General features: G+C 41.4%; 3 protein-coding genes and 1 long non-coding RNA gene across 10 annotated transcripts; 3 read left to right on the plus strand and 1 right to left on the minus strand.

Moving 5' to 3' along the window:
- Window positions 1–3,796: 3,796 nt before the first annotated feature.
- LOC142949489 (SEC14-like protein 1) lies at window positions 3,797–35,539 on the plus strand. 4 transcript variants are annotated; one of them, XM_076091152.1, is made up of 17 exons: window positions 3,797–4,153; window positions 5,508–5,597; window positions 21,446–21,595; window positions 21,848–21,979; window positions 24,251–24,379; window positions 24,850–25,105; window positions 25,379–25,488; window positions 25,777–25,966; window positions 27,157–27,245; window positions 27,472–27,542; window positions 28,577–28,748; window positions 29,001–29,135; window positions 29,284–29,418; window positions 30,175–30,426; window positions 30,544–30,722; window positions 31,122–31,148; window positions 32,647–35,539. In XM_076091152.1, the coding sequence occupies exons 2-17, from the start codon at window positions 5,535–5,537 to the stop codon at window positions 32,750–32,752; spliced, it is 2,196 nt and encodes a 731-aa protein (XP_075947267.1). In that variant the 5' UTR covers window positions 3,797–4,153; window positions 5,508–5,534; the 3' UTR covers window positions 32,753–35,539. The 4 variants fall into 4 exon arrangements, with proteins under 4 accessions (XP_075947267.1, XP_075947268.1, XP_075947270.1 ...); XM_076091155.1 differs by lacking the exon at window positions 3,797–4,153 and adding an exon at window positions 12,785–12,945 and having other exon boundaries at window positions 5,553–5,597; XM_076091153.1 differs by lacking the exon at window positions 31,122–31,148.
- Window positions 35,540–37,788: 2,249 nt separating this feature from the next.
- Window positions 37,789–96,588, plus strand: LOC142949490 (endonuclease V-like). 4 transcript variants are annotated; one of them, XM_076091159.1, is made up of 9 exons: window positions 37,793–38,418; window positions 39,749–39,920; window positions 42,738–42,872; window positions 45,669–45,708; window positions 46,655–46,767; window positions 51,063–51,131; window positions 51,326–51,454; window positions 65,070–65,128; window positions 96,068–96,588. In XM_076091159.1, the coding sequence occupies exons 1-8, from the start codon at window positions 38,375–38,377 to the stop codon at window positions 65,112–65,114; spliced, it is 747 nt and encodes a 248-aa protein (XP_075947274.1). In that variant the 5' UTR covers window positions 37,793–38,374; the 3' UTR covers window positions 65,115–65,128; window positions 96,068–96,588. The 4 variants fall into 4 exon arrangements, with proteins under 4 accessions (XP_075947272.1, XP_075947271.1, XP_075947274.1 ...); XM_076091158.1 differs by having other exon boundaries at window positions 37,794–38,418; window positions 96,255–96,389; XM_076091157.1 differs by lacking the exon at window positions 65,070–65,128 and having other exon boundaries at window positions 37,789–38,418; window positions 39,756–39,920; window positions 96,255–96,588.
- A 159-nt stretch (window positions 96,589–96,747) lies between these two features.
- LOC142949493 (uncharacterized) lies at window positions 96,748–118,479 on the plus strand. The gene is made up of 4 exons (XR_012954042.1): window positions 96,748–98,058; window positions 98,236–98,718; window positions 117,551–117,670; window positions 118,112–118,479. It is a non-coding gene; the product is annotated as an uncharacterized LOC142949493 (long non-coding RNA).
- LOC142949491 (neuronal pentraxin-1-like) lies at window positions 116,674–119,991 on the minus strand. Its single transcript, XM_076091160.1, has 5 exons — window positions 119,563–119,991; window positions 118,986–119,193; window positions 118,097–118,338; window positions 117,536–117,715; window positions 116,674–116,895 (listed from the first exon to the last, which is right to left on the minus strand). Exons 1-5 carry the CDS (start codon window positions 119,989–119,991, stop codon window positions 116,674–116,676), a joined length of 1,281 nt encoding a protein of 426 aa, XP_075947275.1.
- Window positions 119,992–121,896: the final 1,905 nt, after the last annotated feature.

Raw genomic sequence — 121,896 nt, forward strand, 5'->3', positions numbered from 1 at the left:
TTAATGATATTACATGTAAAGATCTACAACACAAATGCCACCAGTGACTATTATTAATTCCATGATCAATAAAGCGGTCTATTAGTAAAAGAGTGACAGTATCCACGTTGTCAGATACCTGTGGGTGGGTGTATGAACTGTTGACTGTTAAGATCAGTTTCCTGTCAAAGCGAGGCTGCGCTTCCTGCCAAGATCGGCTTGTCAGACTCTGAAAACCACTTCCTGCCCTCATGCTGCTCTCTGCTACACACCTGCAAGGACATGTTTCTGTGTCTCAGCAGGGCGAGATGTCACCATCAACGTCAGCCGTTGCCTGATGGCTAGAATATAGGTGGACAGCAAGTTACTGATGCCACTGCAGAACTCTACATATAATATGTATAATATGTGTAATATCAGCACATAAATAAAGACCAGTAACTGATTTAAAACAGCTTTTTGTGCCAAATCTGGTTCAATCTCTAAATTACTCCATAGTAATCTTAAAATGAAACACACTATGACCATTAACAAATGCATAGATACGATTCATTTCGTTTAAAGAATCAGTTGTATAAAGTAACTGGAAGTTATATTTTAGTTTTATTGAGGCCCTCTGGTGGCTGTGTGCTGGTACTGATAGTGGTATTGAAATGATATTGAAAATGGGCATTGACTGAAGAGCTGCAATGATTAGTCATTGAAACGATTATCAACAGAAAATGAATTGCCAAACGTCAGCTGCTTCCAGTTTCTCAAATGTGAGAATTTGATGCTTTTGTTTGTGATACATTATTGTAAACTGAAGACTTTTGGATTTGTTATTCAGACAAAACATGTCATTTAAAGAGGTCACCTTGAGCTGAGGGAAATTATACAGGGCATTTGATCAGTATTTTCTAGACAAAATGATTAAAAACCTGATCAAGAAAACAATCAGCAGATAATGACAATAATCACATTTGTATCATAACAATCACCACCAGGAGCAACATTTTGCCATATAGTCTAATTAAGGAAAAGGTTTTTGTTTTTCTTGCATAGAATCAAGATGAGACTTTTTCACATAATTGTATATATTGTTTTAATCTATATTCGTTTTACCTTTACTGATCTGTAAAATACCATCATTAATATAATATCAAACAGTCTGCTGCCATGCTAGCGGCTCTGTGAGACTGTACTTCGCCTCAGTGGTGCTTTGAGCTAAATGCTAACATACTGAGGTGTGATGTTTACTCAACAATCTCATTATTTCTGCAGGAATTTAGTCAAAACCATGTTAAGGGATCACCAAAGTTTTAGGAATTCCTCCTGTGGGGAAAAACAAATGTCTGAACCAAATGCCATCGCAATCCCTCCAATAGATAAACCACAAATGTCAACCTGTGTAAGGCGCTCATCTGAGAACCATGAATGTCTTTTCCAAATGGTAAGGCCAATCCTTGTGGATATTCCTGTGGGTAAGTAGAACATTTGACCTGCTGTTGGCAGTAGATGAATTCATTCTCCAGGTCCAAAAAGTGCCACCTGTACATTTATCGGCATCACTACTGTAGGATGATGTAACACAAGTTCAATCAGGAAAGACAACACACGTATGACTGCAGAAGCTTTTTTTTCAGATAAAAACTGATTGTGAAGAAGGCGAGTTTTCTCAGCTGTGAGGAAAAGTAGAATATATAGGGGTAACACAAACTGCAGCTGGGTACAATGTGATTTGTTCTACTTTTACTGTGGTGAGAAATTGGAAATATAAAGAGCATGATGTTGCTAAAACATCAGTTTATGGAATTAAGTCTGTTGGCATTTATGCCTCCTTAATTGCAATGCGTTGTAACTGCAGCCATTGCCCAGCAGAGCGCACTGCATATCCTTGTCGAGACCCATTTGCCACAGATGCTGCTGTAATATTCCATTAACACATGCTCTTGATCAAAATCTGCACAGCTGATTAGACACATTTTACAAGCATCCGCATACTGTTTTTGTTCTCTAAATTATTTTTATGAATCATCTGTATTTGTATTTAGTAGTCTTTTGAAACCCTCTCCAGAGGCCGTGAATCCTCCTTCATTTAGGTCACACATGCTTCACTTGATGATATATAAGGATTGTGCTCCTGGTTTCTTTTTTTGCTTTTATTGGACTTTGAGAGTGCAGGTAATAAAGGAAAGAGGAACACAAGGAAGGAGACCGGAGATGTGAGGAATGAAGACCAAGCTGTACATGAACCTGGGCTGTCACAGAAGCACAGTATTCGCTTACTAATGGCAAAATCCACCCTTGCAGAACCACTGAACAGCAAACAACATGATGACTCTTTGCAATGATTCAATCTAAGCCAAAGTTCTGATATTTGCTGGCACATCCTGTTTTCATGGGAATGGTATGAATGGATTCTCAATTAATCAAATCCGCCATAAACACATTTTCCAGCCAGACTATACAATATCATTTAATGCAACATTTTAATGCATCTGCTGTTGTTCTTTAACGTCTGGTGCGGTGGTAGACCTCAGTGTGCAGACTCAACTAGCCTGCCCGTTAATGCTATCATCCACCGCCATCACTAAACCTCTTATATAATTAGGATGTGACTGTACTTAACTCTGGGAACTAAACAGAAGCTTATGCCACAGCAAAGTCTACACATATTTGGGCAACACGTGTATATGAAACACACAGTAAAATAAATTTGTTCACGCAAATCTACTTCTCTAATTGAATCTTAATGGATGAACCACTTAAATGGGTTTGTGTTTTTCCACTTCATTTCAGTTACTTTGTGACAGTTTGGGGTTCACACCATGGGGTGATGCAGGGTGATGCAGGGTGACCGGTCACAATTAACTTCTGTTTTTCAACGGCAGAGGTCTTGGATTACAGGTGTGTAAATGATATAGAATCAGCACTTTACAAAGCTTGTTATACGTGACAGTGATACAGAAACTATCACAGTCCAATGGCAGCATTCATTACCTCTGGCCCAAAATAGCTCCCTGTCTCCATTTACATTTGGTAATTGGGTGTTTGGCATCTTGCCAAGGTGACACACTTTTGAGGGTAGGTGAGCCAAAGACACTCCACGTTCTTTCATTCTGAACAGCTAAAAGAATGAGAGGGTTTGAAAGAAAGAGAGCGTTGGTGTCATCGCTTTTCATATTTTGTAATTAAATTCAACAAACACCGATTTGACTCATTTATACACCGGTTTTAGGCATTGTTAGTCAGACAGCAAGCCTGAGGTGTGGGGTTTGTAGGACATGTATAAGGCAGTGGGGGTCTGAAATGCCATTGGTTGAAACATGGGAAATTAAAGACTTGGCGTGTGTGAAGCTTCCCCCACACTAGAGGCTTTTCTTTCTTTTCTTTTGCAATTCTAAATAGCGCCCCTTTAACAAGCAGGTCGCCCTAAAGTAACCCTCACCTTCTGTCCATGCTCAATCTCATATATTCTTTTTTGGTGAAATGTCAGTCTCAATAGCAACATAATTTCCCCCCTAATGCCAATACACACAATACACACAACACTGGACTAGAAACATACCGTATGATCTGGTTGCGTGACATGCTGATCTGGTTGCAAAATAAAACTAGAGATAAACTGTGCTCATCATGACAAATTCTCAGATATAAAACAACAAGGCCGTAACTATGCTACTGCTCATAGATGACTGTCCTCTGGTGTTTGTCGTTCACTGTGGTCAGGCGGTGGATTTTTATGAAAGCAGCACTGCGCTGCTCTGAGAGGTGGAAAAAAACTGAGTTTAAAAAGGGGAGGAGCCACGGCATCACATCACAGGCATGACTGAGAGAGGAGGAGAGGACCGAGGAGAGAACTGAGGAGAGGACTGAGAGTCCTTCTGTTCCGACACATTCATCCATTTAAGGGTGATTTAAAGCTGGACGGCTGTTTAAGATATTCAGTCTATCGCTTTTACTCTTCCAGTTGGAGTCGGACCACGAGGAGGACTTGTTAGCTACCTCCTCTGGCTACATGGCCAGCTAGCACAACAGAGCTAAATATTAGCTTCTGGATTCAGCTTCACCACCCGGCGAAGTGAAGAGCCGAGGAGGAGATGGCAAGAGTTTGCTCGGATAACCCTTTCGGAAGAAACAGCGACTAACCAGACTAAACCAGCCCAGATTTATTTACTTCTTTGAATCACCGGTAAGCACCAGTTATGACGAAGTTGACAGCGATTTGAAAAACGTTAAGTTAGCGCTAGCTCGCGGGCTAGTCTCAATTAGCAAGCACTGTTATTGTTTCAGTTTACGTTAACAAGTCGGCGTGTGTGTGTTGTTATCTATAAAGGTGGTCTATATAACAATAAGTAAGCTGTTGCTGAGTTTCAGCTTCTTTTTTTAGCCATATGGAGATTTAGCGTTAACGTTACAGACGTTTCATGTGTAGGTGTCTGACAGCGTGTCACCTGAAATCTCTTGATTAACACATGACTGTTACTGAAGTAATTGTCTTGTTTTGCCGTGTCTTCTGAAGTTGCGGACAGACCCTGAAGCATGACGGTAATTATGTAAAGCAGTAGCACTCGTTAGCCATAGAGGAATACTGTGATTTGTATGCTGTTGGTCCTAACCCCGGTTATTATTAGTGTGCCTCCCCTGATCCCTCTGTACGAAGAAGTGCTTAGACTTTCGCTAACTCCTCCTACTTGGTGTCATGTTCCCATCCCTGCATCGCAGGAGTCGCATACGTGTGTCAGCATGCTGGACAAATACAGAACATGAGGTTCAAGCCACACTTTGCACTTCCTTTTTAAATTGCCTGGAGTAAGCAGAAACGTTACACCACATTCTGTTTAGTTTGCATTAAAACTCACAGTGTGTACATTTGTCTGTTAACTACTAATGTTCAATAGAAGATTATTCTCTTATCCAGATGTTTTTACTCTGTGTCATCCTGTTCTCTATCCTCTGCTCCAGCATGTGGAATGTTTACATTTTTAAAGAATGAGCACCACCTGTATATTTTTTATCATTAAGTAGAGTGTTGTTGTGTGTAGCTGTTACCCTAACTTCTGCAGAGATTGTAGATGCACTTAGCTTAGTTATAGGCCATTCCCAGTAGTTTCCAGTGAGAAGCCATTGCAGTGGTATAGTCTGTTTGATAGATGAGCGGGGCATGCTGCATCCATTGATCGGTGACTCCATCGGTCACGGCTCAGGAGACTTCCCTTCTGCAGCCCATAACTATACACATTTTTATTTAGTTCATAGGGCTGCTTGCCAACACACACACACACACACACACACACACCCCTGGCATCATTCAAGCAGTCGGCCATAACGCACCTTTTACTTAATTACACGCTGAGTCTCCTCTTTTAGGGCCAGATGCTGCCATAGTGCTGTGATTTTGGTACTCCGCAGCAACACAGTTATTGTGACGATGGCAAGAGTGAATGAAATGCCGCCTTACATCTCTGCTCTCTTTTTTTCACAAGTGCCTGTGAGCATAGCTTGTTATTTATTTTCTGATTTGATTTATTCTTATTCCCGTCCAGGTTGTTGGTGTTACTGCGATCCCCACCATGGTGCAGAAGTACCAGTCACCTGTGCGGGTGTACAAACATCGCTTTGAGCTGGTGATGGCGGTAAGTGTCTTCTACCTGTATTCACAGTCAACTCTCTGTAATATTGAGTTATGTAATGCTGGCGTGTGGGCGCTTAAGAGGTCGCCCTCAGAAGGTAGTCATTTGAGCAGAATTACACACCTTGCATGTTATTTGCTCACAGATTCAAAATGCTGTTGCTGGAAGCAAACTGCATTGAGGTTATCCTCACGTGGCACACACACGTTTTCTTATGTCTTGGGCGACTGAAATGACCGACTCCATCGGGCTTCCTGCCATCTCAATGTTTAAGATCCGTTCGTCGTTCACTAAGATGTGCAACCATTTTGCTGTACATTTGCACACTCAGCATCTGAATCTATTATACGGCTGTGCTGTTATGTCAAACAGAGTTTCCACCTTGGTGTAAAAAAAATAAAAAATTCAGTGCCTTTCATGGCTTTTAGTGTCAGCCTTGCTGCGTGTTGTCGTTCACTTTCAAGCATGAGTTCCCTTGTTCAGTGCAGAGACTCATCTCCCTCTCCTCTCGCTCTTTTTTTTAAATTTTTTTTTTTTTAATGGCTTTCTCCGCAGCATTCCTTGTGCCATCTTTGCTTTCTCTCCCTAACGTTTGGAACTTGTCTTCATTTCCCCCTTTCTGCATATAATTTGCCATCCAAATCTGTTAGTCTTTACCCCCGTGCAGTCGGACAGAGGCTGTGTGGAAGGTTCACTGGCTAAAGGGCTCCAGCAGCCAGCAGATAGAAAACACTAACTGATTGAGTCCCTGCAGTGTTTCATGACAACACTGGATCATGTAAAAAACAATGAAATAATAGATTTTCAACATATTTTCACACCTTATCTCTGTAAGATAGATTTATTTTCTTTTTTAATTCAGTGGGAAAAGAATGACGAGCGATAGTGTGCTAAACCATGAACTATAATCTCACAGTGGATGGATGGTTTACTCAGCAATCTTTTGACCTCAGCTGCTGTTTGTCAGTAATGTGCTGTTAGTGCACGCCTGAAGAGTCCTGGTCTGATTATACAACTGTCAATTTCAACCAAACAGTCTAACTAGTCAAAGATGCTTTATTGCTGTGCTGATTATTTTCAGCAATGAATGGCTTAATTCATTTAAATGACCTCTGATCACCAGGAAGTTAGTTGGGAATTACGTCCTTTTAACAGCCTGTCCTGTGTCTGCTGCTGCTCTCTTTAAATGGAAATCTGCGTTCTCTATCAGCCTGAACAAGGGTGCAGGAAGACAAAATCTCCTGAGCACTGGCTGGATTGAACACTGGGCGAACGGATGGCTATAAATAGAGGGCTGGTCCTTACACCTGGGTCTAAGCATGCAGCCGAGGGGGGGAATAGTAACAATAGCGAAGCAGAACTACACCATTTGTCACCAGGGCAGCAACGGATAAGGTGGATTTTAAAAGTTGAATACAGGAAAAAAAAAAAAAAAAAACTCGGACTCTATAGTGAATTTTAGAATTAATAGGTGGCAGAAATGTTCAGTCAGTTTGTTGCATTTGGATTCTTTTCCCTTTTTTTTTTTTTTTTTTTGCGACTTTTCTCTGCAGTGAGTATTTTTTGCAGACACTGCAGAGCTGACCTAATGGTGCGTCACAACACGTACTTGTTCTTTTTCATTTAAAACTCAGTGAAATCTGTCCCCTCTCACTTCCTCTATAGCAGGGCTGTCTCCTCTGCTTCATAGTAGTGCAACAACCTCCTGCGTTTGTGGGGAAACTATCACAAAGCATTGATGGAGTGTTTATGTTTGTTGTTTTTAACAAGAACCAGCTTCTTTTTGTCAAGACTACTTTCACTTTTCAATGTGTATAAGGTGTACATATTGTGCTGGCAGGCCTAGGCATTATGCAGAGTACCAAATGATCTGCACATTACTGTGTTGGGCCGTAGCTTAGTTCGGCCTTGTTATTCTTCCCTCCAGTTCCTCTTTCAGAGGCTTCTGAAATATTTGCCAGTAATGGCTTTTCCATTTTGTCTGCTGGGGGATTATATTTGACATTTAGCTCGGAGGAATTTGGAGTTGTCTCTCCATTTGACTCTGTTTGGATACTGTCAGCTCCTTGAAAATAGCCATTTACTCTTCTGAGGGTAAAAACCAAGGCTTTCCTCCGTTAAAGCCTTTTATGTGGATTCTTTTAGTTAAAATCTTAGCTTAAACTCAGCCTCTCTTCACTTTAGCCTGAAGTATCCAATCGCCTCACTGACAGGTGCTATTAAAGTATGTCAACCCCTGCATAACACTGCTGTGGCTCGAGTGTACTGTTGCATAAGTCCTGCTCGTATCTCAGATGCCCTTCAGCTGTTTCTGTTCTGCAGCAGTTACTGTACCCTGCTCGAGCATGTTAATCTTGGTATTCCCGGCGTCGACGGCCTTTTGGCAGATTTGACACTCTTCTCAGAACTTAGTAGTTGAAAGTACACTGCAACAATCATGACGTACTTTATCTTTTACATTTTTACCGAGCCAGCATCGACTTTAACGGCAATCAAGTCTATTGTTTAGAAATAAGTCACCTGGGTTTACCACAATGCGGACATAATAATAAAGCAAGAAAATAAACCGTCAACTCCCTTGTATCATTGGGAGGTGTTGTTTTACCTGTTTTGATTTTGGCTTGTGTTTGAAGGCTATGAAATCAACTTGACAGGACTAGATGTGACACTTGATTAAAGATTCTTCTGTAACATTTCACTGAGTGATTTATAGCAGGAACACCTGATGCTGAGAGTTAAATGGTATCAAAGAGACCAGCTCCTGAAAGTCCTGACTAGATTAGAATGGTGCCAGAGTGAAACGCACTCCACAGCACCGTCAGTATGTATCCTCGTAGGAAACTCTAAACTTCCTTTTTGGATGAAGTAATCTCAGGCGCAGATCTAAGAAGGATGTGACTGTTGTTGACTAACAGCCGACTGGCTTTGTTTGAGCCTTCTTATTGCCACACAAAGTTGGCCTGCTCTTTTTATTGTTGAGTTTGGAGAATCACTGAAGTAAGGAAGTACCTCAGCAGCCAAAGCAGTCCCTTGAGTCTGCTGCTGCATCTCAATAACAGGAAATCTAGTCGATGCTTTTTGCTGCTGTTATCGCAACAGTTTCAGAGCCTTTAGTCTATCCTCGGGGAGGCACATAGGAATGTCAAACACAATACCACTCTCGCTGTTGTTTCACAGCTGAAGGGACAGTTGCTTCTGGAACACATCCACGAATGAAGAATGACCTCAGTAGCCACAAGAGAAATAAACAAAGGATTAGCCTGGAATAGTACATAACTGCGAACTTGATGCTTAAAAGACAATAACTATATCTTAAGTCCCTCAACTCCCAGATAAGCGGCCATGCTGCAAAGAGGTATTAAATGAGTCAAAGTGTTCCTGCTCTATGGAAACGTATGGGCCTGTAGCTAATCCACAGGAACAAAGTGTTTTGGTCCTTCCCCTATCACAGTAGAGTTTCTACAGGGGAATAAAAGAACAGGATGTGCCATGCTAGTGTGGTGCCTGCTGGGACATTTGCTTCATATTGACTAAATCCTCTTTATCAGTGGCAGCACAAACAAATACATATACTTTGGAAAATGAACCGACGTATTAGGCTGAGCGCTGTCTGCTAACACAGTTTGCCTCTGGGCAATACCTGTGCTGCTTCAGACTCTCTGAATCTCAGCATGTCCCTTTCTCTGGGGCCCGCGCACTCTGTTTATCTCAGGTAAAAGAAACAGGTGAAAGGGTGCACACTGCACACACCTCCTTCTCAGACAGACTGGAACCTGTTATTAGCTTGATAACCTGTTATTAGTGAGGCCCTCAGTGAAAATGATTGTTTCCTGCGATCCAGCTCAGGTCTCTGTCACAGTTCAGTTACATTACGTACGGGAAAGAGACGCGACCAGCAGTGAAACAGGACACCCGTGATAGTTTGGTAGGGGACCTCGTCTTTTGAAGTGTTGTGACCGTTTTTAAACTGCATCACCAGCTTTGAGTCCACTCAATGAAAAACACAATTAGCAGTTCTGCCTTTTGATTCCTGTCGTGAGCTGCTGCTGCGACCTGAATTTTAATTTAGGTTTTGTTCCTTTTATAACGGTGGTATTCAATTAAAGTTCAACAAGGTCCAGTTAGAGAGAATTTTCTCACGCAAAGGTCCGGAACATCACAATAATGTCTAACTGGCGTTATGATTTAGTCCCATATATATTATCATTACCTCTCTGGTAACATCATTGTTGGGGAGTGAATTCATGCGTTAGGGTTCTGATCATATTCTGCTCTTAGATTTATTTTCTGTGACTTCGTTTGGGATGCGAGTGGGTACGTTTGCTCAAAAGATTTGTGCTTTGTCTCTTTAGTGTCGCTTCACATTGCTGCTTTGAATAATCGCCACAGTCTCTGAACATATGAGACACACTGGTTTTAAACTGCCCGTGGGAAAAATGGACATTTAACAGTCTGTCCATTCTTGGTTAAAGGCTCTGGTCTCTCTGGTCTCTCTGACCACTTTTCTCTTCTTGGAGAACGTCATGTGGAATAACTTCTCTGACTCACGTAATTCTCCTGCTCTTCGTTCTGTTTCCTCGTCTCTCCCCCGTGTGTCTGAGTCTCACTTGAGTCTGGAAACTTATCAGAATACACATAATTTGATTGGCTGAGTAGCATCAGGTGATGTGATTTACAAACGCATGTAATTGGTCGGTTTGCTACCTGGACCGCTGAATGAGTGCCGTGAAGGCTGGAAAAGCTGCGCCGGTTAAAATAGAAGCGCTTCGTCGAAATTAAATAATTCGGTTTTAGGTCTGCCCATTAGTGAAACCGGATCATGTAAGGAAACTGAGCCCCTATCATGCAAAACAGAAATAAGAACATGTTAATCAATTAAGCCCACGGGTTCAGTAGATGCTTCTGCATGTCGGTTTTGCCTGTTGGTTGGTTCGATAACGGCACCAAAGTCCAGCTGTTGTAAGACAACAGAGCTCATGTTACCAGGTTTGATTTTTTTGGAGGTAATTTTTGCTGCAGCACTTGGGAGCTCAGATTCTGCACAGTCTGCTTATTCTGTCTTCTTTTGCACCATGAACTACTTTGTGCCTCCTATAACTCTCTCAATGTGGGTCAGCCCTAGTACGGTGTTGGATCACCAACACAGTGTTTTGTGCCAGTTTGCTGCAGAGCCGGTGTTCCTAAACCTGGCTCATCCTACATTAACCTCTCTCTTTGTTTGGCCTGGCTAAGCACTGAGCGGCCCTGCCAGGGTGACATCCGGTCCCACCGTGTCCTGAGTCCTGACCCACTTAAGGCCAGGTCCGGTTAAGGCTTTTTGCAAACCAATTCTATGGCGCAGCAGCAGTTACTTTATTGTTTTAATCCATCTGTGAGCTGCCAGGCTTTTTGTGTGGCTTATCTCACCTAAAGGTGTCGCGTCTACAGGCGCGTAGTTATACAAGCAAAGATTCACCTTCATGTCAGCCTTGCCTGAACAGCGAAATGGAGTGATTTTATTCATGCAATCTTTTTTTCTTTTGGTCATGGAAATGTGGCCCATTGAAAAAGAGAGCATAGACAAATGGAATGAAACCGGATTACACTTCATTCTCACTACGATAGTTATTCGTACAGAGCTCCTCAAGAGAGATTTAATATCAAGGCGTTTAGTATTCCTGCTCCGGTGCATTTCTCATTGCGCCTCTCTGTTCTGATTCAGAATATGTCCCTCCACTCCTCTGAATGAATCTGTCAGAGCTTTGCTTGCATCGTCTCAGTCGCTAACTCGGCTGCATGCTGTTTGCCAAAAACAATGAAGAGTTATAGCCTGCTCTGGGGTGAAGAGCTTAAATGAGCAGCATTGCTAAACGACTGCTGTACCACCACCACCACCACGTGACTCTGGGAGCCTATGAGAACATTCTGGAGCTGATTTCATTCACTGATCACCAGAACACTCATTCACCCTCTTTCCTGCTGCAAGGTCGAGATGCTGCCCCAACAGCCCCCCTCCCTCCACCCTGCTTCGCTCTGCTAGACACAGATGAATGTGTATGCACAATGACCCTTTAGCGTATTTTACACTGCAACCGTGCTACAGTGTGGCAATGGATAGTGACTCAGATCTATGCGGCAGCTAGGTGACGTTAATAGAGTGCTGCAGGAATGAGCGCGAAAGCCTGGAAGTGAGTTGGCACATTTTTTTTGCACTTCCAGTTCCGTCGTCTCAGGGTCGATGGGTTCTTTGAGTGGATTTTTTTGGGTTAGATGCCTTAAATGAGGTCTGTGGTTAACACAATCTTAAGAGATTTTAATGTTTGGTTCTACGACATAAATTGATAAAGGAATTTTGAAGCTTTTACGTCTCTTAAAAAAGTCATCATAATGCGAATACGAGTCTGCCTTCAGCTTAATGGTGGTGACGTGGAGTCATGGTGTAGTTTGTTTATAGCCTGTCCTTTTGCTTTTTACTTCTGCCAATTGTATTTACGCTTAAAAAATAATGAAAGTGTGGTGTGTGTGGTTCATTACTGAAGATTATCTTGCTGAACAAAATGTGTAAGTACCATAAACTCTTCTTTGCCACAGAGCTTATTGTCTGCAATAATTCAATGGAAAAGTTCCATTTGCATTTTGTCGACGGGAAAAAGTACGACGCTATCTTTGGATTGTCCTACAAAAATATGTAATCTTTGCAGTTCTCTATAGGAATGTGTAGAGGATACTGTGATGCCTGCTGCCACGTTCTCCATGATAACGTGTGGTTTATTTCACAGCTGGTTAAACCTTGTTTAATTTTTTGCATGACTTGGTTTGCCTTTTCTTGAGTGTAATTAAAGGCAAAAAAATGAGACGGGAGTAATCTTGAAGTCCGATTTATTTTATTTTATTTATTTATTTATTTTTTGATACGACACAGTGTGTCACGGTAGGTAATAAACAACCCTCATACATTATTATCCTTCCATCAGCTTTGTATGCATTCTCACATACGCCCCCATACTCCCACAGAGACAAATGCATTCATCTCTAAAGGGATCCGACATCTCCAGCAATCCCTCTTCCCCCCCCTCTGTTATCTTTGTGTTCACCGCTATTATCTCAACCTTTTTAAAGGATGCTCAATCATTTGGATTTTGTAATAATGATGGCAGACCAGGCAGTGGATATGCTTTGCCAGCACCTCTCTTTCCCTTACTGTAAAGCAGGATATCAACAATGCTGCACTTTCCTGTAACTCGTTGCTTATGAGGAATTCTCCTTCTGCGGTGGTGTGATCCTGTGTGGAGACCAGTCAGAGTGATGACTCACGCTGCACACTTAGGAACAGAGGTGCAAGACCCCTCCTTCACAGAGAATTTGGAGAAAGGTAAACCTGAATAGACTTGATGAGGCTTCGTTATTCAAAAAGCAGATTCTACAGTGGATTTAGATGTAACATTGAAATATATTCTTAGACATTGGCTCTTCATCATCATTGTCTCAGCAATTCCACCAGTTTTTTTTGAAGTTTACTTTGACAAAGTCATGCCCAGGTGGCAAAAAATAAAAGTCTGATTATATGAAAGTCTGAGAAAATGATCCTACTACTATTTACCTCAGTAAATATTGTAAACATGAGGTTATGGTCTCAATCGTTCATAAATGATGGTCCCATTTAGAGTAGAATAGACTATAAAGCAGAGTATGCTTTAGGCCGGGCTTACTGTGATTGACAGGTCACTGCCGCTATCAGAGTCATAAATGGTGTCTCTACGTCACTCCTCTGCACTCTAAATATGGTTCATTAGCGACGGCCGCAATCCAAGATGGCGACAGCGAAAATTGCTGAACTGGAGGCTTCAAAACGGCAGTCCACAAACCAATGGGTGACGCCACGATGACTACGCTCACCACTTATCTATGGTTTTATCTTTGTAAGCCTCACATCAGTAAAAAATGTAAACATTTCTTGTTGTTCTTCTGATGATTTGATAGCTGACAGATGGCCTTCCTGCTGCTTTCTGTTCCTGGTGAACACCTCTATTCAATCACGCATGCCTAACCTGTAACTGCATGGCCCACCGAATATTTAGGACCTTCACATTTACATAAGGTCTGTGTAAGGGCAGATTGTCCCCCCCCTCTCTCCCAGTTGGTAGTTCCAGGCAGTTCTGCCATTACAAAGCACAGTGTAGCAGTGAGATCATTGGAAGGAGAGCAGTGGGTGGTGCGGCATGCAGAGACTAAATGCTCTATTGTTGCCTCTGTTCAATCAGGAGCTTGTTCTCTCTCCTACCCCAACATCCAGCCTGCACCTCGGCTCAGAGGAATTTGGACCTGATGGGCGGTGATCTTGCCTTGTCTTTACGTAGCGATATGATTACCCATCACAAACCTTTTCCATCACACTGTGACAGCAGCTCAAAAACTGTCTGTTTACCTGCAGTAAATACTGTGTTAAGCACTCGACAAATACGAAAGTGTTTGCGCGATACTAACCCCACACCGGAGGCTGTGTCCACAGCATCCCTGTTGCATGTAAAGCTGTCCAACTGGTTGGCCCAGCCCTGGAAAACAGGGACACGTAGGCTCTGAATACATTCCAGGATCTTTTTCTCCGAAGTGGTTTCACCCTATTTATGCTCACATGAGAGGTTCCCTATTCAAACGCTCCGTTTGTAAACATTCATTCAGAGGGTTTCATGAGTCATAGTGGAAGTTTTGTTTTGCCAGTACTGTTGAAAAGCCTAATGGACCAAAGTGAGGTCTTGCTGCCATTGTTTGGGCCCCGAAAACAGGATAATGAACACAGCTGTGAATCCCTATGATAAGCCAATGGTCAGTTAATCACTTTTAAGTATTGACTGATCAAAAATATATTACGGGACAATGAACAAAATGGCATCTAATTTTAAGTTCTCAAATAAAGCCTGTACATTTTAAATTCTGTCTCTGAATTTCATTTGGTTATTTGTTCAATAATGATTGACATTGTAGTGAAAGCTTTCTCTTTAATTAACACATTTTATTTCTGCTGCAGAACTGGAAAGGAAATAAAATCCAATCACAGACTTTGTAGGAAAGATTCTTCTCTGTTCTCATCTTGGTTTCACTCTTCGGATGAGACCTTTTTTTATTCTTCATCATCACAAGAACCCGATAAACCAATACAGCCTGCCTGAACTGTCACCTGCTAATTCTCATGTATAAAGTAATTCTCATGTATATATGCTAAGTAACCACTTAACACCAATGTTTTTGTTCATATTACCCTGTCTGTGAGTCAGTTATAGCAGACACACAGAATTTTTAAGCTGCCTGCTCTGTAACCCCCCCCCCCCCCCATCCTCGTCGATGACCTAGTTTGAAGTTTGGAAGCTTTTCTCTCTGAAAATACATGCAAACCAGGAGAAATTTTCCTCTCCACATGCCATTCTTTATACATGCTTCTCTAAGCTATTCACCTCAAATTATGCAAACGGGTGCCAGAAAGGCCTTTCGCGTCAGGGCCGTTATTTTCAGTAGCGGGTTGTGTGTCTGTAACGACCCGTCTCATGAATGAACGGGACATTATCTGTCATTTGGCAGCGCTGGCTCACTAATCTGTCGGCCTAATAGTCTCTCAGATCTTCTTGTGACCCAAACTGTTCACCAGCCAGCACCCTAACATCCTCTCTGCGAGCAACATCAAACATGACCCAGTCAGTCCAATTCATTATTGGCATGCACATGGCGGATAATGCCCCCAAAAAACCCAAATGTGACTGGCTACTGTGAAGGGTTCCCAGTAGGTCAAGGCCCAGGGTTGCTTGAGGTTGGTGGGTGGGAACTCCTAATGATTTTTGCCACCAAACATTAGCTAAATGACGTCTCACTTCTGCCAGCAGCACACACTCAAAGTCCGGTTTGTTTGTATCTTACGTTTATTACTGAGACCAAATATCGAAGACTCATTTGTTTGTCCCAACGCCAACAAAAGGCACAGTTTGTTCTGTACATTCAAATGAATAGAACTCGTCAAGTGTTTCTTAAAGACAAGTTTGGTAATCTGTGGTAAAATGTGCGTGTGTGTGTGATGGCCTGTCAGTTAGGTAAATACAGGACTTGACTGTATGCTACAATGCCTGCAGTTTACCTCAGTGATTTACATTCAGACTAGTCATCCAGCCTATATTATTAGCTAGCATACACATGAGTCATGACAGCGATTAAGTTAGAAAGGCTCTCACTCTCCTTTCTTATACACCTTTTCCCCGTTTGTTTTCTTTCCAACGTTAACGGTTTTATCTCCAAATGAATGTAGGACGTCTCAACAGAGATATTACTTTCTAACATTAGCTAAACAAAGTGCAAATTAACACTGTTCATTGACGGACAAAGTAACTAGTATAAAGGTTAATAAACAATTTCATGGTTGGTTAGGAATTGATTACAATGATGCAATGTTTAATTGTACATTAAATGCACGTAGAATACTAGCAGTTTGGCACCAACTTGAGTTCAGTGACGTAATGACCCTTACTTCCTTTGTATATTCCCTGTTGTTGTTGTTGTTGTTGTTGTTGTTGTGTAAGGGAATGACATCGGCTGACAGGAAGTAAACATGGATGTAAGCTGCTGCCGAGCAATGCAATTCCCTTGAAAGGGTTTATGACTCTGTAGTTAGTCACTCTTTGTCTTGTAACTTTCCTCTGAATACTTAAGGAATGCAGCCAGATCGTCTGCTGCATCTCAGCTTATGTTTTGACATCATCTCTAAGCAGTCCTCATCAAGTACCTTCATCTTAAAAGTGCTCCTAAACCACAATGTTCCCATTTTGCCAGCCACCAGAAAAGCAAGCTGATATAAAACAGCAGAGGCCGACCTCTGGGCGGCTGCTGTCTCTATTACACAACCGTTTTCATAAGCTCCAGAGAAGTGACGCTGCTACCGAGGAAGTTGGAAGTTTTCTCCAGACCTTTGGCCCACACCTCACTTGCGTATATAAGCAAATGGCATAAACCTATGATGCAACACACTGAAGAAGTGGAATAAAATGTTTTCTGTAGTCTGGCAGCGACAGATTATGCAGCGTGAAGTTCATGCGATGAAGGCTGTATGAACGTGATATAATAGAACATTTCACATCAAGTCAGTTCATGTCTTCTGCAGCTTCATCTTGGGAGCAGCTGTAAATTGATAGAAACATTGCATCAGAGTTGTTGTGTTACAACAGCTTTGCCTTCGGGGAAGGGTGTTTTCTTCATTTCGTCCAATCCAGTACAACTATTTTGTGGTGACCATATTGCAATACATTGGCAGACTCGCACCACCTCCATTCTCTAACCACAGTCCTGTGTTACCTGTTACGCCACCTCAATGTCTCAATGTGCAGTGAAAGAATGCTGAATGTTTATGAAGTAAATCGTCGCTGCTTTGAAAACCTTGTAACCTCTATATTTTATTGGTGCAACAGATCATAAAACTCACGGTTCGGATCGTATCGGCACAAAAGAACAAAGGGAGCAAATATAAGTTTTAGAGATCCCCGATCACGTCTTTTTGCCGCCGATACTAATTGCTGAACATTGATGATCCATATTGGCAGATACAGTTCCCGTTGTTGTTCGATAAGAGCAGCTGGTCTACAAGGCTCCAGGCTTTTTTGCCACTGTCCAAAAAACCATTTCAACCACTCTGAAGATAACGATCGTCAGTGAAACTTTATTTCACACTGTGATGGTTAACGTTAAACTGTGAAATTAATCCGTTGTTCACATGTGTGCCGAGCCATGAGAGGTGATCCGTACGATCCGCTACACCACTAATTAAAACAAGTCTGTTCATTAGTAGTTTTAATGATGCATTATAAGCTGCTTAGTGTAAACGGGTCATATATCCCTCTCTAATATCTATTTATGTTGCTGTGAAAACATCTCCACTTCTCCAGAAACAACTGTATTCATTCAACACTACATTTATATGTGAACACCTCGTGATACGTTATTTACCTTCGCCCAACACTCATTTTCACTGAACATCATAATGTAGCCCAACGGAACCATCGTTTGTTAGCCGTTAGCGACGCTGCCCCCGTCCTGCCAATTTAAGCATGGATTGGTTGTTTACGATATAACATTATCAGAGATAGGCGACTAGAAACTCATGAATGTCGTCTTACAAGAAGCGTGTGTAAGCTCCACCCTCGGTGAAACAGAGTTTAGGGGAGAGGAGACAATATGACTCGGCACCATTGTTACTAGAACCTGTTTCTTCACAAACACTATAGTCGACAAATAGATTGAGACTGCTACTTGATACAACCCATAAAAGCAAAACCAGGTCATCTACAGTACTTGCGCTCCTAGTGTAAAGTCATACCTGCATATTTTTGTTGTTTGATGAACGTTATTAAAGTAGTTTATCTAATTGAGACAATATAGATTAGTTTGTCGTATTGTTTATCTTTCCTCTTGATGTCTTTGGAGATCTCTAAGTGTACAGGATCTTGGTAGGCAATGTTACAAACTAATAAAGACAACTGTTTTATGGCAAGGTTGGAGTTTTATAAGGATTTTTGCGTCAATTTAATAAAGTACATTGACTATAATTATTTTCACTGTCAAATGATGTGACGATTAAATCCCAATCCCAAAGATATTCACTATGCAGAGAAAAGCAGCAAATCCACACATTTGAGGAGCTGGAACTAGAGACTGTTTGGCATTTCTTGTAGAAAGAATGTTTTAAACAATTAATTGACTATCAATTTAGTTTCAGATTAATTCTCTCTTAGTCAACTAATCAATTAATCGACTTAACATTTTCAGCTGTACTTGATTTGTAAAGGTTACTATAGAGGTATCACTCAACTTAAAAATGTTATTTAAAAAAAAAAAGAAACATGGTAGTGTATGACCCAGTGAGCTCTTTTTCCTGTTTTTGTTTGGACCATGCTTGCAGCTATATTTACGTTTTTTTATTTTTTATTTTATTTTTTTTATTTTTATTTTTTGCTTTTTTTTTTTAATGCCATAAGCTCAAGCCAGATAATAACTGGGCTGCCTGCCAGCACTCTTGTTTTCCTGCCTGGTAGTACGTTATGCACATTTACATGCAGTCCTTCTGTTTCATGTTTCCTCTCGGAACTCCTGGATTTCCTGAATCTCCCTCCCTGAGAAACATAGGTGTTGTTTTCCAAACTCATGCCCTTATCCACATTGTCTGTAGTCTAAAGGGAGAATGTTCTCTGTGTTTGCAGGAAGGGATCAAATGACTGTGTAACGTTTGTTGTATATTCTCTCATGCACCGCTGGAAATCACATCAAATCTCCAGACAAATTCCAGAAACTATTTACTCATGGCTTGGCCACTCATGTTGTATCTGAACATACCCTGTCACCATGGACCGTTATGTTGATGTGTCATCAATGTATCTCCGTATCCCAAACTTACCTTGTAGAACAAGTCAAAGGGCTAAGAAATTAATTAGACGTGGTTTGATTCACATGAGATTGATGTGACAAGTATTGTTGGACGGTCTAGTGTAAGTTTGTTAGTAGGTATTACCGTATTTTCCGCACTATAAAGCGCACCGGATTATAAGGCGCACCTTCAATGAATGGCCTATTTTAGAACTGTTTTTATATATAGGGCGCACCGGATTATAAGGCGCATAGAATAGAATAGCGTCGTAAGCGTGTCTCTTGAAAGGTGCCATTTTGGGGTCTTTATACACACAAGTGGTGTTGGACTAGGAGTAAGCACAGTACCGGTGTTTACCGCGGTGCGGCTTTGTAGTTTACCAGTCGTACTGAAACATTTTGACAGAGCGCCGTGTACAACCAGTATGGATCAACCAATTAACCAATTGATCCATATATAAGGTGCTCCGGATTACAAGGCGCACTGTCGTTTTTTGAGAAAATTAAAGGCTTTTAAGTGCGCCTTATAGTGCGGAATATACGGTACTATTCAACTGTAGCAGTTCACTGTCATTATTAGTCCCGGATGTGTACAGTACAAAATGAAGTCAGATGTGACCAGATTGAGTCTCTTTTTTTGGTGTAGCTGAGCAGCATGCCCTTACATTTCCTTTTTGAGGAATAAGCTGGTATCATGACCTTCCTGTTTCCTGTTTCTGGGTTTTCAGTGCACATGGGGGCAGCTGAAAGTTGAGCTTGGGGAGGCTCATTGTCCCATGTAAAGTGAAGCGTATGTTTTTGTACGGCTATTGTTTTGACTGCACATGGCATTCGTGGTTGAGATTGTTGTTTATATACGGTTGTTTTTCAGAGGTGAAACTGATGATTACGGTCTGTGCTGGTTTGCTGACGGCAGTACAAAGCCTGCACCCAGTTGTTCCAGAGCATCACGGGCTGAAAAACAGAGCTCAGCATTCCGTCAATGGACAGTTGGCAGCTGGTAATGGCTCAGTCGCCTCGGTAGTGGCTCGGTAGCCCCGCCCAGTAGTGGCTCGGTAGCCCCGCCCAGTAGTGGCTCGGTAGCCCCGGTAGTGGCATGCCAGGAGCTGCTGAACCCAATGGACTTGGGTTTAATATACATCCAAATTATTTCCCTTTTTCTGAGAAATATGACATAAAAACGGGGAAACCTAGTTAGGTTCTAGACATTAACCAAGAAGACACAGAATATTGGTATCACTTCAGAAATACGTAAACACTTTACTGTGTTGCCTGTTAACTGGGTCTACAGTCTACAGTGATGTCAGCAAACCGTCATAGAACACGGACCCAGTCTTTTTTGCTATGCTTTGTGAATGTGACTTTTTGCAGTGTCATCACTATTCATTGCTACACTACCAATGCGTTTGTTTAATTTTTTTACTAGAACACAGTGTAAAAATGCTCTGTTACAAGTAAAAGTCCTGCATTAAAAATGTGTCTTGAGCCTGATTAACAGTACAAAAGTATTGGTGCAAAATATTCTTGAAGTACCAAATGTAAAAGTGTACTCATTAAGCAGAATGGCTCATTTCAAATGATATATTCATGGAATAAAAGCTGACTAGCCTCTGCACAAGAGCTGAGTTTGTTTGTTTTTGCAATAGTGAGAAGACATATTTTAGAGACACGGTGTGAGCCTTGGGCACAGCGGCTTCCATTGTGTATTGAGTCTTTTTATTTTTGTTAAGGTGCTTTTATAAAAAGTGCTTTAGTGGCGTCGGGGCCGTTCTCTGCTGAGGCTCAGCTCGAGTGAGAAGTTTGGAACAATACTAAGATGAAGGAGCTTTTCTTTGGCCTCTTATTCAGATTCCTCAGTCTCTCTTCTCTCAATACTTGCATTCTTATGAAATACCTGAACTTTTTTTCTTATTCATTTTATATAAGCTGTCAGTACAAAACCTGTAGCAGTGTGGTATGTTTTTAAGATGACACACTGTCTCAAGGCCCGACACAAGAATAACATGTTTAGGAAGTGGCTTAAAAACTAAACTCCCCGCAAAAGCTGCCATGATATGTTCAAATGTTTTCACAGAAATATAAAAACGATATGAGAGATGGAATTATGATATCCTAACACGTGTCTAAGCAGCTTAATAATGTACATTTTTATGCAAATAACTACTATCGATGACAATAACAGAGTAAAAAGAGTTCAATTGTTTGACAATTTTTTGAATTGGCGAAAAGAATTGCATTCGGTCCATCTCTACTACTGTGACGCTCTGCAAAAACAGATTGTAATCGGTTGTGTCTTGTGTGTTCTCAAAGTGCAGCCGTCGGATTGTGATTGATTGCCGACTGCACAGCACGTAGACACGAGTTATTGAGACCTCTTTTGTTTTCTTCCTACTCGGAATGAAACTTCATACCTAACAGATATGTTTCCAGATTGCGAGCCACTGTATTAGCTAACAGTTCTGTTCCTCCTTCCTTGTGTTCAGGCCTATGAGCGCCGGTTCCCGACCTGTCATCTCATCCCCATGTTTGTGGCGAGTGATGTGGTGGAAGAAGAGACCAATGAGGACGGTTCCACCACCAGGGTGGAGCGCCGCTGTGCCCTGGATGTTGACGCCCCACGCCTGCTCAAAAGGGTATGTTGCACATCAGGTTGTCAGCTAAATTGCATCTTAAGTACAATGCTTTGTGGTTATTGGGATCTTTACCAACTCCTTATCCCTGCCCCAAAGTATTGTTTCTTTTTTATACAACCAATGTAATGATGTTGCTGGTGTTCATTTTTAGCTCTACGTACATACAGTAGTATATAAAGATTCAACCTTATATCGGTCTCTCATGTCAGTTTAATCTCTTGTCACATGAGTTGTTGTGTGTGTGGTTTGCAGATAGCAGGTGTGGACTACGTCTACTTCATCCAGAAAAACATACTGAACCGAAAGGAGAGGACACTTCACATCGACTCCCACAATGAGACCTTCTCCAACAGGGTGATCATCAGCGAGACCTGCTGCTACTCGGTCAGTAGCATTCACACCCTCGTGATGCTGAGTGCAGACTGTTGTCCACACACAAACGTAGTGCCGATGGCCCTGGAGAGAGCAGTTTTTATGACATGCTCAAGCCATTGAGTTTTACAGAACCGCACAACTATATTCACAAACAAACAAACGCACACACACACACACACGCACGTTCTGTAAAGCTGTTGGTAAGCTGCTAAATAGCAAGCTGCCGCCAGTACAGCCATGTTAATGTTTGTATCTCTTCTAATCTCTGCATTGCTTCCCTGCACAGAAGGCCATGTGTAGACGTGCTCTAAGCATGTTGCTAGCTATCTCTCTTATTATTCAGTCCACTCACAATCTGGCTGAATGCTCTCAAGTACTGATCTGAAACCAGCATGTCTTTTTTTGGTTTCTCCCGGCTCCACTTCTGTATGCTCAAAGCTTCACTCTGACTTCAGATCTGCCTATTCATGAATGGATGTGCTCTGAGTTAATGAGGTCAAGCACATCGTATTAGCCTCAAAGCAACTATAGTGCTAATTTTAGGTCCAAGGCTGCACAGAGGTTCTTACTGTGTGCTTTAGCACACTGTGCTAACATTAACCGGGATGGACAGGTCAATTAGACTGAGCTAATGGACCTAGCTAAAGCTGAAATATTTTGGTAGCCAAGAGTAATAAAGCTACCAGCATAGAGCCTTCGGAAAGCATTAAACTCACGACTTCTTTTGAAATGCAACGCTGATGTAGCCTGAATTAAAATGGATTTAAATGATTTGTTAAAATATCTCCAACAAGTCTTATGTAAATGTTGATTTAATATGTATCACATACGACACATTGAAACAAATTGTAGCCTTCTACATTTTTCATGCGCTTCTTGGTCCAAATACTGAATTCCCTGATTGAAAACTAAGCAGTTGATAAGCTTAAATTTACTAATGTATGAATAAAAGTTTCACTTGGAGAACGCGACTCCTTTAAAACTGATTTGAAATGATTCGCTAGAGAGAATACCCATCAGTCATTGCAGTTGTTACTACAACAAACATTAAGCCCATTCACGGTAGCACACAAACACAAAACAGCCAAGTTTAATGTTGGCCTGCAGTCAAGTTACTCATGGCATTACCTTTAAGTAGTGATAACTGCTCTGCAACCACCGCATTTGTCATTTAAACCGGGGAAAGCAACGGTGAGTGCAGGCGAACAATTTCGAAGCTACCTAAATGCGTCACACACTGCTCTTTATAACTAAAGAAAAGATAATAGTTTTATTACAATTAAAGCAAATCTGTGTTTTTTTTTCTCCCCAGATTGGCCCAGACACTGATCATTAGGATCTCCTCAAACTAACCAAAATTAAAAATATTTTTAGATGTTTCATCTCCAGCACCACCCCCTGTTGAGCTGCCAAAACAGTGCTAGTATCTGATGAAAGATGGATGGAAAATCTGTATGCCTTGTATTAGCTTATATTACTGATACTGCTCAGCTAAATCCTGATTCATTCTTTCAACCACACACCAGACACGCGTGTGTCTTTTTTAAAGCTCCAAACTGCTCATGTGTAAACGCTGATGCTATATGGTCCGACTGACGCACACACTCCTACTCATAGTGCACAGTGTGAAGATGTCTCTCTGCGTGCGTCATCATCTAGTGAAGCTGGGTGTGACCTGGTCATCTTGTTCCTGCATGTGTATACATTATAATATACACTACAGCAGTTGGCTACCTTTTTGATATAAAGTACCATTTTAAAATGTTCTTGTTAAACAGTTTGTCATGTTAACATTACGGTTGACATTAAGTTTAATTATGACGCAATATCAAAATTGAAATCTCCAACGGATCTGTAATTTGATTCCATCCATATGTTGCATAGTAACATTATTCATTAATATAAAACATTATTCACCCATAATTATGACATTGTAAATGATATGAGAGCACTATACAAGAAGGCTGCCATCCTAATGAAAACATCCACATCACAGTTGGTTGTATTTTTTATTTTTTTTTACCCCTATGGAATCAAATTAAATGCCCATTTCCGAGTACTCGTCGATCAAAGGCAGAGGTGGGCGGGTTTTCATGGAAAGCGGGTCAATTAAACTACCGTAAATGACATGCCGTGCATCTGCCAATGGCTGTGAATGTGGCACTTCAACATCTCCAAAAAAACTCTCTTGCACACCCGCTGCCAGGGTGCCATTGGTTAAGCTACTGCGTGCCTAAGGTTGCTGACCCCTGCGATACGTGTTTGTGTGTGTTGGTACAGGTTCACCCAGAGAATGAGGACTGGACCTGCTTTGAGCAGACCGCCAGCCTGGACATCAAGTCCTTCTTCGGCTTTGAGACCACTGTGGAAAAGATCGCTATGAAGCAGTATGCCACCAGTATCAAAAAGGTGTGTGTGTGTGTGTTGTTACACTTAATCAATACGTGTAGGTGTTGCATTTGTTCTGTATAATGGGTGCTGTATGAATTATGCAGAACTGTTTGGTTTTGAGAGGTTTCTGGAGCGTGAGTGAGTCAGTTTGTCTCTTGTTTTAATTGCATAAATGAGCTTGCATAATATCTTTGAGTGGACAGGTGTCTTCTGCTGTGGACCCAGTGAGTCATCTGCCTTCATTTAGGAGGGATGTTGGCAATGTTGATTGCATAATCTTTTAGTATTTCCAACTGAAGTAATGGAAACAGGGAGAAAATGCAGAGTCTTTGTCATTCTTGGTTTGAATAAAGTACATATGAAGATAAAATATTGTTTGTTTGTATTCCAAATAGCTCACATAAATCTAATTCCCTTGAATTCACAGCCTTTTCTGCTATTTTTGCCACAGTTGTCCCACTTCATTTCTACACTGGTGTTCCTCACAGGGAAAAGAAATCATAGAGTTCTACCTGAAGGAGCTACAAGATGAAGGGATCACCCATGTGCCGCGCTGGACTCCCTCATCCCTTCCCGCGTCTGTCCCCACACCAACCAGCCTCTTCACCAGCCCATCTGTCCTCCCCAAACTGGCAGTCACGCCCGCTGTTTCTATCCCGCTGCCCACTGACGCCAAAGACATCACCTGTCCGGACATCAAGCAGGACGACAGCCTCGCAGAGATTCCGCCCGGCACACCTGAAGGTCTGTTCCCTCAGGGGATTGAAAAAAAGAGAGCCAGCCTCTTTGTATGTTTAATGTATAATAGGGAACATATTTGTAGCACTGTTAACAGTAGAAAGCAATGGAAGCAAGGCCTCATTGTGTAGTTATATAAGACAGTCACATTTGAATAGGTTTGAATTGGCACAGAAATGACTGTGTTTTGTGGGGTTTTGGTTCCATTAAAGGTGTATACCATGTATATATTTACACTTTGACTGAATTATGTTAATTTAAGGTGTTTCTGTGTTTCAGATAAGTTGGATGCAGACTATATCAAACGTTATCTAGGCGACCTGACCCCCCTGCAGGAGAGCTGTCTGATCAGACTTCGCAAATGGCTGCAGGAGACTCACAAGGGAAAGGTAAGTGTTTTACAGTTTTTGTAAGGATGGAATAAAACCGAATAGCAATGCTTAGATTTGATGAACTATAAAGACTTACTGCCCACCTCCAAATTGAATCATTATCAGGGACATCTGATATTTGAGTCCAACAGCTTCCAGCTACATTTAACATGCTAATATGGCTAACTGACCTGCTATGATATTAATGGTGTAATTTAAATTAGCCAATTGTCAATGGCGTTAGCAGTGTTTAACTAACTGGTTCACAAATCAAGCACAGCTAAATACTCTCCCCTTACTATCCAGATCCCCAAGGACGAGCACATACTGCGTTTCTTGCGTGCCAGAGACTTCAACATGGACAAGGCACGGGAAATCCTTTGCCAGTCGCTGACCTGGAGGAAGCAGCACCAAGTGGACTACCTGCTGGAGACCTGGGTCTCACCACAGGTCCTCCAGGACTACTACACCGGGGGTTGGCACCACCATGACAGAGGTAGGACCTGGTGCCGTGTGCATTTCATTTAATGGGGTAGTTGGATGTTTTGAGGTGGGGTTGCATGAGGGTACTTATCCATAGTCAGTGTATTATCATAGTAGTTGGCGATCAGCACGCCCCCATTTATTTAAGCTACCTAAAAAAAGGACCACTTAAAAAAATCTGTATAAATTTGTGATATATTTAGAATATTTTCAGTGCTTTACCCTGCTGTCAGATGGCCCAAGACTCAAAGCCACAAGACTCTTTTGACAAAAACAGGCATTTTACCTCACAGACTACGAGAGTGGCTGGCTTCAATTAGTTAAAGTTAAACAAAATAACTGATTGAGGAAGCGGTAGACCAGCAACTCCTGTGTTCTGCCAGGTAAAATCACTGTTTTTGTCAAGGGAGTCTTTTGGCTTTGAAGAGAACATAGATAGACATAATGGTTTCAGTTCCCCGTTTTTTGTTTAGGTGGTCCTTACTTTTAGATGTCTAAAATATGTTTTGCTGCCGCCCCATCCACAGCAGTACATTGCTTTGCTTCTCTGCCGGAGCTCCTGTCTGCTTCTCTAGGGAGGCGTGCTGATAGTCATCTAATACACTGACTATGCACAAGTACCTCATTCAACCCCACTTCAAAAAATCTCTTTAAGGCAAAAACAAAAAAATGCTCACATCTAGCCATACTCGAAGACAGTAACATGCTACAGCGCTTAGGATTTATGTTGAAGTTATCTATCTGTGCGCTGTTAACTAGAGGAAGATCTCGGTTCTCCAGCTTCTTATAGACTCCAGTTACACACACCACATGCTCCAAAGTCATTCTTGGCAACCCACAGCCTTCATCCATGCAAGTGAATTAAATATGAGGCCAATTTGTCGCCACTACTTGGTTACTCAAATAGCTCACACACACACACAGTCAGATTCTTCATTTCGGTGCATGCTGGGAATTCCTTGTTTAGAACAGAGGGTGACTGTTGACAATATAAATCTAATTTATATTACACATGTTCCCACACAAGTGAACAGTTTATCTTCCCATTTCAATCTTTCCACAAGTATTTGTATAAGATCAACGGAAGCAAAACATGAAAGCATTTCTCAGTGTATTCACAGTAACAGAAGAACAGACTACGCATTTCCATGTAACATGCAGCCTAGTGTGATAGATGATACAAATGTTTGTTTTATCCTCTAGATGGTCGTCCTCTGTACGTGCTGCGGTTGGGCCAGATGGACACCAAAGGACTGGTCCGCGCTCTCGGAGAAGAGTCTCTGCTCAGACATGTATGTTACGCAATTTAAAAACACACTTCAAGCTTACGTGTATCAATGTAGGTCGATAAGTTTGTAGGTCAGGTGGTTGGATTACAGGTTAGGGAATTAATGTACACCGGCATATCCTGACAGGTGTATTAACACCAGGGTGTAAACCGTACAGTACATATATAAATAGTCTGCTGATTTATAATGTTGCTCAACAGTGCACTGAGGTCATGTTGTGCCATTTCAGGTGCTGTCTATTAATGAGGAGGGTCTGAGGCGCTGTGAGGAGAACACCAAGGTGTTTGGTCGACCTATCAGGTAAACCTTCAGTATACTGGATGTACTTCAGAGCTGAACAGGAAATGAATAGGCAGCCATTTTGATTATCAGTTAAATGTGGAAGTCTGTTTTCTAAAGCAGAAATAGTTCCAGCCAAACAAATGTATTTATTCACCGTTCATTTTCTCTGTTTAATATACTTGTAATGTCTTTGAGTTTTGTTAGTTGGGGATGAGTGATGGTTATTTTTTCATTTTTTTCAATCTTTTAAGCTAAATAAATTTAAATATTTAAAGGGCCACATGCTCATATGCTCAGCGTATATAATAATAATAATAATAATAATAATAATAATAATAGTAATAATATATATGCATAATAAAATGTATATAAATTAAGCAAATGTAGTTAGGACTGTATGCTAGACTGGCCTGAAAAAATACAGAGAACATGGAGTTCACCATGTCAATTAATCAACAACATAAAAAAATAATCTATATAATATGCGATAATGAAAATAATTGTAAGTTGCAACCCTAGATCAACGCAGATTTCTCAGTAAACGTGTCATAAAAGCTTTATATTTAGATGAATATAAAAGGAGAATTAATTTTATGGAAAAGAAGAAGGAAAAAAAGTCTCTCTTTTATTTTTTTTGGACCACCAGGCAGCCTACAAATTTGTGGGAGGAGGAGAATGATCTCCTCCAGAATGGAAAGAGGCTCTGAGAGAGAGAGAGAGAGAGAGAGGGGGAGAGGGAACAGAGATGGTATCCGTTATTTTGGCCGCCCTCTCAAACAGGAGGAGGTGGTTTGGATAAGAGCCGCTCAGGAATGCATGCGAACTATGAACGTCAGTCCTCAGCCAGCGTAGATAGAAGGAAAGGGAGGATGGGGACAGGGGCATAGGGGGGAGGGGGGTCCAGAATTAGCAGGTGATGCCTTCACCACTTAAGCTTCACCTCAGGGTGACAGGTGCTAAGTGGTTGGAAAGAGGATGTGGCCCAGTTGTGTGTGTGTGTGTGTGTGAGAGAGTGTTTGCGGAGTTTAATCCTCGCTCTTCCTCTTCTGTAGCTGCTGGACGTGTCTGGTGGATCTGGAGGGGCTGAACATGCGTCACCTGTGGCGCCCAGGGGTCAAGGCGCTGCTGAGGATCATCGAGGTTGTGGAGGCCAACTACCCAGAGACGCTGGGACGGCTGCTTATCTTGAGAGCCCCCAGAGTTTTCCCTGTCCTGTGGACACTGGTAAGAACCAGAGGGGGATACTTCCTAGTTCAAATAGTCTCCTCACAATACCAGTTTATGTGGATTTGAAAGGTGTTTCAAATGTGTTGGCCACCCTCGTTTTCATATATATATACTGTTAACTAACACAACGAGACACACACACCCTGCTTTGCTCTTGCTGTAAATTCATTCATTTCTGTTATGGAATAACTAGGCTACAACTAATTTGGTGTGCCCATAAAACATATCCACGTCTGCCTCCGCCCTTAGGTGAGTCCATTCATTGATGAAAACACCCGCAAGAAGTTCCTCATATATGCAGGCAATGACTACCAGGGTCCTGGAGGGCTGCTGGACTACATAGACAAGGAGATCATTCCTGACTTTCTGGCAGGGGAGTGTATGGTGAGTGTCCGCTGAAGATTTAAACCGTTACCCTGTCGTTTCACAATATGACTTAGTTGTGAATGTGAACTTTCGGAGACACGACAGCACCCACACTGAGATCTACGGCGTTGACCCAATTCTGTGTTTGATTGTTCATGTTCTGCAGTGCGAGGTACCAGAGGGCGGCCTCGTTCCCAAGTCGATGTACCGCACGGCCGAGGAGCTCGAGAACGATGAGGTCCGCCTGTGGACCGATACTATCTACCAAAGCGCCAGCGTCTTCAAGGGAGCTCCACACGAGGTGAGGCTCAACTTAGAGCACCAAAGTGAGAAGAATAGATAGATGTTAGTGTGTATATATGTGTGTATATATATATATATATATATATATATATATATTTTCACACTAACATCCATCTATTATAGGGCACCACAACGGAGAGCTGCCTGATGTCTCTGATGAAAGGTCTGCCATCTAGTGGTTGTATGCGGTGTAGTTTTTGAAATCAAATGTGGCACAGCTTTAAAACATAATCCGTCTGCAGTGACATACAGTTAATCATGTAACATAATTTATACCAGAGGGAGAGATGCATCATCATACATAATCACCCTTCTGAAAACGGTTTTGATTTCATAACAATAATAATATAATACAATTTATTTATAGAGCGCTTTTCACAGACAGAAAATCACAAAGTGCTTAACAGAGCAGAAATTTCATATTACTGAGCTCATAACTTCACAAACAGATGTTCAGATTTCTCTTGCTGCTCTTTGACGGTGTTTTTATTTTGCCACATGTAGCTGATGCTTAAATGTAGAGCAACATAAATATACCTCTGTTATAAATGACTATAATAAAGAGAGTGAGGTTCACAGCCATAATGCTCTGACATTATTCCTGTAACCAAGAAAGATACACACATACAAGATATGTAAATAAAATGAGAACATAAGGGCTGAAGAGATAAGTAACATCTTTAACTTTATGTTTGTTTTAGTTCTTGTGCTTCTCTCTCTCTCCATGTCTGTCTCCCCTCTCTCCCCCAACCAGCTTCTGATAGAAATCATCGATGCCTCCTCAGTCATCACCTGGGACTTTGACATGTGCAAAGGCGACGTGGTTTTCAACATCTTCCACTCTAAGCGGGCCCCTCAGCCTCCACGTAAAGACCCCCTGCTACCCCATGGCATCCCCTCTCCAGTAGGCAACAATGTCCAGCTCATCGATAGGTCATGGACGCTGGGTCAAGATTACAGCATGGTGGAGTCCTCGCTCACTTGCAAGGAGGGCGAAAGTGTGCAGGTGAGGTTCAAGCAGTGTGAACTGATTCATAATGGTGCCAACATTTTGATCTGTAACTGTATTTTATGGGTAGTTTTTGCTTCTCATTGACGCTGTCTGTACTATTAATCTCCTCAGGGCTCTCATATTACGCGGTGGCCAGGTTTCTACATCCTCCAGTGGAAGTTCCACAACATGCCGGCCTGCTCGGCCACCAACCTGCCCCGTGTGGACGACGTGCTGGCCACCCTGCAGGTCTCCTCGCACAAGTGCAAAGTCATGTACTACACTGAGGTGTTGGGCTCTGAGGACTTCAGGTTAGTAACTGTGTGTTTGTGTGTGTGTAAGACAAATAAATACATTCGTATCCATGCTATATATGTGTTTGTATGTGTCCATATTTTTGCTGTTGTACGGTGTTTTACCATGATGTTGTTATAGTTTTACTTTCAAACCATATTCCTGCTCATTCTTCACTCCACAGTTTTTCCCCTCCACAACCTACCACATAGTGCCACGTATGACATTCGATATTTGATTGAATAAAATCTATAGTGTTGCTAAAATGACGAGCCTTAAGAGCATCATGATTTTTCTAGGCACAGAGTTTTGAAATGCTCAGAGACTCCTTTTAATCCAGCCTTTTCTGTCCATTCCGCTCCTGATCTATTGCTCACAACCCTGCCTTCCTGCTGCTCCGTCTTCTTCCTGTGAAGAACGGCTTGCTGGGATGTGCAGAGTTTGTAAGTGGCTCAGTGTTTGCCCCCTTATCTAGTTCATTGTCATTGCTGCTAATTTGAACTGCCCCCCTCCCTCCATGTTTGCATCTGTTCCTGCTTATGGCTTTTGTTAGCATTTGCAAACAGGATGTTGATGCTTTGTTCACACTGAAGAAATAATCCTTGCACTAAGACTACTTGCTGGCTTCACTCGCCCTGCCTGCATGTCGAACAATATCAGGAACCCTAGGCTGGGTTAAGTTCAGCACACTAGTGCTCAACTGCTGTATATCCAAGTGTGCTCATGCGCACAATACACTTAACATGTGCACTTGTATACCTACTTACGCAGACATTTCCTGGCATTTGTACTTGTTTTCATCACTCATCCATTTTTACTGAATCTCACTTTGCTGTTTTATCTTTACTTTTGCTTTTGAATCAAACTTGAGATCACCATCTAACTCATTTTAGTGCTTTTTAAATTTCTTGCTTAGTAGTGTTGACAATTTCACAGTATTATTATAAAAAAAAGAAAACCTTAAGTGGTACAAGTATCTTGTATTTACTAAGAATGTGAGAAAATTCAGAATTAAGAGCAATTGGACGACTAATAACAACAAAGCTTTACACAAGTTAAGTGCAATGCTTAACTCGGCATAAGTTTCAGCTTAATTCCTACTGAAAGAAATGTATATGATGATAAAATAAGATAATAGATAGCAGCAGAAGAATTGGAATGTTGTTTATTTCTACAAAGGGAGCGGGTCCTCGTCATGTTTCTACAGTAGCCCAGGACAGACAAACCAAACACCGGCTTTGGATAAGGCCATTTGTGTTTTGACTTTTCGCGTCGGCCACTGTAGCTCTGTGCAAAATGCAAAGCAAAATGAGGAAAGTTACCGTGAGAGATTGTGATACTTGACCATTTAAAGTTAAATGATTATAATTGTATGTCCTTTTAAATGCTTGATGCAAAACATCTGTATGCATTCTGTAGGTGTGTATGATACATCATAGACATGGGCTATATAGAAATGAACATGCTGGCGGTATATTGACTCTTTGATCCAAACACCAAGAAGCCTACATACTACATTTATAAAGACTCCCTTTTTAATTATTCATGTAAAAATGAACAAAATGCTGCATGTTCTAAAGGAAAGTAGCAACACCCTTTGGTGTTATGGTTTTGCATGCAAGACAGAGCGGATCTGCTTCGGCCCTCAACAGAAACACCCTGAACTTACCCCATACCAAAATACTTTACTGGAACAATCAAAGAATTTGGCATTGTAAGATCCTCTCACACACACAACCTTTCTACTGAGACACTGCTGCTTGTTGCAGAGCCTCAGCGGAGTGGATTAATCTCCCTCCTGTGGGTTTAATCTGGCTGCATGGCTCTGCCGCATGAGCACGAGCTGTGCACACAGAATGCAAGCAGTTAGTCAGTGGCATACACCGGTTGTATTCATGTGAAGATGGTGACTGCTCACATGTTCTCTGTCTCTCACCTCAGGGGTTCGATGACCAGCCTGGAGTCGAGCCACAGCGGCTTCTCTCAGCTCAGTGCCGCAACCACCTCCTCCAGCCAATCTCAGTCCAGCTCGATGATCTCCAGGTAGAGACTGGAAGCTGAGGACTGCTCTCTCTCCCCCCCCCCCCCCCCCCCATCCCCCACTGCCCTTACCATCAACACTCCCCTCCTGCCCTTCCTCGTTGTCTTTGAACTCTGTTCCTTTTGCACAGCAACTCTCTATTGAACTGAAGCATGCTTGCACAAACGGTAGACAACGACTAAAAAAAGAAAAGAAATCTGAGGCAAAAAGAAATGTACTCTGTACAATTTAAAGGGCTGATTTTTTTTGTTTTTGTTTTTTGCACAAAGGTGATATATTTTTTTTGTGCCTGGTATCTCAGCTGGGCTGCAGTTTGAATCAGAACATCAGCAAAATGTTTGTTGTGTGGAAAGGTTAAAGGTCGGGAGATGAATTGCGGTGCCTTTGTGGCACGAGAAGCTGAAATAAGCAATATTGTCCTTTGGAGCTACGGGATCGGATGAAAACACTGGAGGCGCTGTTACATAATAATATATGCATTCACATCTACACCCACATATGCAGTGCTGAGGCGACGCATACCTCATTCTTGTGCGCTCTCTGATAAACTGGATGTGTTGTTACATAGACACACACATAGACACACACACATGGACGTTTGATGACATGCAAAAAGTGAATTGAGTGTTTGCCATATTACCAGAGGGGTTTCTTCCATCTGGTGACTTGTTTATATAGGTCAAGTGTGGGTGGGCGGAGTGCATTCTGAACAGGACCTGGGTCAAAGATCACCTGCGATGTTTTTCAATCGTCATGGAGGTACGGAGTGGGTGGAGCTTATTGAATCTCGACAATGTCAGCGAAGTTGCCATTTGGTGGGAAAATAACAGATATTTTCCCGCCGTGGCCGCGTGAGCTTTCAGTTATTCATTTCGTCGTCTTTTGTGGCAAACCCCCACCGGTCCGTCTCACGAGGGCTTTATCACACCGTGAAAAGCATTTGAATATTTGACCCGGGTCTGACTCTTAGCTCAGTCAATCTGCGAGAAGCAATAACACAAGTTTGACTTTTCTAATGTGTGAAATATTTCTATTTATCATTAGTTTGTATGTGGACGATCATGGGTGCTGATTGCAGATGAGCTTTTTGTTTTTTTGTAAGTCGTGTCCAGGCAGACAGACGGGCAAACTGAGCCACTAAAAAACAAAGTGGCGACATCATTCTATCAGAAGAGAAGCCAAAATAACACCCCAGCTTCTCCTGGATACCTTTTTTAATTAAATTTTTCTTGGAATGACCACAGTTGGTTTGCTTTCTGCACAATTGAGGAACTTGGGTCAAGAACAAGTCAAAGTTAAAGGAGATGCCTTGTTATTGATTTGTGAATGTGCTACTGATTGGCTTAGCGCTCGCCAGCCAATGAAATGCCTGAATTTGGAGGGTTGTGATGTAATTGGGCAGAACCGCCATCATTCTCTGCTTGTGCATCAGAGTGATGTAGATGTGTACGTTACGGATGAATGTTACTCAGTGATATACTTTGATGGTGCGCGAGTAGACAACATGTTGATACTGTAGGTGTGCTAGTTGGTCGGAGTTCGTTGCTGTACTTTGGAGATGAGTAATTGATGGGGTGAAGCAGTGTGGTGTGTTACTGCATGCTCATGTGGTGATTGGGTTTAAAGATATATTATTTAAAGATTAAAAGATAGACATTCTAAGAGTTATGTGTCAATAAATACCATTTTAGCCTTTGTAAACATCACTTAGCCACTGTAGTAGATGAGCAACTGTGAATTGTGTGAACATTTCTAAATGCAACATATCCGTGCAGCAGTTTTTAATCACATTTATTTGGCTGATTAGCATTGATGACTTCACGTAGATCTGACTCCCTGTAGAGGGCAGACATTACCGCCATTGCCAAGAGTCATTCCCGTGCTGAAATCAAAACCCAGACAGACGTAGATAAGACCAATGTTTTCTCCTTTTATCGGAATCACACTACTGAGAATACTGGCTCTGTCTGTTGTTTATTTTAAAACATTAAACTGCTCTGTTTTTTTAAACTGTTAATGAAAGGGTAAGGGTTAACTTGTGGTAACTGTATGTCATTAACTGCAATAACATGAAATGCTTTACTGAAAAAAAAAAGGACCTCAGATTGCGAGCTATTTAAAGTGTGTATGATGGTGTGAAAGGATAAAAGATGTGTGTGTGTGTGTGTAAACACTGCCTCTGCCCCTCACGGCAGGCGTGTTTCTCTACTCGGCCTCTTCTTTCTGAAGCATGTATACAAATCACACAACTTAACTTTCCTTCCCCTGATTATTCCTTCAGGAGGCTCAATTTCCATTTCTTCAATGGTTCCACTGATGATGAAACAAACGACGTCAGTTCGACGCTAAACTTTTACTACTTTGTCTCTCTCTCGCTCCGTCGACTCTTTGTCACTTGTACACTCCAGTCTTTGCTGTTTTGCTTTCTAACACTTTTCATTGTGTGTATCTTAGAAAGCAGAGTGGACCTTGATTTGAAGCCATAGGCATAAAGAAAGTACTCAGATCAGATATGTTTTGTTTCAATTTACCAGAAGACTATCATGATGTGCTGTCTCTCTGACTTTAGCTCTTACAGTATGTACACCTTTCATCAAGATCTCATTGAGGAATGAGGGCTATAACTGTCTGTACTGTTCAACACTTTAATTATCGGTCTCTCTGCCTCCTTCTCATGTTGCATATCTTCTCTGTACCTTGATGTGAGGAATTATGTGTAAAGTACATGTTTGGATTAATGACAATATGGCGCCTTTACATTTTTTTGAAAACATTAAACTTGAATTATGAGAATATATGTTCACTTGCATCGCATTCATTTTCAACTCCCTTTTACTACACTTTTTCTGTTCTGTTCTCCTAAATTCACCAAAGTTAACGAGATAATGCCTCGTTTGCAAACTAATCATTTTAGAGAACTTGTAATACAAAAATTTAATGTCAAAGTTTCATGTTGATATCTGTTAGTTACAATGTTTATGCAATTCACTGGGGGTGTCCCCTTAATGCATATGGCGAACACAAGAGTGTACTTTTATTTTGTTTGATATTTTAGAATTTCATCCTCAGCTCCTATAATAACCTGTATCCAAAACACACTCGGACCCTCAAGGACTTAAATATCCCACAGCATTACTCTATCTATCTATCTATCTATCTATCTATCATTCCCTGGCTTCAAAATGATTGCTTTTACGGCTTCCACCAGATTTAGACATCTTCTCGTGTTTACCCTTTGTGGTCAATAAATGCTATTTTCCTGGCACAGAAGATAATGATTCAAAATCATTGTTGCTAATCATTGACACATTCCCAAAGTAAATCAAAATTCCGCCTACCATTTAGTATAAAGAAGGCGATACAATTTCTTTTTTGTGACATGTGAACAAAAGAGTTAAAATTCTGAAAATGGTAACTATGATTAGGACTGAAGTTGGTGAAAACCTTTAACTCAGTTAAAGTGGAAAATCATATTGGTTTATAATTGTGTAGGTTTTTTACCTCAAAGGACATCAGCAACTTCTTTAAAGTGAGGCGCAAACAAATATCTTTGACCTGGAACCTCAGTTAACTTTGAATTAACTGAGACTGAATTTCAAACTGTATCCATTGCCCAATGATTACATCAGCTTTATTGTACACATTGTTCAGAGAACAGCTGAAAATTGTGTTAGTGTGCCTCCCTACATTTTGTAATCACCACGTCCCTGTCTTCACTTTAAATGACTTGTTAATTAATGAGAATCATAACAACGGGTTTCATGTTTGCTGCATCACTGCAATGATCAAAAACAATAATCTGTTACCACTGACCTGAATCTCCGTATTTCAAATAGCTGTTTTTCAGTCTCTTTCTTTTCACTTAGCTGCTGTCAGTTCTATTGTCGGCGTTTTACTTGAAACAAGTAGTGCTGTTGGCTTTCTGATGTTCAGATCAAAGCATAGAAAAGGATGAGAAGAAACACAGAGGTTCTTGACGGTCAAACATTGCAAGATCACACGGTTTTAAAGTGATATCTGATTAAAACCATGTCTGTAGAGCAGGGAAAAGGGCCCAACATCTCTTTTTGAAAAATAATTTAAACATAGGAAGTCGTGTGACAGCAGTCAGGCCAGGCTCTAATTCCTTAATACTTGTGTGATTATCTGCGTTACATACATGTGTGGTGCTCGGCTATATCATCGGTGTGGCAGTATAATTCCATATAATTTGGTCAAGAGGTGAAACAAAAAGAAGTGGAGGGCTAAAAACAGAGCCCTGAGGTACACTATATTTCAATATGGTATGAATATTTCAAGATTTGCTTTACGGATTTATTTATTTCTGGCCTTTATTTGCAAAAAAGGCCAGAAATGTGCGGAGAAAGAATCAAACCTAGAAGATCATGGTTATGTGGCATTCCAGGGCAACTCCAGCTGATACAGTTTGCACTTGTGAAATTTTTTTAATGGAATTTGAGCTCACATGTGCCTCTGCATCCTCTGTTGCTCGTCTCTTATCTCGTTGTCCTGTTTCAATCTTCGAAGTCTCCTCATCAGTGGACATGTCAGTCTCAGTCCAGGCAGACTTCCTGTCTTCCAGTGTTTTTCTCAGCATACCTCTTCTTTGACGAGCCATGCTAGTCTAATGGATCACTCATCCTCCCTTTTAAAAATCTAATATTTTGATGTAGAATTTTCCGATCATCAGTTGGAATTTTATTTGCAGCCAAGTCAAGTGTGCCGTGCTTTCATTATCTTTGCTAAAACAGAGTACTTATCTGTATTTCTGTGGTCAGTGTCTTGTCTCTGTTACTGTCACTTTGTTCTATTCATCAAACATTCTGTCCACTTATCAGATTTTGGATTTTTCTCTCCTCCTTAAAAAATGACTGATCACTGGACATGTTGGTGTCAGACCAGTTCTCTCTCATCCTCTGTGCTGATCGTACATTTTTTTTGCCTTACTTGCTGATGTGAAGCTGTGACAGGCTCATCCCAGATCTAGTGAGTCATATTTTGGATGCCCTGTACTGGCATCATCACGTTCAATTTGAGCTGCTTTTAGTCCATTAAACAGATAATACAACATATTACATAATATAACAATTATTCTGTCTGTATATATAATATTTTGAGTTATTGTGGATTTTTTACTTATTTAGGATTCTTTATTGTTTATTACTTATTTTGATACATTGTTTTTTTTATTATGTCTCTTGTTTGCACTATCCACGATGCTGCTGTAATCCTGTAAATGTCCCCACTGCGGGACTAATAAAGGATTATCTTATCTTATCTTATAATATAACTGAGCTTAATATTACCAGATAATAACTTAATAACTTGGTAGCTGTTTGGATAATTGTTTTTAATTATGGTGGATGGATCCGAACAAGAAAACATTGAAAGATGTGTCGGTGTAATTCACTATTCTGGCCACTAGATGGCGGGATGAACCCGCAGGATGAACCACACTGTTGCGAGACGCAGGCCCCGCCCTCGCAATGACGACAGTACGCGGAAGCAAAACAGGGACACGATACGAGCGCTGGTGCTCACGTTTGCTACTGTTAGTTAATTTTTTTACTTATTAAAAATCTTTTTTCCCCCTCACCTGATTGTGTCCTCTTCACCAGACTGATACAGATGTTCGCTCCTCCTGGAGAAGATCTGGTCAACCAATGGGAGAGGTCAGAGTGCTGTTCTTTCGTTTACACACCTGGACTTTATACAGTAGCCTACACTAACTCACATACATGTACAACTTATCTCCAAACAGTGTAGCCACTTGTTATCATTAGCTGACTCGAAGTATTAGCTTGCTAAAACAAAAAAACAAAGTGCTCCATAAGGTGCTGACAGATGTTGCTGCACTTGTCTGGGTCCCTATGTTGTTGTAACTCTTCTGCCAGCAGCTCTGGAGTTGTACCATCAGTCCCCAGCAGCCACTGATTTGTGAGTTTGTAATGACAAGGCCAGTGATAACGCCATGATTCCATATTATGTCCTTATGCCGCCTGCCATCTCCATCTGTGTGTGTGTGTGTGTGTGTGTGTGTGTGTGTGTGTGTGTGTGTGTGTGTGTGTGTGTGTGTGTGTGTGTGTGTGTGTGTGTGTGTGTGTGTGTGTGTGTGTGTGTGGGCGCTGTAAAAGTCCAGCTGAGGACAGTGTGTTGGTATGCAAAGCCCTGGGTAGAAAAGTAGGCCATGGGTTGTCTTAAACCAATTACAATCTTGACCACCACCTACACATTGTAGTCCACAGTCCCTGGTCTCAGAATAGCGGAGCAGAACTTCTGTGCAGATGACATTGTACAAATTGGGGAATATGAAGACAAGTTTAGATTCACAATAAAAAACACCAAATATTCCCTGGTTCCAGCTTTGCTGCTTTTCTTTGTTTTATATAGTTATGAATTGAATATCATTCGGTTTTGGATTGTTAGTTTGACCAAACAAGACATTTGTTGCGTCTTCTAGGCAGAAACAAATAAAGGGTCAAGAGGCCTCAGGGGAATAAACCAGAGCTGAAACCTTTAGTCTATTCTTTGGTTGGCAGAAAATGAATCTGCAGGCAGTTATTTTAATAATCAATCAATCTTTCAGTTTTTTTGAAAGCAGAATGGCCCTTTAAATCTTTGCCATGTATAACAGTAAATTGAATACATTTAACTGTATTCTGTTGTTTGGATAAAACAAGCTATTTATTTAAATTCTAATGAACATTTCTCACTTTTTTTCCCTGACATTTTATAGACAAAACAATAAATTGCCTTCTTAAGACACCAGCAACCAAACGCTAACATTTCCTGAGTATTTAGCAAAATCACAAAATGTATTTATTCTTTCAACAAATCGTACTCCTCATTATGGTGTGGTACCAGGTATGTTATTCTGGTGTAGCGAAAGACATATCACAGCCGGCCTAAACACCTATGTGTAATTGTAGAATGTAAACTCTAATAAGCTTCTCAACTACTCATTGGAAATACTGGATTGTTACTAGTCTGTCCTCTGTGCAGCGAGCAGGCTCGCCTCAGACTGCAGGTGATGGAGGAGGACACTGAGGACTGGCAGCGAAGTCCAGACTTCTCGGGCCTGGAGAGAGTCGGAGGAGTGGACCTGTCTTTTATTAAAGGGGATGACATCAACGCCTGCGCCCAACTCGTGGTGCTCAGCTACCCCGACCTGGAGGTGAGACGTTCCCCCGACTGTACCAAGTACTTTCAGATGGAGGAATCGATGAGCTTTGTCGGCCTTTAGTGGCGACAGCTGGGAACAGAATGCCTTTGCTCAGTCTGGTTGCACAGTGCCCCAACACCTCCACAACTGAACCTGTGTTAGTCAGATGAAGGCACATTTTCACAAGAAAGATATAATAAAAATATGTCATGATGTGAAACTATCAGAAAATCGTATTTGCCCTTAACAGTAGCCTTGCTAACTTTATTTTGGGAATGCAAGGCTTCATCACTTCTCACCTACGTATCTTGACCGCACGAGGAAGACTGTGAACACACTTCATCAAATGACTCATACTGTACTGCCACGATTGCTGTCTGGTTAGTTTTGGCAGCAGCTGATGTGATTTGATCACCTTAGATCATTTCTCTTATTACTTTCTGTCTACAGCCGTCTGATCAGGAACTTTGTTCTACCAAAACAGATCCTGTTCAGGCTTTAACCTGTCCACTCATCCTGCCTTTGATTTTACTTTTCTGCATGTAACCTTAAAAGACATCCCGTCTTTTAAGGCTGAAAATGTCCTTACTGGCCAGATGTACCTTACATTACATATAGTGCGGTATATGAATATATAGATACTTGAGCCATGATATTGTATTACAGTTAAACTGGAAGATCACTAAAAATAAGTTCAAAAGCGAGTTTCTTGACCTTTGAAACAGAAGGTTACTTTTTGGGGGCGTGAATCAGTAGTTAACTATACTACAAACAAACCAAGGGCTTAGGTCCGCACTTATTGACGCGTATGTGGGGACAACTGACTCCTCTTCACGACAACTGAGTAAACTTCATCTGCTGAGGAAGATCAGGAAATTGTGTGGTTGAAAGCTCTGGAATACACTTCCATTTTTAAATTAATATTTGTACTTTTGGGTCATTTGCACATTGGCTCATAATAGCTTGTATTTAACACATATTGAAAGCTGTATTAATTGTAGTGTTTATGGCCAGCAGTGTTTTTAGCACCTAATCTGCTAAATGCTCCACTATGTTCACTAGCTAGACGCTAAAGTTGTCATTGTGCTGTTTGCTGCTAGGCAGGTAGCTTTCAGTGGGTTTATCAGAGCTTTCTAACCTTAAACTGCCGCCTTCTTTCTGGCTGATGAGAGCAGTGAAACCAAAACCCAAACAGTAAAGTTTGCAAAGCTGCAAAAACCAAAACAATGAGCTTAAAGACGCTAAATATCTCCATAGAGCTGAGGGGAACTGCAGAGTTGGGTGTTATTTCTCTGAAGGCTCATCACTACGATTGACATCATCTATTGTTGATATAAAAATATTGATCATAGCAGTTTAAAGTGTAACAGTGTTGGAGAGGTGAAAACACAACTGTAAATGAAAATAATTGCAAACTCGTAGCCACGATGCAAAAATCTTTGCTAAATTATGAAATAAGTTAAACAGTGTTCCCACGTATCCTGGAAAACCTGGAAAACAGTAAGGGCACATGGGATATGAGAGAATAAGTCAAATGTAACCTATATTTACATTATTTAAGTCATTGTCTCTGTATTTGGGTCATTGTACGAGGAGAACACAGAGATCAACAATACTGTAATACTGTGCTATAGAAATGCCAAATGCATTCTAATCGTACATGGACCCGACAATATCATGAAGGAATTGTGAACTACCTTTGAAAAGTGCTTATTTCTTAATACAAACATCCAAACTCAAAGGGGCCTTTGAATATTATTGATTCACCTTGTAAAACAGCCTTCAAATCATTTTTACATGCGCCTCTTCTCATGGATGTGATGGATTTTAATATTCTTAACCCAAAAGGTTTGTGGATGTCTAATCTCATCCAAATCAATTTCCTGAAAGCAGACTTGCCAAGCATAAAAAGCAATATTAATACACCTGAGAGCTGAGGTTTAGTATACAACACAGCTCAAGGTCCAGTCCTGTTACAAGCGCTGTTGTTGAAGTGACTTTGGCAGTTCTAATTTCATTATTCTCTTTTCTGAAAGCCTTTCACAAGCATTCCTCCTCACTGGCATTTATCTGTGCACTAACATGGGCTGCTGGCCCCTTCTGATTATATAACCCATTATAATTAATGACATTGGGGCCCCCCCCATTGGGGGGGGGTATTTCTGATAGCTAAGTCTGTTCTGAAAACGTCCTTGTGTCGAGCGCCAGTGGCTTGCCTTCATCCACCAGCGAGAGCTTTTGCATATTTCATTTGTAGCCGTTGCTTGTAGGCCTTGACAAGAGGTGCTTGTATCTGATGTTGCAGCATCTAACACTGAGGCACATTGTGTCGGTTTTTTTGTAACGGTGTCCACTTTTGAACACAGCAGGCTACTTAAATCCAATAACTTGTCTGATGCTCAGAACATGTTCACAGCCTTAAATCAAGAACATGTTCACAGCCTTAAATCAACATGTTCACAGCCTTAAATCAACAACATGTTCACAGCCTTAAATCAACAACATGTTCACAGCCTTAAATCAACAAGAGGTAACAGATGTTTCATTTTGTGCCAGATGGGGAATGCTAGTGATGATCTTATACAGCTTGTTTGTGCATCTGTGGACTCACCGTTAAATACACACTGAGGTGGATGCATTTGTCCAAAGCATGACCCTATGATCCTGACAGTGTCATTTTCTGAGCTGCATTCAGGCCAAAAGATGCATCCAAACCCAGTGCTGTTATTACACTGAATTGACACTGTTCTTATGGGTGTGTGTCAGTGAGCAAGCAGGTAAGGGGTCGGTGTACTGAGATATATTAACCGCTGTTTCAACTTTTCCCAGGTGCTCTATGAAGACAGTCAGATGGTGACCCTGACGGCCCCCTACATAGCTGGCTTCCTGGCCTTCAGAGAAACCCCCTTCCTTCTGGAAGCTCTGCAGCGGCTGGAGAGGAACCAGCCCAAACTTCTGCCTCAGGTCAGCTTCTGCACAAACACACTAATGTGAGACATAGATGAAGTAGGGTTTAGGGCTTTAGAGGTAGGGTTGTATGAGGTACTTACATAGTCAGTGTATTACCTACAGTAGATGGCGGTTGGCATGGTCTCAGTTTGGTGAAACAGATGTACCAGCACAGAAGCAAAACAACGCACTGCTGTGGATGGGTGCAGCAGTTGTCTTTCTTCTTGTTGTTATAACTAGTTAGGACATTTTGCCTCAAGTGAAAGAGCACGCTTTGGATTTGCTTCATCGTGGTGCTAGAGGAGTACCTCACATGATGTTTTTTTAACATTTTGAGGTTAGACTTGTGAGACTTTATTTGGGTCTTCTATGTCACACTTGTGTGTTGAAGAATATGTGAAAGGCGTTGCTCACTTTTCCACTTGCAGAAAAACATAGATATTCAAACCTGACTTTCGAAGTTCGATATTGATATTCAAACTTCAAAATTTTGATGTACTTCAATCCCTTTTTCTTCATCTTTGATCTTTCATTTTTGATTCTTACGTTTTGCTTGCATTCAACCAGTTTCTGAAAGTCACATGTGATTTGGTTTCAAATTTGGCTATTTCAAAACATTTCGAGCAGGATGCATGCAAGCTTTCTTTCTGAGTGAGATGATAAGATCAATACCATCCTATTGTCTTTGAGCACAGAACTGGAGGGAGGAAGTGGTTAGCCTAGCTTAGCATTAAGACTGGCGCCAAGGGGATCCGGCCTAACTCTGTCCAATGTTAAAAAATATTCATAAGAAAACCTCTAAAGCTCACTAATCAACATGTTATACATCAGTGGTTTCACCTGAACACAAACAGAAACATAAAAAGGTGTGTTTACAGTATCTGGCAACCTGTGACATAGTTACAGCAACTCCCCCAAAAATAAGAATATTTAATTTGATTGAAACACAAACATTATAGAAATGCAAATGACTCGGGTAGCTTTAGCACTGTTGGGAGGCAAATGTTTGCCACTTTGGACAGAGTCAGGTTAGCTGTTTCCCCTTGCCTCTAGTAGTTATGCTAAGCTATTTCCCAAAATGTTGAACTATTAATCGTGGCACCAGGGGAAAGCTGCGGTGTATCAAGATGGTTCGTCCTCAATAAACAGTGGCCATAAAGCTCAATCTCAGCTTGTCAGGCTCAATTGTCTCCTTGCTCACCTGTAGTTGTACTGTGCTCGCCTCAGGTGTGCTTTGATTGTAATGATAAAGCCAGCATGCTAACATGCTTACACATTAGAATCAGTATTAGTGATGACGTGCTAGCTGTAATCTCATAGTACAGATGGAATTTTTGTCATTCATTTTTGAGGTCTCCAGGATGAACTGAAGAGATGAGTATATGAAAATGACAGACTTATAAAAGCGGGTTTGAGGTTACCGACACTGAACGAGACACTGACACTATTCGGCTCATTTAAATGGTGCAAACCTTCCATTACTTCATGCACATTAAAACACACTGAATGAATTGCAACTCCTGTGACAAAGCTCTTCTGTTCTCCCTCTCTCCCCAAAAGTCGCCTCTAATTCATCCTCACCCACTCACTTCCGTTTGTCGCAGCCCACGCGCCTCCCACTCTGTCTCTCTGTCACCATGCACGGAGGGGTGCAGAAACAACACACACACACACACACACACACAGAGTTCTATTTGTTCTGACATTTAGCCCTGGACAGATGCAGTCACTGCTCCGTTTATCTGCCACCATTGAAGTGATGTTTTTCCCAGTGACTTATGATTCACAGCTGAAATAAGTCAGAGTCACCTTTGGCTTCAAGAATTCATCGGAGTCGTGGGGCTGGAACAGTTAGAGCATCAGTGTGAGGAGCTTGTCTCTGACGAACTGTAACTTTTGAAACTCAGTATAAAGACACTCGGCTATCTCACACTCTATTGTCCCTTTCACACATGCAGTCTACCCCTGACATGCTCCCGGAACAGGGGGTCATGTGTGAGTAGGAGCGGGGCTCGATATTCAGGGGAATCTGTACCACCGATTTTCCACCTCAAGATCTCGTAACATTTAACGGAAAATGCTTGTACTTGAGGGCTACGTCCGACGAACGACACTTCCACGTAGAACAAATCACCGCTCATGACGTACTTGAATTTGAATGAAAGCATTTACGCCAATGCTTTCGCAGGCGATTTGACTTGTCTCGCAAACTAGTTCAATATTGAATACTAGTGAGGCTCCGGAGCGAGTTATCCAGTGCACGTACATCTGGCCTTGCCCCTTCTTCTTCTTCTGGTGACTTTTATGGCGACTAGCATCCATAAGTGATGCATCACCATCTTCTGCTGAACTTCTTCCTTGCCCCTTCTGTTCCAGCATTGTCATATTTCTGAAGTGCATGTGTGCGTATAGAGGAAATCACTGGCGGTGCCTCAAAGGTTATCCCAGTAATTTACTGGGAGCTATGTGTGAAAGAGGCTTTCATCTCCTGACATTGTATCAGACAGTGGTAGCAGCAGGGCAACAGACTGCAGATAAGCAGAAAAAAAGTTTCACAGCAGGCATTTTACCTTGTTATATCAGGAGCGCACAGGTGGATCTAATAACATTAACGATGCCTCTGCTCCACTGAAGTGTCTCAGCAGCCATGATTAACCTTATTGATTACACCTGTTTTTCCTGCTGTGACATGTCGCCTATCAAAATGTGCAAATGTACAATAAGCCTTCAACTTTGCAACATGAACAGTAAACAGCTCCATCTTTGTTTTGTACTATAGCTTTCTTCATTTCAGTTGTGCCCTCTCAACAGGTGGTGTTTGTGGACGGGAATGGTCTCTTCCACTACAGAGGTAAGTCAAGCTGCTCTATATTGATCTTTTTTACAACATGTTACATTTCATGGCATGAAAAGCACTGCATTCCATTTAGGTGTTATGCTGCGTTCATGTATTGTAAGCATATGGGAAGAACTTATTATTCGGTGTTTTTTACATTATGAACATATTTTCCCCACTTGGCTGCTCATAATTACATTCAAACGGTAGGATGTGAATGTACTAGCATGTGTGGGACCAAGCTGGCAGGCATGAGGAGTCAAAAGTGGGTTTTCAAAAATAGGGTTTTATTTACCCAAAAATGAAAGTTACAAAATTAGCAACAAAGTTCTGGGCCCATAAAAGAGGTAAACTAAAGACAGTTTAACTCAGGCTCTACTAACTCAACATTAACAGAACAAAACTGACCTGACAAAATGGACCTAATTAACTGAACACAAAGGGGATCATATATATATTGGCTGATCAGACCATCTTTTTTAAACAAAGGGGATTTGAAAACACAGAAACAAACACTACCGATTAAACTCTACATACAAAACAAAAGAGGACAAGTAGCATATCAGTATAAATATATTTTAGCAGTTAACCAAACAAAAGCACCAATAAATTAATATACTCTAAGAAATAAAACAAACAATCTACTAGAACTGAAGATCCCAATCCTTCCCATGCTGAGCCAGGCACTTGGTACATTCGGATTGGCTACTTTCTGTATTTAAGAGCTCTGCTTTAAGGGGTGCATCAGATATTAAGATTCAGATCCATTTAAGCTCATTTAAAAACACTTGTTCAGAGTTCAAGTTGAGCTGTCTTGTCTCTCTCTTTAAAAAAAGGCTCTGCAGTAACAAAGTCATTACTATGGTGTCAACACTCTTGAAACCCCAGTTACTCTTGACTCAAGAGTAACTCTGGTTTCTCTGAGCTTTGATTTGACATTGTCCCCGTTTGGACCCTGCAGAGTTTGGCCTGGCGTGTCATCTTGGAGTGCTGTCGGGGCTGCCGTGTGTGGGCGTGGCCAAGAACCTGCTGCAGGCGCAGGGTGTGTACAAGAATGAAGAGCACCAGTCACAGGTGAGACTTGACTTTTTTCCACACTTGACAAAGTTGTTGATTTGTTTTTGTCCCTTCTGTGCTGTGGGTCATCAATGTAGAGAATATGATGTGCTACCTCATATATTGTTTTCATTCTTGCCGTGTACAAATGTTGTTTCTATAAAAGAGGTGCCAACCACGGGTCAATGAATTATTTAACTTATCAAAGTGTAATCACTTTTCTTTTTTTTCTGCTGTGTTTGTTGCTCACTGCTTTCCAAAATATGCAAAGAGATGTCAGGGACGAAGCAAAGGACAAAATCCTCACTTGCTTTTAAATGTGCATGTGAACTCACACTTGCACATCTATTTGTGAGTGTGTACGTGTTAGTGTAATGCTGTTTTGACAGTGTGTCTTTTATTACAAGCCAAGGCCTTCTTGTGTGGCTAATGAACAAAGAAGCCTGTGACTTTTTGAATGCAAATCAAGCTGGAACACATACCCATTGGTCAAAGTATACCTGTGGGACAGCACTAACTGGATCTCATTAATATGCAAATGTTCACCTTGTTTCAGTCTGCAGCCTCAGTGACCTGTTGTGGAAAGAATAAAAACAAGTCAAAGTTAAATCCATATGAGCAGAAGTCTGGCTAGTCTAAAGTAAGAGGATATACAGAGTCTTAAAAAGACTGAGTGGCCTTTTTTGAACATTTCTTTGAACATTTCAGATATCCACAATCCCATTTTTACTTGTCAAAACTGATGTGAGCCATTCTGGCATATTATTATCTTTTTGGATATCCAGAACAGATATCTGCAATTGCAGATATTCATATTGTACATATCTGTAATGACATTTTAACTAGTCACAATGTATTTTGGAAATTCATTATGGATATCTCTCATGTTTTTTTTATTTTGGATATCTTGTATTAAAATCATGACGACTAACGGGTAAGAATTATATTGCAGATATCCAGAATGTTCATTCTAGATATCAAAAGTGCAATTGTGGATATCTGAAAGTGGAAGCTGAATGGTAAAAGTGTGACGTACTTTCTCTTAGGAACAATGACATTGTTCATTTTGACTATAGAAAGAGTATATAGTATTGTATATCTGAGATCTTCAATACATATCCAGACTAGCTGTTAAATGACTTGTCATACTGTAGATGCCTTTACACACAGACTATTGGAAAAGAGTTTTAAATGGGATCTTCAGCAACCTGAAGCAAACCAACACCCACATGGTGTGAACTCCTCATAGAAAGAGCTTGAACTCTGTCTTTGCTCTGAGGTGACAGTGATGATAATTGACCCCAAGTGCTTTCCCTCTGGAAAATATCAATATGCAAATTCTTTGTACATGATGTTGATGTGCAGAAGAGCAGTGATGGGCATTTCTTGGACTTGCGAATGACAAGTGCTGTTGAAAAGTTTCTAAGGGAACCAGCATGGCAGGCTCTTGCAATCAGCTCATCCAGTGCTAACTCCATTAGCAGGCAAAGAGACTCTCTGCTTATATCCCCAGCGGTCTTCATGTAGAAGTGTAACATACTAATTCAATCCTCTGTAGGAGTGTATCCATCTCCCTCAATTACTGTTAGTGGCTTTGGCGTCAAAAAATGTTGGATCGTCTCTGCTGCAGGGTAGAATCTGATCTTTGTCTCTACAGAACACGGTCGCTGCCGAGGATGCAGTCACACATATCTGCTGATGCTAATCCCAGTGGCTCGGTACATGTTCATTATAGGTATCGGGTTGCTCCGACAGTACACGACTATGATGCATCTTTGGGCTCAAGCTATCGGCTTTGGATCAGTTTGCCGTCCATATTGATGTAATTGTAACTCTCTGGGGCTCTGTCTAATTTGGCTACAGACACGGCACAGGATTGCGACGCCTCAGGTCAACACTGCCGTTGGTGTTTGAGCGTTTAGTAGGAAATTAACTGTGAAGTAAACTGTGAAACACAAGCCATGTTACCAAATTTCAGAAAATTAGCTGGTAAGAAATAAGATTAGCTATTACCGGATCTACACGCACGCCGCCACGTACCACTGACGAGCAATATGCTGCCATGCTCAATTAGATCTCAGAAAAAGTTTCCAAAAACTCTGCGAGTTTTCATAAAAACCTGTGGTCTAAGTGTTTCTGAAGGTTACAGAGAGACATTTCTCTCAGTTTCTGTCATTAAATGTTCAAGCTTCAAGAGCAAAGGCGCGTGTGTGTGTGTGTGTGTGTGTGTGTGTGTGTGTCTTTAGAGGGTATAAATGTGAAGATACAACACTCATTGTGTGGTTGTACAAATACACGCAATGACCTATTAAACACAGATTTTTCTCATTCTTGTCTCTTTTTAAGAAACAGCAGTTCAGCACTTTTGGAATTATACTTCTTTATTCTTCTTTCTGAGAGTGAGATGAGAAGATCAGTTTTGTGTGATAAAGGGCAGGTCCGTAATTATTAAAACTATATGTTAGGTTTTTATACCAGTCTGTAGCTTCCCAGTAGGATTCCTTATGTATTTCAATTTGAACATTACAATTTTGGTTGGAATTCTTTTTTTTTTTTTCCTCCTTCTCTGTCTCTCACTCACTCAGTGATGGCCTGGCTGTAACTCACACTAGTGTGTTATTGATGACTTGATCGGTCTTTCTGACTTCTGCTATTCTGGCTCCAGCCCTACTCTTGCTTCATAGGAGCCAAACCTCTCTCTCTCTCTCTCTCACACACACTCACACTCTCACTCACAGACACTGTTGGCCTCATCCCAGCCGGGATCGGAGGCCCTGTGCGGCCCCCCCCCTGTCTCCCTGCTGGCTGCTTGCTGTAATCAGTCATAGGAGAGCAGACACCCCATCCATCATGGAGGCTAAGCTCCCTTCATCGCCCTGGCCCATAACCTACAGCACACCTGTCAACAGCCAACGCCCACATCACTACGTCTGACTTTGCTCGGCCTTTTCGACTGTTTAACCAAAACTTGAATTCCTATAGAAAGAAAAAACGTTTTTAAAATGCAGGCACCTTGAGTGCAAGGCATCTCAAGGTGCAATGCAGGCACCTTGACGGCATCAACTAATCCGAAATATGAAGTATCGCTTAGGTTTAGTCAATTTTTTTTTTATTATCAGCAAATCTTAGCCAGTTTCTGTCATCATGTCTGATTGCACAGATTTACTCTTTAGTTATTTTTCTTAGTATGACTGATTTAATAGGAAGCCACTGTGGACTCTAAGGCCATGGTTTTCTCAGGTTTAAGGAGAGTGCTCCTTGAGGATCAAGTCTGTTTTTTGTTGTTTTTAGTGTCCTAAAGCTTCACCTTGGTAAAACAGACACAGCTGTTTTTGTGTTAATATGTGTAATATAATGACTTTCAGGGTTGTCGCTACAGTTGACACATTAACGGCATTAACAAGAAGTTATTTTTTATCAAGCTGTCAACGTTTTGGTTTGGAACATGTATTCTTAAATAAACATTTGAATATGAAGTAAATATCCATCCATCCATCCATTTTCCACCGCTTATCCGGGGTCGGGTCGCGGTGGCAGCAGGCCAAGCAGGCCGACCCAGACCTCCCTCTCACCGGCAACATGTTCCAGCTCATTCTGGGGGATCCCGAGGCGTTCCCAGGCCAGCTAGGAGATGTAATCTCTCCAGCGTGTTCTGGGTCTTCCCCGGCGTCTCTTCCCAGTTGGACGTGCCTGGAAAACCTCCAGTGGGAGGCGTCCAGGAGGCATCCTAATTAGATGCCCGAACCACCTCAGCTGACTCCTTTCGACGCGAAGGAGTAGCGGCTTGACTCCAAGCTCCCTCCTGATGACCGAGCTCCTTACCCTATCTCTAAGGCTGAGCCCGGCCACCCTACGGAGGAAGCTCATTTCGGCCGCTTGTAGCCGCGACCTTGTCCTTTCGGTCACGACCCAGAGTTCGTGACCATAGGTGAGGGTAGGAACGTAGACAGAGTGGTAAATTGAGAGCTTTGCCTTCCGGCTCAGCTCCCTCTTCACCAAGACGGTCCGGTGCAGCGCCTGCTTTACTGCTGCAGCCGCACCGATCCGTCTGTCGATCGAAGTAAATACAACACTTATTATTTCTTGTCAATCAAGAATTTGCTATCCTTCAAAAATGTGCTTTGGTTTGGAGTGTGAAAACATACCAAAGCTCCAAATGTATGGCGATGAAAGTCAAGTCCCAGAGCTTAAAGAACAAGAAGAGAGCGAGAAGCCTCCACAGCAGGTTAATTAATCGTTTGTTTCAGTTTGCTGCTATTTGTATTGCCGTGCATCTTTTTTTTACTTTGATTTTTGTGTCTTTGCCTCCGCAGATAGCTGCTCTGCAGAAAGGAGGAGACAGCTTCCCACTCACAGCCGCCTCAGGCAAAGTGCTTGGAAAGGTGCGGCAAAGGACAGACACACACAAAAAAATAGAAACATATACTTTTAACAAAGATGTTGTTTTGTTGCTGCTGACTTCAAAGAGCACCCACCCGACTGAAAGTCAAACTCAACAAAATGTGTATGCCGATCACAATAAGAGAGAGGGAGAAATGTGGTCCAAGTAACGAGAGCCATTTCTTTTTGTGTCCAGGCATTGCGGAGCTCCGACAAGAGCTCTAAGCCGGTGTACGTGTCCGTCGGCCACAAGATCAGTGTGGACACAGCTGTACGCCTCACACACTCCTGCTGCCGCTACCGGGTCCCAGAACCCATCAGACAGGTATGCGCGCACACACACACACACACACACACAACCACACACACTGCCTGTGTGTGGCAGAGCGGCTACATTAGAGCCTGTCCTGTAGAAAAGGCAGAGCAAGAAGCGAAAGATTTAGTGATCAGATGGAAGCTGTGAGGCAGAGCGAGCAGTGCTCATCACTTGTGTGACAGCGTCCTGCTGTGAAGCAGGGACGTGTTTGAGCATCATGCTGTGTGTTTCAGCAGCAAGGCCTGGGAGACTTGTAAAATGACAGGGAACAATGTATGCAGCCAAAATAGGGATGCTCTGATTTAACAATGTGGAAAACCCTGTTTCAGACAATAATACGGTGCTAATTGTCAGGGACGGGTCCTACAAAGCTACAGTGTGACAGTGAAGAGTGTTTTAGCTCTAAGGCAGGCAATCCTTTTTTTCTGTCTTACAGCATATTGCCAATGCTGTTATCCTAAAAATATGTTTTCCACTGACAACAGGTAGCTGTGGGTAACGGTATTGGTTGGAAGTGATGGTACGATATTAAGATACTCTGAAATACTTATACCCATAATGCTTTGCTCACTTACTGAGAACATCTTGTTTGAAATATATTTCATTTTCACATGTATACGCTTATTTTGTTCAAGAGAATGTCGGCTAGTAAAGACAAGGGTTTCACTTATATACGGTGTATGTGCCTTTTATTATTGGTCTGCATGTATCTCTAAGCCAAACGTTGGAGAAGAGATAACAGACACATTGTTCTGGTGGAATGATTCATGTTTCAGCAGGACAGTGACGGTAAGCACGCAGCCAATTAACTTCACACGCCTGCATTACCCACAATGCAACTCCACTGCCACCAGTGCTTTGTAGAGATTCTGGTGTGTTATGCTAGTAGTTGCTAATGTGGCCTTGAGCCGCTAGCCTCAAGCAGACATGAGGAGTGGGCTACAATGGTCTGATGAACTCACTTTATAACTCAACATTGCCAGATGTTCTTCCTTTACAAACCTTTAGTCTTCAGCCCCAACCGTCCTGTCGAGATGGTCACCAAAGATTTGCATTACTTGTGATGACCGATCCTAACTTTAACCATTAGGTCAATGCCTAACCTCAACTATCTTCCGTGAGTTTCAAATTGAGGGATACCATCTCGACACGACCCCTGACAAAGACCCCACTGATGCTGACCCAAATTACATCACTTGAGGCAATTTATCAGACATTGTTTTTTTTTGTTGATTTTTCTTCCTTTCTTTCTGTTTTAGTTAGTGAGACGATATAATGAACTGAATTTAATTTAACCTCACTATAAATGTTTTAGTGTCACTTTACACATATATGCCATCTACTGTGTAGTGCACCCTTAACAATGAAGTAGGTACAAAAAATCAGCGTTGGCTTTACTGGTTTCATGAGTAATGTCAAATGAATCTTTTTAACAGCATTATTTTTGTTGCCAAAAAGCCAAAAAGTTTTCTCTCAAAAACGCAATCATTTAAAGTCTTTTATGAGATTTGAACTGATCTCTCATCCTGCTTCAGGCTCTCTGTCTTGCTGCCACTAGGCTGTGCTGTGCTTCTGCTGTTCACTGTGCTTTTACTTCCATGGCACAGAAAACCAATCGCACCACACACACACACCCACGCATCTCAAAATCAGTTTTTCGCCAGGGGAGCTGCAGTAGCAGCGGCTAACTCATCCCCTTCTATATATATATGTGTGTGTGTGTGTGTGTGTGTGTGTGTGTGTGTGTGTGTGTGTGTGTGTGTGTGTGTGTGTGTGTGTGTGTGTGTGTGTGTGTGTGTGTGTGTGTGTGTGTGTTTATTTCATCTAAGTGTCATGTGTTTAGCTGGTGGGTGGTGGTGGAGGAGGAGCAGGCGGCTCCGGCAGCCACAGGGACTTAATGTGGACATCAGAGAGAACCAGGGACACTCTCACCTTCCTCTGTCCAATCACTGGCACCTCTGTCTTTATTTCTCTCTTCATCCAACTGTTTTCCCTTCTTTCCCTGACTTCCACATTCCCTTTTCTCTCTCTCCATCTCCCACTTTTGCCCTGCTTTCTCTGCCTCCCGCACATATTTTCTATTCTCTTTACTGCTGACATCACAGAAAAAACACATCACAGATCAAGATCTGGTGAGTGTCATGTCCGGAGTTGAGCTCTGAGTTTACGCATTTCTTTCGTGGACAGAGCAAGATTCAGGTCCCTCAGGTCGGAGAAACCTCAGTTGCAACTTGTTGAGGAAAAAATCTAAAGCTGTCAATCTGACAGGAAGACTGTCTGAATTACATAACGGTTTTCTTTGTGAAGTCTGGAGATATACTGCAGCGTTCAGCCCCTATGTCCAAACACTCATAATGGCAGATTGAAGGCAAAAAAGTGCACATATACATGTAATGACCTGCTAAAAGAATGCATGCAAACACTCGAGTGCATTCACATATCGAATAAGCAAATGTATGAAATTAATGTCTGCCCATATATTCATGGACATGCACTTGGTTGGACTCGGAAGCTAAATGTTGCCAGCGTCTGCAGAAATCATGTTGTGGTTTGCATCTAATGGTAGTTAACCGCCGACACGCACAAAGGAGCGCTCAGAAAAGGGCATTGACTGAACTCTTGAGGAGTGGGATGTGTAGCACACATGGCATTTATGTTGACGAAAGTATAAATCGCATAACTCATTGTGCAAGGAGAAATAATGATACTGGTAGCATACACAGATGGATGACACATTTAAAGGTTAAAGGTGTTAAGATCAACTAAGTGTCCTCGTGATGTGTTGCTCCACCACACGCCTCCATAACAGCTTTAATGCTCCTTGTCATAGGTTGTACAAGCCTGAAACACTCCAAACTCTCTTAGGTGTTCGGTTGGGTTGGCTCTAAAGGCCACAGAATATGATTTATCAGTCAGTGAGCCCTCGTATGGAATCTGTATTCATTATGTTTCTCCACTAATGTGTTCATATTTTAATTTGCCGCCCCACTGTATGTGACAGACGGAGGTAATTGTGTGTATTAAATCCAAACCAAGAAATATCACTAAGGTCTATAAAAATGCTTGTTACTGCATAAGAACCCAGTTATTTTCTGAAAATATAGCTGTTTTTGTTTGTTTCACCAGTAGTCCATAACGCAACGGTATTCAATTTACTATTAAATCAATTTACAATTATTGCAGTATTACATTTTCGGAAGGTAATGGTTATTGCTACAAAGTTCAATCAAGAAGTCTGACTGTACAACAAAACGAAACCTTTATACTGACTTTATTAATGACCTTCATAAGGTAATTTATATAATGATTGTATAAAGTACCTGTACGAATGAGATTTACCTGGTGAAGATGAGTGAGTACAAGTCATCGACAGTGTGCAGGAATTCATCTTCTATTCATATTAATAAATTATGCATAAAATGGAGAAAGGCAGCAAATCCTCATGTTTGAGAAAAAGAAGAAAAAGAATGTCTAAAAATGATAAATATATTTATTCATTATCAACGTTTCTGTTGATCAGCTCCTTAGTTAATTGACTATTGTTTCAGCACAACATCCTTCAGAGCATTGTTACATTTGATTAGATTTTGTGGAAGGTACAAATTGTGTTTTGGATTAGCTCAGTGAGCCAGGTGTTACTTTAAGTTTTAATACTCCGTAATAATGAGTTGCAGAGAAAGGGGATCTACTGCTTCATCACAGCTGCTGGGTTTTCTTTTTGTAAAACACTAAGTGCAAATTAACCCTTTTACTCCTGTTGCTTTTCCCCGTCTTCTCCACCCCTCTCTCCACTATCTAATACGATCCTCTCACTTGACATCATGACTGAATTAAACCCCTCCTTCCACAGCTTGAGAGATTCAGAGAGAGAAAGATGAAAGGAAAAGATGACATCATGGTTGGATTCTGCAGTGAAGGCTCATGTGTGAACGCACTGCTGCAGAATCTCATATACCCCAGTGCATTGGTAAAACACACATGTACACGCCAGAGCTCAGACTAATTCACGACACAGTTATGCTCCCTCACACCATTAAATTCTCACACTCCTACTGTATCCCACACTTCACCTGCATGTGATGGGAAAGAGGCGGCGAGCTGACACCTGCCTCGATTCATTCTCTGCTTCTTTTTCTTTACTCTCCAGTCACTATGACAGCGAGAGAGTGATGAGCAGAGGTCAGAGGGAGGAAGCTGACATGATGTTGCATTAGTGGCCACTCTAATCCTTGTAGAAGCACATTGTGGCTTGTGGTTCATTGTCTCTTTTCATAGAAACGAAGTTATCGCCGCCGTGTGGACATCATGCATTTTGTCGCGTGCATGCATGTGTCTGTCTGTCAAATATTCACTGGCTTCAGCTTCTCTAATGCAAATATTTGCTCGTTTTCAGTTTCAAAAAAATCATTTTAAGCTGAATTTCTTTGGGAATTGGACCATTGGTTGGACAAAACACATTCTAAGACATCACCTTGAGCTATGATGAACTGAAAAGAAAATAATTGGTAGTCCCTATATACAATTTTGAAAAGTAGTCCTTTGTCGTCAATGATGTTTTTTTTTTTTCTCAAACTCTTTGATTTCTGCTTCCTTGGATATATAGTTGTTGGATATATAGTGGTCTATTTACATATAATAAAACTGTAAGATTACATGATTTTTGATGAATACCCAAAGTCTTTTGTCTTATTTACCTCTCATCCTTATCCAATGTTTTGCCAGTGTGATGTTCATATATTTAAAAAAACAACAACTGCCGCCTTTGCTTGATTATCATAATGGCAATTTGTTAGTTTTTATTCTGATCACCAATTGTATCTTTGTGATGCTCTGATTGGATAATTTACCCGCAATCTATGTATATTATATACCTAGATAAATACAGCATATAAGGAACTGAGATGAAGGTTGTGTTGACTGAATCTTGTGTCCCCTTCATTGAAGTTGTGCTGCCCTCCGACTCACCTGTCAGACATTTGGGTAAGCAGAAATATCTTTTAGTTGTTTAAAAGAGATTCCTCTGAAAATCAACAACTGCTTCTTAACACAACTAACTAAGCTATAACAACAGTAACATGACTTACAATTTATTTCGGACCAAACTACTTCTCCCAGGAAACGTGCAAGAAAGTATTATGAAATACCAGACTTGTAAAATAAAGCGTTACCAGCAGAGTAACTTCCACATGTTCAACTTGAAAAAACCTGCGGGTCACAAGCTCTCTCTTCTGACCTTTCTGCTCACTTATTGTACACAAAACATGTGCACACATAGTCCATCCACAGACACACATGCAACCCTGTACACATACCCACAAGCACAGTTTGTACACACACACACACACACACACACACACACACACATCTCCATCTCCTGTTCCTTCCTTCCTTTCCTTCAGCAGCCAGTTAAAAGCTCTAATGGCCTCAGTAGAACTGAAACCTAATTGTCTCTAAGCTAATGTTCCCTGACGAACACTGTTTCTCTGCAAGTCCTGCTCACATGGAATCAGCAGGCCTATCTGTTGGCTCTGTAGAAAATAAAAAAGGAGTGGTTTGATTGCTTTGAGTATTAAGTATTAATCTTCCTGCAAGTAAAAACCTTTTGTCCAAGAAGTGTTAAAAAATTAACATAACCCTAATACTTAGTCCTCAATATTTACACACCTAAAGCAGGATGTTGTCAATGGGTAGGTTAAAGTCCCAATTGCATGAATTGTATTTATTTTTTATTGCATTTTTTTGTTTAGGATTACTTTTGATGTCTTTCCAGCATCTATCAACCTGGGCTCTAGTATCATCTCTTAAAATTCCCTCTGCTCTAATCCCTTTCTTTTCTCATCAGGGGTGATATCACTTTTATTAAAGGTAAAACTGACGTTTTATTAACACAAAAACACACCCTTGCTGGTTAAGACTACACGATATCAGCCCGATTATAGTTCAGAAATTTCTTTGCCTTACGACGTGTTCCATCACACTGTGACTTTGACCAATAGGAGCACAAAGCTCTCTTCAACTGTAAACATAGTGAAGCCAAAGAGGAATGATGTGAAAGATTAAGATGTTGCTGGTGCTGCAGGTGGAACTGTGAAACGGAGTAAAAGTCAGTCGTTTTTCATTAATCTTTTTTAGGCTTTTCCAAACATGACAGCCAGCATCATACACAACGCTATTGTTTGTTTACATTCCTGTTCCTGGAAGTTGGTCCCTAGCCAATCCTTCCTAGTGACATCATGCGTATTGTGAAAGACGACGAGCTTTGACTGGTCTTGGACCAACGTGTAGTCAGTCATGTAAGGGCCAAGCAAAACAGCAAGATTTTATGGCTTTTAATCGGATTATCTGAAACGGTGCCCATTGTAACGGACACAAATATTGTGTAGTCTGAAATTTGCATAAAAAGCGTTGCTTCTACAGCCTTACTTCTGATGGGTCTGATGGGACAACTAACTTAAGGCAGCCAATGACCCTACTTCTCACTTAATTTACGAAACAATAGTTTATGGTTTCAAGTCTTCTTCAATACAGCATGATGTTCACTGAGTAAATGATGGTCTCAGTTACAGTAAAATAGATGATAAAACAGGATATGCTTTAGGGTGGGGCTACCTTGTGATTGACAGGTCACTACCACAACATTGTATGGTCTGGGAGTTGTCCGAGTTTTTCTTTTACAACTTCAACCCTTTCACACTGTTTTCAGTTCATGAAAGTAAATTATTAATTGGTTAGAAATGGATTATTGAGCATGGCTTAAAACAGCTGTGATGATGCTGGATCTTATACCACATACCAATCTGTGTGACTGATGGGCTTCAACAGGTCTGTTCACTTTGCTGTGTCATGTGTTGTCTGGAGATAAATTTGGTCCATCAGTCATCATCTCCAGAATGAAATCCATTAATCCCCAGTCCCCTCTCATCGTCCACACACACTGATGGGAAGACATCCACTAGTAATGGGACTCTGATGCTGCCTGAGATGTACAGTAACAGCCTATTTCCAGACCTCTCCTCTCTGTCTGAGTGCTTTGCGGAAGTCAGTATTTATGATCCCTCTACAGCAGTCACCTGTACACTGTTCATATAAGTCAGAGTGTAGTTTAAAGTTGGTCTTTTTGTCTTGCACACGGTTTCCTGAAAGTACCAGTTGGGGTTGACTTGTATTTCTATCTAGCTGACATTTATTCATGACAGCATTAAGACAATCTCCTCGCAGGGCCACCCATGCTAAAAACATCTTTCTTCAGAGTACAGTAAGGCTCTTTGGGTATTGGATGTGTACATTCCCCACTAAGAGGCAATAAATGTGGCTCCACACATTTGGTTTCCATACATCCCTCTCTGTGCCGGGCAGGAAAACAGGAAATGTGAAAGCTCCAGAGCTGCACTCAAAGATTGTAAAAACAGATGGAATTTCAATGTGAGTGAAAGGCGATGGGGAGCCCGCATGCATAGAATAAAAGAGATGGAGGAAGATGTGTGTGGGTATAAGAGGAAAATAGGTAGGGCAGAGGAAGCATGCAGTTTGTTTATGTATGCCATAAAAGAGATAATGCTGATGTGTTTTTTTTGTGCACCAAGATATATTTGTGTATAAGAAGCAAGGATTTGTGTTTGTTTGTTTTAGCGCTGCAGTCTGCCGATGCAAGAATTCATTGTGCAGACCAGAATGAAATGTATGTTTTTCTGTGTAGGTTCTCTCTCTCTCTCAATCAGCCTGCGTGTGTTAACTGTGTGTGGCTTGCTTTTGATGAGTCTCCACTTTTTCGACTTTCTCTCACCTTCTTGTTGTCCCCGCCTTTTCATCGTCACTGTACTGTTTTCCTCTTCTGTCGCTGCCGTCTCTCATCCATCCATCTATCTCCACCCCCACCCCCCGCTGCTCCGTCTCCACTCTCTGAATAATTCAGGCCTGCAGAGCTAGTGTATTTTTGGTTGTTGTCACCTCTGCAGTACCACAAACACAGCCCATAGTGAGCACACACACTTACACATGGAGTCGTGCCAACGTGCACATGCACACACACGCCGATTTACACAGACAAGGCTGCCGACGGCAACAATAAAAAAAAAAAAAAAGTACCAGACTCTGAGACCACTGAGACTCGCTAACTACGAAGAATTATCCTTACAGGGATTTCACACCATCACTGTGCTCCACCCCGTCTCTGCTCTGCTGTTCCAGCAATGAATAATAATGTCTCACTTTTCTGTCTTCCAGAGTCACTGTACTCAAAGTTTACCTGTAAAGTATTGTGTAAGGAAAGACTTAACTTTGGAAACAAGAAACTTCCAGTACTTGTTTTTGGTGACATGGATCCCCATTCACTTGTGTTGGGTTTCTCGTTTGTGCTGAGTTTTGTGTTTAGTCACATGAATAAATTCGGGAGTTATTATAAGATACTGTTATCAATAAGCAAAGATGACAGCACCACATTTACATGCTAGTTAACCTTAAATTCCATTACATCCACTGGGAATTTGGCATCAACAAATGCTTCTTCTAAAGCTGCATTCACATAACTTTGTGATTCTGTTTAGGCCAGGAGAGAAGGCCTTGCAGGCCCTGACGGCCCACCACTGCTGTAATGTATTGTACTAATGTTACAACCAAACTTTTCTTCAGCTCCCTGGATTCAACTAGAGATGAGCAGCACTTTGGGGGGCCAAACAGTAGCCCCGCTCTGAACGGGCACAGGTTCCAAACAGGCACGTCCCCTGACAACGCTGCAACTAGTAATACCGGGAGCCAAGCAATCTGCTTGTTCTGAACGGGCATGCACTCCGTACGGACACTGCACTAGTTAATTCAATAAGATATTGGTCGTCTTCTGCTTGGCTGAATCATAAAAATAATGAATTAACAAGTGATCTGGCTCAATATTATGGTCTTTTAAAAAACTTTGAAAATCTTTGAGCAAAAGGTATTTAATAATTTACCAATGTTTCAACATGGTAGTCTTCTTCAGGGTAAATCCTGCACTCATTATGGCTACGAGTTTAGGACTATATTTCCTTTACAAAGCCGATCTACTGAAAATGAATCGCCAACTATTTTTTAAAAGCTTTAAGATTTTTTTGGGGCATTTTCGCCACATGCTTGGAAATCGAACTTGGGACTTTGGTTACAGCACATGCCATATAACTGCATTCGGCCAAAGTAATAACCAAGGCACTCCATCAACAATTTTGATTGTCAGTTCATTATTTGTTTGTCAGACTAAAAGTGTACAGTCACACAAGCAGCACGTATGTTTGCCATGTTCACCATCTGAGTGTTAGCAGACTAACATTTGGTAATTAGCACTAGAACAGCTGAGGCAGATGGGAATGTCATTCATTTTGCAGTTATTTGTCTCCAAAATATTGGACATACTGACATTTTGAACAGCAGGAAGTACTATTGAAAAGGTTTGAAGATCACCAAAGTCATTAGGATTCATCTCATGGGCACCAAATATTATAGCAATTCATCCAATATTTATAGAAGTATTTCTGAACCAACGCGTTTGTTTGAATGACTGACTGACTTTGCTCTAGGCTGTCATATGTGAGGATTTACTGCTTTTCTCTTTTTTTTATATCTGTATATTGGACATCTTTGGGTTTTGGATTGTCTGTCGGACAAAACAAGCAATCTGAAAATTTCACCTTGGGCTCTGGGAAACTGTGACGGGTGTTTTTCACTGTTTCTTGTGTTTTGTTGAACATTTCATCAAAAAATAAATCGGATTATATATTTAAAATATTTGGTAGTTTGAGCCACACATATTGGAATGGGACACACACACTTCCCTGTTTGTTCTTTTAAAACTAAATTGTCCATGGAGAAGACTGTCAAATTCACTGATGGCAACATACCACAATGTGTTTAATGGAATTGTAAGAGAACAGACAAGTGTTAGAGGAAAAAGTGAGCGAAAGAGAAGCCTACACACCCATGAAACAGTCACGTAGGACTACTGACAGCGTAAAACACCCGTGAAGATTGACACCGGTGCTCCGCTGGTACCAGCTGTACCAACTTTTCTGAACGTGCAGAGAGGATGTGACTGATTTAAACCGGAGCTCCCCTTCGGACCCAGAGGCTGTCTAAATGTTAATACATGTCTGTCTGACATTCTGGTGCTTCAGCCACTGGACTCTGGACCTCCACAGAGAGATGGGAAGAAGGTTGGCGTGAGATGAAAGAGCAGCCCTGGGGTGGGTGGAGAGACGGTGAAGCATCTGGAGGAAAAAGTTGATGATTAGAATATAAAAAATAGGAAAGAAATGGTAAGTGAGGGGAGGTGGATTCCAGGGAGATGGAGAATTTAAAAAATGATCTGGTAAAGTAAGGAGCGATATAGAAAGGAGGGAGGGATAGAGCAGACTGGTATAGCTGCAGGGCTTAAAGGGCTTTGCGGTGCTGGAGGATAAAGATCTGCCCCAGGCCACTGGACCAAAGCCAGGACTCGGACACCTCTTTGTGTGTGTGTGTGTGTGTCATAAATATGTCAAAAGCCTCTGCTGAGAGCCAGCAGTGCACATGTGTTCACCTGTGCATTCCCACCTTGCCAGGGACTATGGCACGAGGAAACCGGCTCTGAACTGATCAGACTTCAGTCAAGGGTTGTCCTTGCTCTGCAGCAATGCAGCTGTCACATTCTGTTACATTTACCACAGTTTTCCTCTCCATTTTACCTTTGGTACACAGAACAATAATTTATGGTGCTCTAAACCAGAGTGGGACATTCATATTTATTGTATTATTGACAAGGTGTGTGTATAGGTTCACACTGCCTAATTAGGTCTAACATTTAGGAATTTTGGGTTCCTTTCTAGTGACTGCCTTAGGGACATTTTCTCTTGCTTTAATGGAATAATTTAACAATTTGGGAACTAGGCTTATAATGCTTTCTTGCCAAAGGATGTAAGACAAGATTGATACCGCTCTTATGTATGTACCCCAGACGGTAAAGCAGGATGCACTAATATCGACACTGATATCGGTAAGATACAGACTCGGATAGCTGCATCAGATATCTGTGACAATGGGCTGATCTGGTATTGGATTATTTTGATAAATAACAATTCAGTGCATTTATATATATATGTGTGTATATATGTATGTATATATGTGTGTATCTAAGCAATGTTTAAATCAAACCTGATGTTGCCTTGCAAATATATTAATTTCACTCACTTCTACACAGTGAGGCATACAGCTTATCAAATAAACACTGGTATCAGATCGGTTCTCGGTATTGGCCGATACCCAAAGCCCAGGTATCTGTTAGGACTTCAAGTCTTCTTTAATACAGCATGACGTTCAAATTATGGTCCCATTTGGAGTAAAATAAAGCGGGGTAGGATTTAGGTCGCGGCCACCTTGTGAGTGACAGGTCGTTACCATGGCGTTTTCCGGTCTAGGAGTTTCCTCTGTTTTTGTCGTTGAACTTTAACTCTTTCAGTGTGTTTTCAGTTTGTGTCACTTCCTGAAAAACCCAAGGTGGCAACAGTCGAAATCCAATATGGCGACAGCTGAAATACAGAATTTGGAACTGCAGTCCACAAACCAATGGGTGGCGTCACCGTGATGACACTTACTTCCTATAAACGGTATATGCTTTACCCAAAATGTGACGCAGGAGCCAGCATCTTGTTAGCTAAGTGTGGCCTGAAGACTGGGAGCAGGAGGAAACGGCTAACATCAGGTATCAAAATCCACTAACCAGCAGCTCACTAATTAACTCCCCAAGCTAACTGGCTGCTGGCTGTAGCTTTATATTTCGCGAACGGATAAAACAGCTGTAACCATCTTCTAATTTAGTAACTCGTAGCAAAAAAGGGAAAAGGTTTATCCTTAGGGCTTCTGCATTTTGTTGGTTAATAATTAAGATGCCTTTTTTCAAATTTATCTCTGATTGTTATGAAAATAACAGCTAATAAAGTTGAGTCCAAATTAGGGAAAGTCTAGCTACTGTAGTTGACAGATCCACACATGTCTGTGTAGTTTTTGTTGAACAGTAGCCACTGTGGCTACATGATGGTGAATGCTAAATCATATACCATAACATAGCGCAATAATTAAAAGAAAGAACAGACTTCATGGAGGCATTTTATGTAAATCGGAGAATGCATGGCTGCATGTAAAGGAAAATATTTGTGGAATATTAATTTACATTAGCCATGTAAACAGCTTGGTGAAGCATGAGGGAAACCATCCAATAGTTCTTGAGACGAAAGAGGTGGCATGTCTAAAAGCTGATCCAGTGATCATGAATACTAATGTGACAAAGAACACAGTGGGGTTCTGCTGAGGCAGCTCAAAAGATTGTCTCAAACATTGTGTCCCTCAAGCAGGGAATAGCAGATGAGGCGGATGGCCCAGTGTTACTCTTGTTGCGACCTGATATGTTTGTGTGTGTCTACATGCAATCAGCTCAAGCAGCTCTGGGGCACCAAGCATATGTTTTCTTTATGGCACTATGTAAATAAGCGCTGTTAAAGCTGTTCTTTTCTATTCTGTTTTGGGGCTACTGAAATTTCTCCAGCTTTAGCTTCTACCTGGATCTGCCTCTCAGTAGAGTACTTATGTACAGAGTGTTATCACCCACAAGGCAGGGAGCAGCAGTCTGTGTAGGGACAGAAAACAGTGCAGCAGGTTAGCTTGTTAGCCACTGCAGGTTCTGTCTGCTACACTAATTCTGATCACCACAGGCACTTTGTGCGTAGAAGTCTGAACGAACATAATGAGTGTGATTTAACATTTCCAGGCAGCGAAGAGTTGAATTAATTAGGGTGTGTGTATTGATATTAATTTGATTTATCTGGCATAGTGGCTTCACTTTCATTAGTACAAGTGTTTCTCTTCTATAACACACACACACACACATTCATCATGAGAGGTACACGCACACCTGTAGTTCTATCTTAGTGAGGACATCCATTGACATAGTGCATTTCCTAGCACCATATCCTTTCACAGCTTCTGGATTCTTATGAAATATGAATATGAAATAACTCCAAAATATTGTTGGTATATATATGTTTTAGGTCATATATATATATATATATATATATATATATATCCCCAAGTGTGTGTGTTGGGCCCATTGTACCTACATTATTACGCTGATTGAGCTTCATGTCTTCATAGCACAAGTTTGTGTGTTATGAACCATCGTTTGCAGAGGGTAACCTACAGCAACACTTTTATAATAAATGGTGCATTTCTGTCACTTGTGGAGCCCCAAAAAGATCACAGAAAGAGTTTTCAGATGTTGGGACCTGAGTACAGGTGCTGTAACATCCTAATGATGTTAAGAAGGCAATGCAGCCTCAGTAAAACGTGTGCAAACAACCTCCTGTGTCTCACAGTGATTTATGTTGTTTGTCAGATTTGGCAGTAAACAGAAGAGCTCGGTTTGTTCTGTGTAAAGTCAGCATCAAGGCACTTCATTTTAATTTCAAATGTGTTCAGTGTGCATGAGTGTTCCTGCTCACTTCTGATCGCAGCTTAAAACTGTTTCTGACAGCTTGCTAAATGTGGAAACTCTCCCTCTCCTTTTTTTCTTTTTTCTGTCTCCCTCTCTCTCACTTTCTTTCTCTGGCTCCCTCCATCCTAACTCCTTCCACAGGCTGACTGTCTCTCCAGAGAATACCTTCGCACACACTTCCCATGAAACAAAGAAATGAGGTAAGTGACAAAATATACCTTACATGTGTGGGTTCTCACACTTCGATGTACACACAAATGCAAATATCTTGTATTAGTGGTATCTTGGCACATGGTGAGAGAGGAGTGATTTACACAAGCTTAAAATAGGCTTAAATGCAACAGCAAGTGACTCATTGAGGAATTTCCCCAAATCCTAAAGTAAAGCCACATTTGTTGGTAGAAAGCCTCATCATTCTCATCTAATTTGCTGTTTAAATTGAGCAAATGTATTGTAGAGGAGGATAAACACTCTGGTACTTTCATAAAAATGAAGATTGTTTCAGGATTTCCCTGAAAAATAATTGTCTCTAAATGTCTTCTTTCTGCCTTATTAGCTTAATCATAGGGGCGGAGGAAAGATCAACAAGTTTAAATCAAACCTGTAAAATGAAACTCATACATTACAAACACTGTGAAGCCTACACAGCACAGGTCCTAATCTCTGTCAGGAAATCATTTTTTAGCTTTATCGCCTATCAGAAGGGAGGTCAGAGGTCAGCCAGTCAGCAGCAGTCCTGTAGCTTGTTGGGATTCATTTTCTTGCTCAGAGGTGGGAGCTTGGACCAAGGCTTCCTGTTTGGATGTGATGCTACACACATCCATTGTGCTGCAGCAGAGGGGAAGTTTAGGAGGTGAGCCAAGGATGCCTGAGGTTAAGCAGAGACACACACGCAGAAAGAGAGAGATGGAACAGTGAGGTGAGAAAAAGCCTTTGATCCTGTGATTCTGATCTGAAATAACAGGCAGCGCTGCTCACTTCAACCCTACCTTCCTCATTACAGATCAAAGCTGCAGACCGTTTGCACACTCAGATGTTTCGAAAAACTCAATCATCATTCCCTCTCACCCTCCGATGCAAAGTATTTTCAAACATGCATAGAATTGTACATCCAGAACCGAAGTGCAGCAGCTCACACTCACAGTTTTGTTCACAGTTGCTCACACGCAGGCTCACGAGGGTGTGTGTGCACTCTCGCATCCCTCAGCATACCCCACTGGGAAACATAATGGGATGTCCGCGTTCATCCACTCGGAAGCTCCCTGACGGGGTGAATCCTCTGAGTACGCACCGCTCTTTGATCAGCCTCTCTACAAAGAGACTGAGACAGGGAGGGAGGCTTTGTGCTGAGTAGGCAGGGCTGTAGCAGGTTCCTCTAGGCCTTAACCCAGCTTTACCCTCTCACTCGCTCAACAGGCGGCAGGCACATTCGATCAGACACTATACTTTGCAGCTAGATCTGCTAGATGTGATAACAGGACCATATCACCAAGACAGATTGCTGAACATGGGTACATTACTATTTAGGTAGTTTTGATTGTGAGCAGAATATCCCCAAAACAACAAAAGATATTTCACTGAAATGCAGTAGAAATAAAGGCCATGGTCCCATAACGATCTCTGTTTTTTTTTTTTGCAGATTGCACCAACATGTGATCCTTTACAAAGTCTGTAATGTTTTGACTTGTAACTCCTGAACCCTGAAGTATATAAGATTTTTTTTTATTTTCTTGTAATATTTTAAGACAGGGGTATAAAACAAACAAAAAACTAATTAAGTTTGGGCCATGCGACTGTGCCATAACATTGGTTTAATGACCCATTATTTCCAAAACCGGAATAGTCCGAACATATTTCCATGCTGTTGTAGTTACCATGCTGTAGCAGTGTAGTAGTGACCATGCTGTAGTAGTGACCATGCCGCAGTGACCATAGTGTAGTAGTGCCCATGCTGCAGTAGCGACCATGCTGCAGTGACCATAGTGTAGTAGTGACCATGCTGCAGTAGTGACCATGCTGCAGTGACCATAGTGTAGTAGTGACCATGCTGCAGTAGTGACCATGCTGCAGTGACCATAGTGTAGTAGTGACCATGCTGCAGTGACCATAGTGTAGTAGTGACCATGCTGTAGTACTAACCATAGTGTAGTAGTGACCATAGTGTAGTAGTGACCATGCTGTAGTAGTGACCATAGTGTAGTAGTGACCATGCTGTAGTAGTGACCATAGTGTAGTAGTGACCATGCTGTAGTGACCATAGTGTAGTAGTGACCATAGTGTAGTAGTGACCATGCTGCAATGACCATAGTGTAGTAGTGACCATGCTGTAGTAGTGACCATAGTGTAGTAGTGACCATAGTGTAGTAGTGACCATGCTGTAGTAACCATAGTGTAGTAGTGACCATGCTGTAGTAGTGACCATGCTGTAGTAGTGACCATAGTGTAGTGACCATGCTGTAGTGACCATAGTGTAGTCGTGACCATGCTGTAGTGACCATGCTGTAGTGACCATGCTGCAGTGACCATAGTGTAGTAGTGCCCATGCTGCAGTAGTGACCATGCTGCAGTGACCATAGTGTAGTAGTGACCATGCTGTAGTACTAACCATAGTGTAGTAGTGACCATAGTGTAGTAGTGACCATAGTGTAGTAGTGACCATGCTGTAGTAGTGACCATAGTGTAGTAGTGACCATGCTGCAGTGACCATAGTGTAGTAGTGGCCATGCTGTAGTAGTGACCATAGTGTAGTAGTGACCATGCTGTAGTGACCATAGTGTAGTAGTGACCATAGTGTAGTAGTGACCATGCTGTAGTAGTGACCATAGTGTAGTAGTGACCATGCTGTAGTAACCATAGTGTAGTAGTGACCATAGTGTAGTAGTGACCATGCTGTAGTGACCATAGTGTAGTGACCATGCTGTAGTGACCATAGTGTAGTAGTGACCATGCTGTAGTGACCATGCTGTAGTGACCATGCTGCAGTGACCATAGTGTAGTAGTGACCATGCTGCAGTGACCATAGTGTAGTAGTGCCCATGCTGCTGTAGTGACCATGCTGTAGTGACCATGCTGCAGTGACCATAGTGTAGTAGTGACCATGCTGCAGTGACCATAGTGTAGTAGTGCCCATGCTGCAGTAGTGACCATGCTGCAGTGACCATAGTGTAGTAGTGACCATGCTGTAGTACTAACCATAGTGTAGTAGTGACCATAGTGTAGTAGTGACCATAGTGTAGTAGTGACCATGCTGTAGTAGTGACCATAGTGTAGTAGTGACCATAGTGTAGTAGTGACCATGCTGTAGTAGTGACCATAGTGTAGTAGTGACCATGCTGTAGTAGTGACCATAGTGTAGTAGTGACCATGCTGTAGTAACCATAGTGTAGTAGTGACCATAGTGTAGTAGTGACCATGCTGTAGTAACCATAGTGTAGTAGTGACCATAGTGTAGTAGTGACCATAGTGTAGTAGTGACCATGCTGTAGTAGTGACCATAGTGTAGTGACCATGCTGTAGTGACCATAGTGTAGTAGTGACCATGCTGTAGTGACCATAGTGTAGTGACCATGCTGTAGTGACCATGCTGTAGTGACCATAGCGTAGTAGTGACCATAGTGTAGTGACCATGCTGTAGTGACCATAGTGTAGTAGTGACCATGCTGTAGTGACCATAGTGTAGTAGTGACCATGCTGTAGTGGCCATAGCGTAGTAGTGACCATGCTGCAGTGAGATGCTGTAGTCACCATAGTGTAGTGACCATGCTGTAGTGGCCATAGTGTAGTAGTGACCATAATGTAGTAGTAACCATAGTGTAGTAGTAACCATGATGTAGTAATCATGCTGTAGGAGTGACCATGCTGTACTAGTGATTATGCTGTAGTGAGCTGAACTCGCCATAGGAGTTAAAGGTAAAATGATTCAAGGATTTACAAGAAACCAACTATTTCGTTTCTCATCTTGGATTTCCTCATCGGTCCTATATGTGTGCAATGTTGTATTCACTTGTATTCACTATTCCGACACGTTGTGAACACAGGTTACCAGCTCTTTCTGATTGAATCAGTCTTGACTTTAACACCGAGATCAACAGTAACCGGCTGAAATCTGTTCACCTGCAGATAGTCTCAGGGAGCGAGCATCTCAAAAGCGGACTGTGGGTTGTGTCCCTGGGTGGCAGACAAAAAGAAATAGTTTCTGTCTCTCTCAAAGAAAGGAGAGAGACATGAAAGACGGAGCAGCAGGAGAGGAGATGAAGAGATCTGAACAGAGGAGGGAAACAACAGGGGTGCGGAGGGATGGAGGGGAAGAGCAAGAATGTGTAAAAATCAATGCCTGTAAAATAAAAGAGTCAAGGCAAGAGGATACAAACTTCTCAGTGGTTTGAGTGTCGGAGTGATATGCTGCATGTTTCTGGATTTCACTTTTTCTACTGCTATTGATTGCTGTTATTGCTGAATGGCCATGTGAGTTTACAGATACCTAAACTAAAGAAGACAGTACTTCAACTAGTCAGAGTTCAGATTGCTTCTACCTCTTTAGGTAGGAAGAGGAAACAACTTGAAAACGTTTGGAGAAAATCCATCATATTTCCATCATGCATTTCTTTTGTATTGCACTCACTCTGCTTCTATTTTGACCTCCCATCCCAACTTGTGTCAGAGTTAGAACTGTAAATTTACTGAGACACTTTTCTTTGATTTCTTGGTACTTTTTGTCTTATACTATATTGTATAGTGAGGCACTTCTGACTATGGAAGCCTGAAAAAAATATGGGTAATACTGTAAAGAAACAACAAAAGGAGGAAACTGTGTGGGTCTTCTCCAGCATTATTCCTCCCACAGTCCAAACACATGCAACTTAGGTTGTTGACTCTCAGTTGCACGAAGATGTGAATGGTTGCCTCGCTCCTTGTGTCAGCTTTGTGATTGACTGGCCCTGCTGCCCTTTAAAGGACAAGCGGTTATAGATAGAGTGGATATATTTTCAACAAAAGAAAATTAAATCAAGTGAAAAATGTCATGTTATACTCTCACCAGACATTACATAGACGTTTACAGTCATTCTCCTGTTAAAAATACAGATTTGTTTTTTAGCACATGTGGGCAGCAGAATACAGTATTTATTTCAACAAGGTTCTACTAGTCCAAGTCAATATACAGTAAAACGTTACAGAAATTGCAAAGTAAATAAATTATGAAATGATAAAATAATGGATTTAACTTTTTTGATTGTGTTCTCTTTTTTCAACCAGTGACGTCGCTTGAATGTCACAGGTAGTGCCGTTTCTGCTATTTGCTCTTTTATGAAAAATAATTTTGTGGCATTTGACTAATTAAATGTCAAAAAGTTACCTTTATTTGATTGTATGGCATTATAATGAGACGGGAAGCACAGGAAGAGAGGCTGATGATGTGCAGCAAAGATCCCAAATGGACTTATATCAGTAACGAGGTGGTATGCATCCTAACCTATTTACTACCAGAACACCCCCAAATGCAATAACTTTAACTATCGCTTTTATTATATGTGAGTCAGATTTGAATACCATTGTCACACAGTCCCAAACTATCAATAATCCGTCAGGAGACTCTTCAGCTTCAACTGTGGAAATTGTTTCAATCAACTTCATGCTGCCCTTTTCAGAAACAGTAGTAAAATGTCATGGAAAAATTGCAGAGGCAGTCGGCCAAGGTTGGAGAGATGAGCTCTGTTGGGAGCAGACGCTCTCATTAAAAAGGAACAGTGATACAATGACACAGCTTGTTGCTTGAGGTACTCTTCAGCTCAGTATTAACTGGAGGACTGGAGTAATTCAGATTAACCCGTTGAGGCTAATTTATTGACCAATTGGCCAATTTAAGTTGTGTATGCGCATGTGTTTTTCTCATTGGTCACTTCATGTTGGACTTAGGATGGCTTGTTCTGTCAAGAAAAAAATGGATGTCCCCAGTTTGAAAAACACATGCATTCATATTGTTTAGTGCAGTTTTCATGCAGTTTTTCTTTGATTTTGGTCAAAGACGCTTTTATTTTGTGATTTTTGTGTTAAAATGAGTTGTTGACATTTTCAATCTAACTGCTAATTAGTGCGCACAAATTGAGTTTTTTGAAAAAGTAAATACAGTTTAGCAGTAGCACAGAGAAGAGCCATGAAGTCAGAGAACTGACTCAGCAGTGTTAGTTAAAGTTGGCTAACATTAGCCACCATAAGCTTGTGGTCACACCAGACCACATACGACTATGACAGCAACACCCCTGAGAAGTTAGAACGGTTAGTTTTATTGCTTATGAATTCAACTTTTAATTTCTAAGAGAAGTAATGTTTTAATTTAGATTAAAAAATGTAAAAGGGTAGAGTTGATCTGTTATGGTTAAATGATTACTATAAGTCAACCCAGTATCTCAAAGTCTACTAAACTATTTTGTGTGTGCGTGCGTGGCCCAGGTGCTTGGCCCAGACTGACCCAGACTGTGGAGCAAACCGTTCGGATGCCAATTTTGTATCAAAGGGACAGTAAATAAAACATGTCCAGGTGACTCAGGGGCACAAAGCTTTAATGATATTTTCACTCTCCGTCAGTCTCTGGCTCTCCGTCTCTTTGTTCTCCACTCCTGTTTTTGTCTCAAACAGCTCAGATGAGAGTCAGTACCTCCAAGTATGAGGCCATGGTTCTCTGCCGGAGAACAGGGGTTTGTGCCCTCCAAGTTGGGATTGAGTCACTGCCCAGAGCAAGGGCGTTCCAATTTCCCTTGGTCTTGTTCATGAGTGAAGGTAAAATGGAGCGTGAGATGGACAGGCCGTTTAGTGTGGCTCCACCAGTGATGTGGGTGTTTTACCGGACCGTACGGCAAAGCTCTGGATTTACCAGTCCATCTACTTTCTGCCCCTCACCTATGGTCATGAGCTTTGGGTAGTGACTGAAAGAATGAAATTGCAGATACAACCAGTCAAAATGAGCTTCCTTTGGTGGCTGGGCTCAGTCTTAGAGATGTGTCAAAAGGGGCCAGGTGAGGTGTTTTGGGCATCTGATCAGGAGGCTTCCTGGACGCCTCTCTTTAGAGTTTTTATTATATGCGAGTCAGATTTGAATACCATTGTCACCATAGTCAGAACACGCTGGAGGGATTGTATATCTCGTCTGGCCTGGGAACGCCTCCGGGTTCCCAAAGAAAAGCTGGAATGCGTTGCTGGGGAGAGGGGTGTTACCCTGCTAAGCCTGCTGCCCCTGTGACCCAGCCTCGGAGATGATGATGATGAATGGATGGATGGATGGATGGATTGGGGAACAATGAAAAAAATAAGACCGTCAACAGTAGATCAAATGACTACATGTCAAGTGAACAAGGTCACTCGTAGTGACGAACCTACAGAGAATTATCACCGAGCTTTGTGATTCTCCCCAGGTCTGCGCAGTAGTTTAGCCTTCTTTAGCACATAGTTTGGTTTTACTTCCTGCAACTTTACTGTTTTGATTATGTTTCATCCTTCTCATCAACCCTGTTTCCAGCAGCGGCAGGCAGCTATTATGTTAGCCGAAACAACTTTATAAGGCCAAATGTTGTGTTATGTGAAGCTTTTGGTTGCAAAAAACACTAATTAATGTTGCTGTGAAATCATTTATTTCAAGGGAACATTTCTGCCATTGAAACTTGTTCTGAGGAAGTACATTTTTGTTTGTTAGTTGTTTTTTTTGAGTGTCTTCAATTAAAAAGCCAGAAGAGGGGAGAGTCCATTTATTCTGGCAATATCAAATCAACCAGTTTTATATGCTGCATTAGCAGGTTACAACACTGCAGCAAGGCAGCACAGCTTGTCGTTGGAAGAGCCCTTTGCTTTTTCCTTAGACCCCTGGATCCTTGTGTCAAATGCATTTTATCACATACTGTTTGAGCGTCATGTGCAAAGTTGTTTTTTTGTTATTTTATCATAGCTGTTTGCTGTGCTGTATCCTCCACAGTTATCTTGTTCTTGCTCTCTCTGTATGTGCATAAACATAATGCAGAAAATGCTCGTTGTTTCATTTGATGTCAAAATCAAAGCTGGAGCTACGATAAAGTCATTTTTCTGCACTTAAGAATCATCCTGTTTGTTATCTATTGTTCTCTGGTTTGCTTTTCTTACTTGTCCTTGTTATACCTTCTTCACTTAGTGTTTCCCCGTTTGCAGTTTCATTTGCTCGGCTTCATCAAAACATGTCTGTGCTTTGTATATATTCAGCCCTCTTTAATCAGTTGTGTGTGGCTTCTCCCTTATCTGGCAGCAAGATAAAATCTTTGGCACATTATGCTTTTTGTTGAGATATTAACAGATGGAGTCATCAGTAACTTTGAACTGGTGAAGGACAACTTTCAGCCAAGAGGATTTTTGTTTTTTATTAATCAGCTCCCGGGAATCTTGGTGTCCATGTTTTTGGTCCTTTTTTTTGCAGCTTTTTATCACTTGCTTTGATGCGTCTTTCCCACCATGTGTCCCTCCCAGTGGAGAGAGCTTCACAGTGTGCCTGAGGCAGCTGCAGGCAACGAGTGGGGGGCCGGCATAGTACAGCTACTCTGTGTGTGTGTGTGTGTGTGTGTGTACACACGATATCTGTGTGTATTTGTGTGTTTATGCAAAGAAGAGGTGGTTTGGGAGAGGAGATGATATGGAAAGAGATATATTGCAAAAAGGTCAGAAATCGTAGGGGTGGCAAGAGGGTTGTTTGTGCGTGCGTGCGTGTGCTGATTTAGGGGGTTGAGAGCACAGGTAATAGGGAGGAAGATGAATCAAGAGATGGTTTGAAAGTTAAAGGGTGGGTGGGAGCGAGGGGGAGTGTTGACATGGCATCATTGGACTGTGAAAGAGTTTTATTCCCTGTTTCGGCATTCTGTCATCTGTTTCCATGCCAACAACAATACAAATTACACAGGAAAGATACAAAAATTTTAAAATTTGTGCTGCAAGAGCAAACCCTTCAAAGATGGACTCCCTGGGATGAGAGGGGAAGGAGGAGGGGATGATGTGGAGGGAGTAGCTGCGGGAGAAAATCCCGATGCTTGATGTGGAAGCCTGCAGATACAGGAAAGACCCTTCTCCCTCCCCTCTCTGTTTCCCTCTTCATCTATCCTATACTGTCTGTCTGAGGCAGCGGAGGAGAAACCGCATCCATTTCATCATGCCCGGCCTCACACAAACCCTCAGTGTCGTGTTTTGCGCGGCCTCGCCTCCCTCTGCCAGAACGCCGCTCTAGTGTTGATGAATTGCCACCAACTGCCTCATTTTTCACCAGCGCAGACTCGTCGTCAAACACATACGCACTGACACAAAACCCCCGTGCACTCCTCAGCGATAACAAGAACAATCGCTGAGCCCCAGGAATGAGAGATGGGAAGACAGAGGGAAGGTAAACCGGGTGGGTGAATAAGTGGGTGGGGCCTGGGGAGTGGGCAGATGGAGAAAACAAGCGGCATTAAACATTGCTTCATTTAGCTTTTGACAGACGGGTAGATACAGTTTGCCAATGACAAAATCACTGTGCGCTGAAGAATAAGAGCTCATCAGTTTTATTTCAGTTGAATAAAGTTTAAACTCATTTTCAGTTCAATGGCTATACTGACAGATACTTATTCCTTCAGGAGTCATGCTGCGACTCAGGTATGAAAAAGGTGGAAAGCAAGAGTATTAAAATACATTTTTAAAATCCCTTTAGCTGCTCATAGTGGAGATGGTGTCTCCGTTTCCCACCAGCACCCAGTCACAATGATGCCGTCATTTCCTGCAGCCTTGACTGTAATCACTGTCGGTACATCCAAAGTCTCTTAATTCTCATTTCCTCGCTCCTCGATCCTCGCATGGTTTCCTCCATGCATCCCTGGTGGGAGGGACTAAGACGCAAGGGAAGGACTCAAGTGAGGGAAACGGGGATGCAATTAAGAGACTTGGGATGTACCCTGTGAGGCAGCTGTGTCGCAGGGGTTGAGTCATAGATTGATACGTCATACTACTGTGTTCAGACAGAAAAATTTAATTCCAATATTTGATGCCCATTTTGAAGTATTGCAGCAGAAAAGCTGTATGGAAATAGTGAATTTGATAAAACTGCCTTAATAACGGAAAAAAGTTGTAACACTCACTTGAGGTGGTCTTTGCCTTTGTCGAAAAAGAGTTGATGCGCTCAATGGATTATGGAAACGCCTCGCCTATTAAATTGATTTATCAAACATATATTCAAATGGCTGGTTTACCTATTCAAGTAATGGCAGAAATGGCGGTACAGATGGTCAGGAACGTTTATTTATGCACAAAATCTTTCTTCTCACGATTTATAGATAAGGCCTATTGTGATAGTAATAGGTTTGTCATATTTAAAAAGTGGGTCCCCAGAAAAATGTCTACGCAACGCTGGGTTAGTTTTGTTTCTGGTCCGGAACCTCAACTTGTTCCACTCTGCTTGCAGGCAGATTACAGCCATGCAAGCCTATAGGACCAACTTCTGACTAAACTAGGCTGTAATTGAGTTTATTCACTCCAAACCAGTTGATGGAGATCATAGACTGTATAATATATTGACATACTCTCCTTGACATCACCCATAGGTTCTTAAGAGCCGTTGTGAAGCTCAAAGTGGGTGGCTCTGGCCGTCGCCATCTTGGCAGTGACGACACAGCCTAACTCCCGGCTAATCCAAAAACAGGCAAAGAGGTTCGTCTCTCAGCACCGAGGGTTGCCACTAAATTAAAAAAAATTCTAATTCCCATTTGTTTTTTTGTGACATTTCCAAAGTTCACTTAAAATTGGCTTGACAGTGACATCACTACAGCAGGAGAAGGGGCTGTAGAAAGACGCATGGATGAGTTAATCAATACAGTGTTCACTTTGTCCGTTTGTCTGCGCTCCCATCATGCATTGACCTTTTCCTCATGACTTTTGTATCCTGCTGGCAGATGATGTCAGTGAGGGGTAGTCATGCTTGGCCTGGAGCTTTATGTACTGATGAACCACTCTTTCAATTTATTGAGGGGAAAAATCTTAATTGTATGTTTAAGTAAAATATGGATTATTATATCGCACCAACATGATTTACTTCAGCCATATTCAGCATTTGCTCCTGTCTCCCCAAAACAATAGTTTCAGAGCCAATAATCTCCAGAGTGGGTTTATTTTTTGAACTGAGAAACTCTAGACAGTTGAGAGAAACAAGCTGTAATATTGTCAAAAAGTTGTTACACTTGGCGGAAGTGGAGAAACTGTCAAATTTAGAAAAAAGAGATGTAGTTATGGATGGCCATAGCAGATTTTTCAAATACACCTTGACGTTATGGTCTAACTGCTTCTGCTCACTGTACTGTAGACAAAGCATGAATGTCATGTAGCCACTCACCGTTACCTCAACTTTGCCACAGAGTATAAAGAATAAGGAATCCAGGACAAAGAGGGTCCCTTGTTACATGACACCCCTGTCATAACTATAGCAGCTGACAAAAACAACACAACAGTGACATTCATTTATAAAACACAAGGTGTGAAGCAGCAATGAAACGCTTTGATGCATCAGAGTTACTGGTTAAATATGTCATCCTGTCACCTCCGATATATTCTATAAAGGTGTACTTGATGGAAACACAATGATTCACTTTTTAGTGGTTAACATTTTAACGAACAGTCAACCTGATTGATTTAATTTGATTGTAGGCAGTGGTCGCATGTTTGTTACTGTATTATTTACAGTAATATTTGCAGTACATACTGTATATCCTTAACAAGACACACTCCTTTCATCTTCAGAAAGGCATATTTTTAGAGCTGGTTTTTGTCAAATTAAAGGGTCAATCCACATTTTAAACATGAAGGTCAAGGTGTAAGAACAGTTGTATAATGTTGTATAATGTGTCCTGTGGCTCTGAGAGAGCTTTGTAAAGTCTGAGAAAATGAAGTCATCAGGGTTTGCTTGAGAAATCCTGTGTTATAAACTAGGGCATGGAGAGAAAGATGAGGTTATTTTAGAGCAGGGGAAAGTCTAATGTTTCTTAAAGTTTCTGTTGAGTTGCATCATGAATTTATGGGATTGTGATTTCAGCAATTTTTATTCAACAAACTGGTCGTGATGATCTGTTTAGCTATTACTGCTCAGTCCCTCATAAGGGAACTGATACTTCGGTACTAAGTCAATGCCAAAATTCTGAAAACTGAACTGTTCTCATTGTTCTATGGTACTACAGGTACAGTAGGCATCAGGGCTAGAGACTAATGGTGTAGCCTTCCGTCTTCATAGAAAATTCCTCTGATGCTACATTGTAAACAACAGATCTCTTTTAAAATCGGCAGGAGGAGAGCTGGTTAACGTCAGTTGTTAGTGGTTGGTGGGCAGCACAGTCCAGCTTGGCTAAATAACAGAGCTAACCAATGTACAGAGGTTGTATTGAGTTATATTATGATGCGTTCAAGCTCTATTCAGTGATTATGAGTATTGGTTGAGGTAAATTATCTTATTCAATGTAATCAAATGTAAAAAAAAAAGTTTTTGGAAAGAAACTTGAGGCGGATCAACAGGGATTAATAATAAATTATTATATTGCAGTATGCAAACGGTAATAAAGGAGTGGATGTTGAAGTATGTGTTATTTATCGTTTTCTTTTTGTTTGTAACTGTGGTTGTGAACTAATTGGCTTTCGAGAGTTTTGGAATTTCATTGGTATTGGTATCTACTACAAAATTTCTGGTATTGTTACATCACTAGTCCTTCCCAATAACTTTCATACTGACATGCAGTTGTTGTGTTCAATGTCATGTCACTCTGGCAAGAACCTTAGTCACAGTTGCAACAGAATGATGATGTAAATGTAAATGTGTATTGGAGTAAGGTTAATTTGAAGCTTAGCATTCATTCATACACTTTGAGGCACTTTCTGCAAGGTTAAATCCGAACAGAAGCACTGTGTGTGTTTTCTGTGTTTTGTATTTCTATTCACTCTAAAACTGACAAAATGTGTCTCCGGCGACGGTGTATCTTCACCTTTTGTCAGCAATGCCTTGTTCTGTTGTGGCATCCTGACATGTGTGATTGATAGATGACCGGTGCCGACACCGCCTGGCACTTGAGTTATAACGACAGGTGAGCTGCTGCAGACAAATGGCCTTGTTTATCTCCAATAGAAGCCCAGGCACAAAGAACACCCATTTAAACCTTCAAACTTGTGTGTCCTTCCCACTGCACACGAGCTGAACAGGTGTCTTTCCATCCACAAACTTCTTATATGTCCTAGCTGTAAACCAGAAAATCAATGGGGCCTCTTTTTCTGTGAGGCTTCTAAAGATAAATCAATTGAGGCCGATCTATTGTAATAAGGACGCGTCATCCTTGGACGAGGCAGAGGAGATGCTGTGAACATCGGTTATTAGATTTTTCTGCAAGAAGAGAGTCTCAGCATTCAGGGCCAGGGCTTTTGTTTTCATTGAGTGGCTGTTATGTGAAGTCCACCCCTGCTTAGTAACTCCATCGTCGCTGCCAGCGGGCCACTGCGCTCCGGCTTGTGAGGCGCTTTAGTCAGCAGCGATGCTCGGCTTTGTCAGGAGTTGGATTAACGCTCTCAGAAGTCTTTCCCACTGGCTGGAGTGTTTAGCCATTAATGACCAGCTTCTTTGTGTAATGTTTAACTGTGTGTGAAAGCTTGGCCAGATATTAATTGTATCCATGATCAGAGTGTTAAATACATTTTTATAGAAACTGATAGTATGTACGGTGTAACAAAAGGTCCACAGTCCGTGTGTTGAGTCTAAATCAACACTTTAGTCCACAGCAGGATGTCCCCATTGCTTGACTAACCTGCTGGGGTAAAAAATGTGCTGCCGGGCCCCCACAACCCCGCCCCTTTTTCAGCAACCCCGACATCAGAAAATAGTCCAATATCATCGTAATTCAAAATGTTTCCCCCAGGATTCTGTGAAAGTGTGGTGGGTGAACCTTTGACCCTCTATGGGGTTCTGTGGGTAGAAAATATTGTACATTTTAAAGTTAAATGCATCAATCTGGTGCACTTTGAGAGCAAAATTAAGAGGCTAGATCTATGTACTTATTGCTCTTGTTCTAGCAGTGGTGGTATATAACTAAGTACTTTACGCAACTCAAGTATTGTACTTGTAATTTTGAGGTACTTCTACTTGAATATTTTCATTTCTTGCTACTTTATATTTCTAGTCCGCTACATCTCAGAGGGAAATATTGTACTAATATTGTAACTTCACTACATTTATTTATTATCTAGTTAGGCTACTTTGCAGATTCAAATTCAGATTCTTAATACAAAATGTAAATCAACTAATGAACTATGAAGTATCAGCCAGAAGGATATAATTATAAAGTTGTTAAAGTAGCTTCACTTTTAACAGCTGCAACAATAAAGTGATGCATCAATAATTATAAAGTTGTTAAAGTAGCTTCACTTTTAACAGCTGCAACAATAAAGTGATGCATCAATAATTATACGTAACATTTTGAAAGCAGGACTTTTACTTTCAACGGAGTATTTTTACTTTTACTTTAATAAAAGATCTGAGTACTTCTTCCACCATTGTGCTCTAGTAAACAATTTAATCATAAACCTATTGATTGTCTAAATATGAAAGGTGTTGACGCGGCAAAAAATCCACACTCACAAAGCATGATTAATGCGACGGTCTCCATGTGTCCAGACCGGTCATGTGAGATGCTAACATCTCAACAGACCCCTGATGCACTGGGGACAGTTCTCTCAAAGGACCTCGTCCCTCCCTGCAGGGAGAGAGGGCACTGCGAGCACCAAGTCCAAGGCCTCGGGAGGCAGCGAAGGGTGCTGCAAAGCTGACACGGTCAGAGCCCCCCTAAGCGAGCTGCCACAGTTTCGGTAATTAATGGGAAACACTGTACTGGGAAGAGTTGTACATTGTGTACAGTATTCCAATGATGAAATATTACATGACTCCAGGTTTGTCGTGTCTTAATTTGATTGAACACAAAGTAATTCAACAATATACCACATTTAAGCACAAAACAAAAATATAGGACGTCTTAAAACTGTGCCTCAGTGGTGCTTTTCCCAAACAAAGTTACAATTACCTTAAACCAGTTGCTACACAATGAACCTGTGGCTTCTGGGGGTCTGGGGTATCCAGGGCAGTTGGCCTCTTTGCCTTATTGGTAATCCAGCCTTGAAGAACCCCACAGCTACAGGCAATATTGTGATTCTGGTGTAATTTGTTCACACCTTCGTTTTGATTTTGGTTACCATCAGGCCTTTTCCTCAAGTACCACCCTCAGGAAAACTTAATTAATGAATTAACTTTATTTCATCCCAAAAATAATTGTGGTGTGTAATAATCCCAAGGAACTGTTAGCAATAGTTTTTGTTGATACAGTATCCTGGAAAATCTTCCATCCTCCCTCAAACTGCTTTGTGTTCCCAGGTTACATCTTTCAAAATTGTCAGACACCATGATCCATTAGGATTGCTCAGGATTCTTCAAAGCCCTGTTTCTGCTTTTTGTTCCATGAAAAGTAATCCGCTTCTCTTTTAAACTCCCAGGCTCATTCACATCAATGTTGTCCTGAGATCTCAGAAAAATAATAACTGGAAAGATGATTTGTTTAACTTCATGCGTATGTTTGTGTAGGTGTGTATTTGTGCAAATTGATCAGAGTTGGCTGATGCTGTTGAATACTAATAATCCTACAGAGAGCATTAGATGGACATCTGCCCGCACTTCAGAGCGCCTTAACACTGAACTGAGCCAAGCATCACTCACTGAATAAAGTACTGTTTGTCTATTCATCTGGTTTTCTAGTCATGTTTTTCTTTCTGTCTGGTAGAGGTTTGCTCAACTAGTCGAGTAGACGAGTGATAAAATCACTGGTCTGCATTGTGGGCAGTGGTCCCTACTTGTGTATAATATCATTTTAGCAAACATCAACCAGATTTACAGTAGTTGCAAACATCCATCCATCCATTTTCCTCCGCTTATCCGGGGTCGGGTCGCGGTGGCAACAGGCCAAGCAGGCCGACCCAGACCTCCCTCTCACCGGCAACATGTTCCAGCTCATTCTGGGGGATCCCGAGGCGTTCCCAGGCCAGCTGGGAGATGTAATCCCTCCAGCGTGTTCTGGGTCTTCCCCGGGGTCTCTTCCCAGTTGAACGTGCCTGGAAAACCTCCAGTGGGAGGCGTCCAGGAGGCATCCTAATTAGATGCCCGAACCACCTCAGCTGACTCCTTTCGACGCGAAGGAGTAGCGGCTCGACTCCAAGCTCCCTCCTGATGACCGAGCTCCTTACCCTATCTCTAAGGCTGAGCCCGGCCACCCTACGGAGGAAGCTCATTTCGGCCGCTTGTAGCCGCGACCTTGTCCTTTCGGTCACGACCCAGAGTTCGTGACCATAGGTGAGGGTAGGAACGTAGACCGAGTGGTAAATTGAGAGCTTTGCCTTCCGGCTCAGCTCCCTCTTCACCAAGACGGTCCGGTGCAGCGCCTGCTTTACTGCTGCAGCCGCACCGATCCGTCTGTCGATCTCCCGCTCCATCTTACCCTCACTCATGAACAAGACCCCGAGATACTTGAACTCCTTCGCTTGAGGTAGGCACTCCGTCCCCACCTGGAGGGAGCAATCCACCGGTTTCCGGCAGAGAACCATGGCCTCAGATTTGGAGGTGCTAACTCTCATCCCCGCCGCTTCACACTCGGCTGCAAACCGCCCCAGTGAATGCTGGAGGTCACGATCCGAGGAGGCTAACAGGACCACATCATCTGCAAACAGCAGAGAGGCGATCCCGAGACCCCCGAACCTGACGTTCTCCACCCCCAGGCTGCGCCTAGATATCCTGTCCATGAAAGTCACGAACACAGTAGTTGTAAACACAGTAATCGTTTTTTTCGCTACATTTATAACAATTCTCTGTGCATAATATTACCTAATTTATCAGTATTATAAACATTGCATGGAATGAAATTGATCACTTTTGGATTTATGACAAAGAATGATTCAGTTAATTTCAATTCAACTTTATTTGTATAGCCCAATATCACAAATTTCCTAAGTGGGCTTTACAATCTGTACATTTTCAGTTGTTATGGCCACAATTAAGTTTTTACTGCAGTAAAAAATAGTACATTAGAGCTATGTTGACTAGCCTACTGCTTCAAAACCTCGCAACTAGTCAAACATGTCTGTTACGAAACCTGAAGCTAGCTGTCTAGGTCTGTTTCTAGCTGTCTTTGTGTCTGTGTAGCTAGCATCTAGATATGTTTCTAATTCAGATCAACAAATTGTTGAAAATAGCACACTTATATTGTTGTATTTTTAAGTGAAAGCAGTCATCAATAATTTGACTAAAACATAGCTTGACTATGTCATGATTTCCTACAGAAAACTGCAGATGAATATTAATTTTATTTATTTACATATTTACATACCAAAAATACATGCAAATACATAACGGTTATTTTATAGGCTTATTCCAGTATTCTTAGGCAAAAAACCTATTGTGTAGCAGAGTAACATTTATCAAAAGAAAAGTATAGTTATATAATTAAACAGTCAATTGAAGGCATAATGAATATATTTGGAATCTGGTCAGAAGTTTCAGAGGGAAGTGGTGCATTGTAACCTCAGTATGACCTGGCAAGCTCTCTGTCTAGCTATTCCGCAGTCTGCAGTTGCTTTTCTTTTTTGTTCTGGCTACCTATCTAACTTATCTGTCCGTCATATTTATCCAAAGACACACCCACGCACTTCATTGTACTCTTCCTACTGCATATAAAGTACACACGCTGATGGCCATAAACACTCATGATAACCCCTGAGCGAATAATGAATGCAGCTCACAGCAGGTTCAAGCCCTGGAATAATCCCATGCTGATCTGCAGCATCAGCCTCTTATCTCACCCCCCCCCCCCCCCCCCATCAGCAGCTCCAGTGTCGTTATTCCCCTCACACGTGTGCTCATTCACTCACCTTTCACACTCTGTATGTATGTGTGCGCTCACGGGTATGTTTATTTTGCAATATGCTGCTCACTCTGGAGGAAAACCAGCAACTCCTACTCACAAAGACCTCCCCTCACTCACTCACATAATTACTCACTGCAAAGAACCAAGGGCCTCTGGGCTCTTTCACCGCAGCCCTTTGTAATGCCTCGTCTCCCAGGCCATTCAGAAGCATTAATGGGCATATTGGTGCAGTGTAGATTGACATGAGTGGCGCAGGCTTGTATCGCCTGCGAGTTTCCCAAAGATACTACATCCAATTCCATGCCTCACACCCGCTACAGCTCATTTGCATCAGAGTAATATGGTGTTTTACTACAGGCGAGGCAAGACTGTGATTCGTTGGCGAGATGAGCTGTGAATCAGTGATGTTGATATTTGACTTCAAACTCAAATGTCACACAAATCTGTTTATTTTTTTCTCAATGCATGCAAACATCTGCTATGTTCATAAATGTATGAATGACACCCTGGCATAATGTTACATAGTTATAGAGCATATTACTGTACACAATGATTAATCTTGGCTGCTGAGAAGGCAGTGGTGCAGACTGTTAGGTGCACCGATTGTACTATTCGTTATGTCAATTCTCTTCACTGACAGGGTTTAACAAAGGGACCTTGCATCTCGTCACCCCCCCCCCCCCCCCCTCCTCCTCATCCCACCCTTCGGTGTCGAGGCTCAGCTGCCTTTGAAAGCCTGCACTTTACTGTCAGGCAGCTTCAAACATCCTTTCTTTCTCTTTCTGATGTTCTAATCCCATCTGCCTTTCTCTCATTCTGAACATATCTTTATTCTTTCTTCATTTTCCTCTCTTCCTCCACTTTGGTTCACTCCTTCTGTCATCACACCTTGCTCTTTTTTGGACTCCTGCCCCTACCTCCCTCCCTTTCTCATCGCTCCCGTCCCGGCCGTCCTCCTAACTCTACCTCCCATCATCACCTTCTCACTCTGGTACACAGCTGTCAGACATGGCAGTGAATCATACCTCACTGACCCAATCAGAATTCAGTATGAGGGGGCATCTTTTCAAAGCAATGTGGCTTTTCGTAAACAGCTGCTTTGGAGCAGAAACCAGGCAGACATAGACAGACAGGCAGACGACGGGCAACAGGGACTCAACTTCTCACTCTTCACTGCTTTTCTTCTGCTCAGAATTCCTGATTAGTCAGGATGCTGTAGGTGTTGTTAAAGGGGCAGTACAGTCAAATGAGACTGGCTGCATCTCAATTTATAGTAGCAGTATTTAAAGCAATCAACCTGATAACGCTTAGTTCATGGGCAGTATATGGTGTGATCCTTTTCCATCTGAACCTCATATGACATATAAAAATGTGTCGTTGTCCAAACCCTCACAATAGCAGACTGTTCCTTTGCACTTTGACTGGTTGAAGAGAAGGCATTATTAGATAATGCTAACATAATTTCTCTTGGGTAAGAAGCCAGTGGGCTTCAGCAGGCAAGCTGGTAATGTCAACACTGCCAAAAACACTGCTGCTGCTTTTAGTTTGGTGTATCTGTGTGAAATATTGTACAATCTCTTAAGGACAGACCTCCCCACTGTGTAATGTATGCATTACTACTAAAATCAACTACTGGTACTACTGCTGCTGCTGCTTCTGTTACTATTACAGCTACCCCCACTATTGCCACTATTGCTATCACAAGAACTACTAAATCTACTGCAACTACAGTACAATTACCGCCTCTGACAGTCTGCCTCGCTCTGTCCTGGTTCTCTCGAGCCTCCCTTCCCTACAGCGAGCCCAGCAATACGGCCGTAGCCTCCAGCAGTGTGGTGTCGGAGCTGCTTTAATTACTTCATAAATTGTTGGATAACTAAACTACGTATTGTATAAGCAGATCACATTTGATGTTAAATCCGTGTACCTTATACAGCGATTTAGTTGTACTTTATTACTTGAGTAAATGTACTTGCATCTACTGCTACCCTTACTATTACTCCTCCTATAAATTTCTGTCATAAATGTTCGGCAAAAGTGTCAGCTCCTATAAAATGTGCTGTGGATGTCATGTTGAATCATGAAGGCACAATTTCTTAAAAACTCACCGTGTGATCTTGACTTTCGGCCTGTCACCACACTGCAGATGTTGCCCATAAATGTAAGTGTTTCCGTGTTTTTTCTCTCCAGAAGTAGAACAGCAGTTTGCGTAGGTAGCAAGCGTCTCCTCTGGACCGGCTCGATGGCAGGTGTCTCTGTCCCTGTCACCCTGCCATGTCCTCATCAGTCAGGTCACTGCTAACGTCACACAGTGCAAGTCGGGGAATTGATGCTGAATCTGATGTACTCATAAATTCCATTTCATTTAGGTTGACGTCTCAGTGGTCCCCGCACTTTAATTTGCATGCGTAGTTAATCCAAAGATGTGATGAATCAAGAGTTTTTCATATTCTTAGTCTTCATATATTTATGATTTAACCCAATATTATGTTTGATGTGATTTTGGGGGAAGTAAAACTACTGCTGTTATAAAAACTGATTAAAAAAACTTTGAAAAGGTGCATGTGAATATGAGACCAAACCAGCCGCCTGCATTTTCATGAGATTCTGTTTCATCAGACTGCTCTCAGATGAAGCAATGAAAGAATATAGATCGCAGAAGGAACTCACTGTGAGTTAGTTTAACTCAACTTATTTGGTTAGTTGAAGGTTGAATAAAAAAATGGTGACCTTTGATGAAAGGGGAAAGGTTTTGGAATTGTATGAAAGGAAAAGACCTTGAGGTCAAACCTTGCTGTGTGTTGTATGAATCCACCAACTCATACACACAAATGCAGAGGTGCAGATCTGCACACAAACACATTTGCAATACACATACATTTTATTTAAAGCCTGGTTGCACTTTGAACGTCAGTGTGAATCCTATCGAGATGCCACTTAATATTCTGATGTGCAGCAGAGCCGCGGTTTGGTTTGCACATATATTATGTATGTTCCATGTCGTTGAAAATAATAATTCTGTTTGTATGAAATTCACAAGAGGAGTAAGAACACAACAATAATAATACATTATCTGATCTGAAAGATCGGTGTAAACCTCAGATTCTTAAGAGTACTGTATTATTTTTTACAGACAGACATTTATCACCTTTACTTGAACAGTAAAATATCAGCCTTGAAAAGATTAATAAAGGGCTTGTTAAGCAAATTTCAAGGTATGTTTTTGTTATTTTCCTTCACCTTTTAGTTGTACATAAAACGCTGTGAATCCAGGAAACCTCATCTGCGTCAGTAAAAACATCTTTGCACCTTCGGTCTGCTGACAATGTCTGAATAAGATCCTTGGCCTCTCTCTCCACCGCTGAATCCACACACACACACACACACACACAAAGGGACACTCACACACCCAAGGACCATAAAAGCTAGCCTTCGCATGGCACATCAGGGCCCCTTTCCCCTCTCTCACACACAGTGACACCATCCACCATGATTCATCTCTCTGGCACTATGAAGTGTAAAGGAGATTATTACCAGTGAAGGGCTCAGCCCCCCCTGAAGATCTACTGCTCTCCCGTCTACCCTGCAGAGGAAATGGGAAAATATTGCTAATGTTTACAGCCCCGTGAGCGTGTGTGTGGGTTCATGTTATGTGCACTAGTAATGCCTGAAGCCTGACCAGCATGACTAAGCACTTCCCAGGCTTGTTTACCGTCTAGAAATGTACTGACTTCAGGGGTTTTTGTGTGCAAATGTTTCTGTTTGCATGCGTTTGCAGAAGTAGCTGTGTGTGTTTATGTGACCATGGGTGTGTCATCATGTGTAAATTTAGTTTTGCACATCAGTAAATCCAGAAGCCAGCTGTTGTTGAGGCATGTACAGTATATGTTGCACGGGGTTTCTTTGTGTTTCCTCCTGTTTGTTGGCCTCATTTGCTATTCAGACCGAAATAGGACTGAGGCCCATTTGAAATGACCAAACAAAGAGTAGCCTAATCATTTTTAGGCTATGGGGATTGAGGGGGCTGACTAATATGCTAATCTCAATGAAAGCCTATTTGCACATATCATGTAAATTATCCTGTAGGTCACTCTCATTATTTCTTAATGAGTTGTATGGAAGGGGCATCTAAATCAAGACTGCACCAAGTTCACCAATTAGCATAACGATTGTGCAGAAGTACTCGGTACAGAACAGTTGCTATGATTGTAGCTGCATGCAGGTGGTGCAAGGAGGTATGTGCAGAACTCTCATGTGTCCTCTTTCTGAGCACTTTATGCCACAAAAGGATTTGCATAAATCCTTACAAATGACATTTGATGTGTAAGACACTAAAACCAATGCAAGTCACCATCTCAACGAAATCTTATCAATTATAAAAATCCCCATATTAGCACCTTAGTGAGATTTCAGTTTCAGAATCAGCTCTATTGGCCATGTATGCGTATGCATACAAGGAATTGGCTCAGGTTTTTACATTGCTCTCAACGTAGTACATACACAGAATATACAAATTGTGTAAATTGAAAGGACTATTGTTTAAAACCTTTCTAAAAAAGTAACCACACATTAAAAGAAAAGGTCATCCATCCATTGTCTGTAACTGCTCATCTTCAGAGGGTTGAAGGGGGCTGGAGCAAAACCCTGGCAGCTGACATTGAGCGAGAGGCGGGGCACGTCCTGGATTGGTCGACAGTCGATCACAGGGCTGGCACATAGAAACAGACAAGCATTGACGCCAGGTAAAGACTTTATAACCACGCTAGTGGCTTCATGAGGTGGAACTTTGAACTTTGATTTTATTGTATAATTAACACTAGACACACAGTACATGTGGCTGATGTCATTAGTTTTATATTACTTCAAGGTATAAACTACGTTACACACAAAAGGAAATGTCAGAGAATCACTTATATTATCACAATTGCTCTTATGGGAAAAGTAGATATCCGTACCAAATTTCAATGCAAACAAAAAATGTCAACCTCCCAAAGAAAAAATACTGGCACACTACTGTCTTTTTCCCACTTCTTTTATTTGATGTGGAAATGAAATTTGAATCACAGATGGTCCACTTCAGGTTAAGGTAGAGAAGTGAACGTACTCCTGTATTTATGTTCAGTTTGTGAAGAAATGTCACGTCTGATTCGATGAACTGCTACACATCCACCTCCAAAACTTCCTAAATCTGAAATCCTATTTGATCTCAGTTTATGTTGACATTTAAGATTTTTGGTATTACAGAAACAGGTTTCCTAAGTGCTATTAGGAAAACTTCCAAGACGACTTCCAAGACGATTCATTTAGAATTTGATCTATGTGCAGATCATTCATCAGATTCTTTGGTCCATGATAAGAAGCTAGCCTGAGACAAGTGAGAGACGTTTATATTATGGCTTTTCCATCTCGAGTAGCCTACCAGTAGATTCTTAACATACAGGCATGACAGGACAAGTGCAGAAGAATCAAACCGTCATAGTTAGGATTTCTTAAGTCAGGATAAAATAGGAGGTCTGAGATAGGATAGGACACAGCCAAGATTATAGGAATTTATGATTTAATAGGAAGATTGCATTTTTCCTATCTTTAAAACAAGCAGTTGGGACATTTTTTCCTGTAATGAGGCCCCAGGACAATATTCCCAGTCTGCATCTTTCAAGTCACCTCTCAAGTGTGAAAATTGCAATAATTAATTCTATACTCTATTAAGTACACCAAAGAAAAAAAGCTATGCTTAGGATGCTTTGTCTCATCTGAATCTCCACTATAGATCAAGCCATGACTGTATTCTGCTATGGAAGTAGTCATGAGGGGGTGTGGCTGGACTGCAGAAAAACAGCCTGGCTAAAAAATAAAAAAATGTGTTGCTCTCTATAATTAACATCCCCATTCATGACAACTGCATGGGGGATTTTTATACAACACACCTGTTTAAATCCTTCAGGCTTCAAGTTATGCATAATTAAGGGCGTGGCCGCTTTGAGTGACAGGTGGGTGCCGTCTCAGCGGCTAGCTGACTGTAAGGTGTCACCTCAGCTAATTCTAGTCACTAATCTCGACTTCTCTGCCATGTTTGGGGTTTTGCTGCCTTTTTGAGACTTTTCATGCAATATTGGACATGATATGGCATGCTGAGGGGTTAATGTACACATTTCATCCTGCTGGCCAATGTGCCGGAGTTGCATGATGGTCTGGATGACCTCCGTGCCCACATCAGTTTCTAACAAGATAGCAGGAACTGGAATTGTCTTGCTAAATCCTTGAATGACGTTAATAGACAGTGCCATTCGACACATATTACCAATCTGACAGATCAGAGGAATTTGGCAGGAAGAAGGCTGTGCTTCATGGTGAATAATGCACAAGTTGAAGTAGCTGGCGGGATTGTGTTTCACTGGAGTTGTACATTGTAAGATTTCATACGACAAATTAATTGTTTGATTGATTGAACAAGGCTGTGTTCTAGTATTGTATTTATAAAAGGTAACATTACTAATTGTCAGGTTTTGGTGTCTGCCCTCACCATACCTGGCTTGTTAGCTTACGTTGTTGTAACATTACTAAAAGACATTCTAAGGAGGAGGCTGTTCTTTTTTTCTGTTTTCCGTTATAGCCATATAAGTTTAGCTGAGCTGCTTTCTCTCTCGGTTACATGTCCATGTTGTCTGATGGACAGTTAGACTGTAGCAGGCCGATGAAAGCAGAGCTGACCGTGGCTGTCCAGCACAGACACACGGGTCAGACAGGTTAGCAGAGATGATAGTGCACCTGACTGCTGAAGGTCCGAGGTCAACCCTTTCTTCTCTTTCTCTGCTTCCACAAGCCTCCAGGACTGCTTAATGAAAGTTAGCTCTAATCCTCCAAGTGTCTGAAACTATCTTGGAAAGGTTTAACAGCTTCTTTTAATATTATATTTTTCAATTTAAAGTAATTTTTACGAAGCACAATTTAATTCAAATGTAATTCAAAGTACATTTGTGGGAAATAAAACATTAAAACAATAAAAGGAGAATACAATACAAGCACCGGGGACAAAGAAAATATATATACAAGATAAATAATGCTTAATTGTACTTTATGAGAACAATAAACTGAATAAAAGGGTTGCTTTTATTGTAAATGGACTTCAACATGAGACAAGATAAAATGCATACTGTACATACAATCTGGCCTATAGTCTAAATCTTAAACTCAAACTCTGCATATAGAGGATCAAAAAGGATGCTATTAAATAATTTAAGCTGGTAAAATTGCTTTCTTGGTGAAAATGTGAGACATCAAGCAGTTTTTAAATATTGTTCAAGCTCCTCTAAGCTCGATGCTAAATGCTCTCATCGGTTTTGTAGAAAGCTCTAGTTAGATTAAGAAGATTGGTAACTTGAGACCTGAAAGATCTGCTGGGGCGAGGCCATTCAGAGCGTTGAACATTGAATTGAATACTGAAACAAGTTTATAAGGATAACTCTAAATTAGCTGCGATCCATGAGTGGTTTTAGTTGGAAAATCAATTAGGAGGGAAATGCAGTAATCCAACCTATTCTAATCAGGCATTGTGAGTTTTCAGTGTCAGATTAGGCGCAATAAATATTTCCTAGCAGTGATGCTATTAGGGTGAGATCATACTTTTTAAATTACTGTATTTCCTGTCTTTGCCACAACCAGAGATGTAATAGCAGTTAAATAGAGAGTCTATGGGATTCTTACCATTAGGGAACAGTGAAACAAAGCATTGCATGTTGCAGCATAAGCATGAACTGATGTGATACAAGGACATACAAAGTAGTGACGGGATAATGTATTGTTACATTGTCTTATTGTAAAAGTGAATACACCACAGCAAAGGATCTGAAACTAAGAATCGTAGTGTTTTTGTTAGCTATAAAAAGTAATTTATATCTACATAGGGAGCAGGTCGTCTTTGTTTCTACGTGTTTCTACAGCAGCCTAGAACGGACACTGGCTCTGGTAAGAGCCGTTCACATTTTACGTTATCTGAAGGTAGGGATGCATTCCGAAACCCGATCTTAAATGGGCCCTAGTGCTAAATTACCAGAGTATTGATAAGCTCCAATGTTACTGGTGTTTTAATTAGTACTTTTTAATGTTTTGATGTCATTTATCATCACGCTGCAGCACGCATTTGTTCTGCTCTCTCTGTCGGGCTGAGCTCTTCCAACGATACACACACACACACACACACATAGGCATAAGACACACACACGTTATCAATACATCTGTTCAACAAGAACGAACAAGTAAACGAAGGTGAAACTTAAGTCAATCGGCCATCGCTGTTTACACAAGCGCAGCACGCACATCCGGCCAAAAGCTATTTTTAATGTTAACGTTTCTGCTTTCTGAGATAAAGCAGCCAGGAGGACAGAGGACAGAAGGAATGACTGATATTGACTGATGTCTGTGTTCTTCATTCTTTATATTTATTAGCATTTTACATTTGTTTCCAGTGAAATATTAATGACTTTATATAGTGACTTTGTTGTTGTATAACATAACCATCCCTGCTTTATAAACAATATTTAGATATATCTAAAATATATAATAATTCAAATCCTGTTCTAAATGTACTTGTTTGGAAAAGGAGGGGTGGGCAGAGGGGTATTTAGTTGGTTTGCAATCTGCATCACACCACTAGATGCCACTAAATCTTACACACTGGGCCTTTAAGGACAGCTCTACTTGGACAATCAGCTTGGTATGTTTCTAGAACTTGTTTTTTTCACCTGTAGCTCCAACATCAATATTTTGGGACTCAGTAGATGTCCACCTCCTTCATCCATTAAGAAACAAGAGGCCTGCCTTTTTGAGGAATGGTATAATATGGCTTGACACTGAGCTCATGGTGTGACAGTAGAGTGAGGAGTGGAGCAAAAAATAAAGAAACAAGACTAATGACTGAATGTGAACATGGCCTGCCACGTGCCCCAAAGCATTTCATTATCAATCTGCTGAATCCCTTGGGACTGAAACAACTCCTGTAAGAAACTAACATTCACATATATGCGTTTGTAAATACGTAGTCCTTGAATATATTTCTATAAATTGAAATGTTCCCTGTTTATAATTATAGCTGCGTCCCTGCAGTACCACCATCATGTATCATCATGTCTTAAATCTAATTTGAAAAGATGCATAATAGCCTGTTAGAGAAACACTCCACAACTCTAATTGCCTGAGTCATAAGCCATCAAATCCCCACTGTGAACTTTATTGGTTCCAAAACTCGTTGTTTGTCTTTTATTAACAATAGGCTTATAATAGCAGCAATATCAAAATGTGTTGTAGGAAGCAGTGGGGATATTATACTATTTTACTATAAATACGGATAATTTTAAGGGAGACCAGATAGGACTGCAGGGAAATAGAAATAGGAATGGGTCACATCCATTTTTTGAACTTGTTGGTGCCAATCTCACATTATTTGTTCTACACATTTAAAAGCAATGATTTGCAACATAGTTTCTAAACAAATGTAATACATCGGTTACAACATATTGAGTTGAAAAGTAAAACATTAAATGTAGTTCTTCTATGAAATGTACAGATGTACAACAACATTTTCTCTGATCACGTCAGATTCATATTTCACAGAGGAAGAGCAGGAAATGATGCCTTCTCCTTTATTTTCCACTTTGTACTTTCTCCTCCTGCATTCTGTCAGTTCAGATGCAGATCAGCTGCAGTGTCTTTATTCTTTGACAACAGGAATTGTTTGGGGAAACAGGAACAATTCCCCTCATAAAGTATTAATCACCTTTGACAGAAGTTATAGTATTTTTTTAAAAGATCTATGCTATTTGCTTGCTTGTTTACGAAAACTTGTGGTGACGAAGGCCTTAAAGGATCATTCTGGTTTAGTACAACTTGGATCTTCCTTTTTTATAGTTCTAGTTATTGTTATCGGTTGCGATAACGCCGTACTTTATGAATGTAACCGAGGAGGCCAATTGGCGTCCAGACCTGAGTCTGATTCGTGATGAATAACAACTGGTGTTGTTAACTCTCTCCTCCCGCTCACCTGGCTTTGGGAGTCTGACAATCTCACTCCGTCCATTTGGCCTTCCCCAGGAGTTCATTTTGGTTATCATCTCAGCTGTGTACATGTTTCCAATACAGCTCTGACAACATCAGGGAAATCATAGCAGCGCTGGTCAACAATAACATCCCTATGGTGACTGTACAGTCATTCCTGAACCAGAAACCAAAGGTTGATGGATCCATTACTGCGTTTTGCAGCCCAAGACTTGCTGTCAGATGTGTAGAGGAATACAATGCGCCGTCCAAGATAGGCTATTTATACAACCCGTTCCCCCTCCAAGCTCGTCATATATCAACACTTGGTCAATTGCCCTTGGCATCGGATACGAAGGCACTAAGGAACCCTTTCACGTTTTAATGCGACGATCCTGGCTTGGAACCAATTCCAACATCATCATTAGACAGTCAGAGCAACTGACATAGTATAAAGAGTGAGAAAGATCACGTAGAGATGACACAATGTTTCACCCAGGTGACCACTGTTGTGTCTCAAGTGAAACCAAGTCAACGTTGTTTTATTTTACCTCACGTTTGTTACATTCCGTGTTTTTGTTTAAAAATCAGCTCAAGATATACCTGTTTAGTCTGGCGTTTGGGTAAAACTCATGCTCTAGTCCTGCTTTTAATCTATGTTTCAACTGTGCAATTTCTGTTTATTGTGCTTTCCTAAATACGTTTCATGTTTTACAATCTGTTCTTGTACATTATTGGCTATTGTATGGTCACATTGTGTTATTTATGTTTGAAATTCCGCTCCTGTTGTGAACCTACGTTGGAAGTTCATTTTGAAAAGACACCATGTACGTAACGAGCAGAAAGTGTCATGCCATCGCGGACATGTCCAAACATGTCGTTAGAGGTGTACGTAGACCGTCATAGTTAGAAGCATAGAGCCTCTGACTAAAATGCAGTATTTGACAAGTTGGGTTGGTTTATAAGCAAACTATTATTATTTATTATTATTATTATTATTGAACACTAGCCTTTTACCACATCCTCCAGTATGCTCTGCCCCCATATTTCACTGCACATATTGCGAAACATGAGTATGTGAAGAATTAATCACTGAATATTGAATCAGATGGGTTGTAAACAAGCCAACAATGTAACCATGTTATCTAAAATACTTTATTTGATGGAACAGTAAAACTGAAAGTAAGTGCACCCAAAATATTGGTACGAGCTCCTCATTGTTCAGAAAGACTGCATGCCCAGCTATGGCAAGTTTGGTGGGTCCACGTTGAAATAGGAAGTTGGTTTATAAACTATTTACAACTAGAGTTTGTGTGATAATTTTACTGTACACTTTTGTTTTCACTTCGGAATAAGTTTGGTTAACACGGGGATCTGATTGTCTTAATGCTGGTGGTTCTTGTTATTATTACTCATAGAGACGATGGCCAAAGTCAGTAAAGACCCTGGTTACAGTAAACTGGAATTATCTTTGAATCCCAGCATTGAACTACCCAGATCAACCGACTGAGTTGCATTGTCATACAAGGCAAACCAAAACAGCCCTAATTGACTTTTTTCTTCAAAGCTTGAGCAAACCATCAGTTCTGCACATAAAATCCCACCAGCAGAACTAATTATACCTCTCCGCAATCACCAGCCATGACATAGTGTGTCCATATCTAATAACTAATATTAGATATGGACACCCTACGGCTGCACAGGAGGACACAGCGGGGGCCTCATCTCCTTTCCTCTAAAACTGACCCTGAGTCAGCCTTATGTAATGTCCGCTCTCTTGCCATTACAACTCTATTATGCTGTCCTTTTATCACCCATTCAGCACCTTAAACGGCACTGTGGCCGCCTGTAACATGGTAATAGCTTGTCATCTCATTCTCCATCTGGCTCTTTTTAAAAAATATTTATCCGTCTTTCTCACGAAATTCCTGATTCTAGTTTCTCCCCGCTGCTCTGTCGCTCAGTGCTGCTCTCCTCCAGTTTACTTGCTGTTGCTGATTGCTTCAGTAATGCACTGACTATATCCTGGGTGGCTATTTAGCGCAAATTGCTTTGTGTTGTGTTGCTGTAGGGCCCAAACTAACTGGACTGGGGAGACAGGCTGGGGCCTCCACAGTTTGGGGGAAAATAATGAGGGAGGCTGCTAATGGGCCTTGCTGTTAGGCGTCAGTTTTTACTACTACAGCACAGAAATAGCAGTGGCATGATAGTATGCTGTGTCCAGTACTGCGTTGATGAAGCCCCTTGGTGTAAACTCAACTCTGAGTTAAAATACATCTTCTATGCCATCAGATCTGTATGCTTTCCCGTTAACGGATCAAGGCCCGTATTTATCAAACGCCTCAGCGTAGGAAAAAACTGCTAACTGGCCAAAGATCTTCAGAGTGAGGAATGTTTCAACCAGGACTAAGAGCATTTTATCAACTTTCCTAATCAAGGAAAACACTCCTATCTCTCCTGATATGTCAGGAGTTTCCTGGAGATGGTGTTCTATGAGAGGAGAGATGTTTTGGGGATTTGAGACCTTGTGCAAGATGTAGAGGAGAACTCATGCTCCCCTTGCAGAAGCCTGTCTCCTCACAATGTTGCACTTTATTGGAACAGTGATGATTCTGTCAAAGCCAACAAAACCATAAATCAAAGTATAGTCATAAATCAAACTTTGGTCACACTTATACGCACCATAAAGAGAATGTGCACGGCGAGGGTTCTTAGTGACAGCAGATTTGAATGTCCCCCTGGCTGGTAATGAAGGATATCGCACTTAATTACAACAGGTAAAATATTTTTATAGGGTCTTATATCCTGTTATTTTTTAATCAGGCTATTTCAAATAATAGCAGAGCTATAATATTTGAGAGAAGGGGATGCATTGTAACAATATCTGGTCATATTATTTATTTTAAGTAACACATTTTCCTCTCCTGTAGAGCACCTAAGTTAACAAAGAGTGAACTTGAACAGGACAGTGGAAGAGGATATTTCATGTTCTTCAGGGATTTGCAGCATGTGCCTGTGAAATATGTGCAAGAGGCAGCACCATAATAAGAGCTGTAAATGTTGTGGTTGGATGAGGCTGATTTTACTCAGCTGACTCATATGTTCTTATTTTAAACCACTTAATAGGCTAAAATAACCCGGGACCCACTTTAATAGAACAAGACCCGACCTGGACCCGATTGACCCGATGGATCCGAATCTAGGGTTCGGATGAACCTGTGAAGACCTCTAATACAGGCTTGATCTTGTTTTGTCTCTGAATGCTAAATAAATGCCATTTTCAGGTGACTTTGTCTTTGAATACTGTAGACAGTATTATATGTATCCTCTTCTCATGTTTCAGGCTGCAAAAGATGCAAAGAACGATCTCAAGAACTCTGAAGACCAGCAAGTACAGAAGACCACTAAAAGTCTGTCATCTGTGTGCGTGCGTGCGTGCGTGCATGCGAGCGTGCGTGCGTGCGTGTGTTAAGGAGAGAGTGACTCTGGGCTGTTTTCGTCTGGGCCAATATTAAAACAACAAGACAGATTAACTCTATCTTTTTATGTGCTTGCCCCATATTCAAACTGGATATGGGTCGGACCGTTCCTTTTTATACACTGTTCTCATTACATTTTTGGGTCACTCAGGTTTTTACACTGGGAGCCTCATAAATAAATCATAAATGTCCCTGGTACGCTCCAGAGTGCTGGTCATCTGTGAATATCTCTTGGTTGTGTGAATTGTGCTTCATCTTAAATTATACAGTGAGCTGTATGGGAAAGGGAAACAATATAACACACACACACACACAGTCCCAGGCCATATTGTGTCCAATGTGTTGTCACTGAGTGTCTCTCTTTAAGTGAGTCAGACTTGGCAGAGGGCGCCGATGTGCCAGGCCGGTCCCAGCAAGGCGAGCGGAAAAAGAAGGGCAGGGGGGAAGGGGGCTGACTCTGCAGGGATGGTGGCCAGGAATAGAAGTGGTCAGATGGGGCAGTACTGATCAGCAGGAGGGGTCAAAGATCAGCTGGTAGAAACCGAAGACTGGCCCCACGTCAGAGGGATGTACAGAGCGTAGGACACTCTGCAAATACTTTAGATACAGTACAGTAGGGACAGATTGATGCTGCTGAAAGCACAAAAGATGTTTAATAACTGATACAAAATAGAGACTAAGAATACTCTCATCAGGCATTTTTTACGACCATCATCCATCACCAGATACCTAATGAACATTTTAGCATTCTTCACAAGTCATACAAAGCTAATGAATAAGCAGTATTAACACTACAGGATTCTACCTCACTGGTCTGGCAGCTTCTTCCTCCTCTGCTGTTCTCTGTTTGCACCACAGTTTTACCATCTGCAATCCTTCTATCTTCTCCTCCATCTCGCCTTTCACGCTCTGACTTTCAGAGGCCCTGAGCAGTTGAAACTTTGGTGGACATCTTTGCTTTTTTGCTTTTTAGAGCCTGAAGACTCTGACAGAGGGCAGCGATCCTGCTACCCCTCTGACAGCTCTGCCTCTGTTCTATCAGCAGCTTCTCTGTATCCTCCCTTCTCTCTCCCTTCTTTAAAAAAACAAAAAAACAGGCTTATTCATCGTCAACTCTGACCTGCTTTTGTCTTGTTACAATGTTCTTAGCTTTATAATTGTTGTTTCTTTTCCCCCAGGTTTCGTTTGGTGTTGCAAAAAGTTGATTTTCCAATATTGTGTTTTACAAGGCTGTGGCCCTGTAACTTGCTGTAAATGAGAGTCATTGCTGAATGAGAGTCATTTAACACTTTATACAACAACAAGAATCACAGGTTTGACATTTAGTTTCTCGCTTTTGGGGTTGAATTCACCAACATAGATTTATCTAAATAGATATAACATTAATGATTGTAAAACAGTGATGTCATTAATTAAACTAGCCAAGTAGTAGTCTCGCATGGCCAGACCTACCTGCACAGCGCTGTGTCGGCACTAAAGAAAGGTCTGTTTCTACAAATTATCATTCTGGTAAAGGGGGAATAAATGCTCTGGCTTGTCTGTATTTCTTGAAACCAATCAAAATGGGCTTGCAAAGCCCAGGATGTAGCGACTTTGCCCTTTCAAAATAGATAGCAGAGATGGCGGAAGGGGAGGAGAATGCCGGCCGATACCAACAGTCTACATCTGGTGAGTCAGAATGATTCTGCATTGTTGAAGACTTGGCTTAAGTAAACTGACTTTTTAGGTATAACTGCTTCTTTATATTATGTTACATTAACACATATTAAAATATAGCAAAAGAAGAGGCAGAACAATATAGTGCGTTTTCTCAAGGGGACATTTTTGCCTTTTGCCCTTTCAAAGACAGAGAAGCAAGAAAGAGAACATGAGTGAGAAACTGTAGAAAGCGCTGGACCATTATTGTCTTTATCATTGGGAGCAGTGACATCTCCCATCTGTATCATCCCTGAACATCATGAGAAAAAAAAAAAAGTCTGAAAGCATGGAACAAGAATCAAAGAAATGCTTAAGAAATCCATCAGTTAAACTCTTGAAGCTCTGACCAGGTCAAATGAGAAGATGCTCCACAGTGTGGCTGCCCTTGAGACATTTCTCTGAGCAGATCTGTAGCATAGACAAAGGACGACGAGCGAAACGGGTGAGGGCCATGGCAATCTGTAAAGAGAAGAGCAAAGTGCCGTCTTTTGTTTGGAGTCGACGAGCTCCAGAGATGGACAGAGACATTTTACAGAAGAGTCCACAGCTGGATGACGAATTTCTTTAGCTCTTTAAAGAGACGCAACAACAATGTGGAGACGCAGAGGAGAATTTAAAGAATTACAGAAGGTACGTTGTAATTAATCTCTCAATGCTCTTTCTTTGTGAATTGTTGCTTCAAGTATTTCTGCATCAGTTTGTGATTTCTTACATTATACACTGATACACCTGATAACCCCTAGAAAAGGGGCAAAAACTGAATGTTTACTGTATATTATACAGCTAGCTGGCTAAATCTGGATAGCTAGCTCATGAACATATTAACATGTCTGTGTGTGCAACTGTGTGTATTTGAACATTTACCATTCAAAGCAGTGTTTATGGTGCTTTTCTCCATATCTATGACAAAGTCCTTTCAGTACAGTAGGCCTAATAATTTAATATTTAAGATGTGTGGCTATGCAAGTCAGACTGGCCTTGTTCTGGGATTTTACCAGATCAAAACAAATCTCAATCTCAAAACCCAATCAAGTCTCAAGTTGTCATTTGTGAGACTGAAATCTGACTCAAGTCTCAATGCAATGCTAAGTCCCAGACTTTTGATCCTGTATAACAGATGGGATTCCCTTGTTTGTAGCTTAGTTTGATGAGTTATTTTATGAAACAAACAAAACGTATCCACGATATGTAAGTAAGTATGTAAGCAGACACATTGTCGCAGATACTAGACTGCACAGAATCACAGGGGCAACGTACAGGTTTACAATTTCCCTTTTTTGTGCTCCAAAACGATCTCCGATTCTCTCAGATGAATACTTCCAAGAGAAATAAGAGACAAAGTGCCTTCAGTCCCTTTCATCTCAGGGGTTTCTTCCAGCTGATTTCTCACTACTTGGTTTAACCATCAAACAGTGTTTCATGTGGTCCCAAACTCTTCGTGAGCTGAAAGTCTCTGAAGACATGAAATATTAACTGTATGTCTGTCTGTGTCTCCCTCCTGGATAAGCAACAGTATACCTGGGCCCTGTGGTGGTTTTCAGCTGGATGGAGATTAAAGGGCCCAAGGCACAAATCACGTCATACAGAGCTTTAGAGAAGATGATCAGAAAGAATACGTTTCCTCTGTAACTTGCCTTCCTGACTGAAGGTAACTCTCTTTGATGCATTAGGGACACCGTGTGAACATGTACAGGTTTGTGTCTTTGTGTGTATTGGTGTGTGTGCTGGAGCGGTTGAGAATCCCCCAAGGTAACGTCAATCAACAACAATCAACACAGTGCAAACAATAACAACATATTAAAATGTACAATAAAATATAAAATAAAGTGCACAAACAAACAGATAATAGTACTATAAACAAGTAAAATGTAAGTGTAATGTAAAAGTGTCAAGTGTATTTAAATAAGAACCATAGAAGGGATGTGCAGGGGAGTGAACCGGTAGGAACTTGTCCTGGGGATGACAGAGTCAGTGGGGGTCCCCTACATCATCTGTCACTTCCAAAATGACCCATATGAGGATTTTCTGATTTGACGTCTGCATCGGTAGGAAAATATCATTTATCCAGCCCAGTATAAGACTTACGTCTGTATTTGACATTTTTGGATCTCATCCGGAATCTCCATCCAATCTACTTCCAATGCAGAAGGAATTGTGCCTAACAGTGAAGCGCAGAGTGGGGAGGTTGGTTTGATGGATGGGCATGCTGTGCATCTGACTTCCATGCAGGAAACCAGAGTTCTTGTTTTGTCATAAACTTGCAATATACGTTGACTTTTTGATTATCAGTAGCAATATTTTTCCCTAACTTGAATAAAGTATTTAGTTGCCTAACCTTAACCATACCCAAGATATGATATTTTAAAAAGTTCTGCACAATTGTCCTATATCAGTGATCTTGTCTGGTGATAGAGTTGCATTTATCAGTGCCTTCCAAGACCATTACAAAATGACTGTTACAAAATTATCTATATGACAGTTTGCTGATTTGCCACATCTTTGGTAGAGCATCAAATGATTTAATGGCCATCAGGGGGCAGCGGAAACAAACTGTAAACACGACAAATATTACCAATCGACCTATCTATGACCATCTTTCTCATCAAGTTGAAATGGTAAATTTATCAGCAGAGAGTTGCTTATTTGCACGACCAGCAGATACATCGATACTATATCCATTATTAATCGATACCCTGCAGCCAATAGGAATAGAGTATTCAGTCAGTCCATGGTATAATGCCGCATTTCATTGGAACTGGGAACTCTGAAATTCCAACTTCCCAGTTGGAAATTTAAATTGGAAACTAATCACATTCACGGTGGAGTTGCATTAATACACCTGTTTTTTTCATGCTCTGACAATTGAAAATGGACATTTTTGAAATAAGGAATATTATAATATATTGGCTAATTTTGATATTTCAACATATTTTCACTTGTTTCTTATTGCATGTATTACTTTTTATAGTTAAGTTTATGCCAAGACTACTCATTACTCCCATAAGAGCTCACTGAGCTGCAAAAAATGTGCCCTGCCAAAACAGTACATGACAAAATGTGTGTTGAATGGTGGTGGATGCCCTCATAAGGTGACTCCTTTGCCTGTTCTTCATGTCAGTTTTTTGTACCAGTTAAATGAAACAGGGAGGAGAAGAGATTCTCAGAAGTCCCTTAGGGGAGACGTGCACATGAGAGAAGAACAGAAGAAGGATTTTTAATGAATCTCTAAGTTACCTGTGTGTGATTAGAGGGAGGCGAGGGATTTCTGCAGTGTGCATAGGGCTCAAGTTGTCTTTCTTTGGGACATCAGTGCAGTAATTGGTAAGCGGGTCTGGGAGAAAGCAACAGGGAATGGGTTAGCCTTTATCCCATGAGGTCATATTCTACTGCAGAGCATCAGCACACTTCGTTTTCCCCTGAAGGACGATTGCAACATGACTGGATGTTTTTACTTTTTTAGGATTTCAGTCCGTTTGATTTTAATCTGAAATCTTTACATGCGCCACAGTTAAAGATATTTCACTGATAGATAGATAGATAGATAGATAGAAGGGTTCCTATGATCTGCAGGACCCCTCTGTACAATGAGCACATAGACCATACTTGACTTAACTATGACTGTCATGAGTCAAAGGTCTCTTGGGTCCTTCTCTTTTGAGGGATCAGGAGGGTCATAGTAACCGCACATGTAAATCTCAATTATAAATATTTCAAACAATAGCCAATGTCCTAGCAGGCATACCAACGTAGCATGCCACACCGATACCCTTTGATTAAAGGATAAAGCCTCGGTTATGCTTTCCTCAAGGATGGCAGCAGTGACATGAGCTGACGTGGAATCATGACGAGGAATCTTTTATACTCTGTGCGTGTTTGGTCCGACCGATTTGGGTTGGTAGTCGGAAGATACCATGAGCGGTGATCGTCTGATGGTTCGCCGCACTTATTCCAGTACGTTTCCTTTTCCGATGTTGATTAGTTTGCATCTCTCATATGCCATATTTGCTCCAGTAATAAACACGAAAAGATAACAGATTAAAACAAAAATAAAATGTAGGGAAAGTCATCTACATGCACCGCCACCAACTTCCCTGGCTGGTCTTTTTGTACTGAGCCCCAAGGCCATTGGTTCATGAGAAAGCAAATGTTTAAAAACCGGCCAGAGATATGTAACTAAATTTCTTTAAAGGCCAAATAATTGAATAACAATTTTAAGCAAACGTTACCCAAACAGGAGTTAACGGTGCTTTTTGTGGACTATTTTCATACGCGGATTAATACACATTGATCAAACTACAGTGCCCATGTTTATCTTAATGTAGTAACATGGCCCCTAGCGCAACTGTGTGACTCACTGATGTGTTTTTAATAGTTTTTGAACAACAATGGCACTCAATGGCACCGAGGAGTCAAGGCTTTGGCTACAGAGGAAATACTTCAGGATCAGTTCATTGTTAGTCATTACAGTGAGATACAAAGTGTTTGCTGAGAAATGCTCAAGCATGTTGAAAACAATATTCTCTAGTTACAGTGATGTAAAGCACTAATGAACTGCAAAGACCTCACTGTAAAAGACTATTTCCCTCTCCATCATCTTATGGTGCCTCAAATCAACTTGTCATACATGCAGCAATGTTGTTTACAGAATAGCACGCACAGGTGGACACGCGATAGAAGGAACACATCAGTATAACATCACTAGTTTCTTCCACTTCCACTTTTCTGCGTTCCTCTTTATTTTCTCTCCTCTCATGTTTCTACCTCTCTCCCAGCATGAAGCTCATCTAACGCAGGAGAACCCGGGTGCTTTCCTCCCGGTTGCATTTGAAGTCTCCTCTCTCTCTCTCTCTGCCTTGTCATCGTGAGCTTCGCAGCCACATGCCTTCTGCTTGGCTTTCACTCAGCTGCTGAATCATCGCTTTGATTCTCTGCTTTCTATCAGTTACCCTCCATCATCCGCCAGCTCTCAGTCCCCAGCCGCTGATTCGAGAAAAAGTTGCTGCCTCTCTGTGCTTGCTTATGTAATTCAAACTTATTTATATGTTATATTATGTAATGTTTTTTGCTGCAGTAGCAACACTCAAAACAGTGTCCCTGCCAGTAAGGCTTTATGCAGAGTCGTGTGAATCATGTGGACCAAATGGTCCTTACTACTAATGAGTAATCAGCAATGTGCTTGTTTATGGCCATGAGGGCATTCATTAGCATTATAACAGTACTGGTGGGCTAGCTCTCTTGGCTCTGCTATATTGATTAAGCTTGCTAGCATGCAGCCAGCATTTAGCAGCAGAGATTTTGCTTTCATTTCCCAAATTGTTGGCCTTGCGTTACCATTTAAACACAACAGATGTCTGATTTAGAGTTACATCTGTAGTTGCGGTGTTGCTTTACACTTTAATGCAGCACCTTCTGTTCAGTTTAGATTCCTAAACTGGATTAAGAAGTACACTTCTGAGAATTTAACAAGCCTTAGAAAGTAACCTGATGATGTCATCAGGGTATTTCAGCAATACATTTATACCAGGAGACAAATTCGGAGTTTGAAAGACTGTTTTAAAAGGCAGGGAGGGTCTGACTAAGGGTGTTTTCACATTTAGTCCTTTTTTAAACAAACCAAACTCAGTCCTCTTAAAGTGGACCAAAACAAAAGGGACTCAGTTATATTTGTGTTCACACCCTCAGTTTATTTGAAAGAGGACTCAGTTCTGTTTCTGGTCCACCTCAGCTCTGTTGGGACCTCAGCCCTCTTTATGTTCACACTATAGTTCCTACCTTCATCACTCTGCTGGTCAATGCTTTCCCCTTCAATTACATTTGTAGGGTTGGCACCGGCGCTTCCACACAGAATACTGTCCAGTTCGTTGTAAAAGGGGCATTTGTGTCTTTTAGGTCAGCAGATTCTCTACTTTTTCTAATTCACTCTGAAATATCTATTTTATATTATTGTGAAATTTATTCAAGTTTCTTACCAAAATCGTATATTTTTTACATTTGAACAAATCATGGTAACCTTATAACTTTCACTTTCTGAATAGAGCCTGAATGCATCATAATGTAACTTAATGCAACCTCCATTCAGAGCTGTTTGCTCCATTATTTAGCCAAGCAGGACTGTGCTGCTCACCAGCAGCTCCTGCAAATTTCAGCATTATCAGGAAGTGGCGAAGAGAAAGCATTAATGCTGATCTCCCGAACGCATAATTTTTCTGAATATTGGGGGATAACAGTCGGTGGCTGATTCAACGGAGCATCCCTAATAACAAGTCGGAGCTTGTAGTGTTCACAATACACAGGTTAAGCGAACCACCTCCCGTCTTTTGTCTGCCTTCTAATTACGATTAGAAGTGAATAGGATCCTTTCATCTTTCTCTTGCAAGGCCCCCTACTTTATGAATGTGCAGTTCTACATTTTTTGAGAGACCCTTTAAGACTTGTGGGCTATCATTTTTTCCACTGTGTGTATTACAAAGTTCATGTATATCATTAAGTCCGATCGACAGGTGTGTACAATCAAAAACTGTGACTGTGAAGAAAACAAAGAAACTTGCACACAGTCAATCACATGTACTCACTTTTAATAAAGTTACGATCCTCTGAACTTCATCGGGTAAAATTTGTATAGTCTAATAGCAGGTTTCAAAGGTATGCAAGTCAAATGTTATGTCATGAAGGAGTGTGTGTTTGTGTAAACCATATGAATATGGATTAAACAATTCAAAGTTGACCCAATTATTTTCTGCACGTTCGCTGGCTTTGTTCCCAGATGGAGGCAAGGTGTGTGGGCAGGTGTGTGTGTGTGGGGGCAGGTGTGTGTGTGTGTGTGTGTGTGTGAGAGAGAAAGAGAGAATGTACTAGATTAATATGTCACTTATGTTTCTTCTCTCCCCGGAGGCCACATGGAGGGGCAAGAAACGGGCCTCACAGAATGGCAGATTTAGGCCAATTAAGCTGGAAGTGGAGCATATATACACAAATTCAGACACACACACACACACACACACACACACACGCGGGTGCTGTAGCTGTGGCTCTGGCCCGATCTGACAATACCCAGTGGATACACCCTCCTGCTCTTTCATACACACACAGTCACAGTTCCCTTCTGTTCCACATCTCACAGGCACTTAAACACGTACTCTGTACACACACACACACACACACACACACACACACACACACAGACTAAGCATACACATCTACTGCAGCTCTCTGTCTCTCCCTCACACTCACACTCACATCCACTGCAGCACTCCTATCTCTTCTTTCCTCTCCCAATCAAAACACACATATGTCTTTCAGTACATGTCTAACTTTTTTCTCTCTCTCTCTCCATTGGAAAAATGAATTGATTTGATTCATTCATGGAATTCCCTTCTGTGGAAATCTGCTCGGGAATATTCATATCAAACATTCCCTGTTCTCTCTTGCTCTCAGACTGTGACTCTGAACACCAGCTCAATGTCATACAGTAGAGAGCTGAGAAAGGCTCTGGTACATCTGTAGCTGAATATTCTCTTCTTTACTCAAATCCCCACAGCGAAACAGCAACACGGGCTACTTACTCTGATCTAGCCGTGTGCATGAGATAGTGTGTGTGCTTATGTGACACAAGTGTATTCTCACATTTATTCTGATGCAAACAGGAAAGTCAGGAATTGTGTTTGTATGTTTTTTTATTTAGTTTTTGTCATGAATGCCTTCATGCCTGCCGCACCAGCAGACACAACCGCAACAGAAATTCTCAATCCCAATTCAGGCTCGTTCAATTATTCATACTGCTATTGCGGTGCTCTGGCAGAGAGAGAGAGAGAGAGAGAGAAGAAGAGGAGGGGGGGTATGTAAAAGACATGTCCTGGACCTATATTTTGACTTGCTCGTCTCCAGGTAACTCATTTTCTTTCTCTTGTCACCTATGCTTTTACTTTGTATCCCCTCTGTGATGTTCTTGTCTACACCCTTTCTTCTAGTAGGGTTTCTCAATGCAGCAGACCTCTATGAGCTCCCGCCCCTGCCTCCCCCGTTATGGAAATCACTGGCCTCCTCTGGTGGATGGCCCGTTTCTGTGAGATATCGGCTGTAACTGGCTCCCCAGAGACAGGGAGGGAGAGAGAAGGAAAAGAAAAAGGCATTGAGGGAGGAAAACGAGAGAGAGAGAATGCTTAACGGCAAAATAAAGAAAAAGCATATGCCTGCTGAGTTGGGTTCACAGTGAGAGTAATAAAGATGATGAAGGACGAGGGAATATGAGAGAGAAGGCTTGAAAATGAAAACCAGGGGGACAGGCTTATGAAGAACACAGTGCAGAGGAACATTTGGAGGAACCAAAAGCAGTGTGACTCCTTAAACTGTGCTACTCTATGTAGCCTTCATTATGCAAGTCATTCTACCACCACCCTTTACAAATGGTGTGTTTGCTTTATTATGGGTTAATACATCACTTACTAATTCTAAATACATCACTTATAACCCATTTAAAGCGCCCAAAAATGACGTTACTTTACTTTTCTTTTAAATCACAAAAACAACATCAAAACATCTAAAACACAAGAGACATTTGACTACATTTTCCATTGCCAACAAGGAAGCATAAAAAAAGATCCTGTTCCATGAAAGTGCTAAATATGTAACGCCCCTCTAGCATGACGCTTTGCTTTTCTAGTTAACAGGAAGAAAAAAAACTCCAACAGAAAATGCATTCATTTATTATTTGTTATTTTACAGCAATTTAATAACATTATGACGTAGAATTGAGGGATTATTGTAAAAAGCCGTTCATTAATTACTTGGTAAAACTGCAGACTTGGTTGCAAATTAGAAAATTTGACACTCATAACCTATTATTAATGACAGCATCCAAACAGCAGTGTTACTTGATTGTTAGAAAAGGAGACCCCATGTGAATTTATTAATGACCAACATTTATAACTGCAGACTTGATGGCTTGTGACTGATTTTTACCCACCTGGCAGCCCAAAGTTGTTCTTATTAATGGCCTATGAATAAGAATATATCAATGTGTTAACCATTGACAATGCCATTATTTACAAGAGATTAAGCCAGCTATAAATCTTTAAAAGAAGGGTGTCTTATCAGAAAGTGAAGTTCCTTTCCGAGAATTTATTCAATAAGCAAATTATCAATTATTTAGGCCATATAGGTGAAACGATTTAATATTAAACAGTGTCACGTAACGAAGTTCTCTCAGAAGAAAGGTAATGCTTTGCCACCTTATCACCTGAATCACTCATTTACACTACAACCTAGTTTCAAGAATTGACTTGACTTTGTCTCCTGCATTAAGACAATTTCACAACGTGCCACCATTGACAATAAGCACAGAGCCAGGGTCAGTCTGGCTCTTACCTTAAAAACAATGTTTCAGACACGTGTGTGCCTGTCTGTCTCTCCACAGTTAATCTAGCACACTACTGGACCCATCAGCTTCATACTTGTTGTGATCATTTATGACTTTATGCTCACGGACCTCTCAAGGTTGCAGTGATCCACTTTTTGAAAACACATTTTATTGACATTTATTTTATACCGTCATTGACTGCTGACTCCTCACTCCTCTTAACCACATCTGCTTCAGTTGCAAAAGACATTTCTGGCTCTCGGCTAAGCTTAAAAGAAAAGCCTCAGCTAGTCTGTCTCAGGCTTTTGCTGTCACTCAAAAACTGACATCCGTAGAAAGGTTTTGTCACATTTTGAACCGGAGCATCTGCAGATAAATTCCATACCTGATATGTTGTGATCCACTAGTTACGAGATGAATAAATCCCTGTTTTTGTTATCTGCCACCATCTTGACTGTAAAGGAGCTGGGAGGGGCAATTGAGTAAGATTCTTTGTTGTGGGAAAGGGAGATCATCATACATTTAATTAGTAAATGTAAGTCTTTCCCTTAGTATAAATGGCTTTTTCATATAATTTGATTTATCCATAATTTCTTAAAGTGTACATACATTACTGTATCATGCAAAGGTGTTTGGTGAGTCCTCTGAACAATTTCAAGTTCTTCTTTTGCTTGTTGTTTATTTAGTAATAATGTTCTTGTAAGTATACTTATTTTATACTACTTCTATATAATCATTTTTAATTTAAAGTATTCAATTATTTTTATTTGAATAAAGTCTTCTGATTTGGAAGTTCAAGACAAACCTTTAAATGAGATCAGGCCTCCTGGCGACGATGACGCCTCCCTTCACCTTCCTCAGTGTCCCCCCAGCTTCCTCTTTCACATCCTGTTGTCGTGCGTCAGCCATACATATTTCATTGAGGATTCAGCGAGGGGTAAGTGGCAGTAGGTTAGGGCTAGGCACATTAATAAATCAAAGCAGAACAGAAGTGGCGTGGGATTTCATACAGGGTTGGTGCTGATATATCAGCGGGCATGTGTGCTGCAGTCATGGTTGTTTTTATTTTCTGCTTGATTGAAATGAAACTTTATGTTTGTTTAATAACCCTTGCACACTTAAACCTAGCTAAAATAAATTTCTAAATTACATAATCAAGTGTAAAATAAGCACCCATTCATGTCAAACACACTTACCTGGAATCACCTGGGAGAAGCTCATCACAAACAGAGAGAGGAAACACCTGAGAGCCCCCAGAGCCACAGGCAAGAGCATCCAACTGTGGGTCATAACTCTGCAGGGTTTCACATCAAACATACACTTCAAAAGGCTTCTGCATCACGAGAAAGGGCCAGAATTAACAGGATGTTCCAGACCTGTTTGGGATGAAGACACACTCACATACTGTAGATACCGATACCTCAAAGAATTGCTTATTCCTCATCCACACAGTTTGCTTGTGGATTATTAAATGAGGGAGGCAGCACTCCCGCTTGCAACAGTATGAATGGTGTTAATGAAAAAGAAACGCAGCTTGATACAATAATATGAGGTGTAAAGTTTAATCAAACCAATAAATAAATGCTCTGACAAGTATAAAATAATATTGGTGGCAGAAAGACTAACCACAGTGAAGCTGTCTGGAGCTACAATGTTGACTACAGACTTAAAGTCATCTTTAATGTGCTCCAAAGTGAACACATTTAAAGTTCGATTAAACACTCTTGTATTACTGTGCCTTTGACTGATTCATCTCTCTTCTGCACTGTTAATTCATTTATTAAAGTCCGAGTTCATCGTGTATGTTTATAGTTGTCAGGCTTGTGTTCAACCCCCTGTGGGGATAGTGGAGGCCGTGAGTCTCTGGCATCAGGGTCGGCGACAGAGGGGTAACATTGGGTCAATTGTCCAGGGGCCCGAGCAATACACATGGTGGGGCTGTCTGGCATTATTATATCGGGTGTCGCAAACTGAAAACTTTGAGCTTTGGCTTGGCTCGTCTCTATGACATGACTCGGGGTGGACATTTACATTTCTGAGATATTTCTCCGCTCTCGGCTGAGATGGACGGCGTAGGGCTGCAACACATATCTTGTTTCATCATAGACATTCATTTAAAAATGTTAAATGCTAATGGTAAAATGGATGTGCATTCATATAGTGCCTTTCTAGTCTTCCAACCGCTCAAAATGATTTACACTACTTGTCAACATACACACACACACACACACACACACACACACACACACACACACACACACACACACACACACGCGTTCATTGATTGATGGCAGAGGCTGCCATGCAAGGTGCCACCTGCCCATCAGGATGTGAACTAAATATGAATTTACGCACACTCTCACACAGCAATGGCATTTTGGGAGTAATTTGGGGTTCAGTATCTTGCCCAAGGACACTTATTAGATATACGGAGTAGAAGAGCCGGGTATCAACCCCCCCGATCTTCCGCTTAGAGGACAAACAGCGTCTGTTGTTTTACATTATTGTTGTTTACCATAATTTGTAATCAATAAGAAGCATTTTCTAAAATGTTTGGTATGTTTTATAGGCATGTTTGTTAAAAAAAAAAAAAAAAGAAAACATAAATATTCAAATACAAAAATTAAAAACCAAGGTTATTTTAAAGGGACATTTGTGTTTGTCTTCCTGGCCTGGTTAGTGAATTGCTGATGCTACCCATGAAGCCCACTGAGACGTGTGTGTGTGTGTGTGTGTGTGTGTGTGTGTGTGTGTGTGTGTGTGTGTGTGTGTGTGTGTGTGTGTGTGTGTGTGTGTTTGTGTATATGTGTGTGTCTGTGTGTGATATTCAGGTTATATTTAGAGAGAAATAACACCTTCTTTGTTCAAAGTAACTGGCTGAAAATGGAGTGGATCCTATCTGTATGGGCCTTGACAGTCTTCGTTTAATGGAGAGTTTTCATCCCAACGGTGAGACATGACCAGTGAAGCAGCCTCCTGTCATGGCCTACATTAACCTTGATCCCAGCCTGCCCAGGAAGCCCCATTATCCTCCCTGCATCCCTCCTGGAAGCTTCTGCTGATCGGTAAATGCCACGAGTTCCACTCCCTGCTGTCTGTGGGAGCTCTCACCATAGGAGGAGAACGGAGAGGAGGAGATCAGAGGAAGAAGACGAGACTCTTTTCTTTCTTACTCACTCCTCTCTCAGGAGGAAACTTAATGTTGACACTCCACTTTCGCTGCTGTGAGGCAAATCCATTAGACCATTTCAAGTCTTGGAGCTCAATGAAACAGCTCCAGTGACAGAATTAAGCAGGCTGTCAATAGTCCAAAGGCTTCACCATTTTGCTGATCTTCGAAAGAACACTCTTTCAGCAGGCATCCTCCTCAAGTTGTATTGGTTGAGCATGGCACCCCCAAACTCTCATTACACGGTGCTACTTTGTCGCCACAATGTTAACGAGAGAAATTGCTGCAGTTCTAAACTGAAGCAATATTCCTGTCTTGTCTCAGCCACCAGGGACAGCTTATGAATTAATGAGATGTCAGCAGAGATGTCATGTCTTTATTCACTCAATCTCTCCAAAAGAAAAAAAACATGATTCTTGTCTGTCTCTGGTGCTTGACTCAGGGGGCCCATCTTTAAAAGTGCTCGCTCCTTCTGTGTTGTTACGGCAGATATACATCCTCAATAAAAGAAACAGGAAGGAATCAGTGGATCCCACTTATTTTGGTATCAGAATCGACTAAATCCCTGATTGAGATTGGATTTGGTTAACATGTAGCAGCTCTTTGTATAGTTGTTGAGAGGGTTTGTTGTTATTTTAGCCATAGAGCCTGCTGTGTGTGGCTAGACAACCTGGCCTACTTGGTTGTTGTTTGTTGCATGTCTTTCCTTATAATTATGGCTTGTTTAACCTTCATGAGTCCACAATGGACTCGCTGTTGATGCTCAATGTGCATGTATGCTCTATCGGTCCCAAGGTTAGCTTATTTAATTAACAGTATGTCTCAGACAGATGTTCTTAGCTTAAATGTTTAAAGTCAAGATGAAATAAAAAATGCATTTGTAACTCGTTAGGATCATATCCACTGTCATATTGTGCACCTATTTCACAATACAGTATATGCCAATTTTTTTTACAAATGTATTTTGATACTAAAATCCAGTCAACATTTCTTCCTGCAAAACAAAATATAAAGTACACTTAGGTAAGCTACTACCAACCAATTTTAACCAATAATATCATGACATCCATGCATAAGTCAATCTGCAACGAGGGACGAGGGAGGTGTGTGTGAAGCCACAGTCCTCTGTAGCTCCGCACTGTGCAACACTCCCGCCCACTTGTAAATGTACAACGCTTAAATATTCAGTTTTGCTGGGTAATACTCACAGCACATAAATTAAAGACGCCTTAACTTCCATTCAGTGTGACTTTAAGTTGTTTTATTGCTGATATTTAACAGAAAGGTTGAGAAAAGGAAAATTGAGAGGCGCTGGTAGGACAATTCCTAACATGAACTTTAGAGGTGTCGGTCAATAGAATTTGTTATCGTTGGACATAGCCAGGCTAGCTACAGAGGTGGTATCGATCTTCTAACTCTCAGCAAGAAAAAAAGCTAAGGTATTTCCCAAAATGTCGAAATTTTCTTTTAAAGCACTGTTCAGAGCACACCTGTCTGTTATTTGAGTAATGTAGCATGTATTAGAGATGGCAACGTCGGTTGGTCTGTCCACTTCTTTGGTCGAGACTCCTGACTGAAATATCTCCACTACTAAGCGACTGAATGGATCAAGTCAAAATGTATTGATGTCCAATACTTTGTTTCGGTGGTAATTAGCAAATATGGGTCAACACGCTAACCTGAGATGGGGAACATGGTAAACATTATATCTGCTAAACATCAACATTCTAGTATTATCATTGAGGGCGTGTTAGCATGCTGGCATTAGCATTTAGCTAGTCTACAGCATAGCTCTTAGTCTTGTTGAAAACTTCTTCACGATATTAGTTGATGTGAAAAAAATAAACCAGGACACCTTCTCCTAATCTCCAGTATGAACCTCCGCGCCTGTTTACATTGCCAGGTGAGGAGGTGCTCTAGGCTATGTGCTTTGCCAGCAAAACATTATGTAGTGTGCTGTACCTTAGAAGCAGCAAATTACTAACAACCCTTCAGAGGTTGCTCTCTACTCAGTTTCCTTCAGCCCTGTGACTTCCTTAGCGCTTATGTCAAGGCTTTATGGAACAATTCCGTTGTAATTAATTTCCTTTCTGAGCCAGCAAAGGTGGGTGTAACTCCAACATTTCATCATGTAATGTCAGTCAAAATTGTTCATGAAAGAGGTGGCTTGATCTTTGTGTCTTATGTATATCAAGAGTAAGCTCATCCTTTAGGCTGCCTGGATCTATTTTAGTCCGTCCGCACAAATGCATTTGCACTGCAGAAATATATTCGGTCAGGATTAGCAGCACTTCGCCGGGAGGGTATTCGCTGAGTGTAGTAAGCAGACCACCTACTGATTATGTTGTGTTTGGTGGCATCAAAATAAGATGCAGGATTATCTGGCCATGGTTGCTCCCCTTCCTGGCTGAATCAGTCGTAGAATAACCTGCTGGTCTCAAAGTGACACAAAATAATGTTCATCAAAACAGTTCAACTTCGTAGTTAAAAGACTTTGACACTTTTCTGTTCAAAACTTTTCTTGTAAATCCTGAATATAGTTGGAAATTTCTTCTACAATGACAGCCACTTTGGCAAACACCTCCACTCATCTTTCAGCTGTCCTGGTATTTTCTATAAATATAATTGGCTGATATACCCAAGTGTTTTGGGACCCATCTGCCAACGTGGCTAAGGGATAGAATAAATTGTTTTCTGCCTCTGTTTTCCATGCTGCTACAGGAATTGTATTGATGCCATGTCATTCTTTTAAAATGTTCCTGACCCTGGTTGCGGTCTGCTGTGCATCATGGGAGATTAAGGTGACGCAAACTCTCTCTCTCTCTCTCTCTCTCTCTCTCTCTCTCTCTCTCTCTCTCTCAGCTAAAGAAAATCCCCTTCAAGGTCAAGTTAAGATCAACATTTATTGAACAGAACAAGGACCTACAATTTTGCCTTTCCCCAATAATGTTTCAGTCACGGCTCAATGAATGTATTCATGAGCTAACCACATTAAGGAGTGGAATTTCATTCCATAAAACAGTGTGAAGCTAAACTTGCTGCTGAATATCGCAGGTGCAAACACGGGAAACAAATTGAAATTTCTTTAAAAATGAGTAAACGATAAAAGTTTGCATGTAAGATGTTGTATGGGAGTTGCAGTGTAAAGGAACTACATAAGATATTCAGAGCATTAATATAGCAGCAAACAACTATTTTCTATGTAAAGATATAGTGGAGTAATGTATACCTGAGCAGAGAAAGAAGGCACTCTCCATCTGTGTGTTATCTCAGCTTCTCTGTGCTATGTGTGTAAGCCGGTGTGGCTGTACGTCCATGTTAGTGCATGTGAGTCCCTGTGTGTGTGTCCCACTGCCTTCCTAATCGCCACCACTGCACTAGCGCAAAGCCCACACCCTCTGGTTCTCCCTCAGGGGAATACTGTTAGCTCTGTCAGTACGGCTGTCGCTGTTAGCACCGCCGGCTCAGCCATCTCCATGTTGAGAGCCATGTGGATGCAATCCTGGCTCAGAATCTGAATCATGGATGCTCTGTATATTGCCCCTTTAAGTTGAGGTAATTATATAAGTTGAAGCGTCAGATGAATTTGAGGTACGGAAAAAGTTGATAGTGTCTGTTGAATGGGAAGAGTTGAAAGCAGTTGAAATTTTAGTTTTAAATTGAAGCCCGGTAGTCAGTTGAATTTTCAGTGTTGTATCTGAACATTGAAAGCGGTTGAACTACACATGAAAGAGTAAGCTATGAGAGTTGCTAACATGTCTGATGAACAACAATGAAAGCAATTTAAAGCAATCAAAATTGCAGTTGAAATGTATGTACTGTAAACAATCAAAGTAGTCTATCCATTAAGCACTGACACCAGACAGTTGAAAAATAAAAATCAGTTGAAGTGTCAGTTGACATGTTGATGCTGAAAGTAGCTTAGGAAGTCAGTTGAAGAAGAAGTTCTCAAAGCAGTTGAATTATTGTTTAAAGTATTAAGAATGCAATTCCTCCTGAGCCAAACAAAGTCCACTGTGAGGTTTCTAAAGAGCCGTTTGAGCAGTTGAAGCTCAGTTGAATTTGAGTTTCTATCAAAGTGTAAAAGTTGACAGCTGTTGTAGTTTTATGTTGATGCGCTGTATGCAAGTGAATTGTCCGTTTGCATGTAAACACTCCCGCAGAAAGCTAACTAAACTAAGTCAGGCATAAGTCAAACCTGCGAAGACCTACAACTTCATCTTTCCCCAGTAATATTTCAGTCAAAGGTCAATAAATTTATTCAAAAGAAATGTGGTGTTTATGAGCAGAAATTATACGGCACAACATGACTTAGAGGTTTTCTTGATAAAGAAATTATGAGTTGAAAAACAAAGATAACAGCTGCACACTGTGAGGAGCTTTTCTAAAGTGTCTCATGGTGAGGAAAGAAAGGTGTTCTAATAGCAGCAGAACAAATCGTGTTGTTCTGATTTATTTTTCTTTCACCACTTGACGCTTGAGTAAAGGATTAAGTGTCTCATTTAGATGCAGGAACAGCCCCATCTCTTCAATGCTAATGTTTGGTGCTCCAGCAACAGGTCAACTGAGCTGAACGTCAGCTGAGCTCGAATTGCTGTAGTTTTAGTTTAGGCTGCTCTCCGTTGAACTGAGCCATTGAAAGGCTGATATGACGAAGCACTTTTCCCCTTTGACAGCCTCGCTGTCTTTAGTGCACGGCACTGCATCTCACAGCAGCAACAACAAAGCAGGGAGTGGGTTATCTTCTGCAGTCATCTTAAAAAGAGTCAGAGCACACAAACACACAGAGACCCACACAGTTTCATCTCTTTTCTCAAGCGCCCTCTTTGTGACCTTCACTGCCTTTGGATATTTCACTTATCTGGCAGTTAGCTTTCTGTCTTTACTCTTTGACCATGGTAAAAATGTACTATCTGATCTCCTGCACCCGCTCGCTCTGCATCACCTTTCCCAGTGCTCTCACAGCTTCACATGCTTCGATACACATAACCAAAGCCAGGAATGCACTGTGACATTAAGTATCACAATTTTATTACAAAAATTAAATTTTTGATCTCTCAGTTTTGCCATGCTTGGAGCATATAACAATACAGTAAAAAACCCAGACCCAGAGAAGATTGTAAAGCAGATTTCAACAATGCTTTCACAGCACTCTGTCATTCATGCTGTTACTATACACATACTGTAACATTCCTAATACAGAGTAGTACAAACACCTGCCGAAACACGTCATGTCAGATAACAAACTGTAATTAAATAACATTTACCAAGAAACAAGAAACTAAACCCAGCTCAGAAAGGATAACATAAACCAGTAAACATTGAATTTGCAACTTAAAACATATTGAATGTGCTGAATATTTGTACCAGCCCAAGGCACCCAGGCTTTGTAGCAATGTTGGCAAGTTAACGACATTCTTACACTTGAAGCGAAACAACAATTACAAATTGACTTGTACCAAAGCCTGACTTTGCAATGTCCTTCAACATACCCTCCTCTCTTGGCAATCTCTTAGTCAGTCACAGTGCAAGTTCCGGAGGGGCAGGGCAGAATGAAGGAGAGGTAGGGGGGGGGGGGGGGGTCGCAGGGAGCAGTACCGCGCCAGACATCACTTCACACCGCCAAACACTGATAAGAATTGGATGGACAGCGTAATCTCCCACTTTCCAGAGGGAAGGGGGTGGGAGCGGTTATGTAATTCCTCTCTTGGATTGTGAATTGTCCAAACATGAGGCGCAGATTGCCAGCTGCCAGTCCAAGTCGAAATAAGGCAAACGAAAAGCTTAGGTGTGCTTTCAACTGAACGTCCAAGAAAAAAAAATTTGAAACAGATACCGAAACAAATACCACTACTTTCTCTCTGAGGTTTCCATGATAAATTCTGTTTTTTTTCCTCAAGATGAAAAGTGTTGTTTTGCACATAAATATCTAAGAACGATAGAAATCCCAGATTTAAGCTTACCAACAACTCAAATAGTCTCTAACAAACGTCAAATGAAGACATGAACGACAAAAGCTCAGAAACACAGAGTGGCCTTTCTTGGACGGTGAAATTGCACTTCAGTTGAGCGAACGGCAAGGCTCGAAGGTCCATTTGGTCGCTCCGCCAAATATTTCGATGTTGCTCTCCGTCCAGGAGAAGACGTTGCCAGCCGACGGTTTGCTGTTGCAGGTCGCCAAGTTGTAGATCTCTGTGACAGAAAGTTTCCTATTCCAGATGTTCAAGTTTGCTAGTTCACCGACGAAAGCTTGTGTCGCATCGAAGCCTCCTCCCAACGTGTCCTGTCAAACAATGCAGACAAGTGTCAATCGTCACCACTTCAAGTGCACATCAAAGTGTTAGTTAAGTGGTCAGAGAAGTTGAAACAACTCCACACTTTGTCCTTTGGAGACGTCTTAGATGTATGTGCATTTGAGCAGAGGACTAAATATGATCACATTTTATTATAAGTCGCATCAACTGAGAGAACTTTTGCTCTTAGATTAGTTAAATAATTTGTTTTTAATTTTGATTTTACTGAACTCCAGTCTCGGAAACATTTAATTTATGTTTGCATACATGATATCATTTTATTTAGCAGTGTCATTTGGCAGAATGCTTGATTATATACAGGTCTCTTCATAGATATGTCTTGCTCTGTGCAACAAAGGGATTTTCTCTGTAAAATCTCAAATGTTTCCCTGTCAATATTCAGACCAAATGACTGAAGCACTGTTATTTTTTCCAATCCTGGGATGATCTTTTTCGAAATTGATTTGAAAGCCTCAATGGCAACCTCTTCAATGTCTTCACAGTCTCATTTCATAAACATTCTAACAATCTTTGTCCAAAATGAAATGCATAATTGTCAGGATTATTTCCAAATTTGTGAGGGATTAAAGTGCAAAAGTTGCAATTGCTGATTTGAAAATGAATATCCACCTGCTCTTGTCCCAGGACCAGCACTCCCTCTGGTTTGATGGGATGGTACGGTGCCAGATTTTCTCCGCTCCCCCGCATCACTCCATCCTGGAAGGCTTCCCACATCCCGTCACGGGTGGTCCACGTGATGCAGAGGTGATGCCATTTCCCATCATTGATGAGGAACGGCAGCTTTGCAACCTGCAGCAGAGACATTGCAACAAAAATAATCACATCTTTCTCTATATTTCACACTTAAGTAGCAGAATCAAAAACGCATCGCTTCCACACCTTCTCTTCCTCATTTCCCCAGTCACACATCGTTTCCTCTATAATAAGGCCTCTGTTGCACACCTCAGCGTCTATTTTTATTCCATTTCCTTCTGGTGCATGAGAAGTTGTCTGGTTACTCTGAGTCATCCCAGCACAAAGTATTGTAACTTTTTCCTACTGTTGCACCCACTGTAATTTATTCTGAATATTTACAAGATACATGTAAATGCCAAAAGCCATGATGACGCCCTGCAAATGTAAACAATGTGTGAAATCCATCTTTATCCATGATAATCACTTTTCCATTACCTTGTCATTGATAAGGATCTCCATAGGGTTGGTCCCCCACTCGATCAGCACCAGCTCGTTGGCCTGACCCGGGACAGCGTAGGAGAAGGATGTCCCCACGCCAGGCGAGGCGTTGGACTTGATCCACAGACACACGCTGAAGGAGTACATCTCAGGAAGGCTCTTCTTGGCTTTGGCGTACATGTAGTTGGTTCTCAGGGGAAAGGTCAGCTGAAACGTATCTGTCGGCCTGCTGTCTTTACCTGTAGATGCCAGTTATTATAGAGGATAAGTGATAAACCCACATATGGTTTTACATGAAGTCATGATGACGATTAAGGGATTTATATGATTAAGTCAGTTAATGGAAGAAATGAAAAAAATACCATTTTGTACCATTTTAAAATTACAACCATCTCTAATTAAAGATGAAACACTGTGTTTTCAATGATTTTCGGTCTTTTGCTCGTTTATTTGGGCTCTGTCTCCCGGCTCTCTCCTGCATACAACGTACGCACCCACATTTGCAAGTGTTGAAAAGCGCCAATGCGAGGTGCACCCTGCAAAGTTCCTCTGCCTATGACCTCTGCATTTGCAATAAGGATCCCATGCAAGTTAGGTGCTCTGGTTTTGCCTTTGGAAAAACTCAGCGAAGCAAAGTGCTAACAGGTCTTGAGATATGCAAAGCAATGCAGCTCTCCTCTCCTCCCTCACACTCTGTGCGCAACGTGATGATTGCGGCATTGTGAACGCTTCCACAACATGAGTGCTGTGATACTGAAGATTTCAGTTTTTTTCTAAAGATTTAGGCGCCCTTGAGCTTAAAAACCGATTAAATTATACCTAATCTTGTTTAGAGCTCCCGTCGAGTGCAAAGTGGAAGTCTTGTGCGCGCACAATTCAAACGCACCTTTCTCGAGGTCTGTGATCCGATGGTGCAGAGTGGTGAGTGTGGACTCCACTCTGTTCCGCTGATCGGTGTCATTCCTGGCGCCGGGTTTGGTCTCCTCTATCGTGTTGACCCGGGACAAAACCTGCTTCTCCATGTCGTCTATCTTGTTTTGGAGCAGATCTTTCAGACTGTTCGCTTGCACGGTGTTGTTCCCTCGGCTGTACTGCTGCATCGGACAGAGGGAGACAGACACTGGGTTAAAAGGGCACAATGAATACTTTCTGTGGTGTTAAAACTCCCTGAAATATGTTCCGCGTGTGAAGCCTTCAGTCTGGTCCCACTGCACTGCCTGTTTATATGCAGCTCTGCGCCACATTATTCAAAAGGACGCTGGTTTACTTTCCATGATGCTTCTTTCTCACTGTCAATTAAAAGATGAACTAAAACATATGTGGCTCCAAGCAGGAACTTCACACAGCCAGAACAATATTGCAGCAGTATATTAGAGGCTTAACCCTCATGCAGATGAACAACCGGGGAAGCAATAATTTAATTAACTTTTGACCTGCTGCGCTGCTCTCCTCTGGTTGCCTACCTCGAGATTCTCCAGTCTCTGTTTCAACGTCTGTAAAGTATGTCCCAGCTGGGTCAGAGTGTCCGTGGTGCCCCGGGATACATCCCCCATCGTGTTCTTCGACCCCGGCCGCCTCCCACCGGGTCCCGCCGCCGGGAGGCTCTGGCTCTCGCAGCGGCTCAACTTGGACGTTAGTTCCCTGATTGTCTCCTTTTGGTTCATAATTGTCTCTTTTTGCTGTAGCACGGTCTCCCGCAGCTGCATGACCGTAGTCTTCAGGTCCTCCGCCGGACCGCTGTTCTGCATCGTGGCCGCGCACAAGTCCATATCCTTGGGCACCGACGTGCAAATAAACTGTGTCTGTCCGAAGTCTTGCGCAGAGCTCTCCACAACAACCAGGCAAGAAAGTAGAAAAAGTTTCCACGAGAATCCGTCCATGGTTCCAGTCATGTCTCGCGGCTTAAGAGCGAGTGGGTGAGTGAGTGGTCGTTCTGAGATGTCAGCACCACGGAGCTGTCCACTGAAGCTGTGAGCTCCGGTCGCTGTGTGCAGTTTATATAGCGGACATAACGCAGAGCAGGTTCACTGCATCACTGAGGGGAGGCAGCGGGTTCTGCTGTACCTACATAGTCCAGCCCCTTATTTAAGGTCGTCCTCACTGTTTGCGAAGCACCCAAGCAGTCAGTCTCTACAGTGACAGAGAGCAATTCTGTATAGTTGAGTCCTAAAATTCATATTTGGCTGCACACAACGTTTTTGTCAGTTAAAAGCAGGCCCCTAGAGTTATAAAAAGTTATTATTTGGAAATTACACCGAAATCACTTTAATATGATGAAATTAAGTTGAAAGGGCCCCAGTCTAAATGACTTGATGGATGCCTAATAGTTTAGAAGCTGATCTTGTCTGTAAATCATTCCCCAAAATATGGAAAGTAGCGAGAACTGTTAAATTGGATGGAATTAAGTTTTTGTTGAGTGTGATATTTCTTTCTGAAATGTAGAGTGTGAAAGAGAGTAAAAATGTCCACTTGTTGGATTCAATACACTCAGAGGATTTACTGCTACAGCCGTGGTCTGGTAGGCTGTAACTTATGGTGGCTAATGTTAGCCACCTTTAAAGTTTTGGTATATCCTAAATATTGCTCCCTAACTCAACTCAGTTTACGATCAGAACTTTTACCATCATCAGGTACAGTAATTGACCCTTGGCTAAGCCCCGCCGCTCGCTGGTACTCCGTCAAGCTGTCAGAGTTACCATAGAGCCCATACTGGCATGAACAGCACTCCCGGAATAAATATTATCTCCATTTTGGAACATTATTCACTGTTAGAATCATTTAAAGCTAAAGCAGCATATGCATGCAGTATACATAACTTCAGTAGCAGCATAGAAGTCAGTCTGGATCACTTTAAGTAGGCTATTAGGCGTACTTGAGTACATGTTTACTGAGTTTCTGAGTTTTCTACTTTATATGACACATTTGGTTGATTTATTAAATGATTTGGTGAAATTATTGGTCCACCTTAAATGAAATCCAATCCCCATCCTCTAACGAAGCCTGTACCATGGTCAGACTCCCCATTATCATCTCTCTCTCTCTCTCTCTCTCTCTCTCTCTCTCTCCCTCTCTCTCTCTCTCTCCGGCTCCACTCATAAGTCTTTGAATGTATAGACTTGTGTGATGTCTTCCACACTTTTGAGTGCAGCAGTGAAAGGTGTTGATTGTCAAAGAAGAACCAACTCTGTAACGCAGTGCACGCAGCCTTATGGAGATGCTTTGCCCTGGTAGAAACCATTACAAAACAGAGGCGCTAAAAGGAAAGAAAAATGTTTCCAAATAACTAAACAGACTGTTATGTAACTACCCCTGCGGCTCTCGCATTAATAAATAAGACAGAATACACAGCGAGGGAAAGGTGGCAACACTCTGACATATATCATGTTGGGATAACAAATCACCAAAGATGGCAGTGACGTAGGAAGGACACACAGCTGCGTGGAAACAGTTTGACCTAAAGTGAAGTGGATATGAACTTCAGTAAGACTTTTTTTTACCATTGCAGTGCAGGGTAAGGAAAGGGCAACAAAAAAAAACAGAAATTAGTAATCATCTCTGAAATAAAACATTTTATGGTGCATTCAGGTCCAAAGTTTCCCCTGAAGCAGTATCTAAGACAGCAACTAAGACTAATGGTAAGAAACTAAATGTATATCTGCAATACAAGATGCTTTCCCCCAGATTTTCTTAAATCTTTTCACTCTGTGAAATACTGAGAGCCGGCTGTATTAGCAGTAAAGAGTGCTGCAGGGATGAAGTATATTTGCAGCCCAATCCGGAAGTGTCGCCCTGCTTCC

The sequence above is a fragment of the Anarhichas minor genome, unplaced genomic scaffold (genome assembly GCF_050575085.1).
Source record: "Anarhichas minor isolate MPS153535 unplaced genomic scaffold, ASM5057508v1 ptg000014l, whole genome shotgun sequence".
Classification (NCBI taxonomy): Eukaryota; Metazoa; Chordata; class Actinopteri; order Perciformes; family Anarhichadidae; genus Anarhichas; species Anarhichas minor.

Bases quoted from the DNA above. Each gene is read 5' to 3' on its own strand.
- LOC142949489 (XM_076091152.1), top strand. From the start codon at position 5,535: ATGGTGCAGAAGTACCAGTCACCTGTGCGGGTGTACAAACATCGCTTT. The intron at 25,489-25,776 runs GTAAGTGTTTTA...CTTACTATCCAG, and splicing joins AGGAGACTCACAAGGGAAAG to ATCCCCAAGGACGAGCACAT. The intron at 27,246-27,471 runs GTATGTTACGCA...GTGCCATTTCAG, and splicing joins AAGAGTCTCTGCTCAGACAT to GTGCTGTCTATTAATGAGGA.
- LOC142949490 (XM_076091156.1), top strand. From the start codon at position 38,375: ATGTTCGCTCCTCCTGGAGAAGATCTGGTCAACCAATGGGAGAG. The intron at 39,921-42,737 runs GTGAGACGTTCC...AACTTTTCCCAG, and splicing joins TCAGCTACCCCGACCTGGAG to GTGCTCTATGAAGACAGTCA. The intron at 51,132-51,325 runs GTGCGGCAAAGG...TTTTGTGTCCAG, and splicing joins CAGGCAAAGTGCTTGGAAAG to GCATTGCGGAGCTCCGACAA.
- LOC142949491 (XM_076091160.1), bottom strand. From the start codon at position 119,991: ATGACTGGAACCATGGACGGATTCTCGTGGAAACTTTTTCTACTTTCT. The intron at 119,194-119,562 runs GTAGGCAACCAG...TGTCCGATGCAG, and splicing joins AGAGACTGGAGAATCTCGAG to CAGTACAGCCGAGGGAACAA. The intron at 116,896-117,535 runs GTGGATATTCAT...ATTGTTTGACAG, and splicing joins TGGTCCTGGGACAAGAGCAG to GACACGTTGGGAGGAGGCTT.